The 144,179-nt window shown below is 43.3% G+C and overlaps 3 protein-coding genes across 3 annotated transcripts; 1 reads left to right on the top strand and 2 right to left on the bottom strand.

Annotated features, from left to right (window-relative positions):
* The first annotated feature begins 82,172 nt into the window (after positions 1 to 82,172).
* pard6gb (par-6 family cell polarity regulator gamma b) lies at positions 82,173 to 136,035 on the top strand. The gene is made up of 3 exons (XM_080735172.1): positions 82,173 to 82,417; positions 88,691 to 88,913; positions 134,436 to 136,035. Exons 1-3 carry the CDS (start codon positions 82,346 to 82,348, stop codon positions 135,560 to 135,562), a joined length of 1,422 nt encoding a protein of 473 aa, XP_080591298.1. The 5' UTR covers positions 82,173 to 82,345; the 3' UTR covers positions 135,563 to 136,035.
* Positions 136,036 to 138,799: 2,764 nt separating this feature from the next.
* Positions 138,800 to 139,714, bottom strand: LOC308293187 (heme oxygenase 2-like; the record flags this gene model as incomplete). The annotated part of the gene is made up of 1 exon (XM_080735622.1): positions 138,800 to 139,714. The coding sequence occupies one exon, from the start codon at positions 139,712 to 139,714 to the stop codon at positions 138,800 to 138,802; it is 915 nt and encodes a 304-aa protein (XP_080591748.1).
* Positions 139,715 to 141,245: 1,531 nt separating this feature from the next.
* LOC308293186 (CMP-N-acetylneuraminate-beta-1,4-galactoside alpha-2,3-sialyltransferase-like) lies at positions 141,246 to 142,118 on the bottom strand (the record flags this gene model as incomplete). Its single annotated transcript, XM_080735621.1, has 1 exon — positions 141,246 to 142,118. One exon carries the CDS (start codon positions 142,116 to 142,118, stop codon positions 141,246 to 141,248), a length of 873 nt encoding a protein of 290 aa, XP_080591747.1.
* Positions 142,119 to 144,179: the final 2,061 nt, after the last annotated feature.

Below are 144,179 nucleotides of genomic sequence, written 5' to 3'. Positions count from 1 at the left end.
AGAAAAAATAATAATAAAAAAGGGGGGGGGGGGGGGGGGCCATGGGGGCTTAGTCTATTTACAAGTCACGGGTAGCAGCTGTCTGAAGGTGACTTTTCATACCAATTTTGAAGGAGGCTAGGGATTTGCTCTCCTTTAGGGCTTGAGGAAGGGCGTTCCACATGTTGATGGTGTAGCAGGAGAACGAGTTAGAGCCTTGTTTAGTGTAAAATCTACGTTGATGATGATTAGTGGAGCTGCCTCTGGTGTTGTGGTCGTGAACATCCTTGACCTTTAAGAAGTAGTTTGTCAGGTACATGGGAATCTTTATATATATTCAGTGACTATATAGTCACTGTCTGGCCAAAACCTCTTAACTCCATTTTTGAGGTTTTAGATTTTTTTTTTCATAAATCAGGGCTATTGAACGGTTGGTTAAAAAAAATTTGAACCAATGAAAAGTAGTAAAAATTGCTTTGGACAAAACCTCCTAACTCCATACTTTCTGCCAAACGAGCTAACTCCACCCGTTTGGCCAACTCTTCTTTTTTTTTCATAAATCAGGGCTATTAACACCCTTTACATCTCTGTGTTGGTTAAAATAATATTGAACCAATGAAAAGTAGTAAAAAGCCCTTCGGTCAAAACCTCCTAACTCCACTTGTCTTGAGCCAATTTTCCAGAAAATGAACATTTTGGAGTTAAGAGGTTTTGGCTGGACAGCAGAGATATATTAAAACATTGGTTAAATAGCTCTATATGCCTGCAGTAATCAATACAATATAGAGGGTTTGTTCAGTAACAAAGGGTCTCCTTGTCCCTCCAGCTCTTTAGTAAACGGAAAACACATTTTCAGTTTGGGATACCAATTTCCTCCAATCAGGAGAGAGAACTCACACAGGATACATGATAAACAAGTGAAATTGGAAGTGATGAAACAAACAAACAACTACATTGGAACTGGAACACTGTACACATTGATAAACACGCTGATAAATGGGTTCTTTCTCCTCATCGGCTTAAATGAAATGAAATCGAAATATATTTTCTGTCTACCAAAGAGCTGGAGGGATGGGGACATTCTGTATCAGAATACAGAATGATTACTATCACAATATTGAGCTTTAGCTTTTTAATATTTAGTTTTTGTTTTCTCCAAGATATATCACTTGCAGCTCCTTTAACTCAGAAGAGTGTAAACATTGATGCCAGTTAAACAATCTTCTGAGTTAAATTAACTGTGTAACGCGTCAAATAATTTCAATACGATTGGTGCCAGGTTCATTTCTTACCTAACCTATTGTTTATCGTTTATTATTGAATGGATCCCCATTAGCTGATGCCAGAGCGACAGCTAGTATTCCTGGGGTCCTTATAAGATACATACAGTGGTTAATACAAAAATATGTAATTTACAATGTATAGTACAAAATTAACTACCATGTAAAATTAAGATGTGGTCAGCCTGGGTTCGATTCCCGCCGGGGGACGCTGTGGGTGCTGGCGGCGTGTTCCTCCTCCGCGTCATCAGTGCCCACACCCTAGGTGGGGTTGGCGATAGGGCCTTTCTGTGTGGAGTTTGCATGTTCTCCCCGTGTCTCCTAGGGTTGATACCCTCACAAAAACATGCACGTAAGCCTGGTCTCAATAATGCCTCCCCCTGGCTAGCCGGGGCGCCTGATGGAGGGGAAAGGAACTGGTTGGAATAACGTGTTCCTTCCACGCGCTACGTCCAAACCAGGGAAATCTCCACTGTCAGGTGAAAAGAAGCAACTTGGACTCCTCATGCATAGAAGGAAGCATGAGGTCAGTCCGTTGTCTCCCCAGTCGTGGCAGAGGGAGAGCAGAGCCCAGGATTACATAGGCAATTAGCACTGGGTGAAAAAATGGGTTACAAAATTGTGGGATAAAAATTATAAAAGAAAAAAAGATGTGGTCAGCAGCGATGTGTGCGTCTTTAAAGTATTCTTACATACCTACTGTACTGTACTTGAAAAGTAGGGCTCAACAGAATTAGGGGAAAAGTTGTTGGAAACAACATGCGCATGCGCATGCACGTGCACACACACACACACACACACACACACACACACACACACACACACACACACACACACACACACACACACACACACACACACACACACACACACACACACACACACACACACACACACACACACACACACACACACACACACACACACACACAATTACGCACGCACGCACACACACACCCTGAGGGCTGGTCATGTGTTTGCAGTTCACTCTTAAATTGAATGCCTTCTGTTAGTGAACTTATTCTTACAGCCCACTCACATACACCCACACACACTGCTTGCCTTCGTGCACGCGCACACACACATACACATTACACACATATCCTCCCTGTGCACAAACAACAACAAATGCAGAGATAGTAGAACTAAAACTACAAACAGCCACACAGTCTCTCTCTCTCTCTGCTTCTCCCTCTCTGTATCTAATTCCATCTCACTCGCAGTCTCCCAAAAGAGACTTCCCTGGTCTCCTATACTTCTACCATTCTGTCAGCAGTAATTGTCTCGTTACAAAATGGCCTCTTTTCACTCATCCCATTAGTTAAAGGACTGCAAAGCAACCACCCACAAGCAAAAAAATAACTAATCTCTCCCTCTCACTGATGTTTGCTAGGCATGCGCGCGTGTGTGTTTGTGCGTGCGTGTGTGTGTGTGTACAAAGAAACAGAGAAAGAGGTAATCGTGCTGCTGAGCTTTAGATCATTTTTAGACACATTCTTGGGGATAAAATGTCACAGCAGAGGAGCGTCCATTAACCCCCAACCTAGTTCAAATGTTGGTCTCACCACCACGAACACACCTGTCTGTAATGAGAAACATTCCAGGATAACTATGATTATGAGGAGAAAGAAGAAATGAAATAATGAAGTCATGTTGCCATACCTTAGCAACAGGCATGGTGAATTTGTTTTAAGAAGTACATTTTATTTCTTTCCCCCTGTGGCCAAGGTATGGCAGCTGCCATACTTTGCCATACCCAATTGACGCCTCTGTGCACCACATTATTGTGTGCCCTGGACCACATGCCCTGCCCGGGGCTACTGTGTGTGTGTGTGTGTGTGTGTGTGTGTGTGTGTGTGTGTGTGTGTGTGTGTGTGTGTGTGTGTGTGTGTGTGTGTGTGTGTGTGTGTGTGTGTGTCTGTCTGTGTCTGTGTCTGTGTGTGTGTGTGTGTGTGTGTGTGTGTGTGTGTCTGTGTCTGTGTGTGTGTGTGTGTGTGTGTGTGTGTGTTATGGCTACACAATATATCATTATCGTATCGTTATCGAGGTATGACCATGCGCAATATCAGTATCGCGAAAGGCAACGATATCGCGATATATCGCCCTGGGCAATATATCATCCATATCGTTGACCATATCGCCTATATCGTTGACCTTTTGCTACACTTCGAATATCAAAATAACAAGTGTACTATACTAAAAAAAATAACAATACTACTTAAAATCAAGAGAGATGCTTATTATGCTGTTTTTTGAATAATGCTTAGTTTTCACTTTTGCAACACTTAAAATATGAAATATGAAATGTGTACAGTAATATCGTATATCGTATCGATATTGAAATATTTGGCATATATATTGAGATATGAAAATTGGTCTATATCGTGCAGCCCTAGTGCATGCGTGTGTGTGTGTGTGTGTGTGTGTGCGTGCGTGCGTGCGTGTGGTGTAAAGTAACTACGTTTACTCAAGTACTGTAGGCCTACTTAAGTATACAATTTTGAGGTACCATTACTTTAAACTGGAGTATTACTCCTTCTGTACGTCAATCTCAGAACTAAGAACTGAGGATGTGTAATCATTTGCTTTCATGAGCTGTTTTAGGGATGAATTCTATTCGTGCAATTTTATTCACCCGGAAATATATTTTCCCCAGCTGTTGTTTGAATTCCATGGATTCCACACAGAATGTGAATATTAAACTGTACAAGCAATGCAATGTTTGCGTTTGGAATGAGGTAGATTTTTCTGAGCTTCAGCCTGTATGAATGAGTCATCAACTAAAATGCATAATTGGACAAAACAGTCGCTGGCGAGTGTTTTCCATTTTCGTTATCATTTAATCCTCATGCCCTCGGTGTTTAAATACCTCAACTCTCAGTATACTCAATCACACCAAGCAGGAAAGAAACAACCAGGCGCTCAACGGGAGAACGAAGGGGGCTATTGGTCTTGAACAGGGGCGTCGCACCAAATTCTGGGCCCTGGGTACAAGGATTCACTTCAATTATTTTGTGTTTTAACTATTTTTTTACCGTCAGGTCGCATACACAAACTTTAGAGGGCAATTAATCGTAGCCAATCAGGAGGAAATATGGGAAATGGGACAGATCCATGTTGATGACATGACTGTAGAGATACTGTGTATCACTTTGTGTGATTTTCAGACAAAATCTGTAGGAGCAGTGTTCAAAAATGTGTTTTGCAAAAATCGGCCTGATGGTGGCGCTAGAAGAGGGGCATGTGAGAAATCAGGGGCGGAGGTTGTGATTTACCATCCAATTTGTGTGATTTTAGGCCAAAATCTGTAGGAGCAGTGTCCAAAAATGTGTTTTGCAAAAATCGGCCTGATGGTGGCGCTAGAAGAGGGCCATGTGAGAAATGAGGGGTGGAGGTTGTGGTTTGGCAGCCAACACAAAATATTTTCAGATGGGGTTCCGTGGTCAATACCTCAATTAGGGAGGGCATCCTTGACATGAAGAAATGTGGGAACTGCTGACCTAGAATAAAGATACCATGGATTCCTTAGTGACGTCACCCACCACTAAGCTCTAGACCAGTAGTTCTCAAAGTGGATTCTAGGGACTTTGTGGGTTCCTTTTTGAGGGTCTAAATTGACCCATGCAAGTTTGTAACTCTAACAGCATACAAATGGAACCAAATGGACCCTAACGGGTCCATTTGGTTCCATTTGTATACTGTCAGAGTTAAGGGGAGACCTTGAAATGTGAAAGTTTGAGAGCCATTGCTATAGACGAGCGTCATGAGGAAGTGCTTGAGACTCGTGGTGGGGCCCCTGAACCGTGCAAACCTCACCGCCGGGGCCCCGTCAAACTATAGGCTATACAGTACACACACTTCCGATTGCCTGTGACATCACCGTGCTACATCCCTTTCATCTTTAATCTATAGCCAGCCACAGGCAAAATGTACACCGATAAAATCCTCAGCGTTGATTTAACCCATTTAGGCCTAGCATTATTGACCGTTTTAACTTTAAAAAAATAGCAGATATACAAGCTCACAGCGCGGCACCGAGTGCCGCGCTGCGAGCTTGTAGATCTGCTATTTTTGAAAAAATCATGATTTTTCTTTGCAAGTCTCTGAATATATCTATTTAAAAGCGAACATTTGTAACTCAAATATTTGCTTCTGGGGGGTCCCTGGAACAACATATTTTGAGATGGGGGTCGGTGGCCAAATACCTGTAATTTTGGGGGTCCTTGACATGAAAAAGTTTTACTACCACTGATTTAGAGGAAGGATTTAGAAGACGGGTCAAAGATCGGGTCAAAGATATTCAAAGACTTGGTCACGTTTTCACGATTTTTAAAAAATAGCAGATCTACAAGCTCGCAGCGCGGCACTCGGTGCCGCGCTGTGAGCTTGTATATCTGCTATTTTTCAACAGTTAAAGCATAAAATAATGGTTAAAGTGGTTCAAATCTAACGCGACTCGGGCGCGTTCCAGGTATTTGAGTGTTAACTCTGAGAGCGTAAAACGGACCCGGGGTCAGGTGTATTTGAGCTAAATTAACACCAATGATTTCGCTGTGTAGGGTTAGCTGCGTTTGGTGTTAATTCCTCATGCGGGTCACAACCATGACCTTTTGCCGCTGTAACAACTTTGCACCCCCCCCCCCCACCCACCCGCCTCGGAAACATTTCATTCTACAGAGGACACAAAAAATGCAAGCTGCATGGGCCTTGAATGTGAATGTACTTGCACACATGCTGCCCTCTCTCACGTGCACGACTGTGTGCAGAGCGGGCTGGGAGGTGCTGTGTGTGTGTGTGTGTGTGTGTGTGTGTGTGTGTGTGTGTGTGTGTGTGTGTGTGTGTGTGTGTGTGTGTGTGTGTGTGTGTGTGTGTGTGTGTGTGTGTGTGTGTGTGCGTGCGTGCGTGCGTGCGTGCGTGCGTGCGTGTGTGCGTGTGTGTGTGCGTGTGTGTACGTGGACGTTTGCTGTAATCATTCTTCCCTTCCCGGGGTTCACACACCGGCACCTCTGATATTTTTATGACAAGGAGGCAGGGTGCATGGCGCTAAACCACAGGAATGCCCCGACAGCCCTCCTGCCCTAGCCCACCGCCCAGCCAACCGGCACCTTTGAAGAGGGGCTCTCATCCCAAGCCCCCCGACCCCACCCCTAAAAACCACCAACTCCTGTTCCACTGCTCTGCACACATACCCTGCAGGAGGGTATGGAGTCTTTTCTATGGCTGCAATAGTTAATAAAACTAATCAATTAAACCCTGAAATGTTTTTATTTCCCCCCCAGAAGTGCGTCAAAAATAGTCATAGAAAAGCGCTGCGTCAAACCTTTGCTTTCTCTTATGTCGATCCATTACAAATTCGAAATATGATTTCAAAAAGCACTCCTCGGTTATTTGATCAATTTTGAAAAAGGAATAGTTGCGGCCTTAGTCCTTCCTTTTAGCGTCAGTCAGTGAATGAAATCAGAGAAATGTTGTTTGATGATGTTTGGTTGTCTATATACTGCGTTCAATTATTCATTTATCCTTCACATTTTTAGGAGGGACCTGTTTGTACATCAGCAACGCATTGTCTTTGATTAGACGTGCCAGTGATGTTGATGTAGGGTTTGTGTATCCATAGGCGGTGACGTATATCGTCACTGTCGGGCAGAAACCTTGTATCTCCAAGTTTCAAATGTGTAATTTTTTTTTCGCAAAGTAAAGCCCTGCTTCATCATACAAGGCCGTGGCACAAAAGTAGTGAAAACAGCAGATCTACAAGCACACAACGCCTCGCGCTCGGCTGTTTTCACTAGTTTAAATCATTTTAAAAATGATAAACACAAAACAAACGGTTTTGGACATACAAGGTTTCCACCCGACAACGACGATATTATTGATGTGTCTTGACTGCCTTTCATTCTGGCCCCGCAAAGAAAAGAAATTACCTGCCGAGGGTTCCTATTGTTTGTTGTGTTATTCTATTGCATTGCATTGTGAACCAACGGAATAAAACTTTGATTTATTTGCATGTTGTTTGTTTCAAAAATGGGACAAAGCTCTCTAGGCCATTATACGTGCAACGTGCACGTTTGTGTGAGCGCCAACTCAACTCGGTTGGGGGAATAATAATAACTGTCAGAGAGACAAATCAGGATTGCTACTCATTTTAAACAGGATTGCTACTCATTTTAAACAGGAGCGTGTTGTATTACTTTTGTATTCCAACCTTTTATCTAATGGTGAATAAAAGCCTGCTAATTCACACCACATCGTTTTGAAATAATAGTCAGCGCACAGCAAACACAATATTCTCCTTTATCTGCCAGCATTAATCTCTTTCTGCCTTCAACAAGATATTTATTTGTGTGTGTGTGTGTGTGTGTGTGTGTGTGTGTGTGTGTGTGTGTGTGTGTGTGTGTGTAGAAGACAATATACATAGCCAGTAAGACTCCCTAATCGACTCCCTAAAAAAATTGTTATCGGCCTGATGGTGGTGAGACAGATCCATGTCGATGACATGAGTCTAGACATACTGTGTACATACCGCTTTGTGTGATTTTAGGGCAAAATCTGTAGGAGCAGTGTTCAAAAATGTGTTTGAAAAAATCTTTGGCAAAAAAGTTTGGCATGGATAGGGGCAACGGTGGTCGAGATATGAGTAGGGAGATATAAGTAGGAGAAAAGTGTGACGTGACGTGACTTACTGACAAACTGACAGACAGCCGGAGGAGGTTTTGATAGTAACTGCGACCTGGCGGTCGCAACCATTTGCTGTGTGTCTTTCCCATAATCTTGGATTTCTTTTTTTGATACTGAAAAAAAATATTATCGCCTACAGTGACATGCCCAGAACCGGGATGCCAGTGTGAAAGCGGTTACCGCAATATGAATGCCATTGGTTAGATAGATAGTTCAGCGTGCCGGCAAGTCTAAACCGCAGGGGCGTCACACCAAATTCTGGGCCCTGGGTACAAGGATTCACTGCGGGCCCCCCATGAATGTTAACTATTGAAAAATAGCAGATATACAAGCTCACAGTGCGGCACCGAGTGCCGCGTTGCAAGCTTGTAGATCTGCTATTTTTTTTTTATTGTGAAAATGTGTGCAAGAAACCTATGTTTCCATGTCAGTGATGCTCAAACTTTTTCATGTCAAGGACCCCCAAAATGATATGAATTTGGCCACGGACCCCCATCTCAAAATATTTAGTTCCAGGGACCATCCCCCAGAAGCAAAATTTGAGTTACAAATGTTCGCATAAAAAATACATATTCAAAGATTTGCACACATTTTCACGACTTTAAAAAAATAGCAGATCTACAAGCTCGCAGCTGTGAGCTTTTTCAATAGCTAAAGTTACTAGGGCCCCTCCACCTTGGGCCCTAGTAACTCAGTCCCACTTTCCTACCCCTTGTGACGCCCCTGCTAAACCGTGCGTACACATCTGCATTCAACTGCATTCAATTCCATTCACCCAGCCTCACACCGCTGACAGAACGCCAGGCCATGTAAATACATCATTAATACCAACATAAACGCTCATAATTACATGTAAACACAGTTTTAACGGGCTCCCACCTGTGTCAATAGGCTGTCAGCTTATTTAGCTTTAGCTTTGGGCTAAAGGGTTAGCCGTTTCCATGTCTGCCGCTGCTGAGCGCTATGCCTTGTGGCTGCTGGTTTGTGTAAAGATTACATGTCATTATATTAAGTACAGCAGCTCTTGTTCGGCGTGCTGTAATACAGGCCGACATACATTTTACATGATTCCCACCAAGGTTGGCCACTTCATTTGAAGCACGGCCAGAATTAATTATGTACTCGTCTCAAAAGGTTAATCATTTTCCCCTTCTTTTTTCCTTGCACGTATTTTTTTTTATTTAATATTTTTTATTTGCCTGGTTCTACACAGGTGCTAATTCAATTCGTCTTAATTATTTTCCTGCTCTTTAATATCTCTCTCCCTCACTCTAAAGTGAAATTAATTAGCATTTAAAAAGATGAAGCTGTGTGGGTTTCTTTGATTTTTTAGTTAATATTTTTGCAGGCGAATTGTCCAGGCACATTCACACACAGAACGCTTCAATGCCGCGCGCACGCGCACACGCACACGCACACACGCACACAAACATACACACACACACACACACACACACACACACACACACACTGATTAGAGGGTGGTCTGAACAGCCCGGGGTTAATTTTGATTAATTAACATTGATATAGATTAATTAGCCATAGCGACACTTTGATCTGTGAAATCACCTCCATATGTATGTGCTGCTGCGTATGTAGTGCTCTGGTAGGAGATCACATGTACAGTAAAGCCTCGATCAGAGTGCAGGGTGAAGAGCTATCCACCGCAAATTTTAGGTGGAAAGCTTTCCACCTCAAGTCAGAAAATAAGTGAAGGCCATCATAGTCAGTCACGGTGAAGTCCTTTTCACCGTGACTGACTGGTCCAGGTCGACCAATCAGTGAACGGGGTGAAGAGCCTATCTGTCTGAAAGTAAAAACAGAGAGATGTGTCGGGACTCGCGGTGGAAAGCCTCGATCAGAGTCTCTCCGTGGTGGAAGGCTATCCACCGCGGAGAGACTCTGATCTAGGCTTTACAGTAGGAGGTGTGCTGCATGTGGGCTCTCTGCTGCAGTAGGACTACAGCAGCAACAATCAGAGCGTTATACGTATCAATCCGGGTCCCTCCAGGTCTTTGAGGTCTGCTGAGCAGTCTCTTCTTGTGGTTCCCAAAACAAGGCTGAAAACCAAGGGTGACTGAACAGGAACGTGCAGAGAATGTTGGAGAGGCAAGGGGCTGACATTTCTAAAAGGGCCTTTTGTTGGAAAATATCGAAAATAGCCGACCTCCAAGCTCACAACGCGTCGCGTTGTGAGCTTGGAGGTCGGCTATTTTCGGTGCTTGATCCCACACTGACCTAAATCTAGCCAATACTGGTGATGTGGCCTTAACTGTCAATGTATTTTTTATAGAATTTTACATTTTCAGATATAAAAGACAAACAGATAAAGCATACAGTATCTTAAAACGGTATGGATTTCTACACAGTGAGGGCAATTCTTTCAACATAAGATGCTGAATTCAAGTTCAGGAGAGTTTGGACAAGACCATTTCTCTTGAATGCTGCCTTCAGGTATGGCATGGAAAGAGGGGCATTTGCATTTCTTTCACCATAGTAAAAACTGCATTCATGGTCTGAAGAGGGCACTTTTTACAGACGGGTAAAAGGGCAGGGTCTCAAGCCCCCTTTGATTTCTATGTGTGCAGGTGCGCCTGTGACTGACCATTCTCCGCTGTAGCCCCAAACTGTGGAAAACGGTACCCACCACATGTTAGGATAGCTCCAGCATTGCCTTTGTTTATACTCTTTGGCTTTTTTTAATTTTTTTTATAATATTTTTTATCCCACGATTTTTGCAACCGATTTTTCTCACCCGGTGACTACCTAACCTGTAGTCCTGGTTTCCGCTCTCCCCCTGCCGCGCCAGGGGACATTGGGGAGCACCCGGCTGGCTAGGGGGAGGTAGTATAGAAACCAGGACTACTGCATGTTTTTGTGTGAGGGCCTATGCCCAAGGAGACACGGGGAGAACATGCAAACTCACCACAGAAAGGCCCTATCGCCAACCCCACCTAGGGTGTGGGTGCTGATGACGCGGGTGGAGGAACACACCCCCATTGCCCACAGCTTCCCCCGGCAGGAATCGAACCCGGGACCTTCTAGCTGTGAGGCGAAGTGCTAAACATTGCACCACCGTGCCCCTACTCTTTGGCTTTTAACACAGAATGAGTTATTTTAAGAGCCAAAACGACGAAACTATTACTGTGTTTCTACTGTGTCTTTTTTATGAGTTTTATTGTGTTTTACTCATTTTCTTTTATTTTCTTTTACTGAGTAAACAGCACTTTAGTTCAATGATGTTGTTTTTAAATGTTGTCTTTATAAATGAAGTCGATTGGATTGGACTGGATTGAAGGATGGAAGAGATGATAGGAAAACTAACAATAAGTTGCGGTACTATTGATCATGGCGTGATTGACAGGTACATCGTTTGTTTGTGATGTTGCGTGATTAGTTGGGCTTTGCTTTGAACGCGGCAGGAAATCATTTTGATGATGAAAAATGAAAGAATTTAGCCGGATTGACTGAGAGAAAAATAAACACCACATGGATGAGAACACATTTTCCTCTCCGTTCCAAGTTGGACATTCCCCTTATGTGTGTGTGTGTGTGTGTGTGTGTGTGTGTGTGTGTGTGTGTGTGTGTGTGTGTGTGTGTGTGTGTGTTACTTAACAGTGTCATGGTTAAACCACATAAAGTGTTAAACTCATTCAGAACGGGTACACAATTTGTGTTTCATTATTTCATGCTTTAACTATAAAAAAATAGCAGATTTACAAGCTCACAGCGCGGCACCGAGTGCCGCGCTGCGAGCTTGTAGATCTGCTATTTTTGAAAAATCGTGAAAATTTGAATTTTGACCCGATGCTATAAGTGTCTTTTGAATCCTTCTAAGGTTTTTTGAAAAACCCTATGTTTCCATGTCAGCAATCTGGCCAGCCATCGTCAAAGAAAAGGTCCTTTTCACTTCAACTGGAGCTCAGTTAGTCTGTTCTTGAGAGACTACTATATGTCAGTGGTTCTCAAACCTTTTCATGTGAAGGACCCCCAAAATGATATTTATTTGGCCACGGACCCCCATCTCAAAATATTTTTTTCCAGGGACCACCCAGAAGCAAAATTTGAGTTACAAACGTTCGCTTTGAAAATACATATATTCAAAGATTTGCACACATTTTCACGACTTTTTCAAAAATAGCAGATCTACAAGCTCGCAGCGCGGCACTCGGTGCCGCGCTGTGAGCTTGTATATCTGCTATTTTTTAATAGTTAAAGCATCCAATAATTTTATGCCAAAATAGGTGATTTGGGGGCCAAATGTGTCCGCCAAAGACGTCCAATGCGGCCTTCAACATGGTTTTAAGAAAAGTAAAAACATGCCTTCCTGCCACATACTATAATTTACGTTCTAAATAATAAATACAATGTGTAAAGTGATATACTGTAGTTAGAGCAATGACTGAGACAACAGGTTGGCAAACAAAGCCAGTGACAGCAGTGTAGGTGAACGTGTGTGAGCTGGTCTGGGCCCTCATCGAGTCACCTTTAGTCCAATACGGCCCCCCCCGAAATGAGTCTGACACCCCTCATAAACCTTACCATCTCTTTAGCTGAAAATTGCAGCAGATCTTTAACAACTTGGGTGCCAAACTCGTTCAGTAACGAGTTAAGGCCACTAGGGGTCACCCTGCCAAAAGGAGTTGTCTCGTTCATGAACGAGACAACAAGGGGTTAACTGGTACAGCGCTGCGTGCATGCTGTGACCTGTGAATGACCCTAGTCCATACGTCACCCCGTAGCTCAGAGAGAGAGAGAGAAAATGGATGCTCTAGGCTGCATTGATTTCCATTCTAGCCTGAAACATAAAAAGGGCTTTATCTATGAATGAGGTGAAAAGAACGCCAGGGAAGCAGAGATCTGATTGTTTTCACGGCGACACTTTACCGCGATGGTCGGCCGCGGTTTGGATTTTAGTTTCGCGAGCGTTTGAAAACAAATGGATTTTCTTCCTCAATCGTCAGCGGACACTCACGTGCACACGCACGAAGCTCCCGAGGCTCTTCAAAATAAAGTGTGAGTGAACGGCAGCAACAGCTAGAAATGTTAGAAACCTGAGCATCCCATGTGTTAAGATAAAAACACATTGTGTTTCACAACCTTTTGAGCTTAGATGTTTTTTCCCCCAGCAGTACAGAGCTGACATTGGTCAACTAAGAATTTGTTTAAGTAAATATATTAATGCAAACACTGTGTTAACCAGTACTACAGTGTTATGGTGCTCTAGTTCAGTGGTTCTTAACCTTTACAGGCCGCGACCCCCAAAATAATCATATTTTAACTGGGGACCCCCCTGGGACCCCCCCCCCACCACCACCCTGACGAGCACTAAGAGTTGAGGAATTACATTTTGTATAACATGGTAGATCTACAATAGCAGATCTACATGCTCACAACGCCTCGCGTTGCGAGACGTTTTGAGCATGTCGATCTGCTATTTTCACCTCTATATTTCTGCCTCTATATATTTGGCAATTTGGCCAATGTTTAATTTGTCATTTTAAAGTTATTAAAAAGTCTTTAAATCGTCACTTTCGAAATGTGCAGATACCCTCTATACACTTAAACTTTATATTGGTTTGTTTACTGTTGAGAGAGAAAACAATGTTGCACGTTAAGTTAATCAATTGGGGACCCCCCAAAATAATTTGGGGACCCCACTGGGGGTCCCGACCCACAGGTTGAGAATCACTGCTCTAGTTAACAGTCTCATGGTACGTAGCTCAAGTTAACATGGTACAGTACTGTTAGCTCTAGTGTACTGTACTGCAGTGTCATGGTACAGTAGCCCTATAGTTAACTGTGTACTACGGTGGAATGGTGGCATTTAACTGTGTTAAGATTCCTGTGTAGACATGATTATAATATTTGTTTTGGTCACTAAGTGTCACGCAATGGGAAGAAAGGTCAAAACAGTGTGGGACATAAATATGCCGGGGTCCTGTTTTACCACAACAAAACATAACACTGAAAGGGGGAAAATCAGACCCAGGTCTCGGCTTGTCAGGAGAGGACAACATCGGTTGGCAGTTCTCCAAAGGGAGCTGATAATATCTCCATTTGTCAGGAAACTAACTGTGTGCACACAGACTAGCAGAAATGGATTCACTATGCTTTAACACGTGAAACCTGTAAAGTGATAGTGGCAGGATATTTTTCCATTCTATTAAAACAAACAATGATTTTCCCTTCACTTTCAAGGTGAAATTAAATTTGAATAATACTGAGCATTTTACTGTGTAGCATTTCGTCTCCGTCGGGTGAAAACCCTGTATGCCGATCTACAAGCACACAACGCCTCGCACCGCAAGGCGTTGTGTGCTTGTAGATCTGCTGTTTTCACTACTTTTGTGCGACCGCCTTGTATGATGAAGTAGGACTTTACCTTACGAAAGAACGTACAATTTTGAAAACTTGGAGATACGAGGTTTCCGCTCGACAACGACGATTTGTTTGAATCTATAAGGAGTACAAAATTAGGGGGGGGAAATGGGCATGAAAAAAATTCAACTCTAACCCAACGTTGACACTCACAGTTCCATCTTTTCACCCACCCATCCATCCATCCATCTATATTCATCCATCCAAGCTTCCCACTCTGCCTCCCCCGCCATCAACTCGGTGGAGAGTGTGTCCTGCCATCATTAAAAATCAATATGGCGCCTGTGTTGGGGTTTGAACTGTGGGGTGAATCGGGGAGAGAGGGAACCCTGACAGTCTCCCCGGCGCTAAGCCCTCACAGTCACATGCGGTTTGTCAAGCTTTGTCACACGACAAAGAGAAGGAGGGAGCCAGGGACTGTAGGTGTGTGTGCGTGCGTGCGTGTGCGTGTGTGTGTGTGTATGTGTGTGTGCGTGCGTGTGTGCACGTGTGACGAGTGGGGAGGCATAGCAGCCGGGGTCTCCATGGCAATGATGCTAGTTAGCTAGCTAGCGCTCGGGGGCCCCGGAGGAAAGTGACAATACAAGGGACTTAGCAGCAGCCGTGGCTCAGCAGCCGCACTGCATTAACGCATTCGGAATAACCCGATTCTATAAGTGTCTTTTGCATCCTTCTAAGGTTTTTTTGAAAAACCCTATGTTTCTATGTCAGCAATCTGGCCAGCCATCGTCAAAGAAAAGGTCCTTTTCACTTAAATGGAGCTCAGTTGGTCTGTTCTTGAGAGACTATACCGTGTCAGTGGTTCTCAAACCTTTTCATGTGAAGGACCCCCAAAATGATATGTATTTGGGCACGGACCCCCATCTCAAAACATTTAGTTCCAGGGACCACCCAGAAGCAAAACTTGAGTTACAAACGTTCGCTTTGAAAATACATATATTCAACGATTTGCACACATTTTCACAACTTTTTCAAAAATAGCAGATCTACAAGCTTGTATATCTGCTATTTTTCACTGGTTAAAGCATTCAATAATTTTAGGCCTGAATGGGTTAATGAGATTTTTCACACTTATTATACACACACACTCGCAGCGCGCAAGATAGCAGCCAGCGGTGACACGTAGTGTGCACACACTGGGCTTGGGTGTGTGTGTGCGTGCGTGTTTGATAACAAAATTAGGAGCAGCCCGTGATTGTTTTCACGCGCACGCATTCACGCACGCAAGCTCGTGTGGTCGCACGCACACACACGTGCACACACACACACGATGACACAGACAGTGTTTATGTTCCTTTTATACAGTGCATTGCTTTCTATTGTGGGCTTCGACACGTGTGCATGCCAACATACTGTAAAGGTACATACACTCGCGCGCGCGCACACACACACACACACACACACACACACACACACACACACACACACACACACACACACACACACACACACACACACACACACACACACACACACACACACACACACACACACACACACACACACACACACACACACACACACACACACACAGAGTATGTACACGAATTTCAGCCACCCGACCCGAGGCCATCATTTGCATCCATTCTGCTCCTTTGCGGTGTGTGTGTGTGTGTGTGTGTGTGTGTGTGTGTGTGTGTGCGTGTGCGTGTGCGTGTGTGTGTGTGTGTGTGTGTGAGTCGCTCCATGTGCAGGGACAGGTTGCCTGGCCTCCTCTCTCTGTGCTCCAACTCCCAGCCATGCTGCATGTAACATTCATAATTCATAATGTAGGCTCTCCACAATTTCATGTTCAGTGACTCAGTTTCTACAAGACACTGCTGGAGTGTGTGTAGTGAGGGTTAGAGAGAGAGAGAGAGAGAGAGAGAGAGAGAGAGAGAAGCCTGATTTATACGTTGTCACACAACAGTGTCGTGCACCTAAAATAGCCGCTCTACAAGCTCACAATATACGTTGTGATGCAGCGTGTCGTGAGCTTGCAGATCGCCTATTTTCGGAGAGTACAAATTACACAAGAGAAAGAGGGAGAAAAGAAGACAGGCAGAAGAATGAAAGAAAGTAGTTTTGTTTGTATCTTGTTCCTGCTGTGTAAATGCTATACTCCATTGCATGATGCTTGCCAAAAAAGTATTCTCACACGCCAGTCTCTAAACCAGGGTTCCCCAATTCGTTTTCCCCAAGGGCCGAATTATGTCCGGGGTACCAAGCCGAGGGCCACTTGCAGGGGGTGACGGTGGCGTTCCTGCTACTCCAGTGACAGTTCAGATATCGTCGTGGTCGGGTGAAAATCTTGTATGTCCAAAACCATTTGTTTTGCATTTATCATTTAAAAAATATTTAAACTAGTGCAAACAGCCGATCTACAAGCACACAACGCCTCGCGATGCGAGGCGTTGTGTGCTTGTAGATCTGCTGTTTTCACTACTTTTGTGCGACGGCCTTGTATGATGAATCAGGGCTTTACTTTGCGAAAGAACATACACATTTGGAGATACGAGGTTTCCACCTGACAACGACGGTATACTAGTGTTGTTGCTGCTCTTATACCACAATTATTACTGGGGTTGGTGGGGGCCAGACAGTAGCCCCCCACGGGCCGCAAATGGCCCGCAGGCCGCCTATTGGGGAACCCTGCTCTAAACACTTCCCTCAACTAGAATCTGAGGACATTCTCCCAGCTTGTCTTACTAAAACGATGGACGATGGAAACAATTAGAGAGTTGAGAATATAACTGCATTGCGGAAGCCAATCCCAAGCCTCTAGTCTACTCTAAATTAAAGAACTTCTCTGAATGAATAAAACATGACTTTAACCCATCTGTATGACAGAGTATGTTAATACCATCTAACCAGCACATCTGCATTAGTAGAGGTATGGTCGATTCATACTCCACTTTTAGAGATTAATTTATTTCGGTTCGGCTTAACTACAATATGGCGTCATTCAGAGGTTCGGGGTGGCAGCCAGGTACCGTCATTAATTTTGACTCCCTGGACCGTACCAAAATAAATGTAGCTCTAAAAGTGGAGTATGAGCCACTTTAGCCAGCCGGGGAGCCTGATGGAGGGGAAAGGAACTGGTTGGAATAACCTGTTCCTTCCACGCCCTACGTCCAAACCAGGGAAATCTCCACTGTCAGGTGAAAAGAAGCTACTTGGACTCCTCATGCATAGAAGGAAGCATGAGGTCAGTCCGTTGTCTCCCCAGGCGCGGCAGCGGGAGTGCAGAGCCCAGGATTACAATTAGCACTGGGTGAAAAAATGGGAGGGATAAAAAAAGAAATTATAACAAAAATAAAAGTGAAGTATGTATCAGCCTGTAGTCTTCGTACACTTTCACTGAAAACTGTTGACCCTGCGGTTGGGTAGGACACCTACTGGTTGACAAATAGTACTGCCCGAAGCTCAAAATAAAAGCGCAGCGTCTCGGGTGGACAAGCGAGGGTTGCTTCTTGACCGAGCGGAGGATGTTTGGTGGAGACCATAACATGTGGGTTTACTTTGATTCCTGGCGTAGGACATGAAAAGTTACGGAGTGCAGCTTTAAGGCGTAAAGGGATAGTTCACCCACGCCCAAAATGACTTTTCATCTGCAGGTGTTTTTGTGGCATTCTTATAAGCCAATAATTTGAGGAGACTCTTTGCGTCTCCATAGGGCAGTGGTTCTCAACCTTTTCAGGCCGCGACCCCCAAAATAATCATATTTTAACTGGGGACCCCCCAACCTGTTGAGCACTAAGAGTCGAGGCATTACATTTTGTATAACACGGTTCTGTTGTGAAAATAGCAGATCGACAAGCTCACAGTGAGCATGTAGATCGGCTACTTTCACAATTTCTGCCTCTAATATTTGACAATTTGGCCAATGTTAAATTTGTCATTTTAAAAAGTCCTAAAACTGTCACTTTGAAGGAATGTGCAGATACCCTCTATAAACTTAAACTTTATTTTGGTTTCTTTACTGTTGAGTGAGAAAACAATGTTGCAAGTTATTCATCTGGGGACCCCCCAAAATAATTTGGGGACCCCCCTGGGGGCCCCAACCCACAGGTTGAGAACCACTGCCATAGGGAACCACTGCTGGTCATCAAATCATTGGCTTATTAGGAATGCCACAAAAACTGGTATCCCACTGACGCCACTGGCCGTGTGTCAGAAATAGCAGAGCTAAAAGCCCACAACGTGTCACGGACGCGACGTGCTGTGAGCTTGCAGGTCTGCTGTTTGTCGCGCGACGCAGCATAAATTAGGCTTCGGAGAAAGACGGGGAGAAAAACAAAACAATGGAAATGAGATTCTCGTTTCTACAAAGGAAGTGTTCCTAGCGAGCGCTAGCTGAGCTGCCTGGTCGCTGTGGGCCGCACATTAAAGCGCTTGACAATTGATCAAATAATATTAGCATTTCCTCACTCTTCCCCCCCCCCCCTTTTTTTTTTTCCTGCGATGCGTGCGCTCGCAATTGTGTTTGTTCATGCATGCACACGAACACACGCGCGCGCGGAGTCTGCGGACACATGCGCGCGCGCAGACACACACACACAGGGACACCTGCAGATGAAAATAAATACAACAGAACACACGCACGCACGCATGGACGCACGGACGCACGGACGCACACACACACACACACACACACACACACACACACACACACACACACACACACACACACACACACACACACACACACACACACACACACACACACACACACACACACACACACACACACACACACACACACACACACACACACACAGACACACACACACATCCCCCAGCTCCATCCATTTTCATTCAGGGACCCCTCTTGACACGGTGCAGGGGAGGGGGGTCCTTTTGCAGCGTTGACGGCACATGCCCCCTCGAGGGTAGCAGAGGGCAAAGGGCACGCCCCCCATCGCCGTGGCAACGTGGCTCTCAGGGGGAACATTCCCACCAGTGTGGGGTTACCAGGGAAGGACTTGTTGTGACGGATCCTCACTTGAAGACCTTCATCTTAATACATAGGGGTGGGACCATAAGCCATATTAGCGTACGTCGTGATAAAAACACTCACGATAATCGTATCGTGATATCGTCCTCTGTCATGCACTGGGATCAATTCACCTTTTATTTGCTGAGCTGCATATCCGGTACCACCCTCTATAAATGGTAAAAGGTACTTATAATATACATACTTGATACAGTCTTTTTTTCACCCTCTATCAAATAACATACATAATCCTCTATCTAAAACATACATATACCACCTTATCCCTATTTTATACCTTGGCCATTTGAAAATAGCCGATCTACAAGCTCACAATGTGTCGCAGTTGTGAGCTTGTAGATCTGCTATTTTCAAACATTATGTACTTTTTTTTTTGCATATCCGGTACCACTTAAACCCTCTATAATTGGTAAAAGGTACTTATAATATAGGTACTTGATACAGTCTTTTTTTCCACTCTCTATCAAATGTCTTTGCCAAAAATAGCCAATGTTGTGAGCTTGTAGATCTTCTATTTTCAAACATTACTGTACCAAAAGCAAAAGTCCATGTACTTTTACTTTTGGTACTTTGGCCAATACTTGTGTACTTACTCAAGTTCATTTTGAATTCCGCACTTTTACTTGTAAGGGTGCCCTCACAACAAAATACCCAGAGCGGAATCTGCCAATGCATTTCAATGAGAATGGTGCAGAAATCCTCTACTGGCAAAAAAACGCTCCATTCTCATTGAAATGCATGGCGGATTCCACTCTAGGTATTTTGGTGTGCGGGCACCCTAACGGAGTATTTCTACATTGCAGTATTGATACTTTTATTTAAGAAAAAAATTTGAGTACTTTATCCACCACTGCTTTTAACCGCTTAGTTTGAATGTGGCGTCCCTATTTTGGGCATGTCATTATACTGTAGGTGAAAATGAAATAATGATAGTGGAAAAAGCTCACATAGATCGACTATTTTCCTATTCTTCGTATGGCGATGTATATAGCGCTTCAGTCGGTTAAAATGATCACGTCAACAGAAACATTTCCATCTGGTGGTCTTTCTAACGTGAACAATACCGCACGTTTTATTAGCCTATATTTTCCTGGAATTACTTTCCAGGTTTCACAGTTTGACAGATTTATGCGTGCGTGTCTCATTATTTAACAAAACCTCTTCTTAATCAGTTTGATTTACAACAAACTCATCTCACAGACACACACTGGCTTCTACACTAGCGCCATGCAAAAGTATTCCTAGTCCAAATTCTGGGCCCGGGGTACAAGGATTCACTGCGGGCCCCCCATGAATGTTCTATTGAAAAATACCAGAGTGCAGCGCTGCAAGCTTGTAGATCTGTTATTTTTGAAAAATCGTGAACATTTGTGCAAGTCTTTGAATATTTCAAATCCTTCTAAGGTTTTTTAAAAAGAATATGCTTCTATGTCAGTGGTGCTCAAACTTTGTAATGTGAAGGACCCCCAAAATGATATGTATTCCATCCATCTCAACATTTAGTTCCAGGGACCCCCCAGAAGCAAAATTTGAGTTTAAAATGTTCGCTTAAAAAAAAAACATATATTCAAAGATTTGCACACATTTTCACGGCTTTTCAAACATAGTGCGAGCTTGTATATCTGCTATTTTTCAATAGCTAAAGTATAAAATAATTAAGGCCCCTCCAGCTTGGGCCCTGGTAACGCAGTCCCCCCCCCCCCGTGACACCCTGACACCCCCCCACCCTCCCCCGGTTGTCTCAGTCATGCCCGGGAAGCTTTAGAAACGGGCGACACAGAGCCTTTCATTATGAATGTGAGGACTGATAATCTGTCATCCTGGTTAATATTTTGCAAAGCGCCCAAAGGAACGCTTTTAACTGACTAACCTGACTGTCCTGTTTCGAGAGAGAGAGAGACAGAGAGAGACAGAGAGAGAGAGAGAGAGAGAGTTTGGGAAACTTCTGGGGTGTGAAAGAAGGGACTGTGAATTTGTTCTGCTGATAAGAGCAGGGAAAAGGCTTATTGATGATATTTCTCAACTCCCATTCAGTTCCAAGTTATTTGGCAAACAGAAAGTCGTGCTGCCACGGCAGAGTCAGGTGTAAATGGAGGCATATGTTATGAATTTGTTATGGGGGCGAGTTGATGACTGACCTGATTTAAGGCCCATCCACACCAGGCACGATAACTATAAGTATTTAATGATGTGAGCATCCACACTGAGGATGTTATAGTTGTGCCATTGACTTTTAAAACCATATATTTACTAGTAAGACGCCTCAGGGCAACAAGCGACCTCGCCCTTGCGCCACAGTGATGTGGACATCAGGAATGTGGACATCAGCTATCTCCATATATGGGCATAAAAGGGATTTGTACCTCTGGCATCACAGGGATCTCCATATCTCCATATATGGGCATAAAAGGGATTTGTTCCCCCTGGTATCACAAGGATCTCTCTAACAGCTAGGGCATCATTAATATTGATGACTTCAGGGAACTCCATAAAAGGGATTCTGTTAGTTACATCACGGTGAAGTCAGAGCATGATGTCAGAGCGGCAAACCCATTCTGATAAGTGTGGTTCCCCTGACATCACAGTGACATCAGAGCATGATGTCAGAGCGACAAACCCATAGACTGTAAAAATGTGTACGTATACATGGACAAGCTGTGACGTTTGTCATAGTAAACTGCGGCCTTCGGTCGCAATAATGATCATACATTTACTTTGTTGTACCACAGTGTCACATGCCAACCATAGCAGATCTATAAGCTCACAACATGTCACATCAGATGTCACATCAGATCGGTGTAGAGTAGATTAGGCTATTTTTGGGGCGCGAATCCGTCATACGGCGGAGTATATAAACCAGGCTTCAGGTGTAAACGGAGGCATGTTATGAATTTGTTGCGGGGTGTTGATGACAGAGCGCTGATGCTGACACGGCAGAATGTTTTCTCTCTCTCTCTCGGGCACGCGTGTAGCGCGTGGAAGCATGTGTACGTTGTCGGCTCATGCTCGTATAGGCTACAGCTAATTGTGCGTGTCAGCGGTAACAGAGAATACATGTTTACAGCCTGCGCATAAGTGTCCGTGCGGCCGTGCGTGCACGCACTCGCCGCCTCCTCACTGGCGCTCCGCGGAGAAGTGAACAGATGGACACAGTGGGGGTGGAGAGAGAGACAGAGAGAGAGAGGGAGAGACCGACAGAGAGAGAGAGAAACAGAGAGAGAGAGGGGGAGAGACGGAGAGAGAGAGGAGGAGAGGAGATGGGTAGTAGTCCATCACGTCTCCTGTGTCCGCAGTAACACGCGGCGCCCCGCCGCGCCACAGACATGACAGACTAACAGGTGATACAAAGGTTTGCGCTAGGGAACAGTCGGGTGTCAGTGGCGCGCGGCGCGCGGCGCAACCTGAGCGACAAAGGTGACATTGTGTGTTAAGAGAGAATGACATTAGTGAGGCGCGAGGGCGACGCAAATGTGATTTACAGAGTGCCCAGACGGGTGACCTTACAGCGGTAACAAAGAGAGGGGGGAAGCAGCCGCAAAAGCTGACATGTCCTACGTGACACGTGTTTGACAAATACCCTGTCTCACTGAATCTTAGACCACCTGTTTCTGCTCTACGGGGTACAGGGTACATACAGGTGACAAGTGGAAGATGGGAACAGACACGTGCACACATAGACATCAAAGGGGGCTCGAGCCCCTGCCCTTTTATCCGTCTGTAAAAAGTGCCCTCTCCAGACCATGAATGCAGTTTTCACTATGGTGAAAGATATGAAAATGTCCTCTTTCCAGGCATGCCATACCTGAAGGCAACATTCAAGAGAATTGCCTTGTCCAAACTCTCCTGAACTTGAATGCAGCAGCTTATGTTGAAAGAATTGCCCGCTCTGTGTAGAGATCCATGCCGTTACGCCACATCTCCAGAATTCACTTATATGCTAAGCATAATCAAGTTCAGTGTGGTATCAGTGTGGTATCAAGCAGTGAAAATAGCCGTCCTCCGAGCTCACAACGCGTCGCAGCGCAAGCTTGGAGGTCTGCTATTTTAGATATTTCCACTAAAAGGCCCTTTTAGAAATGTCAGCCCCTGCCTCTCTAACATTCTCTGCACGGCCCTGGACAGGAATAGAAGTCATACACATGACGCGTCAGATGGCATTAAGGTGCCAAGATCAACAGATGGACAGTACGAAGAAACACTGTCTGTATATATCGTGAAACATCGAGTAAAATGAAATCCCGAGAGGTGTTCCTTCAAGAGCGCTCAGAGCGGTTCTGAAGTTGTTTTGAGACGGCGAAACAAAAACCAGAACATTCGATCCCCGAGTTTGGAAACATGCCAGTCAAAGTTGGGACCACCTCAAACATCTGTTCCCTACTGGGCCAAGAGCAGTGGTCTTGGACATGTTCCAATTTACTCTGGTACGGTTGTGAACTGAGAGTGGGGAAAAAATATATTATCGATCAAGGACATTTCATTCCCTGGTAGAGTGCGATGCCTGCCGCATTACATTTATTGAAGTTGTTGCGTGTCGTCACTGTCGGGCTTAAACCTGTACCGTATGTCCAAAACCTTTCTTTTCTGTTTCAGGAAATGGAAAACAGAACTTTGTGTTCCAATGGATCCAATGTAGTTATTGCGACCACAGGTCGCATTTACTATAGACATCTACAGATCCTGTGCGTCACAGTGCGTGACAACTCATCCCAGCTCAGCAGAAGGATATACTGTAGCTGACCTTTTCTGACATCACATTGATGTTGAAAATGAATTCCGTCCTTGTCCCTTTTATGCCCAAATATGGAGATGACTGACGTCTGACATCATAGATGTCTGAGGTCATAGACCACAATATGTCTTTATATAGGCATTGCCAGATATGGGCTTATAATGACATCAGGGATCTCCATACATGGGCATGAAAAGGACAAGGACGGAATTAATTTGCAACATCATTGTGATGTCAGAATAGGTCAGCCAGCGCCAGCGCTCGCCCAGCAGTCTGCTGTCACCCAGGCGGATGCGTGCATGGCGAGTCGCTTCTCTCCCTTAGGGCGTCTTACTGGTATTTCATTGTTTAAATATTTATCCAAAACACAGGCAGAACTTTGATTCTGTCCACAAACAGATTTCTACCGACAGATATGGTGCTGACAAGGATTAAACAATACTTTATTAGTGAGTTGAGTACACTGTAAAGCCTGAATAACAATCTGTAATATAAGTATACATCAACCCTAGAGTCCTACACACGGATTAGTAAATATCACTTGCATGCAAATGCTTCTACAAACAAACTATGCCTTGTTTGCCAACTGGAAACAGGGACGGTACACCAATGGAAAATAGACAAAGTAGCAATTTCACGCCTAAGTCCTGCCAAATGAAACAAACCAGAAGTGAGACAGAGTGTTTAGCTAGTCCTGAACCTGCTGACAGATCTGCGCTCTGTGCTGCATGTAGGGAAAACCATAGAGAATCAGGGGCTGCAAAAACATGTCAGACGGGAGTGTTGCTTGTTTTGCTGCTGGTTGTATTACAAACCCAAGAGACAGATCTAACACGCGCTGTTGGCTGGAGCTTCTCCCCAATAGCTCTCTCTCTCTCTGTGTGTGTGTGTGTGTGTGTGTGTGTGTGTGTGTGTGTGTGTGTGCGTGTGCGCGTGTGCGCGTGTGTGTGTGTGTGTGTGTGTGTGTGTGTGCGTGTGTGTGTGCGTGTGTGCGTGTGTGTGTGTGTGCACACGCGTGAGAGAGTGAGAAATAAAGAGAGAGAGAGTTTATGTGTGTGTTTAGGTTTTAAATGTAACTACCGGTAGAAGCAGTGTTTTTCCGAGCACAGGTCTCCGCCAGGTCAGGTAGGTTATTGTGGCCTCCTGGTGGCGCTATAATGTGAAAAGGGTGCCATGTGTTCTTGGGCCTATCACGGAAATCGGATGCAGCATTCATGATTTTGAAAAATGTGTTTTGCTAAAGTTGACCTGCTGGTGGCACTATAACAGGCCAATGTTCCTTGACCTAGTGGGAATGTACGTGCAAGATTTCACGCAAAGCTCAGGCTGAGTTTATGATTTGAGGCATTTCATTCAAAATGGACCAATCCTGCAAACTTTGGAATCCTGTGTTATCCAATCAAGATAGAATATGAAATATCGGACAAATCCGTCTTGATCACATCACTGTAGAGATACTGTGTACTGATTTTTAGAGAAAATCTGAAGGAGTAATCAAATCAAATGTGTTTTACATAAGTCAGTGGTAAATCGGACAGATTCATGTATCACATGACTATAGAGAAACTGTCTACCGATTTGCGCGATTTTTGGACAAAATCGGTAGGAGTACTGTTCAAAAATGTGTTTTGCAAAAATTGGCCTCATAGCGCTAGAACAGGCCCATGTGAAAAACGTGGGGCAGAGGTTCTGAATTGGCATCCATTGAACACTTGAACCATGCAATGCAATCGGGTAAACAGTCTTTACTTACACTGAGATATGCTCACATTGTTTCTACGTTGTGTGTGTGTGTGTGTGTGCGTGCGTGCGTGCGTGCGTGCGGCCGTGCATGCGGCCGTGCATGGCCATCAGAACCAGCATAGCAGCCGCCAAGTACCAGCATGAGGTGGCTCACTGCCTAACGTTGATGCAAAACAGTCAATCTATTTATGATGTGCGAGTACTGTATTCTGTTGTACGCACGCAGGTCACATTACATACATTATGTGTACAGAACGTTTTGTGCTGTAGCATAGCATGACATAGTGCAGGGGTCTTCAACAGGGGGTCCGCGACCCCTAGGGGGTCCGCGGAGGTACTGCAGGGGGTCCGCGAAATTATTGCAAAAAAAAAAAAAAAAAAAAAAAAAGATTTCAAAAAATGTTTTTTTTTTTTTTTTACATTTATGTTAAAAAATACATCATGATTCTATCCATTTTGAATAGCTTGAATACATGATTACTATGCAATTGACAGATTGTTGATATTATTGACATTGGTTCTCATTTAATAAGTAGTATGTTTAGAAATGGTAGTGGTACGGCCCACCCTGCTCGCTGTAACTTGTACTTGTTTAAAATAAAAAATATGTCGTAGCCCCGACCCCCCCACCCTACGAGGTGGTAGGGGGTCCCTGCTCCATCTCCCCATCAGTTTGGGGGTCCCCGGCCTGAAAACGTTGAAGACCCCTGACATAGTGGGTAGTAATAATAGAAAGCAAATGAGATACAGTTGGAGCTACAATATATGGAAGTGGTGTGAATGGTAGGTCAGTTGAAATCAGTGGTAGAAGTGTCCCGTTTTTTACTGTTAAAGTAGCAATGCCACCATGTAGAAATACTCTGAACAGTCCTGTATTCACATTTTGTTTGAGTACTTGAGTAAAAGTACAATAGCATTGGCATCACATATAAATATATCGTCGTTGTCGGGTGGAAACCTTGTAGGTCCAAAACCGTTTGTTTCGCATTTATCATTTTAAAAATGATTTAAACTAGTGAAAACAGTCGATCTACAAGCAAACAACGCCTCGCTGTGCGAGGCGTTGTGCGAGGCGTTGTGTGCTTGTAGATCTGCTGTTTTCACCACCTTTGTGGGCCTGCCTTGTCTGATGAAGCAGGGCTTTACTTGGTGAAAAAACATACAAACTTGAAACTTGGAGATACAAGGTTTCTGCCCGACAGTGGCGATATTCATTATGCAGTGTCCCATTTCAGAATGTCCCAAAAGTTTTCAAAATATGTCAAAACCTTCCGAAAATAGCTGATGTACAATATATGAAACATAATTAATACTAAAAATGCTATTTATTTCTGACTCTCTATCAATTTGTCTTTCTCCTGGGTATTTCTGGCCTGTCTCTTCCTTTCAAGGGCAGAGAAGGAGAGTGACTCATCTGTTCTCTCCATGCCTTTGCACAGCAGAGAGAGAGACCCAGCAAATTGAATTTAATTGCTTCTGGAAGGGACGGTAAAGTTTTGGTTTAATTGACAGTTTTCTGTCAATGTGAGTCATGCTGTTATGTGTGTCCCTGTCCAAAAAAAGGCCCAAATATCCTTCAAAAAAAGATTTAAATTCTCTGCTGTAACGACCCACACTGCTAGGGGTACATGGCCGTGTTAACACGGACACCAACAGGCACGTGTACAAATAGACATCAAAGGGGGCTTGAGCCCCTGCCCTTTTATCCTTCTGTAAAAAAAAGTGCCAGACCATGAATGCAGTTTTCACTATGGTGAAAGAAATGCAATATCCTCTTTCCATGCCATAGCTGAAGGCAGCATTCAAGAGAATTGCCTTGTCCAAACTCTGAACTGAACTTGAACGCAGCATCGCAGCGCGACGCGTTGTAAGCTTGGAGGTCTGCTATTTTTGATATTTTCACCAAAAGGGTCCTTTTAGACATTTCAGCCACTGCCTCTCTAACATTCTCTGCACGTCCCTGCACACCAATGATTGTCAAAGTTAAAAGATGTATTAACAACTTTGCAAAGTATCTACAGTATGTACAAACATGAGCCGTGCTGCAGACAAGATCAGTAGAGAGAACAATATCATATGATAGCTGTTAGACAGCTCACCAAAGTGAGAATAAATACAATACAATAAGTTAAGGTAGCTGCCATTTGGCAGAATGACTTACAATGAGTATGTATTTAGGAGCTTAGGGAACCAAAAGAAAAGTTGTATAAATAACAGAAAAACAGGCCAAAACGAACACAAGATGTAAACCACAACAGAAAGCAAAATAGCCGGTTCCGACGCGACTAGAACATAAAGCAAAAGAGCTGGGGAAAGAGTGGAGTCCCCTCACGAGTTACGTGACCATCCTGCTCGGAGTCCAACACTAAAGCATCATCTTAAAACCATTCTCTCATCGCGGCAGTGAGTCCGTGGGCGTTGCTTCTGACGTTGTGGCGCCCGGTAGGCTGGCGGGGGGCAAGGACCACGGAGTGGACAGTCCGCGGGCAGAGGGCGCCCTCTACCGGTTGGCTGTCGCAACTGTGAAACAGTGTCTTGGCGCTCTGCATACCGCAGTACCAATAGGAATAATAATAGTAAAGACAATCATAGGAAATAATAACAAATATACCGTATCTAAGGGCAACAGCCCGTTACACTGCTGTAATAGGCTGTCTAGTCATCTAATGGCAGAGGTCTCGTGCTGAAGTTGAACCCCTGCAATATCTGCATTATCTGAGGTCGCTGTACGCGCACGCGTGTGTATGTGTGTGTGCATGCTCTTTACTACAAGACGAGCACACATGCTTCCTTGCCAGTCATGCGTGTGTATGCGCGTATGTTAAATGGACAGGTACATCCGGCTTGCTGGTTGTGAGGAAGTCAGATGCAATTTTTATTTTCCTCCCCTGTGACTGTCAGCTCCGCTTTGCTCTGATACTCCTTCTCCATTTGTGCAGGAATTAGATTTAGTTCCTCTGCCAGCCCTGCAGCCCTTTGTCAACAAGTACAGGGCAGCAAGATCACATTTGACAAGTGCAACATAAGTAATATATGCCCAGATCCATCATTTTAAAATGTCTGGACTGGCGATGACAAGGCATAAATCTAGTGGAATGGAACAGTTCAACAGTAGTGTGGCATACGAGTTTGTGTTTGAGGGACATTGAAGGACAATACTAGTAGCAGGAGAGGTAGCTATTCTGTCACCAAGCTCCCTGAAGACTTCATACTCCCCTGATGACAAGAGTCAATTGCCACTTTTATACAGAGATCCCACAATAGAGGCTTAACAAAGTCATCATTAATGCTACCTTTGCTTTTACACAGAACAAAATAAAGCAATGCCGGCATTCTGGAATCAGAGAGAAGCATAACATGTTACTCAACACTGTGTTGTCGGTACTCTCACAATTATAGCCAATGTATTTATGCAGATCGCAGTCACAGACATAATCATTTTTAGCTGGTCAGCAGGACCAGCTCTTTAAACAGATTACATTGTCCTGAGACATTCAGGGGACCTATTTGCCGATTGGCTGTCCATGTCACATGGTCACCGAGCTCATGATCCATTGGCCAGGCCCTCCAGATCTGTACTGCTGTAATGACATATTTTGTCCAGCAGGGAGCACCATTCCTTCACACTGAGGCGGTGCCTGTGGCCAGCCTGCTTGTGATAAATGAAACAGAAGAAAAGAGAGGTCTATACTTGAGTAAAAGTACAAAAGTATTGGCATCAAAGTACAAAATGTTTGTATGATTGCTTGTAGATCGGCTATCATTCTTTGATTTTCACAAGTCATTGTTGACATCATCATCCATTTAAGCTTTATAATTAGCTTCATACTAACATTAACATTATTTTTCTTCTTTCAATTCTAAACGTAGAGATTAGGTTATGAAAGGAAGGTGATTAGGTGATGAAAACTAGCAAAACTATAGCAGCCATTCACTTTAATCAACGCGATGCATCCAATGTAATTGTGATGAGGATGTCAAACAAACGTTAATCACGTCGTATTTAATTATACTTCATCTGTTACAGATGATTGTCCAAATAAACCGTACGTTATTTAAACTGTGAGCCATTTATAGACAATATGCAGTGTTGCCCTGGGCATCGTTGTAGGCTGTAGTAGGTGATGTGTCACACCATCTGCATACCATCTGCATTAACATATGAACTGAACGAGTATGCAAGTTGTCAATGATTTAACTCTATGACCATGATATGGGCTTTGGTGTGAAGTCATGAAAATATCGTACCCTACACAATTTACAAAAGCAACACAAAGTACATTCATTGATGAGCTGCTTCTTCCTGTCATCTGATCAGTGTCCACACAGTAGATTAATTCGAGTTGCATTTTAATATCAAATGAAACAGAGCAAAAACGATGTGCTGAATGAACCAATGCGAGTCTTTGAGAATTACAGTTAGTATCTTCACAAATAATGAGCACATTTCTAGAGACACGGTAACACATTCATTGTACTAAATGACAAGAAAGCATATATTTAGAACGATATGTAGCAGTGAAATACCACAAGATTTTGGAAAATGCCTACAATCAATACACTTATTTGAACACCTTGGTTACATTAAGTTCTGCATAATGCGTACTTTCTGCTTTTGGTACATTTCAATACAAATACTTTTTATACTTGTACTCAAGTAAATTTTGAATACAAGTCTTCCACTTGTATGATACTTAAGTAAAGAATGCGAGTACTTTTCCCACTACTGCCTAATAAGCATGCTAGTTTTAGTAAAATCAGACATCACAGATAGATTTATAGAGTAATAGGCTATATGGCAACTGTAAACTTAGCAGGAGTCCTCCAGGCTATGGGGGAAAGTAGCTGTTGGAAAAAGTACTCAAATGTTTTACACTTGTTTTTTTAAAAGTATCTTAAAAGTATCAATACTGCACTGTAGATGTACTCAGTTATAAGTAAAAGTCACACACACACACACACACACACACACACACACACACACACATACACGGGGGGGGGGGGGGAGTGACAAAATTCATAGATCTAGAACACAGACTTCATAGATATAGAACACAGAATATGTACAGTACAGTACAGTGAGGTACAGTATACAGTACAGTAAAGTACAGTAAGGTAATACGCAGTTATTACTGTTGTTTGAGCACGCCCGAGTTTTTTCAAAACTTTTTTTTTCCAAAAAACATTTTTTTCCAAAACTTTTTTTTTTTCAAAAAACATTTTTTTTTTTTTTTTTTCAAAAAACATTTTTTTTTTCATCTGACCAGCTTATATATTGACTGTGTCAATTCTTGTTTTCTTTCTTTCTCACCCTCTCTCTCTCATACTGTACCATACAGCTGTCGGTAGACTTTAAACTTTAAAGTTTTTCATTTTCTCACTAAATAAAAGCTTTGCATTTTTCCATTGAACATGCTGAGTCTTTAATGATGTCTTTAATGACAGCGGGTTGGGTTGTTATGTGAAAAAAGGAACGTTCAGGAGCAGTTCAGGGCAGAAAGGTTTGAGAGATGTAACACCCCTGTACAGCCTTGCCGGCTGTGCCTTTTATACAGATATCAATTTGAACTAATGACTCAAGATTTTCCACATTATCCTTTGAAATGTCATCTGCATCAGAACAGGTATGCGTTTTAAGAATAACCGCCAAGTCTGTCGTTGCTTACATCTACTGCACTCCTGCAGTCCCAGAGTTAGGGAGGGGAAAAACCAAATGCAAACTTGAAGTGAGGTATTGACTGAGACTATGGCACAGCCAAAGTCACTGTGTGTTCACCTTTAGAATTACTCAATGCCATGTTAGGTTCAGCTGGAGTTCAACAAAGTTGGAAAGTTACAACCTATCTCTTCAGGGCAGAGGCGTCAATTGGGTATGGCAAGCTATGGCAGCTGCCATACCTTGGCTACTTGGGGGGAAAAATAAACTGTACTGTAATCGTGCCTGTTGCTAAGGTATGGCAACATGACTGGTGTCTTGCGAGGGCGCGCGTGCAAGACACCAGTCATGTTGCCATACCTTAGCTTTTTCTGAACTGACGCCGCTGCTTCAGGGCGATCTGTAAACATTGAAAGTCACACACACACCAAAAACAAAAAACTAAGCTAGTTCTTTTTTTTTTTTGTTATCAATTATTTTTATTTTCCATAACATAAAATTAGAGACATACACATGAATAGAACAAGAAAAAGTAAAACATTAATCAAAAGAAAAATGCAATTAACAGACAAACACAAACAATAGCAAAACAAGAAAAGGAAAAGAAAACCCACCCACCCCCTTTCCCCGGACCAACACGGAATGTACAATAGTGCATGCCTGTGCTAGGCTGTTACCACTATATAGTGATTTCTTGAATCATAGCCTTAAGCTTATCTGCAATGTCCGACCACATATTAATGTTTTCTTCTTTTGCTCCGTGTAACCTTGCTATCGACTGCTCTAAATATACTATATCTAGAAAGGTTAAGGCCCACTGGCGAAACGTTAACGTATGAGGAGGTTTCCACCGCGTAGCTACCATCTTCTTCGCCGCCGTTAATCCAGCAAAGAAGATGCGCTTGCGTATATTGTTTAGTTGCAACTGTGAGACGTCATTTAATAAAAATAAAGAAGGAGAAGATATGATATTAATACTAAAAATAGTTGAAAGTTTTGAGGCAACCATATTCCAGAATGACGACACATTTGGGCATTCCCAAACCATATGAAGGAAGGTACCAATACTATTTGAGGCGCAGAGAGTGCAGTTGGGATTATTCAAAATCCTCATAGCACATAGTCTGCGGGGAGTTAAATAAGTCCGATGAACAAAATTTAAATGAATTTGTTGATGGTCTGGATTTCTAGAAGATAGCCTAATGTTAGACCACACTGTGTCCCAACAAAAGTCAGGGTCCAAATTTGGTACATCATTCCTCCAAACAGTATCAACAGATAGGGGCCCATAACTACAGTCTAATAAAAAACCATAGAGGGTGGAAACCAAACCTCTTGTTCTGTTACCATCACAGATAAACTCATGGAAGGGGTGCAATCTAAGGGGAGCTTGCCATGGGACCCCATAGGTCCTCATGGACAATCTCAGTTGGAAGTAGAAAAAAAGGGTATTTCCAGGCAGATTGAAGATGTCACACAAATCTCGAAAAGGTCGTAAACCATTTCTATCAAATAAGTCCCCTAATGTACGAATCCCCTTAGCCCTCCACCTTGGAAAGCGAATGGGGCGATCCTCGATTAAAAGTCTTTGATTATTGAACACTGGGGAAAATAAGTTCAACTAAGCTAGTTCTTGACAAGCAAATAAGCTAATGTGAGACAGAATCTGCCTCAAAATTCAAAAAGAGACAATGCATATCATTCTCATATTATATCCGTTTGAATTGTTTGTTTGACTCTTGTTCAAACATGCCAAAAAGGTCAGCAACAGCAAATAGGTGCTGTGTTACAAACAGCACATATTCCTACAGTTTGTAGTATTCCTAAAACCTGGAAATGAGTGAGCAATAGAGGGCTTTCTCTGTCTAGATTTTCATATGGTTTTCAATCTGAGACACCACAGACAATAAGGGCTGTGGTAAACATAAGTCTGAGTTTCACGTGGTGTGCTATGACATACATGACCCATTCAATATCTCAACCACGCATTTTGAAGCCATATGTGTAATAGTTTTATTGTTTTATTAATTCATTGTATGTGTGGTTTGAAAAAATAAATACTAAAATATAAACTGGTGAGAGTGCATTACAAATAATGTGTGGGAAGGATAGATGGATAAATAGATGGATGGATGGGTGGATGATATGGAAACTACACTGACCTCAACCGCGAAGCAATGCAGAGGGTCGTGCGGACAGCTGAGCACACCAGTAGATAATGTAGATGTGGACTGTTTCAGATTCTACCAAGGGCCAAGTGGACAGCCAAGCTTATACACTGTACTGTATGCTGCTAATTACTGCAAAAGCTACAGTATAATACTTCCCCTGGACAGTCAGGCATATAAACTAGTAACAACCTCGCTCTAAAGGGCGAGGTCGCGCCACAGTGATGTGGACATCAGGGTTGTGGACATCAGGGATGTGGACATCAGGGATCTCCATATATGGGCATAAAATGAATTTGTTCCCCTGGCATCACAGGGATCTCCATATCTCGGCATAAAAGGGATTTGTTTCCCCTGGCATCACAAGGATCTTTCTAACAGGGCATCATTAATATTGATGACATCAGGGAACTCCAAATATGCGCATGAACGGGATTCTGTTAGTGTGACATCACAGTGAAGCCAGAGCGTGATGTCAGAGCGGCAAACCCATTCTGGTAGAGTGGTTCCCCTGACATCACAATGACATCAGAGCATGATGTCAGAGCGGCAAACCCATAGACACGTGTACACGCGTACACGTGTACACGCGTACACATCTACACGGACGTGGACAAGCTGTGACGTTTGTCATGGTAAACTGCGACGGTCGTAAAATAAGTATCCTCTTCTGTACATAAGCCATCGTATAATCGTATGATGAATAGAATAAAATAAACTATGGCCAAGCTCAAAATGCATCACGTCTCAACACGTTGAGAAAAGCTTTAAAATCTTTCAGAATTGGTTGAAAGATTTTGGCTATAATAACATGCCCAAAATAAAGTGACACCAAAGTCTTTAAAAGATTTCAGTGAACTCATATTCGCTTTTTTGGGATCTTGAAAATGTTTTGAAATAATAATAATAATTAACAACTAAATGTAGCCCGACCCAGTGTTTGGGAACCATTGCTACAGTATATAGAATGTCACACTAAACACGCTTTTCCATGCACCCGTATCGTCTTACCGCGTCGAAACGCAGACGCAAGCGTACTCTTTAACGCACCACTTGCCACAGCGGACCATGCACAAGGTCCCTCCCTTATCTTGTTCTTCAAGTGGGGAAGGAGCGCTGGAGAACTGTGTGACTCACCCTCCACAGATACTTATCTGTTCCCGACGGAAGGAGAGGCACAACATGGAGCCAGAGATGGATGCGTTTGCGCTATCTCTTCATTGATGAGTGAAATAAAAGTTTACGCTTGACACTCCTGCTGCCCCCAAAATGGATTCCTCTGCTACCTGCAGGTATATCCGTGGTGCGCTGGTAATCCATCTGATGCCATTCGAGCATCGGACAGCGAGGCAGGCTTGCCTGAGGTGAATTCCATTCCGTGTGTGTGTGTGTGTGTGTGTGTGTGTGTGTGTGTGTGTGTGTGTGTGTGTGTGTGTGTGTGTGTGCGCGCGTGCGCGTGAAGGGAGATACACAATCATCTTTCAAATTCGTAATATTATAGTACACAAACACATGCGTGCATGTGCGTGCGTGTGTGCATTATAATACAGGCTATAAAACACTATATTGTCAATGTTGGGCAGAAACCTCGTATCTCCGTAAGTTTCAAATTTGTAATTTTTTTTCGCAAAGTAAAGCCCTGCTTCATCATACAAGGCCATCGTACAAAAGTAGTGAAAACAGCCGATCTACAAGCACACAACGCCTCGAGGCGTTGTGTGCTTGTAGATCGGCTGTTTTCACTAGTTTAAATCATTTTAAAAATGATACATACAAAACAAACGGTTTTGGACATACAAGGTTTCCACCCGACAACGACGATATGATACACTATAATACATGCACTTGCACTGTGTGTGTGTGTGTGTGTGTGTGTGTGTGTGTGTGTGTGTGTGTGTGTGTGTGTGTGTGTGTGTGTGTGTGTGTGTGTGTGTGTGTGTGTGCCGCGTGGGTGTGTGTGTATAAGATGTGCATGCATAACTGCATGAGATGGCGCAAAACACAAAAACCACAAGATGTGTAGATTATTCTCTCTACATTGGCTCTGCTCATCCACGGAGCATGACTCAACCCCAGAAAAGACAACATAGCAGGTCTGCCTTCACATGAAGATGGGTAGTGTTTATCTTTAAAAAGCCACCGGGTCGCTGAGAGTTATTTATGCATGGATATGGATGAGGTTGACTGAAGCAATACTGTACCTCCCTGCTATAGCATCTACAAACTACAGTACAAGTCAACATAGAGTAGGGCTGGGCGACAAAATGAAATAGAGGGTATGTGCATGCATAAAGTGAGTGGCAAATCGAGTGGCAAAGTGAGTGGCAAAGTGAGTTTAATCTTGTTTAACGTTGTTTAATGCAATCACATAGGACTTTTCTGTTTGGATGTAGGCCCTTACATTTTTGACACTCAGTAGGCGTTCCTGCATAACTTCCGGGTATGATGATGATGTCACGCGCATACCCACTATATCACAATAGTTTTGACTAAATACCTCTATATCAATATTGTGACAATAATATCGTATTCAATATCGATATCGTATTTGACCTGTTTAGACCCGAGGTTGTTTCTAAACAAATTAAAAATAAAATAGACAGCCATTACGTAAATTAATAGTTGTAACAGGTATATCAAAATGCACTACATGCACCAGATGTATACGTTTTTTGAACATTTTAGAAATACTTTTTAAAGTGTAAAATGAAATCAAGACAATCATGATATTACTATATGTTAAAATCCCAGGCAATAGCTTAGCTAGTCTCATGTTATAAATCTTATATCGATATACATTTCCCAGCTCTATAGGGTACTTCAATGCATTACACATTGAGAAGTGGAGCAAGCTGGCTACGAGCTAAAAATAGATATTTATCATTGTTCCCATAGCATGAGAACAATCTGGCTAATGCATGTAGAATTCAACAGCTGTTAGACTCTCTCTCTACCGGTCTGCAGGAAGGAAGAACATGATGCAAGCAGCTCCGGGGAAGGAACAAGAGTAAATGTACGGTAATTACAGTGAGAGATGCTCAAATAATTAGGCTATGTAGTGTGTGTGTGTGTGTGTGTGTGTGTGTGTGTGTGTGTGTGTGTGTGTGTGTGTGTGTGTGTGTGTGTGTGTGTGCGTGCACGTGCGTGTGCGCGTGATCAATCGATGGTTGCCTCGCAGGCAGTATTTCTTAACGTCTCCATCTTAGCCTAATGAAATGCTGTAAGCCACACACGAACACACGCTAGAACAAATATACATCGCTCTCTGTACGCGAAGGGCTTGTACAGTAGGTGTGCGTAAAAGACACACACGCGCACGCACGCACAAACACAGACGCTAACAGTGATGAATAGAGTTGGATGTGGGGCTTTCAAACAGATATAGCTCATGACAAATGAAGCTGATCATAGCTTCCCTCGTGAAGCTCACTTTCTTACATCACAGTTGCATTTGTTTTGGGCCTTCATGTGCAGAGCAGCAGGCACCAGCAGGATATTGTCGTTGTCGGATGGAAACCTTGTATCTCCAAGTTTCAAATTTGTACGTTCTTTCGCAAAGTAAAGCCCTGCTTCATCGTACAAGGCCATCGCACAAAAGTAGTGAAAACAGAAGAGTTTAAATCATTTTTAAAGCGATAAATGCAAAAAGAACGGTTTTGGACATACAAGGTTTTCACTCGACAACGACGATATGCAGGAAGCAAAGCAACCACCCAGAGACGCTGTTCTGGCAGAGAGCGAGGCCTGCGCTCGTACGTTTAATACAGTCACTGGCGGAAAGTTCTACAGTAAACAGTCAGGGGCGTCAATTCGGTATGGCAGGGGTATACAGCTGCCATACCCTGAGTGGGTCCAAGGGGGAAAAGAAGAGTTACTTTTAAATATAAATTCATGAATGTCTCTTTGTCTATCTGCGCTGGTTATTATGTTGTTCAATTACTATACAGTAAAATAACTACAAATGCAAAATTTTAACAACATGGTCACTTTAACAAGGTATTATAATTATATTCTAAACGCATAAAATAAATGTATCATGCCTGTTGCTAAGGTATGGCAACATGACTGGTGTCTTGCGCGCGTGCAAGACACCAGTCATGTTGCCATACCTTAGCTTTTTCTGAACTGACGCCACTGTAAACAGTAAACAGTGAACAGTGAAGTACTGCTGACCTTTTACTGTACTTGAGTATTTCCATTTTGTTTACCTTATACCTTTAGATTATTATTTCAAAACATACATTAGCCACTAAAGTCCTATTTTATACCTCAGCTATTTGAAAATAGATGATCTACAAGCTCACAAATGCATACTTAAAAAAAAAAAAAAAAAAAAAAAAGAGTATTTATACACTGTTTACAGCTGCATAATGTGTGTCTGGCATTTGAACAGAGCATTCCTCTGGTTTGGCCTCATGGTAATACTGCGTGTGTGTGTGTGTGTGTGTGTGTGTGTGTGTGTGTGTGTGTGTGTGTGTGTGTGTGTGTGTGTGTGTGTGTGTGTGTGTGTGTGTGTGTGTGTGTGTACATGTGTGTTTTGCATGCTACTTTCATGGCAGTTTGAACACTAAACGTGGTCTCCTGTGTGTGGGGTTGTCTCTGCCTGTCTATCTTCTGTCTCCCAGTTTTGGTCTGTATTTGAATGTTGTTGTTGTGAAGTGAAGGAGTAGCCTATAGCGTGTACAGTATGTGGTATACATTCATGGTCACATTCAAATGTGTGTGTGTGTGTGTGTGTGGGGGGGGGGGGGGGGGGGGTGCATGCGTGCGTGCAGTGTTTGTGTGCTCGTGCTGTTTGCAAACACTCATGTTTGTTTAAGGTGTGGTTGAGTCACCGCGGTGGTTTGACATGGTTACCGCGCTGTGATCTCACACGTATGGCACGCACACACACACACACGCACACGCACACCCACGCGCACAGGATGTAAAGTGCGGTATGCAAAAAGATGAGGTGTTCACCTGCATTTTACAAATGTGTCTTCAGAAAAAAGCAAAAGAGATCCTGACAGACAGACAGACACGTCTTACATGCTAAAACAATTGCATATTCAGCTTGTATTATTGTACTGTATATTTTGTAAATTTCCATTATGATTATTTTGTCTTTCAAATGTACAGACCTACCTGACTACCTGTACCCAAATACATGTTTACAGCTTTAGAATACAAAAGTAAACCAAAGAATATGGAGCAAAATATGTTCAATTCCCCATAATCCTTTTTGAATAGTTTACAACATTTATTTTCTGTTTGCAGTCTATGGTCAAATTACAGTATGCATTTTTGTTTCAAAGTACTCACCATTCTCTATGGTCGTGCTCTAGTTCAATGGTTCTCAACGTGTGGTCCGGGGACCGGGGGTTCTTGAGCAGGTTCCAGAGGTCCTCCAGCTAAAGAATTCAGAATCAATTTCATTGACACATCACAGGTTTACAGGTGTAAAGAAGTGGGTGATATTACAGCAGCATTGTACATGCATTGTATATGAGATAAAGTGCAAACTAAATGTATAGTGAGGTTCAAACACACACCTATTTTCATCCAGGCCTTACTATGCCCCCTATCCCTAAAGTTTTTTTCTTTTCTTTTTTTTTGCATTTTTTACTATTTTTTTATAGTTCAAATAGCTGACCTACAAGCTCAAAACGTATCGATGCAGATCGGCTATTTGAAGTATTTTAAAATGTTTTTCAAAATAGTAAAAAAAAAAATGTTTAGGGATTAGAAGTAAGAAATGGATGAAAATATAGCTCATTGTCCACAAAGGGACTTAGTTAGGAACCAAATGGAGCCTTACAGATCTGTAACTCTGAGAGTGTACAAATGGAAACACATGTTCTGTTTGCATTTGGTTCTATTTGTACACATTCAGGGATTTTACAGTGTAGATTGGGGTCCCAGAGTAAAAAAAATCACACCCGTGTGAACTGAGCGGTGGTTTACTGTACTCTACTGTACTGTACTGTACATATTCTGTGTTCTATATCTATGAATTCTATGTGTTCTAGATCTATGAATTCTGTCACCCCCCCCCCCCCCCCCCCCCCCCCCCAGGCTAGTCTCAACAGCACCCTCTTACCCACCAACCCCCCCCCCCCCTCCCCCTTCCCCCCTGTGTGTGTGTGTGTGTGTGCGTGTGTGTGTGTGTGCCTGGCCTGAAAACAGCGCCCCTCCCTTAACATGTGTGGTCATAAAAGGTACTGTAGGGCAGGCTACATACAGACCCACCCACATACACGGACACATACACACATACACGGATACACACACGGCCACTCTATGGAGACGGTGTGACCACCGCTCAAAAATGCCTAGTAATACCTATCAAACTAGGGTTCCTCCAGTAGACTAGATAACAGGTATGCTTATTAAATCGAGCGGCATTCCTCTTCAAATTCGCACCAGTCCCGTTCGTTTTCTCCCGGTGCTTCCCGCAGACCCTCTCTCTCTCAGACTGCTTATCATACAGATTTATTAAGGAGCCGCTATAAAACCCTACATCACTTTTTAAATTGTTATTATAGACTGGTGGAGATAGGGGTCAGGTAATGGAGATATTAAACGGCTAATTGAAGTGTAATGTGGCTGCGGTTTTTATTTCCATTGTAAAGCGATGATGACACGTGAGAGCGTGGAGCCGGCGCGCATTAAACCAGCTCCGTGAATTAATTGGGTTTGGGTGCCTTGTGAGAGTGTGTGTGTGTGTGTGTGTGTGTGTGTGTGTGTGTGTGTGTGTGTGTGTGTGTGTGTGTGTGTGTGTGTGTGCGTGTGTGTGTGTGTGTGTGTGCGTGCAGTGCACATTGCGTGCGTGCGTCCACATTATGCCGGCAAGTACTTCTATTGTTCCAGTTTTGTGCAGACCCCTCCTGGATCCAATGACAGTGCCCCCCCCCCCCCCCCCCTCACTCTCTAATCACTGGGATTTGTGACTCATTTCATCATCCTAGGTTTCACACACACACACGCACACACACACACACACACACACACACACACACACACACACACACACACACACACACACACACACACACACACACACACACACACACACACACACACACACACACACACACACACACACACACACACACACAGTTGATCACACACACTACTTCCACCTTCACCCCCGCAGTGCGCCATCCATCATTGTGCCATCAGCATGAGAGACGAGGAAAGGAGAGAAGAGTGGAAGACAGAAAAGGTAGAAGAAAAAACAGGGGAGAGAGAGAGAGACGGAGAAGAAGAGAGCAGAGGAGAGAAAGAGAGGGGGGGGCAGTGAGAGAGAGAGAGAGAGAGAGAGAGAGAGAGAGAGAGAGAGAGAGAGAGAGAACCACCACAGGAGAGGCAGTGGGTCCATATTGCTCTTATACCTTGAACTGGGCCTCTCCTAATCTCCTCTGTGTGTGTTTGTGCGTGTGCACGCAGTGTGCCTGCATGCATGCGTGCATGCATGAGCGTTTGTGTCTGTGCATAGGTGTGTGTGTGTACATGTGTGCATGCAAGCATAAGCATAAATGCGTGCGTGCGTGCGTGCGTGCGTGCGTGCGTGCGTGCGTGTCACAGACGCAGCAGACAAGCGAAAGCCTGGAAAGCGACCACTTCCTGGTGTGTGTGTGTGTGTGTGTGTGTGTGTGTGTGTGTGTGTGTGTGTGTGTGTGTGTGTGTGTGTGTGTGTGTGTGTGTGTGTGTGTGTGCGTGCGGTGAGGTGCACCAGAAGCTATATGTGAAGCTACTATAGAGAAATGTCACATGTAGCAAAGTGCACCAGAGTGCCTGCAGGTTTCAGGTTCGCTGGGTGCACGCTTGGTAGGAGTGAGCGCTTACTGTACACTGTAAAACCAGCAGTGTTCATTTAACCCTGAGAGTAACAAATCAGTGGCAAGGATCTGTTTGGTTTGTTTGGCTCCTAACTATCAATCATTTAGCTGCGGACCTCCTCAAGCACCCCTGGGGGTCATTTGTACACTCTCTGAGTTGAATTAACACTCAGGATTTTACAGTGTATAGCAGAGAATGTGATAGAGGCAGGGGCTGAAATGTCTAAAAGGGCCTTTTAGTGGAAATATCAAAAATAGCAGACCTCCAAGCTCACAACGCGTCGCAGCGAGTTCGGCTATTTTCGATGCTTGGTTTCTACGCAGAGAGGACAATTTCAACATAAGATGCTGCGTTCAAGTTCAGGAGAGACGAGGCAATTCTCTTGAATGTTGCCTTCAGCTATGGCATGGAAAGAGGACATTTGCATTTATTTCACCATAGTAAAAACTGCATTCATGGTCTGGAGAGGGCACTTTTTTACAGAAGGATAAAAGGGCAGGGGCTCAAGCCCCCTTTGATGTCTATATGTGTTCACGTGCCTGCATAGGGCCATGGACACACACCTTCATTTATTAAAGACAAATGCGCAGGCCGTGCATTTACGCTTTGTGTGCATTCACGTTTTGTCATGTTTGATCCTCTAAATCATTATGACAAAAACAGTAGCCCTTTATTGATCCCACGGGGGAAATTCAGTTTCAGCTTCACCCAGTTGATGGCTGTGAATGAACACACGGCGGGCGGGAGCAGTTACAGGTTAAGTGTCAAGGACACTTCAACACGTAGCCCGGGCAGGCTGGGATATTGGATTGATAATATTGGATTTGATAGCCTGAACCAAATAAAACGTGTTTAACTGTGCGGGGGTTGATTGACAGATTGGCCCTATAAAGTGGTGTAACACTAAAAGAAGCTGTTTGTTTGGAAATATGAACACAGCCTATTCTAGAAGACGGTCAACGGGTGAAATGAGCCGTTGGCCCCAAAGTGCAGCGAGTCAAGAGGTTTTATTGTCAGATTTATGTGCCCGGTTCCTTTCAGTACTCATGCAAATTGCTCTGTGACACCTAGTGACACACTTTAGTTTCCAGAGCAGCAGTGAAACTTTTACTATAAGATGGAAAAAAATACATTGATTTATTTGAATGGATATAAAGCCACTTGATGTACTGTAAAGACGAGGTTAGACTTATCGTCACTGTCGGGCAGAAACCTCGTAGCTCCAAGTTTCAAATGTGTACGTTCTTTCGCAAAGTAAAGCACTGCTTCATCATACAAGGCTGTCGCACAAAAGTAGTGAAAACAGCAGATCTACAAGCACACAACGCCTCGCACCCGCACAAAAGTAGTGAAAACAGCAGATCTACAAGCACACAAGTTAACGCCTCGCACCCGCACAAAAGTAGTGAAAACAGCAGATCTACAAGCACACAACGCCTCGCGGTGCGAGGCGTTGTGTGCTTGTAGATCGTCTGTTTTCACTAGTTTAAATCATTTTAAAAATGATAAATACAAAACCAACGGTTTCGGACATACAAGGTTTTCACCCAAGCCCCCAGAACCCTGGGGGCGCTTTGAAGCAAAAAGTACATGGTGGCCGTTTGAGGTACTGCAGTTGGGGCGACTATTCAAACAGTTAGTTCAGTTGAGGCAGATAGCCCCCCGCTACCCCCGCCTCCCCGTTTCTCGCTCCCCGACCGTCGCGATTGGCTCAGAAGCCAAATAGTCGCCCCACTACGTCACGTTTCAGAGGCGTTTCAAACGCGGAAGTACGCTTCATGCGCTGGGTGAGCAACTCAATGCAAGTGGACGGGCGGGGATATCAGTTGCCCTCTCTATTCTTATTATAACTCTATGGTTTTCACCCGACAACGACGTTATGCTCGATTGATGGGCTACTCCACTGTATGACGATGTCACACGCCGACAATAGCCACTCTAGAAGCTCACGACGTGTTGCATCACAACGCATTGTGAGCTTGTAGATTGGCTATTTTGGTCAAACGGGGCTTTAGATTTTCTAAAAGGCTGCGTGCAGTCACACAGTCATACTGTAAACAGTGCTCCGTGCGTAACTTCAACAATGTTCAATGAGACCGAAGCCACGTTAGATCTTTCCAGTAATTTATTGCATGGGAAGTGCTTCATGACATAAATGTTTCCGTGCAAAGGCCATTTCCTGTCATGACATTTACCAACAATGTCAGGAAAAAGGTCTGATTTATTCTTGTGAGAATTAATATGTCATGTTTAATTTTGAATCGATCACTAGCTGTTGCTAAGAAACATCCCTTTAGCCCTTGTATAGTAGTAATCATTATTTCAATTGTATCTCTAATTGAAACAGCCTGAACAAGGTAGAAAAATGTCAAGCCCACAGCTCTATGTACAGTAATCAACACACAGTTGCTTTCTCTCTTCAAGTCGTCTACTTCAGTGGTTATCAACCTTTTTAATCTCAATGACCCACATAAATCTGAGAGTGCACAAATGTAACAGAATGGACCCTTTTTAATATCAAGGGCCCCCATAAACTCTGAGAGTACACAAATGTAACAGAATGGACAACGGTGCATGTGGTTCCTAATCCCAACTATCAATCATTTAGCTGGGGACCCCCTGGAACCGCTGTCAAGGACCCCTGGGAGTCCCCAGACGCCACTCTGTCTCTGATAGACACTAGTCTAGATTACCTGCCAGCTGAACGGTGTGCGATCAAACGTATACAGAGCTCATAAATCTGCGGCAGTAGCATTACTGTGGCTCCAGAACTTTGGGCTAATCTGTCCCATGGTGGATCCACCTGCACGTGTACCACGAGCCTGTGAAGTGCTTTGATCTGGAGCTGAACACGAGTGGAGGAGCCTCTGGTTAGCATCTGCCAACATCAGGAGAACATCTCGAGAACAACCAGCGTGCCACCCATCACCCCGGCCCACAGTCTCTCAGACCTGGATTATTGGCTCATTTGCATGTGGTGTATGCCACATTAGAACCTGACCGATGGCAGAGTCTGAATATGCCGGACCCGTTCTTTTTTAAAGAGACCAAAATAACCAATTATCGATGATTTCACCGATATGCAAAAAAAATCTAATTTAATTTAAAATGTAAGTTCTAATTTAGAAAAACGTAGATTTGATTATGTTTCTGTTTGAGAACATTTAATTTATACAGAAGAAATACATTAAAAATAATAAATAACCCTTAAGCCCTATTTGGACATGTCATGAATAGCAGCCCAGTTCTACAAGCTCACAACAACCCTCGATAACAAATTCTTGACTTTCTTTGAAAAAGTTTGCCTACAGGTATAATGTCATGCCCATAATAGCCATTGCAGGTTGAAAGTGGTTCAAAATCGGGGCACATCGACTGTATAATTGCCAAAACCGATCGTCGTCACAAAAGTCAAATAATGGCCCATATATATCAGCCAAAGCGTTAGCCTATATAGGTCTGGCTCTAGCTAGTGTGCGTGCCTGCCATGTATGTACATCCACACACTGCCTTTGTGTCTACGTGCCTCTTTTGCTCCAAGCCTACAGACCACTCATGTCCTGTGTGTCACAAGCACAGCCAAAACACCTAGTTATCCTTCTTTGATAGCTGATCCTACATCTGCCTTTTGATGGCACCTTGTACCGCTGGGCTCTGAACGACGGAGCCAAGCGGCCTCTATAGACTGGAGCGCTGAAACCTCTGTGTGTGCGTCTGCCAAGAGACTGTCGAAATAATAATCCCACCCTTGGACAGAGTGCATTAACAGTCTCTTTTATGAGGCAGCATACGCCCCCTGTGGCATCCAGAGGTAAACGCTGTGGGGCAATGCGTGGAGGGCTGGTTTGTGCAACGTTCCATGGTGGGTTCAGACCTAATGGGGCAGTGGGGACCCTGTGAGGGGCTCAAGGCAGGGATGGGGGGACCCCATGGGGGAGATGTTCACCAAGGTATCAAAGTACAGTAAGTGTTGAAGCAGCAGAATCTCTGCTGTTTTAATGATTCACAATACTGTGCCAAAAGCTGTTCCCAGGGCAGGGTTTTCTACAACGATTATGGATGTTGGGTGTATTGATAAATGGACTACATTTATGTAAGGCTTTTATTAGTAGTGCGACCACTCCAATGCACTTTAATTCCCCCAATTCACATAGGGCTGGGCAATATATTATATCGATATTGTATTCATGAGACTAGATATCATCTGGGATTTGGGTTATTGTAATATAGTGATGTCATATGGCTGTTGTGTTGTCTTTTTCTGGTTTTAATCCTGTTGGCCTTATTTCATGCTTTCATAAATTGTGAAAATAGCTGATCTTCAAGTTCACAGCTGGCTGATCTGCTATTTTATCTAATTTTTTAAGTAAAAAAAAATGATATGGGCATGTCATTATAGGCAAAGGTTTGCCCTGAATTTCCCCCCAAATTCCTACATTTTCAAACATTCAGAAAAAGCGAAATTAGCCCTGTAGTTAGGCTGTTTTAAATCATTTTGAAATAGGGATTATAAGTGGTTAAAGGACAACTCTGCACTAAATAACATCTAGGCTCAGTTTCCTCATATTCATCCCAAATGACTGTCCATGGGGTCTATTAGGCAGAAATGCCCCCGTCATCCAGTTTCCCCAGCAGAACCCAGCAGCCTTCGTAGCATAGAGTGGAACTCATAAACCAAAAATCGCTTTTACACTATTTGTTGCGGTCAAAAGTGTTTTTTTTTTTTTTTTCTTTTTTTTCATGAATCTGTTATTAGTTGTCACACATTACACACGTATCCAAAGATCCATGCCATCATTGTCCCACAGGAGCCGCCACACTCTGTTATGTGTTTTGCCAAGTCCCGGAAAAGATGTGCTGTGATTGGCCAGTACAGTCACTTTGATTGGCAGTTGTGTCGCATGCTCACCCCAAAACATGATTTACGGGACTGTGGCAGCTCGTGTGGGACAACCATGGCATGGATGTGTTTCTAATGAATAGTAGCACATTCATGGGGGGCAAATGTACTTTTGACTGCAACAAATAGCGTAAAAGCAATAGGCTTATGGGCTCCACTCTATGCTATGAGAGCTGCTGGGTTCTGCTGGGGAAACTGGCCGACAGGGGCATTTCTGCTTAATAGACCACATGGACAGTCATTTGGGATCAATATAAGTAGGAAAATAAGCCCAGATGTTATTTAGTCTAGAGTTGTCCTTTAAGTTATATAGGACCACAATGGAAACAGGCCCTCTGGGCTTTTTGTGTTTTCCTTTTAGCATCATTGTATAATCGGACCACTGTACTTTTTGCAAACTGTTAATAGTTTAATAGTATTCAATCAATCAATCCTTATCGGTTACAGTTTCAGTGAGAGGAATATGCAGTCAAAACTGCATTCATCAACATCAAACAGAAATGAATAGAAGGCAGCAGGGTGCGACAGACAGTATTGGGACATGTATTATAGGAGGATGGAGCAGCAGAGGAGACTCTCTCTGTCAGAGAGCGTTGGGACAGACAGTATTGGGACATGTATTATAGGAGGATGGAAGCAGCAGAGGAGACTCTCTCTGTCAGAGAGCGTCGGGACAGACAGTATTGGGACATGTATTATAGGAGGATGGAAGCAGCAGAGGAGACTCTCTCTGTCAGAGAGCGTTGGGACAGACAGTATTGGGACATGTATTATAGGAGGATGGAAGCAGCAGAGGAGACTCTCTCTGTCAGAGAGCGTCGGGACAGACAGTATTGGGACATGTATTATAGGAGGATGGAGCAGCAGAGGAGACTCTCTCTGTCAGAGAGCGTTGGGACAGACAGTATTGGGACATGTATTATAGGAGGATGGAAGCAGCAGAGGAGACTCTCTCTGTCAGAGAGCGTCGGGACAGACAGTATTGGGACATGTATTATAGGAGGATGGAGCAGCAGAGGAGACTCTCTCTGTCAGAGAGCGTTGGGACAGACAGTATTGGGACATGTATTATAGGAGGATGGAAGCAGCAGAGGAGACTCTCTCTGTCAGAGAGCGTCGGGACAGACAGTATTGGGACATGTATTATAGGAGGATGGAGCAGCAGAGGAGACTCTCTCTGTCAGAGAGCGTTGGGACACATGCAGGCCCTGGTGCTGAGGGAGAACCTCCACTGCAGTGGTGGTGGGCTAATCCTAACCAGACTCACCTCGTCTGTCTTCAACCACTGACACCTCGTAACACTGTGCGTGAGTGTGCGTGTGCGTGTGTGTGTGCGTGCGTGCGTGCGTGCGTGTGTGTGTGTATTTCTGTAGGAGGAGGAGGAGGAGGAGGAGGGGACTTATACATATGTTCCTGGAGTCCAAAGGGAGGAGGCATTTTCTGCAGAGTCTGCAGCCGCTCCCTTTTACCAGTGCAACGGTGTGTGTGTGTGTGTGTGTGAGTGCGTGTGTGTGTGTGCACGTGTGTGTGTGTGTGTGTGTGTGTGTGTGTGTGTGTGTGTGTGTGTGTGTGTGTGTGTGTGTGTGTGTGTGTGTGTGTGTGTGTGTGTGTGTGTGTGTGTGTGTGCTTGCCAGCACTCATACGAGTGTGTGTGGGTAGTTAAAACCTCCCACCATATGGGCTGCTCCATCAGGTGACCCAGCGGACTACATTACTGGATGACAGAGATGTATGGCCAAGCTTCATCCATCTTAACATCTGCATCGGTGGAAGGTGTGTGTGTGTGTGTGTGTGTGTGTGTGTGTGTATGTGTGTGTGTGTGTGTGTGTGTGTCTCTGGTTGTGTGTGTGGGGGGGGGGGGGGGGGGGGGGGGGTCTGTCATCGGAGATGGAGAAGAAGTGAACATCTATGAAGCTCATTTCAGCTCATCAAAATGAACGACATGAACCCTATAACATCCCTATTCTGTCACATACATTCGGCAGAATTAGCAGATCTATTTGTAGATAATTTCAGCAAATATATTTAGCGTAGAGTGAAAACAAGAGGGGGCCTAGCATAGAGCCCTTGGGAATCCGGTCAACTAAGTATAGGGTTTAAGTGTTTAACCATGAACCCCAGCGTCACTATTCTGGGGTCAACATTCATTAAAAATAACTGATCTACATCTATTTTCAGATAAAGCTTTTTCTCACATTTGAACAGAAAACAGAAAAGACAGAATCCACAGCTTATGTTTCAGCATCTGTTTTCACAATAGAACCATGTTATACCAAATGTAATGTAGCACTGTAATATTGGATTATTCCGTCCTTGACAATAAGCAATCCTACTGTTTGAATGCTGTACAGACGCACACATGGAGCAAAAATAATGATGAAAAAAAAAAGACACAAAGTTATACACAGCATGTTTGTAAGCTGAAGTTGAAACAAGCTCAACTTTTTTCTAGCTTTAAAGCTGCAGCAGCTTTTGTAGCAGTTACAAACGTCCAATGTATCGTTGTATATTCATGTCGCTGGCTTCCATTGAAAAAGAATGCTAGTCTGTATCTTTGCAGTTGGAATGCAGCATAACCCTATGATAACAAGAACGATTGTATTTTATTTCATTGCATTTTATTTGGTTGGTCACTTTTAGCACCCAGTGTTTTTAATGAGAATTTGTTGCCTAATGATGTATATTCTTCTTTTCTTTTTGGCACAAGTGTATACTGGCTAATTCAACTCCCCACAAAGCAGCTTTCATGTCATTATTCTCTTCTCTCTCCCACTCTTACAGCACCACAAACTAATACAAATCAGTAGTGTTGATTGAACTCTGGCAGACCCTTAGGGTTCCGTTTTTACACGTTCAGAGTTAAAATAGCACAACAGTTTTTACTGTGTACATGTCTCTGCTTTCAATACCCACCATGTGGTTTCTTGAGTGACATTTTGCGTGTCCACTTTAAACAGAAAGTGGTATTATTTTAGGGAAATCAATCACAGAGATTTATAATTTCTTTTCAACGCAGACTATGCTTTATATTTTTTGGTGGAGAGATTTGGTGTAGAGTGAAAAAAGACTATACTTGATCAGATCAAGTACAGTTGCAAATCATGTCCGGTTTACCAAGTATAGAGGGTTTAAAGGAGTAGTTCACCCCCAAAATGTTTTTTTTTTTTATTCGATCGATTACTCACCGCATGGAGACTTGAGTTCGATAATATTTTTTTTGTTTTTTGTCGCATTCCTAAGACAATAATTTGATTATAATAAATGTACCCCCATTGATTCCGGAATGGAGACCCAAATGCATTTGGGTCTCCATCTGGGATCAATGGGCCTATACAAAGAGTCTCCTCAAATGATTGGCTTAGGAACGCGACAAAAACTAAATAATATTATTGAACTCAAGCCTCCAGGGGGAGAGTACTGATAGAAAAAAAAATCATTTTGTGGGTGAACTACTCCTTTAAGTGGTTAGAATCTGATCCGCCTTATTGCATGGCTCCATTACAGTGTTATTGTACTGTATGTTGAACTCCATCAGGCTCAGTTGTGATAAAGTGCCAAAGTTTTCTCTTTTTTTCTTTTTTTACTATTCTTTTTTGGAGCGTTCATAATGGCAGGAAACCAGGCCCTTGGCACATGATGGAAGCTGCCGCATGGGGAGGACAGCAGTGGCAAGGGGGGGTCGTGTCAGAGGGGTGAGGAAAAATGGGGGCATGTTTACCTCTGTTCTGTTGGGACTCAGCTGCAGGGGCGTCACAAGGGGGGTGGGGGGGGGGGGGGGTGAGAGGAGTGGGACTGGGTTACTACTACTAGGGCCCAAGGTGAAGGGGCCTGGAATTATTTTATACTTAAACTATTGAAAAATAGCAGATGCTTGTAGATCTACTATTTTTGAAAAGTCTTGAAAATGTGTGCAAATCTTTGAATATATGTAATTTTTTTAAGCGAACATTTGTAACTCAAATTTTGCCTCTGGGGGGGGTCCCTGGAACTAAATATTTTGAGATGGGGGTCCGTGGCCAAATACATATCATTTTGGGGGTACTTCACAAGAAAAAGTTTGAGCACCACTGACACAGAAATCATAGGATTTTCAAAAAACCTTAGAAGGATTTGAAATATTCAAAGACTTGCACAAATTGTCACGACTTTTCAAAAATAGCAGATATACAAGCTCGCAGTGCGGCACCGAATATCTGCTATTTTTCAATAGTTACAGTACCCAGGGCCCAGAATTTGGTGCGACACCCCTGGCAGTGGGCAAGGGGGGATCGTGTCGAAGGGGTGAGGAAAAACAAGGGCATGCTTACCTCTGCTCTTCTGGGACTCCGCTGCATCCATCGTAGGAGCAGGCGGAGGAGGGGAGGCCGGGGAGATTTCTGTGAAGGGAGGAGAGAGAGGGTGACGGGATTTTAGATTAAGAAGGTTTTTAGGTTCGGTGAGGAGGAGGTAAGGGTGGGAGGAAGGAGAGACGGGGTGAGGGAGGGGCGTAAAGAAGAGAGAAAAGAGTTTTTTTGGGGGAGGTGAACAATGTTAGAGTCGTCCATCTCTCTCTCTCTTTCAGAGAGGAATCCTGGGTCAGCTTCTGTTTGGTTTGTCAGAAGCTGTGATATAACCTCCCCAAGGGGTGAAGAACAGACGCTGAGACTGCCGTTTCAATCACAATGACACCGCACATTATCCAGCCCCAACTCCTAGAACAACTCCTCTCTCCTCGCTCTCCTCTGGGGCTAAAACAGTGTTTTCTTATGGATTATGATTTCATTTTCAATTAATAAAATAGTAAAGTGTTTGTTTTTGAGCGGTGGTAAACCGCTCCATAGAGTGGCTGTGCGTGTGTCTGTAGCATTTTTCCTCAGCGGTTTGCCATAGCAAAACGTGTGTGTGTAGCATGGCCGCTCCATAGAGTGGCTGTGCGTGTGTCTGTAGCCTTTTTCCTCAGCATTTTGCCATAGCAAAACGTGTGTGTGTAGCATGGCCTGTACATCCTAGATTTAAATCCTAGTCTGAAGACGTTATGCACGACCACCGCTCACTTCACATTGGGTGTGATTTTTTCAATGTGAATCAACGCAAAAAGATTTGAATAGATATTTTATAATGGTCTACATTTTTTACAATGCTCCATTTTATTCTTTGTTCTACAATGTTATTGCACGAAAACCTACAATCTAAAAGCTCACAATGTGTTGCATCGGTATTTTGGAAAAAACTTCAAAAGCAATGGGTAAACTTTTACACTAACCTAACACCAGGTTTGTGACAGTGTGAGGAGCTTTGTTTGGACAGAATCTTTGTTTTGACACACTAAATGTTTTTTTTTCTCCACATTACTGTGTAAAAACACCTGTTTTGACAAGTGTTAGGCCTATGCCTCTGTTTGAACATGTATTGGACTGACAATTGTTATTTATTGTAAAGTATATTTTTGGAGACATTTAAGTATTATGTTGTAAATACACTGAAGTGAAAACTAATCTTCCCAAAACCAATCAGAGCCCTGACCCTCCACATGAAACTCCGCCTCTCTCTCCTTTCCACACGCACACACGGATGCATGCACATTGCACGCACTCACGCACGCCCCACAACTAATCACTTCTCTCTTGCACTCGCACGCACGTACACACACACACACCTACTCTGACCTCTCTCTCACACACACCTACTCTGACACACACACCTACTCTGACACACACACACACACACACACACACACACACACACACACACACACACACACACACACACACACACACACACACACACACACACACACACACACACACACACACACACACACACACACACACACACACACACACACACACACACACACACACACACACACACACACACACACACACACTCCCAAACCCCCTGCCAACAAAGAGAGGGGCAGTGAAGGATAGAACCAAAGAAAGAGAGAAGAAGAAAAGTGCACGCTTGACTAATTCCTGTATTCACACACTGTGGTTCTTCCCCTCCCCTCTGCACAGCTTTCAAAGTGTGTGTGTGTGTGTGTGTGTGTGTGTGTGTGTGTGTGTGTGTGTGTGTGTGTGTGTGTGTGTGTGTGTGTGTGTGTGTGTGTGTGTGTGTGTGTGTGTGTGTGAGAGAGTGAGTGAGTGAGTGAGTGAGTGCATGTATGTGTGTGTTTGAGACTTATTTAATATTTTCTAAAAGAAATATATGTGATATATGTTATATGTCATTTGTTATGCCTGTTTATGTGTCACATGTCACTCACACACACACACATGCGTGTGTGTGCGCGCACACACACGTGTACTGGGTTGTGCGTGTGTGTGCTTGCGTGCGTACATGTGTGAGTGTGTCCATTGTTTAGGGAGTGGGCTCTGGACTGGGTTAGATTGATGTTGTGTTGGTTGGTGTGGGATGCGCTCAGCGCTCCAGACTGCTCACATAGACACTGTTTATAGTCAGAAGACATGCCTGCATTTCGTGTTGTTGTTGTTTCGTTGTTTTCTCAGTAAAACTAGGGAGAAATTAAATGATGGGGCCATGGGACATTTCACACATGGCTGGAGGCTGCGTTTTGGAAGATCAAAACACAACACAGACAGATTTAGTTCAATGTTTTAATATATTTTTTGGCTTTTCTGCCTTTATTGATAGTGTTACAGCAGGGGTCTTCAACGTTTTCAGGCCAAGGACCCCTTAGTTGAGAGAGAGAGGAAGCAGGGACCCCCAGTCCCCACAACCTGTTCAGAGATTCCATATAGTTTCATCGTTTGACAGCACAATCATCTGTGTATTTTGGATTCATGTCAATTTGTGTTTTCAGATATTTAACCCACTGAACCGCCGATACTTAATAAACTTGACCTTTCACTCTGTACTTAGTCTGCTCTTTTTTCTCTCTACACCAAAGCTCTTTGACAAAAATAGCAGATCTACAAGCTCACAACGCCTCGCAGCGTTTCTATCACTCAAAGATTTGGAGGACCCCCTGTGGTAACTCTGAGGACCCCCTGTTGAAGACCCCTGTGTTACAGTGAAGATAGGACAGGAAACAGAGAGAGAGACATGGGGAGTAACGTGCAGCAAAGGTCGTCGGGAATGGGATTCGAACCTGCGACACACTGTCAGTCTGCATTAGCCTATTATGTGGTATGCGCCTGTGGTAAGTGGTGTTTGTTTTGTTGAGATAAATGTTAAATGTTAAATAGCTCTGGATTTTTTAGTAATCATTGCGATTACAAGGGTTTCTCCAGCTCTTTAGAAAACACAAATTTCATTTTCAGGTCGGGAATCGGGATACCAATTTCATTAATTCGGGAGAGAAAGCTCATACAGAATGCAGGATAAACAAGTGAAATTATAACTGATGGCACAAATAAATGAGCAGACAAAATTAACTGGAAAACTAACAATGGAGCTGATAAATGAGTACTCTATCTCTCTTGACTGGATGAAATTGGCAACCCAACTTTTTTAAAGAGCACAAAGACGAAAACCTTTTAACCAAAAGATATCAAACTTACTACACCACTGTTTGATACGTTGCTAGGCAACAGTTACAACTAGCACTGAGGCTAACTGACTTCCGCTCGGGTTTGCTGGTGTTAAATGAAGCTATGCGTATTAAAACCACAAGGTCTCCATGTAATTATAGTCCCACGAGAAGAGGGTTAAAGACAACTTAACACATCTGCAACTCTCAATTAAATTCAGATAAATTAGTGAATTAAACGACAGCCTTCCTTGATTGCTAATTAATACTGTCATGTTATCAACTAATTACCCAAGAGAATTGCATAACGTGGGGCTGAAGCACAGATCTGGAAGCATTCCACACCTTAACACCAAATGCACCTTAATGTCTGCAGTTTTATTCAACTTTATCGCGTTCAACATGTTTCCATCAACAATGGTAAATAACAAGTTGTGTACAATGAACAGAGGTCAAATATAGGCAGTTTGAGACTGTAAGTTTTGTTATTGTTTTCATTTATGTGATTTGGGGCTATATCAAATTGACTTGGACTTACTTGAGTCACTTCCCATGCAGCAGCGCTTTTGTTGGAAATGTCATATTTATCCCACATAGTTGCCATTTTGCATGTCCCATGTCTAGGTCTTGTACAGTAGGCTACATGTACTAGCTAATCATTGTAAAACTTGCATTTGCCTGGCATATTCTGTATTCTCTACCTGTGAGCAAATACGTGTCAGGGATGACGCCTTGCTTACGCAATCTTTTCGTAATTCCCCAACCATTATCTTCTTCATAAGCCATTGATCGTCAGAGTCCACCAGCTGAAAAGAGTCCAGTCGGATATATTGTATCGTTGTTTACGTCTTTCTAACTATTTAAGTATATTGCTAATAACTCATTGATTCTCAAAGAGAATATTTAAGTTTGCTAAAAGGTTTAATTCAACCTAAATATCCAATTGGGTAAGGACAGCTTGATCCAGAGTGCCCTAACCTTTGAAGAAAAGCCTTTTCAAGGCATATCTACCTACCTATACACTAGCAGTAACTAACTAGAAGGTTGCTCAGTAGACCAGAGCATAATCTTGACTATAGTCCACACGAGAACACCTGTTTAGGGCCTATATCTTTATGAATTATTTTATGAATGACATAAACATATGTATAAAAGTTATTTACAAAAGGGTTTGGGGCTTTTATCCTTTTCGAAACCCTTTCCCAGTCCTGGAAAAGTCTGTTTCCAGATGTTTTTCCAAGGTTTTCCATGACTGCATAAACCCTGTGTTCCAATGGGAAGTTAATTCACTATGTTATAATTAATGGTATAAATAATAGTTTTTGGTTTTGTGTTGACCTCTATAACACACCAGGGTAACACATACTAGGTAAGTGAAACGAATAGCAGCGATAATTAGAAATGATAATAGTGTGTGTGTGTGTGTGTGTGTGTGTGTGTGTGTGTGTGTGTGTGTGTGTGTGTGTGTGTGTGCGGGTGTGTGTTTCATTAGCAGAGGCATCGCTTAATGACAGCAATATCCAGGAGACAGTAAGCCTGGCTTTATGATGATTATACAAAGCACAACATACACATCACGCACGCACGAGTGTGCGCGCGCGCACACACACACACACACACACACACACACACACACACACACACACACACACACACACACACACACACACACACACACACACACACACACACACACACACACACACACACACACACACACACACACACACACACACACACACACACACACACACACACACACACACACAGGCCATGATATCCTGGCTTCAGAAGGGAAGACAGTGATAGCCTGCGGTGCTATAAAAAATACGTTTTCAATTTTACAACTGTTGTGTTGACCCCGACGGCAAGTATAGAATTAATATAGTTTGAATTATATCTTTAATTTCCCCAGACTGTGTACTGTTTTCAAGTAGCAAGGTCAGGTAAGAGGATGATGGATGGAGTCATTTTGAAAGGATAAGTCTCTACTCTACGGCAACATCTAAAACATCTTTGTTTCCAGAGAGCTTAACTCACGGAAAGGAAAACTCTGCAGCTTAGACTGCCGTGTGCCAACCATTTTACATTACATTAACATCTGTTTCAGCATTTTGAAAGTGTACTCCAATTAAAATACAAAACTAAAACATGCTCTAATCAGTTTAGTTATATACACACATGGATGTGCAATCACTTGACGGTCAATGTATTTAAGCAATAAACTCCTTACCGGGTGCTATATTACTGGAGAAATCGTTTTAGCGAACTAAGCTAAATTAACCTGTGGTTTTCATTATCTGGCTGATGGAATAAAAAACAGACTTTGCAGTGCCCAGGGAGGATCAACAAGTGTTTTCCACATGTTATTACTGTTGCTAATTTGGTTTGTTTCTTGACTCTTACTTGTAAACCCTCATGTGTTTCATTCTTACTGCTGTTGCAGCTGTGACACCTCAACTTCCCTGCAGGTATCAATACAGGTTGGCCTTATCCCCTTCCTTGTAAGGTAAGGGTAAGGTAAGGTAAGATAAGATAAGATAAGGCTGAAAATAGGGGTGGGCGATATGGTGATAATTATCGTTGAGACGATACAATGTCTCCACGATATGCCTTTTCAGAGGTATCGTATATATTGTGATACAATTGAGGGAGCCTTGTAAAAAAATCCTGTTTAATCGTTAATACAGATATTCATTGCAGAATTCAATTTAAGGGTCCATTTGGTTTCATTTGTATACTGTCAGAGTTACATACTTGTAAAGTTCAATTTAGACCTCCCAAAAGGAACCCAGAGAGTCTAGTTTTTGTCAAGTAACTTCCATAAAAACCAACTTGAAAAAAGAATCGTGATAAAATCGTGTATCGTGATACAGCTTGGGAAAATATTGTGATATTGTATTTTTCCATATCGCCCACCCCTAGCTGAAAACTAAAGTAACTACTCCTTTAAGTTGGCTTGCGATATTGGGCTGTTAAGTATGACATCATTTTGTAGGCAGAGGAGAATTTCTGCCCCCAGTTTCCGTGAATCTTTTTACTATTTTTACTATTTACACATTTTTCTTCTCTTTGTTGTTGAAAGGAAAGTGTTAGAATTATACTTTAGTCGTTATTTTTGTCTCGGATCTGTTGAAATAGTGAGGGACAGAAAATGCTCTGGGGCAGAGTTCTCCTCTGCCTACAAAATGATGTCACAGCTTAAAAGCCCCATAGCCTGTCGTCACTAGAGGACACAAATGAGTTAAGCTATGCTCACCTCCCGTTCATGAGTGCCTTACCTGAACTCAGTCAGCTCCTGGATGTCTGCATGGTGCTATGGTAAAAAGTTGAGAGCACACCAGGAGGTCCATTAGTATTAGTTGAAGAGTTGGGTAGGCCTACAGTATGTGTTCTCCTCCAACTCCAATTTTCACAGTGATTGCACTGATTGGTGAGGGTTACCTAAAGTACATAAAATAAAATAAAATAATGCATCACAATCAGTGTATCTTTCTGACCGCACCACTGTTGGTTGTTTCTGCAGTCAGTTAGTTATGTTTTTCAACCAATTATGCCTAATTTATACACTGTGATACAATGGTGTCCTGTGCCGACAATAGCGTATTTAGAAGCTCAGGTATTTTCCACACGGGATGCCATGCCATGGATTGTACAGTGGGCTATACCTTTGGTATATTTACACACTGAGGGCATGACGAATAAACGATCCGAAAATGCACCAACTTGATGCCTCATTCACACAGGTTGATGCCTTTAGTCACTGTCCAAATCGATCATGTTCCATATGAGAATTATGTTGCTTGCTTTATCTCTACTGTATGTACATTTGTGTTCTGTGTTAAGGTAGTGGTACTCATGACAATTTACAGCAACAATTCAAGGATTTTGCAGACGCTCTTATCCAGATCACATACACAGAATGCAGAGATAGTGTAGTGCCTCAGGAAACTAGGTAAAAAATAAAGATTTCATACAGTCTATGGTAAAAGCCAAGAACCTAGCAATAGTCTAAAGAAACAATGCACTATAAAAAAAAACTGTACATTTAACCTATAGGATAACAGGTAAACAATGTAAATCTAAATTGCATTGTTAAAATTGTGGTCAAGAAAAACAAGCCTAAGTAACAAAAACCTGAAAACGAATGACCAAGATGTCCACATGGTAGCCATATCTTGGATGTGACTGACTGGTTGAGGCAGGCACCGTCATTAAGTTGGCTGTTAGGTGCTGCCGAGATGTTGTGACACCCCGAGCCGAACCGACTTAAACTCGGCTCTAAAAGTGGAGTATGCATCAGCCCTTAGCCCAAGTGTTTTACTGTTACGTGGGGTTTACATTTTTTACTAATAAAGTATTCAGTCACTCAACCAAAGTCGCTAGTATCAACTTGCACAATGTGGCAGGTAGGGGTATAGGGGGATTAAATGCTATAGGTGGAGTCTGAAGAGGTGAGTCTTCAGATTAGCCCTATTCACGGCCCGCCCACTCAGCAAATTTCTCAGCAACTTCCTGGTGCCGATGTCAATTTAGAAGGGGAAACTATAACAGAAATAGCTGGACTTAAAGCCAACAAATCATTATTTCGAACGGTAAAGTAAATTATAATGCTTTGTGCCTTTTACTATCTTGTGTTCTTGATCATGCTAGCCGTATTTTATACTTTACTATTCGGAAATTGCATTAAATTGTGTTAACTCTATGGGCTTTTAGCAGGGTTTTACCCTTCAAAGCGTGACTTCAGCACCAGGGGGATGCTGAGTGGGCAGGCCGTGAATAGGGCTAATTACGGCAGAAATTTTGACATAATGACAACAATGAATGGATAACAATGACACAAACAACATTTTTAGAAAAAAAAAACAGTTGCAGATGATTAATCAAATAGAAGAAATTGCCCTGGCATGTAAGGACCTACAGTGCACCTAAGTCAGGCTTTTGACAGCGATGGCTTGGCATCCTGTAAACATGGTTCTCTCTAAACATTTTCATTTCTCTGCTCTCTATTCTGAAAGACATTTAGAGAAGCCTGCTGCTCCTGCAAAAATCCATAGGAACGTATTCCAGTCAAGGTAGAAAGGAACCGAAACAGATTATGGGGCATGTTCCCATTATGAAACAGCTAGAGTGGAAGCACCCTAGCACACATTCAAGAACATGAATGTGCACACATACTCACATAAACATAGGCTACGGTCTCTCTTTCTCTCCCACAAACATGCACACATGAGCACACATGAGCACACACACACGCACACACACACGCGCGCGCACACACGCACACACACAGCAGTCTCTCTGGCTTTTTCTTTCTCATGGACCAGTTCTATTGACATAGTGAATGTTTGAGAGATGAGTCGATAAACAGGAGGAAAGGCTTTTTTAGGAGGGAGTGTCTGAAAGAGAGCATGTGCCTGCATGCACTCTGACTGTCTCTCCATAGTACATACAACCCTCAGTGTCAATTTTAAAGGTGATATTGATAAAACCTGAAAGTGGTTCCCAAACCTGTGGGTCGGGACCCCCAGGGGGATTTTGGGGGCATCCCTAGCTCTGGTCCATAGTGTTAGAAGGAGGAGTTCTCCTATTAAAGCGGATGGTTACTGACATAGCGTTAACTCCTTCTAACGCTATAAGGACCAGTCAGAGCAGCTAGGGGCATCCCCAGATGACAGTAAGTGACTTTTAAGAAGAAAAACTAAATCCATCCGTCAAAAGCACTCACCAAAAATACTATAAATATATTCTATGACTTATATTTATATATGTATTTGACAATACAAAATGTCAAATATAAGAAAAATGCAAGAAAAAATATATTTTTTTGATCTTGTAGTTCACATCTTTATCTGTAGAACTGAGTCAAACTAAATGTAATTCCTCAACTCCTACAATTCCATGCCTTTTAGTATCAAAGTATTGGACCACTGATTGAACAGATGAACACTGGTATTGGATAAAACCCAAAGGATATACGCAACTTGCATGAGTTCTTCCTTATGACCGTGAGTCATGACTAAGGGAAACTAGGAATGTCATGCGACAGATTTGTGGTGTTGCGGTGTGTAGCACGACATCTAGTGACTGAATGTCATGGGGGTTAAATTAACACTAGATTTTACTGTGTAGCCTAAATGTGTTTTTGTGTGTGCATGTGTGCACGAAAGTCATAGTATGTTACTCTACGCATGCCAGATAATGCATACCTCCCTCTCTCCCTCTCTCTCCCTCTCACGGAGACGTGACTTTGCCGGTTCTCAACACATTTTCTCCTCTCCTCTCATCCTCTCTCTCTCCAGACTCCCAGAGCTGACTCGTTAATGTTTAATGCTCACTCAGGAAGCAGACACGCTTAGCCAGACACACACACACACGCACGCACGCACGCACACACACACAGGCGTTACAAGGGGGGGGAGGACTGAGTTACTTGGGCCCAAGGTGGAGGGGCCCTAGCAACTTTAACTACTGAAAAATAGCAGATAAACAAGCTCACAGCGCGGCACCGAGTGCCGCGCTGCGAGCTCTACAAGCTAGTGCCGTGCTGCGAGCTTGTACAGTATATATCTGCTATTTTTCAATAGTTAACATTCATGGGGGGCCCGCAGTGAATCCTTGTACCCAGGGCCCAGAATTTGGTGTGACGCCCCTGCACACACACACACACACGCACACGCACACGCACACACACACACACACACACACACACACACTCCCCCCTCCTACGCCCCCCTCCCCCTAGCGACGCCATCCTCATTACCAGCCTGAGATTTGACCTTTCACCCTGGGACCAGATGGCTGATGTTTTCATTCTGAGGGGAGAAGGGAGCGAGGCAGGACGGGAGTTATTCCATGTCCCTCTGCCTCGCCGGCAGGGAGGAGGAGGAGACGTGTGTGTCCTCCTGAAACTAACTGGGAACAAACTATACGCTTCTAAGGCTTCCTACAAACAGTAAAGTTGTATACTCTCTCCTTGTCCTTTAACAATTTGGCTGCCCCGGTAGCCAAACTCGTTCACAGACGAGATAAGGTTTCCATGGTAACCCGCATCTCAGACGCTTGCTACGGGTGCTGGTGAAAGAAAAAACTGCATACGTCATGACTCATGACGCAACGCGGCCAGAAGCAACGGAGAGAGTGGCCATTATCCATTGACTCCTATTCTATGCTGATACATAAAAACGGCTTTATCTCTGATCTCGGCCGAGAAGGGCGAGATCCACTTGTTTTCACAGCAACACTATGCCGTGATGGTCGGCCCCGGTTAGGATTTTAGTTTTGCGACCGTTTGTAAACAAACAGATCTCCTTCCTGGATCGTCAGTGTACACACACGTGTCGTGCACTCCCCCCCTCATTCTCAAAGGAAAAGGAGAGGGTATATCACTCTCTAGTGTGAATGCAGCCTTACAACAAAATCCAGCAAACTTGAAGTAGCTAGCCTACATCACGCTTGCTGTGTTTCCACTGGTGTTTCTGTGTCAGATGATGTTTAACAAAAGAAAAAAACAAGAGTTTAATGTTTTAATTAAGCGTTTCACTTAATAAACACGTATTTCTTCTGAGACAAAATGGGGAATTCTTGCTTTACTGTGTGTGCGTGCGTGTGCGTGCGCGTGCGTGCGTGTGACCTGCTTCGTTTCAATGCGCTTCTGTTTGAGAACTGTGTTCACCTGTGAAAAAACTCACAGGATCAGTTAGTATTTGGGATGACATCAAAATCTATCACAAACGGCTTTATCTCTGATCTCGGCCGAGAAGGCCGAGATCCACTTGTTTTCACAGCAACACTATGCCGTGATGGTCGGCCCCGGTTAGGATTTTAGTTTCGCAACCGTTTGTAAACAAACAGATCTCCTTCCTGGATCGTCAGTGTACACACACGTGTCGTGCACTCCCCCCCTCATTCTCAAAGGAAAAGGAGAGGGTATATCACTCTCTAGTGTGAATGCAGCCTTACCACAAAATCCATCAAACTTGAAGTAGCTAGCCTACATCATGTTTGCTGTGTTTCCACTGGTGTTTCTTTGTCAGATGATGTTTAACAAAAGAAAAAACAAGAGTTTAATGTTTTAATTAAGCGTTTCACTTAATAAACACGTATTTCAAAGACAAAATGGTGAATTTTTGCTTTACTGTGTGCGTGCGTGCGTGCGTGCGTGCGTGCGTGCGTGTGACCTGCTTCGTTTCAATGCGCTTCTGTTTGAGAACTGTGTTCACCTGTGAAAAAACTCACAGGATCAGTTACTATTTGGGATGACATCAATATAAAATGAATAATCAGACTAATCTTTTAAAACTTGCAGTTCATTTCTTCAGCCTTATTGCTCCAAATCACCCCCCCCCCCCCCCCCCCCCCCCCCCCAAGGTCCAAACCAGCTTCTAGAATCTCACCACGAAATCTATCACAATCTCCACGAGAATAGCTTTATTTCCTTTCATCTGACAAAACAACTGCAGTCACGAAAATGAAAGTTAAAGTAATTTAATGGACCTTTTAGTTTTCAGATGTTTCAGGAGATGACATCACATGCATTATTGAAATATCAAGCCCAAGGAAATGGATATTGAGTTTTTCAACAGGGCCCTCTATTCATAATTTATTCTTAATAATCTATTATCAACCACACTCGCTAAAACATCCGCTGCTTCAGAGATTCTAATCTTACAAGAAGTGAAAAGGAAGAATGATAATCTTTTTTTTAATAGATACAGTAGATAGATAGCTATATTTTTATTAAAGTGTCCTGGCTGCAACCAAACGATGCCCAACCCGTAACGGCTTACAAGACCCTCACAAAATATACATATAATTTACATACCGGTGGGCCTACACCTCCAAGATACCCATGTACCTGACAAACTACTTCTTAAAGGTCAAGGATGTTCACGATCACAACACCAGAGGCAGCTCCACTAATCATCATCAACGTAAATTTAACACTAAACAAGGCTCTAACTCGTTCTCCTGCTATACCATCAACATGTGGAACGCCCTTCCACAAGCCTTAAAGGAGAGCAAATCCCTAGCCTCCTTCAAAATTGGTATGAAAAGTCACCTTCAGACAGCTGCTACCCGTGACTTGTAAATAGACTAAGCCCCCATGCTCCACCCCCCCCCCCCCCCCTCCCCTTTTCTTTTTTTTTCTGCCTTTGTATTTGATGTTATACTTTTGAAACTGATATTATCCTAGATAAAGTACTATGTTCTATCCGTTTGTCTTTCAATGTTATATGAGATACTTAAAGTGTGGTTCCTGTGGAAATAAGCCTCGGCTTTCTAGGATCTCCTTTTAGTTGACCTTGTACCAGTGATTTGTACTGTCATGAAACTGTACTTTTTTCTAATGCAAACTTCTAATAAATTCTTCAATCAATCAAAATATAAAATATATATTAATACTTTTTTGTTGCAAGTGTACAGATAGGAAATGGGGAGAGAGAGACGGGGAGTGATACGCAGCAACAGTCATCGGATCGGGCCTCGAACCAGCGACACGCTGTCAGGCTGCAATGGAGCCTATAGGTGCCCTGACCGCTAGGCCAGCGGTCCAGGCCAAGAATGATGATCTAAAACGCAATGTCTGTCACACAACTAAGTTGTTGGCCACGGAAAATGGCAAATCTACAAGTTCACAACCAGCTTGTGGATATGCTCTTACAACGGTGGTTCCCAAGCTGTTCAGGTCGAGACCCAAAATAGAGATTAGACGGTTGCCCGGGACCCAAACTAGTTAAAATAGCAGATCTACAAGCTCACGACCTGCAAGCTTGTAGATCGGCTATTTTCACTGCTCGTAAATTCTTCTTTTTATTTATTTATGGAATTTCTTGGATTTATTTGTCTGTTTGTTTTAAAATGTAAAGAATGTTTTTTTTTTTTAATAATTATAAAACAAGTATTTTGAAATGTATAGGCCTATATTTTTTTTTTATGTAGCAAAATAAAATGGGATTTTACAGTCGTGAACAACAAATGGGTCCCAAGCGGAGCCACTGCTTGGGAAACGGTGCTCTAGCAGTGATTCCCTAGCCTGGCTTCATGGATATACAGTATATACATCCCCTCCTTGTTTTAACATGGGTGGATTGTCTAGCTGAGCTAGGCTAGTGATTCCCAACCACAAGTGGGCCGTGAGGATATTTGATGTGGCCCCCAAATAATTGGAAAAACACAACAAACATGTTAATTAGACTAAAAAGATAAAATAAAAAAATATATGATTCTTTCTCCAATGATCCAAGCTGGAACACAATTGATGGATTGATCATTAAAATATATTGTCATTGTCGGGTAGAAACCTTGTATGTCCAAAACAGTTTATCATTTTAAAAATGATTTAAAAACTATTTTTAAAATCAGCTATTTTCACTAGTTTTGTGCGACAGTCTTGTAGTTCTATGATGAAGCATCGGCATCTTGCAATGGGCCTGGTGTACAAGATACACTACACCTCCAAGATACCTGACAAACTACTTCCTAAAGGTCAAGGATGTTCACGATCACAACACCAGAGGCAGCTCCACTAATCATGTTCAACGTAGATTTAACACTAATCAAGGCTCTAATTCATTCTCCTGCTATACCACCAACATGTGGAACGCCCTTCCACAAGCCTTAAAGGAGTGCAAATCCCTAGCCTCCTTCAAAATTGGTATGAAAAGAGAGACTATTTGAGAGACTAAGCCCTCATGCTCCCCCCACCCTTTTTTCTCCCCTTTTTATGTTTTTGTAATTGATGTTATCCTTTTTCTGCTTTTGAAATTGATGTTATCCTAGGTAAAGTACTATGTTCTGTCTGGCTGTCTGTCTGGTTTTCAATGTTATGTGAGATACATAAAGTGGTTCCTGTGTAAATAAGCTGTAAGGCTTTCTAGGATCTCCTTTTAGTTGACCCTGTACCAGTGAATTGTGCTGTCATGAAAGTACTTTTTTCTATTGCAAACTGCTAATAAACTCTTCAATCAATCAAGCAGGACTTTACAAACAAAACGCATGATTCAAGGTTTCTGCCCGAGTGTGACAATATATGCTCTGTATGCACGCAGCCCACCCATCGGACTACTTGGCAGGCCGCGAAACGCCTTCGGGATTTTTACGTTGGCTCTGATCCAGAAAAGGTTGGGAACCACTGTAGAGCTTGTTGCCTCCGCCGCATACAACAAATTATAAATCAGGCTCAAGTGTGTGGTATTTCTCAACCGCCAGACCGGAGGCTCATTGGGCAGGGCCCACAGACCTGCTCACTCCCAGACACCGTGACAAAGTCCAGGTCGGCCACTGGGCCCTTTGTGACTTCACACACATCAAAAGATAACTGCACGGAACCGTGTGGACGCAGGGAGGGGTCGGCGAACAACTGAGATTGAACAGGCGCTGAGGAAGAACTGGATAAGTGGGGAAATGTGAGTGTGTGCGTGTGTTAGTGTGTTAGTGTGTTAGTGTGTGTGTGTGTGTGTGTGTGTGTGTGTGTGTGTGTGTGTGTGCGCGTGCGTGCGTGCGTGCGTGCGTGTGTGTGTGTGCGTTAGAAACAGACAGACATTGAGACAGAGAGAGAAAGAGAGATTTTGCAGGCATGTGTGTGCCTGAATGCATGTTGAAGTTGCCTCTTTGGCAATGGCACCCCCCAGTGGAGATAGGTGCACTTATGGAGTCATTAGAATGTAGCTCCTTCCATTGTGTGTGTGTGTGCGTGTGCGTGTGCGTGTGTGTGTGCGCGCGCGTGCATGCATGCGTGTACACTGAGAGATAACACAAGCCGGAGTCAAAGGTGAGGAGGATTAAGCACTCTTGAAAGACAAGACTGTGTGCGTGCGACGTGCGTGCGCGTACGTGCGGTGTGCTGTTGTAGACAGTGTGTGTGCGTGCGTGCGTGCGTGCGCTGTTGTAGACAGTGTGTGTGTGCTGGGGTAGAGAACTTTTCCTCTTCTACTAGTAATGAGGAGGCATTCATTGAGTCTCATAAAAGGCAAGCAGTAGGAAGGAAGTCAGAGGTGAGCCTCTCTCTCTCTAGAGAGAGAGAGAGAGAGAGAGAGAGAGGGGAGAGAGAGAGAGGGGCGATTTGTACAATTAAAAATGTTTTTGGCTGAGAATAATAACTTGTCACCTATAATGACATGTACCCAAAATAGGGACACGAAGTGGATAGTCGAGGCTAATCAGCCATGGGATGGTATTGGTCAGGGAAACACTATTCATCCTTCCTAGAGCCTTACCTCAATAAACCCATGGTTCAATCAACCATACCAACAGTAATCTTTTTAAGAAGTCCTTCTTAAAAATAAAATAAAAACCCAACACTTTTTCTCTCTTTGGCCAGACTTGAGGAAGTCAGGAGTGGCAGAGAATTGTTGAATTATATAAAACTGGTGCAGGACATGTATGGGGATAGCGTGACAGTGGTGAGGAGTTCGTGGTGTAGGAGTGACGGATGGTTTGAAGGTGGGGTCGGGCCTAGACCAAGGATCGGCCCTGAGCCCTTTCTTGTTTGCATTACTGTAGTAATGGACACGGACAGGTTGACAGATGAAGTCAGGCAGGGGGCACTCTGCTGTGGACTGTGATGTTCACGGTGATATGTAGCGAGAGGAGGGAACCGGTTGAATTGAGTCTGGAAAGCCGGAAGCATGCAGAGAGAGGAGGAATGAAAGAGCAAGCAGGAGCAAGACAGAATGTGTGTGTCTGAAATGAATGAGAGACAGAGGACAGTGGAACAGTGACGATGCAAGGAGTAGAGGTGGCGAAGGTGAAGGAGTTTAAATACCTAGGGTCAACTGTCTAAAGCAATGGGGAGCAGGGGCGTCACAAGGGGGGGAAAGAGGGACTGAGTTACTAGGGCCCAAGGTGGAGGGGGCCTTAATTATTAAGCTATTGAAAAATAGCAGATATACAAGCTTGTAGATCTGCTATTTTTGAAAAGTCGTGGAAGTGTGTGCAAATCTTTGAATATATTTATTTTTTAAGCAAATGTTTTGCTTCTGGGGGGTCCCTCCCTGGAACTAAATATTTTGAGATGGGGGTCCGTGGCCAAATACATATCATTTTGGGGTTCCTTCACATGAAAAAGTTTGAGCACCACTGACATAGAAACATGTTTTTCAAAGACTTTTTCAAAGACTCCTTCACGATTTTTCAAAAATGGCAGATCTACAAGCTCGCAGCGCAGCACTCGGTGCCGCGCTGTGAGCTTGTATATCTGCTATTTTTCAATAGTTAAAACACAAAATAATGCATAATAATGCGTTCCCAGTCTAAATGGGTTAAACCCCCTCCTCCTATGAAGAACATTTATGGGGATGAATCCTTGCACCCAGGGCCCAGAATTTGGTTGCGACACCCCTGATGGGGAGTGAGGAAGAGAGGTGAAGAAGAAGAGTGCAGGCAGGGTGGAATGGATGGAGGAAAGTGTCTGGAATGAATTGTGACAGAAGGGTACCAGCCAGAGTGAGAGGGAAGATGTATAAGACAGTGAGGGAGAGAGGACATGTTGGAGTGACCGAGGAAGATGCACAGAACAGAGACAGATGACCCGCAGTGGCAACCCCGATGGGAATTATCCGAAAGAAGAATTAATTCAATCTCACGAAGCCTGTGATTAATCTTATTAAATGTGCCAAATCTTATATAAAATTCTCTCCAAACCCATCTTTTAACTTCCCTTCAACTGCAACTTCAGTTGAATGACTAGATCGTCACACACACTAAAACACATGCACGCAGACACAATCTTCAGCAATGCGTAAGACTACACAATAGTGTATTATATGGCCAGTTGGCCAACATCATTGGTCTCTCTTTCAACTCTCTCTCTCTGTCTCTCTAGTGACAGCAGCATGAAGGCTACACACAGCCCTGTCACCCCCATAGCAGAGGTGACAGCTTTCTCCAGAGCACATGAAACCTCTCTCTTCTCACCATCCTTTTCTCCTTTGTTTTGAGTATTTCCAATTTCCAATACTTTTACTTCTACTCCACTACATTTATTTGAAAACTTTAGTTACTAGTTAGTTTGCAGATATAAATTATAATATTATAAAACATACATAAACCACTTTAGCCCGATTTTATACCTAAGCTATTTGAAAATAGCAGATTTACACGCGTCACTTGTAGATCTGCTATTTTGAAACATTTTGTACTTTTTCTTTTCTTTTTTTCCGGACTTTTACTTGTAACAGAGTATTTCTATACTGCAGTATTGTTACTTAAAATTTGAATACTTTTGATATCCATAGAAGAGGTAAAGTGAGACAGAAAGGCATGCTAAGAGATAAAGAACCCTTATTGTTTAGCTTATTTTCCATTCTGTACCGCGCTGCAAAATCCCCAGTACTCAAAGAAACGGGAGCACTCTCTCTCTCTGAGAGGTGCATAGACTTGTATGCAGTGTGCGTCTTTTGTCTGCCTTTCATTTTGTGGGTCGTTCGGTGCCAGTGTATGACGGAGGGCAATGACGATAGGAGCCGACATTGCGGCCCCAATCCCAAGCACAATGTCTGCGCCCTAGGACCTCCGCACTCACTGACATCATAGATGCCCAGCACTGCAGGGTGTGTGTGTGTGTGTTATTTTATTCGGCGAATGTGTGCATCTTCCCTTCTCTTTAATCAAGGAGTGAGTGGAGCAGAACAGAACAGAGAAACAACCTGGAAGCTGTCTGTCTGTCTGTCTGTCTGTCTGTCTGTCTGCTTGCCTGTTTAGATTAACAGGAGTATTTTTCTGTCAGTTTGTCTCTTTGACTGCCTTTCTGTCTCTCTCTGTATTTCTAGGGCTGTCACGATTATGACATTTTGACGATTAACTGTCACTCAAATAATTGCGATTAACGATTTAATTGTGTTTTTGGCGTTGACAATTACATTTCTGTTTGGCTTGTAGGCTATTGAAGTTTGCACATGGCAAATATGACACATAACATAATCGCGACGCGTTTCCACTATTTTTTAAATGTTTGAACATAGGCTATATAAACATTTTTCAACATGTAAACGATTATGGCGATTATCACAAAATAATTGCGATTATGTCAAATAATTGCGATTATGTCAAATAATTGCGATTATGTCAAATAATTGCGATTATGTCAAATAATTGCGATTAGACGATTATGTAATACTTGTGACAGCCCTATGTATTTCTGTCTTTCTTTCCCTCTGCCTGCCTGCCTGCCTGCTTGCCTGTCTGCCTGCATGCTGGCACCACTGCATTCTAATTACCCTGGTAAGCACTAAGCAGTTCCGGATGTTCATCTGTTTCACTGGATGAGATTACTCTGAGAATATCTTCATCAAACTGCAATCTTCTTGTGTATCGCTACAGCCGGGACCACCTGGATTCAAACAATGTGGGGCTCAATTAAAACCAGTGGTGTAAAGTAACTAAGTACATTTACTTAAGTACTGTACTTAAGTACAGTTTTGAGGTACTACTTGAGTTTTTCCAGTTCTCAGTACTTTTACTTCTACTCCACTACATCTGGGATCCAAATATTGTACTTTTACTCCATTACATTTATTTGAAAACTTTAGGTACAAGTTACTTTTCAGTCTCAGATATAAATTATAGTATCATAAAACATACAGAAACCACTTCAGCCCCATTTTATACCTTGACCATTTGAAAATAGCCGATCTACGACGCGTTGTGAGCTTGTAGATCTGCTATTTTTAAATGCTAACATTTTGTACATTTACTTTTGGTACTTTAACAAGTAAGTATATTTTGATGCCAATACTTTCACACTTTTACTCAAGTACATTGTGGATTCTAGACTTTTACTTGTAACAGAGTATTTCTATATATGCAGCATTGATACTTTTACTTATGTAAAGCATGCGAGTACTTTTTCCGCCACTGATTAAAACCACACTGATATATGACTGTCAGGCTGGCTGTTCCTCATATTCATCACAGCAGGGCATTATTGAAGGAAGTGTGTGTGTGTGTGTGTGTGTGTGTGTGTGTGTGTGTGTGTGTGTGTGTGTGTGTGTGTGTGTGTGTGTGTGTGTGTGTGTGTGTGTGTGTGTGTGTGTGTGTGTGTGTGTGTGTGTGTGTGTGTGTGTGTGCGTGCGTGCGTGCGTGCGTGCGTGCGTGCGTGCGTGCGTGCGTGCGTGTGTGTGTGTGTGTGTGTGAGCAGGGGCGTCGCACCAAATTCTGGGCCCTGGGTACAAGGATTCACTGCGGGGCCCCTGTGCTTTAACTATTGAAAAATATCAGATATACAAGCTCACAGCGCGGCACCGAGTGCCGCGCTGCGAGCTTGTAGATCTGATATTTTTGAATAATCATGAAAATCTTTGAATATTTCAAATCCTTCTGAGTTTTTTTGAAAAACCTATGTTTCTATGTCAGTGGAGCTCAAAACCTTTTCATGTGCAGGACCCCCAAAATGGTATGTATTTGGCCACGGAACCCCATCTCAAAATATTGAGTTCCAGGGACCCCCCCCCCCCCGGCCCCCCCCCCAGAAGCAAAATTTGAGTTACAAATGTTCGCTCAAAAAATACACATATACATAAGATTTGCACACATTTTCACGACTTTTCAAAAAAATAGCAGATCTACAAGCTTGCAGCGCGGCACTCGGTGCCGCGCTGTGAGCTTGTATATCTGCTATTTTTCAATAGCTAAAGTATAAAATAATTAAGGCCCCTCCACCACCTTGGGCCCTAGTAACTCAGTCCCACTTTCCTACCCCTTGTGACGCCCCTGTGTGTGAGACAAAGACAGAGCGAGAGAGAGAGAGGGAGAGCTGCTGTCTGAATGTGATGATTCACAGTCCTCCTCCTCCTCCTCTTCCTTCCTATCCCCTTTCCGTATTGTTTCACTCTCTCTTCCTTTCCCCTTCATCTGCCCAGTCCTGTCCTCCTTCAAACTTAATTTCCCATCCATCCATCCATTGTCTGTTTTCATTCACCATCATTCATTACCTATTTCCTCTCTCCCTTATACCCTTCACTTGTTTCTGATCATGTCAAAGGTTGTTTGTCGTGCAAGTGCGATGAAATATAGATTAAATTATGGTAGCAACAACAATTACATTTTGGTGTGTCTAAGTAGATGCACATCACAGCCCATATACTCTCCCAGCAAGACAAGAGAAAACAGAGAATAGCAACTTTCTCCTCTGGGAAAGGCTCTGCGCATGTTGATTGACAGAGTACACATGAAGCAGAAAGACAGAATTTCTGAAGATGATAAATCATTGTTTGTGCTTGCTGGCAGGCAGGCGTGCGCGCGCGTGCGTGCGTGTGTGTGTGTGTGCGTGGAGAAAGAGAAGGGGAGAGCGAAAGAGAGAAAGAGAGAGAGAGAGAGATATGGATGACCCTTTGAACCCAGTCATAGCAGACACATTGTGGTAGGTCTAGAAATAAAGCAATACAATACAAATGTGCCCGTTTGTAACTCAACCTTGACAGGTTTATGTTGGCCTCCTTCTGACTGGTTGGTTAGTGGGCTTAGTATGACCTCTGCTGTTCATATATGGAAGTGCACCGTTTATTTGCCAGGATGGGTAAGGCATGGGTAAACGTAGCTTATTTTGCTTTTCAGAGATCACCCATCTAAAGAAAGAAAGACGATGATGCAAGCACAACTTCAAAATATTCAGCTACGATCACAGGACTATCTAGTCTTTGATTAAACAGCTAGAGTAAACATAATTAACAGATGGAAACGAAGCGGTACCAGCCAGGGGTTTCCATAAGGATAATTGCGACCGTCAGGTCGCAGTTTAGTATCAAAACCTCCACCGGCCGTCCGTCCGTCGGTCGGTCACACGTCACACGTCACACCTTTGCCCTGCTCATATCTCCGCATCAGTATGACATCACACTGCTGACATCAGTATGACATCACACCGTACACAAATGACCCTTATATAAGACCGGCATTATCTACCGACAGATTAGTAACAAGATGTCAAAATCGTCTAGGAAGGATGGTGTGAGTCATGCTGGCACCCTTCGCGGCAGGAGGAAGCTGGTGCAATCGACCCCTTGGCTTGTCGGGACCCCTGCCTACTAACGGGGTGGCAGGCTATCACCTCAGACTAGAACCCGTACGGGGTGGCCGACACCAGCCCATTGACAAGAGAGAGGCCTTGATGTCCCTTTACTCTTTGATGGGGTGGCCAGTTGACTAAGAGTTTCCGTTCGGGCCTTCTCGATATTGTACAGATTTCCACGGGAAATCTGGGGGTGGCTGTTACAAAGACCCTCACTCACCTTCACGTCATGTGGCTAGTCGTTAGGTAGCCATAGTTACACGTTGAAGGTTGAATCTCCAGATATGGAGATAACCAACACATCCCTCCATATATGGAGATAACCGACGAATCTCACTAAGTCTGACCTCACAAGCCCCATATTTGGACACGAACAACATATAACTCCATATATAGAGACATAGCTGCTGACATCAGTATGACATCACACTGCTGACATCAGTATGACATCACAGCGTACACAAATGACCCTTATATAAGACCGGCATTATCTACCGACAGCTGCTTTTTTCAGCTTAACCCAGCTGAACCCAGCGCTGCCCACAAGGAGCGCGAGGGGGAGGGGAGCAGTGATAGCTGGAGCGGGTAATCGTACCTGCGACCTCTGGGGCCTCCAGAGTCCGAGTTATGGACACTAACCACTCAGCCATCACTGCTCAAGAGATCAAGGGTTAGGAACCACCTTCTAGGATGGGACGATAATCGACATTATCATTTATCATGATGAACAACACTCACAATAATCTTATCATAGAGATTTAAATGTATCGTGAAATTGTCCTCCGGTGTTCCTCAAGGTAGCATACTGGGACCTCTGTTGTTTCTAATAATATACGTAAACGACATGGCATCTGCCTGCGACTGCAACCTGTTCCTGTTCGCGGATGACTCTGCTCTCCTAGTCTCAGACAAGGACAACTTGCAGGTTGAAAAGACCCTTAGCTCTGAACTAAGTAAGTTCTGCACATGGCTCAATGACAACAAATTATCAATACACCATGGGCAAAACTGAATCCATCCTTTTTGGATCTAAGCATAACCTTAGAAAGGTTGATAACTTCACAATCAAAGTGGGTGACAACGTAACGAAATGTCCTACTTAAAGTTAGGATGCATCCTTAAAGCTAATCTTTACAGCAAAATGATGACTTCAAAGGTAATTTAAAAAAATCATGACTACGGAGTCCACATATGTATGGAAACTAATTAGGGTCCTTTTCAGGCTCACCTCACCGCTACTCATCAGTCAAGTGTGGGGTGGCTCAGAGTAGATGACAGAGTACAGCATCTTGCAATGGGCCTGGTGTACAAGATACACTACACACTAAGATACCCATGTACCTGACAAAATACTTTAAAAACGTCAAGGATGTCCACAATTACAACACCACTTAATACAGGCGGCAGCCACTTGTGGTAAAAATAAACCTAGCCTTGCCTTACCCTACCCCTGACCCTATAGTAAATATCTTTATTTTTTTTGCACTGTTTTTTTTTTTTTCTTTTTTTTTTTTACGATATCTATTGCACAGTACTGTGTATCCATCTGTCATTCAATGTTATATAAGATACATAAAGGTTTCTTGTGTAGGCCTAAATAAGCCAAAAAGATCACTAGGATCTATTTTTAGTTGACCTTGTACCAGTGAACTGTACTGTCATGAAACTGTACCTTTTCCTATGCAAACTTCTAAAAAAGTCTTCAAATCAATCAATCAATAATCGTGACATTACATTTTCATGTCCCATCCACCTTCCAATAATAATCATGCAGGCTGCAATTCAGACATTATCCACAGGATGGCAGCAGTGTTTTGGATACATATGTCAGGTTTATTCCAAAGTGAGGAGTATGAATGTTTAAAAAGTTATGTTTTATGAATTTCCCCCCAGACGCCCCCTATAAAAAAAACTATAGGTGTTTATGTGGACTCTTTCCCCATTGACTGTTGGGCAGAACAGTGACGCTATTCTTCTCTCCTAGCCATAAATTATAACTTCCAGTAGAGGGTGCTAATATGCGGAGGTTACGTCTCTCCTGGAGTTATAACGCAGAGTAAAATAGCTCTCGCTGGTTGAGCCTCCATGTCCCTAATCGCCTCAAAACATGTTTAAATCATGAAGTTGCTCACCTCATCATCGAAACAGCTTTATATCTACCGATGAGCCCACTCGTTGGCATGTGTTAGTCCATATGTTTCTAATAAATTAATGTTTACTAAAACTTCTCTGAGACTCGCGTTTCCTCGTCGGAATGTTTCCGCATACAGAGCGCTTCAGAACTACAGAACGTTGGAATACTTCCGCATACAAAAACGTCATGTCCTAGTATGAGCAAATCGCAACGGCGATCAACGTCACGTGATATGTAGCCTCGCGTAGCCAGGCTTTTACTCATCTCGCGTGATATGTTCGGCCATTTTACCCAAGCAGTTCAAAAACAAGGAAAGCGATGAGACTCAAAGAAGTTTTAGTAAACATTAATTTATTAGAAACATATGGACTAACACATGCCAACGAGTGGGCTCATCGGTAGATATAAAGCTGTTTCGACGATGAGGTGAGCAACTTCATGATTTAAACATGTTTTGAGGCGATTAGGGACGTGGAGGCTCAACCAGCGAGAGCTATTTTACTCTGCGTTATAACTCCAGGAGAGACGTAACCTCCGCATATTAGCACCCTCTACTGGAAGTTATAATTTATGGCTACTTCTCTCCATGGTTACCCGGTCTATTTCTGAATTCATCCCACACTAATGCTAAGACAATTTAGCAAATTCAAAGGATATTATTCAGCCTCTATCTCTAGACATTCACATTTTACTCAGTTTGACTATGCATGGGAAGATATACCTAATCTCTGTTATCATATATTGTATAAGCACCTCACTTTTCCAAATCATTTTTCATCATATTCAATGGCGGCTCATAATTTATGCAGCCTAATTATTTTGTACAGATCTTGGAGTGGATTTTACAATTAATTTCAGTTGAAATGTTTGGGATTTTTAAATGACAACAGCAAGCTTGACCTAGATCTTGAGTCTGACCTCTACTAGACCTGCACCCCAAAATGCATTGCAATAGCAACAATGCAAACGGTAGCCTAATTAGTAAATAATACAACACTATCAAAACCAAGAATAAATTACTAAACTATGAAATAATAATAATAATGTAGAACAGCAGCTAAATAAGCAACACAAGGTGAGTGCAGTTTGTTGGATGTAGCCAAAATAGTCTACCATGTTTTAGCTGGTTTGTAAACCAACTGGGTTAATTATTTATGTAGGTTAATTCCTGATTAGGCTAATAGACAAATATTTGTAAATGTAGCCTAATCATTGTTTTGCATTCACATACTTTTATATGGGTATACCTGCTGTGGTTGACACTGATGGATGGCCTATCTGTTCTGTAGATCCCATATTGGACATCAACTATGGGGGGGAAAACATGCCATTCAAAATTGGTTTCTGTTGTATTGTAGCCTAGTAGTCATCATCATTTTGGCATAATGAAGACGGTCTTCTTGGTTTGGTCATCTTCTCTGACTCACCTGTCTTAATTGCTAGGCTAGCAAATGGCTTGCTCAATGTTGCACTTGTTGTCATGCATGAAGATAAAAGCATGTATTCTTTTGAAATGTGGTTGTTGTTTCAGTAGCCTAAAGTTGGGTAACGACCTACTACAACTATTGACTGTGGGTAACCAGGTAGCTACTAATAACAGCACAGCGAAATTCATGATATGAACCTAATAGCATTTATAGCCTTAATTAATTGGCTATGTTTTTAAGTTCTCTAGTGCTGCAACAAATGATTCCCGCTCTTCTGTGCTAATTAACAAGCATTTTAGCCACATGTGTACAGCAGAAGAGTGGGCACCTGAGGCTGAGATGTTTTTTTTTTTTACAAAAACTAGGCCCTATACCTCCTACTCAAGCCTAGCCTAGAGAACGAGGCAACCAGATGCTCAACCAGAGACAGTAAAAAAAAAACGTTTTCAACATAACATTGAAAGTTCTATATCATTATTAAACATACCTTTAGTTGTTGTGTGGAAATAAGAAGAAAGTTCCCCCCTTCTGTGTTGTCTGGAGGATTGATTGTGGAGTCATGTGATCAGTGACGTCACATCAACTGCAAGCCAGTATCTTACACCATGTCTTCTTAAAGGAGTAGTTCACCCCCAAAATGACTTTTTTTGAAAATTGAAAATATTTTTTGTTTTTTGTCACCTAAGACAAAAATTTGATTAGAGTAAATTTGCCCCCATTAACGGGTCCCGATCCGGAACGAATGGGGGGTACATTTATTGCTATGACATTTTTGTCTTAGGAATGCGACAAAAAACTAAACATTTTATTGAACTCTACTCTCCATGGCGTGACTAATCAATAGAAAAAAAGTCATTTTGGGGGTGAACTACTCCTTTAAACGTTTTCAGGCCAGGGACCCCCAAACTAATGGGGAGATGGAGCAGGGAGGGACCCCCTACCTCATAGGGTGGGGGTGGGGCTACAACATATTATATTGTATCCACCTGTTTCCGCAAGACTTTACTGTAGCATTATCTGCAGGACACTTCCGGTAAACAGACATACAAGCTCACGTCGCCTCGCAGATGCAACCGTTGTGAGCTTGTAGATCACACTCGGCAGCGACGCCGGAAATGCCCCTCGCCTTCTGCGCAATGCACGATGGGATGTTGGAAAGTTGTGGATAGTTACCGGTATGTATAAAATTGTGTTTCATGTGTACAAACATTTGTAGGCATACCATGTTATTGTGCATTCAATAAAATGATATAAAAATGAATATATTAAGATTAATATATTCATGCTTTTATTTTAAACGTGCATGTATAAGTGCGTACCATTTATACACATACCTTATTAACTGAGAACCAATGTCAATACTATCAATCTATCACTAACAATCTGTCAATTGCACAATAATCATGTTTATAAGCTATTCAAAAAAGACAGAATCATGTATTTTTATATTTCCGTTCACGAAAAAATATTTTGAAATATCATTTCTGATAAGTAGCGAGCTAAAAATGCTTAGATGATTTTAATTTAAATTAGCATAAATGTGCGCGACTGTAAAAACAAAATGGAATTGGGGAAGAAGCTTCACATCCGCTTTGCTTGCCCAGATTTATTTATTATTATTATTATTTTTAATCTAATGAAGCCAATGCTTGGGAAATAAGTACATTACGATTTGATCATGGCCTAATATTTCAACAATCGCTACAAATTGCAACAAAACCTGTGGATAGCCAGTCATGCATGGGGTAGAGTAGTGCATGTTCTAATTAGTTATACTTGAGGTAAGCTTTCCAAGGGTTTTCCCATGGGATTATAACTGCACGTGACATGACGTCACAGGATATCAGTAGGCCTATATATACAAAGCACTCAATAACCAAGGCCCTGCATACATTACAGACTCTCTACCACCATACACTCCAGCCAGAACACTCAGATCCTCCACAGCACTATTACTCGACACCACCAAAAGAAAACACCCAAATAAGAAAATTGGAGAGGCAGGGTTCTTCTTTTATGCAATAAAACTATGGAACACCCTCCCCCTGGAACTAAGACAAGCAAACTCCACAGAGAGCTTCAAAAATGTTATAAAAACACACCTCTTCAGATTAGCCTTTGCACATCATCTCATATACTAGCACCCTCAGCACCTTAAATAATGTTTCCTGTCTATGGTCACAATTTAATGAATGCTACTTTTATCTTTCTACCTGTATCTTTGCATGTTTAACTTGCTTTTATTAACGTTAATATTTATTTTACTATATTTCTTACTACTGCACTTTTCTCTGTCTTTTATTGCCTGTTGCTTATTTTATTGCCTGTCGCTTAATTTATTAACATGTCATGTTTGAGTTACCATATTGTATATCTGCATAATGTTGTGTGAAGCACTTTGATCTGCAAACCCTGTATGAAAGGTGCTATACAAATAAAGTTTATTATTATTATTATTATTATTATTATTATTGTAGAGGCCCAGGGATTCTCCAGTTACCGGCCAAGCCTCACCAGCAGCGAGCTGTTAGGTATTCCTCAAACTGCAGGGGCTACAGGCAGCCACAGCTCACCATCGGCAAGCTTCAGTGGCAGCATTGCTACCTACAACAGGTGCCAAGTCTCCCTGCTACAGTTGCAATGGGCCTCGAGACATCTGTCGCATCCAGGCAGGGGTGGGCTGGCCATCTGGCATACAGGGCATTTGCCGGGTTGGCTGGTAGGCTAGGGGGCTGGGGGGGCTGGTGGCAAGCCTACTGCATATTGAGCAATCAAATACAACTTGTTTGTCCAATTCTCAGACCAATATGCTTATTTTCCATTCATTAGCTAACTAGCCAAAGTTCTGACACATTTTGGCACTAGGCTAATCATGTTCATACTCCGCTTGTTGGTGGTGAGAACTCTACGCACACTTATACAATTTATGAATTGTGTAGTTGTGTAGTTATCATTTATGTTGTCTGTAAAAGTTGTGGTATTAAAGGCTTGTGTATGGAAGCTCAGTGTGCTTAAAATGGATCTGACCAGCAGTACGTCTTCCAGGCCCCGACACACCATATGTGCCACCCTCAACCGGTAGAGTATCTTCGCGCGCGCTGGTTGTGGGGGCTGGTCTGGTCAAGATGCCAGGGCTGAATTTTAGTCCCAGTCCGTCCCTGCATCCAGGTCCAGGTGGCCGCTCGACTGACCTCCATCCTGACTTCACCTCGCACTGGCATTGGAAGGGCAAGCACTGCAGGCCAGGCACACGCACACATAGACATCAAATGGGGCTTGAGCCCCTGCCCTTTTATCTGTCTGTAAAAACTGTCCTTTCCAGACCATAAATGCAAGTTTAACTATGGTGAAAGAAATGCAAATGCCCTCTTTCCATGCCATGCGTACCTGAAGGCAGCATTCAATAGAATTGCTTTGTCAAAACTCTCCTGAACTTGAATGCAGAATGTTGAATGATCTTGCCCTCTCTGTGTAGAAATCCATTCCATTACGCCACATCTCCAGTATTGACTTGCTTAGTTCAGTGTGGTTTCACACACCGAAAATAGCTGACCTCCAAGCTCGCGACGCGCTGTGAGCTTGGAGGTCTACTATTTTCGGTGCTTCCACCAAAAGGCCCTTTTGGAAATTCCAGCCCCTGCCTCTCTATCATTCTCTGCACGTCCCTGCTGCAGAAACTGTCACACCACACCGCCGCCCTGGCTGTCCTAAAGCGGAGATCTGGCCAGCCTCCCTCCGGGTATCTGTCTGTCCACTTGCCCTTGGTACTGAAAGCATACCCCCCACAGGACAACACTAACACTCCATCACCCGAGCCTCAGGGGCCTGGGAAGTGAAAGAGGCATGTTGCCTCAGCAGCACCTTTGGGACTTTGTGATGTGTGGGTGGGTTGGTTACTGGGGACTGTTACACCCCTCAGGTGGGGGGCTGTAAAAGCGTGGTGTGCCAGTTCAACTTGGAAGGCTTTCCCAGCATACCTCAGGGAGTACCCACACTTATTGTTGTGGCAACTGTGCTATTTGAGTTAGAGAATGGATTTGTTTTTTGGTTGTGTGATTGATGTTGTTGTTTGGTGTCCGTTATTCCGTTTATTTTCACATGTGTTACATGCTTGTGAAACCATAGATATAGGCATGGATGTAGTGGACGTTATGTCTCCCCCACTTCTATTGCAATACTGAGTGCTTGGTTAGCACTTTCGTTGAGAAAGAATAAAGAGAGTTTCCTATCAAGCTATTACCATGTCTCTTCAACCATCAAACTAACCAGTGTGATCCACTCCTGTTACAAAATGTATTATGTATATGGTAGGTATATTAATTGCCTGAGGCGGTGGATACACGCACATCCAAAGAGACTACGACGGGTGCTGGACCAAAAAATAAGTACAGCAAAAAAGAAGTGAAGGACCGCACACCGTCTCGAAGCTCCCCAAATATTTATTATAGTCAGCGGAATAAAACACAACGTTTCGGCCTGTGTTGGCCTTCTTCAGGTGTAAAACTCAGTTTTACACCTGAAGAAGGCCAACACAGGCCGAAACGTTGTGTTTTATTCCGCTGACTATAATAAAAGGTATATTAATTGCGACCGTAGGTGAAACCGGGCAAATCCTGTCCGTGTCAATGAGTCAGTGAGTGGGTCGCCTCAATGTCTATAGCTTACCTGTTCTCAAATGTAATATTTTATTATGAACTAAATGATATCAATAATATTTTAGCACTGATTGCACCCTGCACTAAATATCTATAATTTGTATCAAAACCGGTATGACAGTGGAGCCACAACAACAACAGAATACTATCGAGCATTGTAATTACATGAGCAATGCTGGTACAGTAACTTTGCATGCCCATTGCCCATAGCTCAATAAACGTATTGACAGTGCAGTGAGAGAACATTGACTATCCCATTGTAAACAGCAGTACAGCAGCAGATATTAAAGGAGTAGTTCACCCTCAAATGGCTTTTTTTCCCTATAGATTGAGTTCAATAATATTTTTTGTCGCATTCAAGCCAATAATTTGAGGAGACTCTTCGTAGGCCCATTGATTCCGAATGGGGACCCAAATGCATTTGGGTCTCCATCCGGAATCAATGGGGGTACATTAATTATAATCAAATTATTGTCTTGGGAATGTAACAAAAACATTATTTTTTAGATTGAACTTGGTGTGAGTAATTAATAGGAAAGAAATGTCATTTTGGGGGTGAACTACTCCTTTAAGTAGTACAACATGGCAGTCTGCAGCTGTTGCAGGCTGGCGTCTCTAAGGGCCAAGGAATGTTGTAAACAGGAATACATGCTGCAATCCATATTCTAGAATACATATGACCCTCCACATTCTGTGGAGAGTCAAGTGTGCAGATCAAAATGTATTATAACAGGGGTCTTCAACGTTTTCAGACCAAGGACCCCTTATAGCTGAGAGAGAGATGAAGCAGGGACCCCCACAACCTTTCGATAGATTCCATATAGTTTCATTGTTTTACAGCACGATCGATCATCAGTGTATTTTGGATTCATGTCATTTTGTGTTTTCAGATATTTAACCACTTGAACAGTCAATACTTAATAAACTTTCACCTTTCACTCTGTACTTAGTCTGCTCTTTTCCCCCTCTACACCAAAGCTCTTTGCCAAAAATAGCAGATCTACACGCTCACAACGCCTCGCGCTGCGAGGCGTTGTGAGCTTGTAGATCTGCTATTTTTGGCTAAAGTTCTCAGAATGTGGACGCTAGGGTCCAAGTCGTTAATATAAAAAAGGAGGAAAAAAAGTTTCTATCACTCAACGATTTGGAGGACCCCCTGTAGTAACTCTGAGGACCCCCTAAGGGTCCCGGACCCCCTGTTGAAGACCCCTGATTTAGCGTGCTGATTGAATGCTCAATTGCAATCTACAACAATGAGAATCACATGGATAATAATAATCAATTAAATGTCATCATTAATTGTAATCTTTTTTTAATTTTCATTCAAATTAGTCTCTCCCCAACCTCTGCAAGGACCCCTGGGAACCAATGATGTACCAACCAACAAACAAACAAACAACAAACAAACAAACACAGGAGCATATTCCTTCAAATTCATGCTACTCTAGATCAATGGTCCTCAACCTTTGCGGGCCGTGACCCCCAAAATAATCATATTTTAACAGGGGACCCCCCCCCCCCCCCCACCCTGACGAGCACTAAGAGTTGAGGCATTACATTTTGTATAACACGATTCTATTGTGAAAATAGAAGATCTACATGCTCACAACACCTCACGTTGCGAGGCGTTGTGAGCATGTAGATCGGCTATTTTCACAATTTCTGAAAAATATTTCTATATATAATATTTGACAATTTGGCCAGTGTTTAATTTGTAATTTTAGAGGTATTAAATTGTCACTTTAGAAATGATGTGCATATACCCTCTTGGTCCCTCTATACACCCTCTATACACTTAAACTTTATCTTGGTTTGTTTACTGTTGAGAAAGAAAACAATGTTCCACATTAAGCTAATCTGGGGACCCCCCAAAATAATTTGGGGGTCCTTTTATAACTCCACTGGTAAAATGACAAATACAGACAGACAGACAGGCGACTTGATTGCCCTCAAGTGCGTCCTCTGGCGCATGGGAGGACTAATATGCGTAATAAGGTTTTTAGAGGGCTGTAAAGCATTGGGCTGATGATGTCATTTTCAAAACTTAACTCACTCCCCCAAGTCAGTCAGAGGCGGCGATTTGTTCGCCTCCTATTTTATTTTCCCGTCAACTTTTCCCAAAAACGGTTAATGCAGAGAACAGCACAAGGAATGCGAGGGCGTAAAAGATTGTTGCTGAACTAAAAGACAGACATACTGCTGGCAGAACTGATCGGGACCGATCGGGTTTTTTATTCAAGTGTGGATTTTAAGCCCCTTTTCGGTGGGCACATCGCTGAACTTTTTTTTTCTTTTTTTATATAATTTAACCGCTACCACAATGAATCGAAGTTTTAACAGATCGCAACCTTTGCGACATGCGGAATGCAACGCCGTGGAGGTGAAAAGCAAGGTGAGAAAAGATACAAATCTGCCTCCGTAAATGATAAATGTTGGGCTTATAATGTGTGGATTTGATGAGGAAACCCCTGTTCACATGGTCCGGGACCCCCGTCCGCCCGTCCCGTTAACGGGGCTGTAGCCTAGTGTGTGCTTGTTTGGAGACACTACTCGTGTGGTGCATCTTACAAACTACTTGCCGAGGGTTTTTCATGCTTTCTGAGCGACCCTCGCGTTCAAGAAACGCAAAAGTTGTTTGCGGTCGTGCGTTTGTTTTGTATGTTCGTGTATTTTTCAGTCTTTGGTGTTGAAATCCCGCTGTAGGACTCAATCCTGCTGTGAGTTTTTGGGGAGTTGGAGTTGGAAGGAGAAGACTTCTCCCCGACTCGCCACGAAGCTCTGTGGATGACAATGTTGTAAAATAAATAGCCTCTTTTGGTTTACTCTTTTCCTCCCGCAACGCGGCATTCGTCCCATAATAAACATCACATAATAATGTTAGTATTCCCAATGCCCCCTCGGACGTTTTTGCTACATTGTTGCAGCGTCAACCGACGCGTGTATTTTGGCAACATTGATGCCAATTGTTTGCCGCCGCTCGCTTTCAGATCGGTCAACCAATAATAACACGAATGGCCACAAATATATTATCGACCCATTAGCATTAGGCTCTCATAACGCAGCCCACTACTAGTCAGAGCATCTCTCCTGGCTCCATATGGAAGCTGAGGCTTAGGAATCAATCAATTACGGTAGTTGAATGTTTTGCATGTTTTCACACCTGTTACACACAGTTAAATGTTCTATAGATACGTTCAATTGTGCATTTAGTCCAAATGCAGGTGTCATATACAGCATCCACACCACAGTAAGCATAAAAGGTAAGAGATGCACAAATAAGTAAAACATAAAATAAAACAATGACATTAAATATAAGACTCAAAGTAGCATATGGCCTGGTCATGCACTTGCATTGACTGGGTTAGCACAAAGCATGAACTATTAGCCTATAAATGTAAATATAGTCTTGGTTGTATCATGTGTGTTCTATCACAACACAAGTAATAACATGGCATAAATGGACAGCTCCAACCTGACCTGTCCATCTGCACTTGGACTGACAGAGTGAACGGGTTAACAAAGTAGCCTATGAAACATTAATGGACATAAATAAATACAAGATCTTGCCCAGATAAAAAGGGACGAGGTTGTAAAAGTAACTGATTATGATGGCTTTGGGAGGGTGGCGATTTAGCATTAATACATTAATGCGTGTATGCTGCTAAAAGATGGCACTGTGTCAGTGTAAAAGTGTTAGTTTCCTTCTCAGTTTATGGCAGAGAGAGAGGTCCTGACATGCATATTGCATGCACATGCACTCTTGCATAATATGCAATCACATGCTCTATCTCTCAAACACCGTATCTAACAAATTAACACACATAAATCCAATCTCTGCTTATTTTTTTATTGCCCTGTCTCTCTCTGCGTCTCTTTTACACGCTGCCTTCTAAACAATTCCATCCCTGTTGTGAAGTGAAAAGACTAGTTGGGCACAAGATCATAAACCACCCTCCTACACACCTAGCCCTGTGTGGCTCATCCATCATTTTGTGGGTATATCCACTCCACAGAGTGATTTAGGGTGAAAAAGAGTTGAGTGGGTGTTTGTTGGCTAGGCTGGGACGGGACGGGTCCTCTGGTTAAAGTTTGTTCCATGGAAATGGGGCTGTAGGTGGTTTGTTTGTTTGTAAGCCTGCCAGGCCTTGTTTGTGGGTATAGGAGGTGGGAGGGACTCACACGTTTGGTATTGCGTGGGTGGGGATGGTGGATGTTGACTGTGTCGTCACATTAGAAGTTATTGTCAGTGCCGCTGAGTCATTGTCATTCACCGTCCCGCTTAGGACGGATAGGACCGATAAGATGACTCATCGAACCATCCTCATCCAGTTCACCATTAAGTCATTGTCATTCATTACTGTTGTCTTGTCCTGCAGACTTGCAGTTTCGGTATCGTGTCTGTATCATGGTGTCTTACTCTTGATTGATGTGTAGCATCATGCCCACACGTCCCCCAAGTCCAGACTTTGTGATGCCATATGGCAGGATTCCCTAAATAGTTTTCCCCAAGGTCTGAATTATCTCTAGGGTACCAAGCAGAGGGCCACAACATTGCAGGGGGCGACGGTGGCGTTTCCGCTACTCCAGCAACAGTTCAGATATTGTCACTGTCGGGCAGAAACCTCGTATCTCCAAGTTTCACATGTGTACGTTTTTTGGTAAAGCAAAGCCCTGCTTCATCATACAAGATCGTTGCACAAAACTAGTGAAAACAGCAGATCTACAAGCACACAACGCCTCGCATTTAGTCATTTTTTTAGATGATAAATACAAAACGAACGATTTGGACGTACAAGGTTTCCACCCAACAATGATGATATACTAGTGTTGTTGGTTGTTGCTGCTCTTATACTACCATTATTACTGGGGTTGGTGGGGGCCAGACAGTAGCCCCCCGCGGGCTGCAAATGGCCTGCGGGCCGCCTATTGGGGAACCCTGCCATATGGAGAAAACATCTATCTACAGACACCAAATGTAGACTCTAAATCTGAGTTGTTTTTGAAAACTTACTGGATGAATAAGACTGATGCTTGATATTGGCTGATATATTTAAACTCGTCTGGATTGTTTACTGTTGGACGGTGGGTTCCTGAGGTTCCTGTCACAGTCAGCTTGGTTTTTCTCACCGACGGTGAAGGTGCTCTAGTGATAAGCCTATCTGGAGGCGACACCAGAGGTGTCCATCTGGCTGTTATGGAGCCTTGGGTCCGGAGCTGGTTTCCCTCACTGGCGACAGTTATCAGTGATAGACAGGGTCAGAGAGGGATGGGGGAGAGAGAGGGGGTGACCGTCAAGCGCAAGAATTTCAGGTTCCTTCTTGACCTTCCACTCTCATTAGCATGCCTGATCTTCGAGTCTTGGGGCCAGTTTAGACCTGCTGCACTTGAAATGTAGTATTTTGTATGCATTATTAATGTCCTAGGAAGAATACAGTTGTTAGTGGGACAACAGGAGAACATTAACCAGGCAGACAGGCCAGCGGGCGCAAAACAGTATTCAAGTAAAAACAGAAGTGTGCAGTAAGCTAAGCTTTTATTATTCTACACCTCTGTGTCAGAGGTGAGATGATCCAGTGTTGTCTCAGGACTTGTTTGAGCCTGTTAATGTTGCTTCACTCTGATTGGACGAGAGTAGTGATGTCACCATTCATGTGATGTACTCTCAGGTTTTGGATTTCAAATTTAGGCCAGTGACTGATTAATCAACCATGTTCAGACTTGCTCAAAGCTTATTATACCCTCGCTGAGAAAAAAAGTACAGTGCAATTCTGTGGTTCTAAGGTTGACATGAATTGTCAATCTTGACTGAAAAAGTATGCGCCAGTGACTAAATGAACTGGCTGAACTCCCGCTTATATACATTATGGGGTCATTCGGGTACGATGTTATGTTAATTATGCAGTTCAATTCAGTTTTTGCACTTAAATATTCCCCTTGCCTTCTGAGAAACATGTTTGTCAACTTATTATAAATACCCTGATGGAGGCTTCACTGCTGCCAACATGTGTCAAGTGACTCATTGTTTGTGCATTAGTGTGTGTGTGTGAGGTGTAGAACTGTATGAGAGTTTGGCAAACTCCAACAAACCTGCCGTCCCACCAGCCTCCTCCCAGCATGCAACTCTTCTATTATGATCATATGTCATCTCCTAATTACAGAGCAGAGCTGACTGACTAATGTGTCCTCTTCTGTCCTAGCTGTCACCTTACCTCTCTTCTGTCCTCTTAACCTCATCAATCGTTTGAACTTGTTTTCTACTCCCACACCCGCTGTCCTCTTCTCTTCTCTTCTCTTCTCTTCTCTTCTCTTCTCTTCTCTTCTCTTCTCTGATAATTACAGTAACATACATCACACCACACTCAACAAATTACCACTGTGATTTTGACTCCAGTGCTATTGTCTCTGACTGTCTTGTGTTGTGGTTTGCAGAAGCAAGCAGTTCCTTTGTTTGTCTCCATCTCATGGTGTATCTCTCTCTCTCTCTGTCTCTCTCTCTCTCTCTCTGTTGATATCCTTTTATCTATATTTTATTCCTTACTGTCCTCATGCTCACTCGACACTCACTCTTGGCTCTTTCTTTAACCTGCGTATTCCCTCCTAGTTTTAATGTCACATGATGACCCCACCATGACCCTCTCCTCTTTGTGGGCCAGTGACCTTAGCACAAAAAGCAGAACCGTAGCAGAACTGCTTATTTAACATATGAACCCTGGCATCTCTATTCTGGGCATTTCAATCTACAAGATCACAGTGTGTTTTGACTTGTGTTTTGTGACACTTTGTAAGCTTTTAGATAGCTATTTTTGACAAATTTGGTGTGGAGTGATAAATGGAGTTGACCAAGTATAGAGCACTTGTAAAAGTGTGTTCCCTTGCACGTGTATTGTGGGCGGGAGGTGGGGCTAACTCCTGATGTCATCTCCACATTCTAAAATGTCTTACTCATCTACCTGGATTGTTCTATTTGCTACACACTCAACACACACACACAAGTAGGGATGGGACGATATGAAAATGTCATATCACGATTATTGTGACAAAAGAAATCGCGATTTACGATATTATCGCGATAATCAAAAGCCATTATCCTGGGGTGGGAACATTTGCCCAAAAATGTGCAGACGCGTTGCAAGTCTTTTTGGCAAAGACATTTGATAGAGAGTGAAAAAAAGACTGTATCAAGTACGTATATTATAAGTACATTTACCAGTTATAGAGGGTTTATGTGGTACCGGATATGCAGCTCGGCAAATAAAAGGTGAATTGATCCCAGTGCATGACGGAGGACAATATCACGATAAATTAAATCTCCACGATACGATTATCGCAAGTGTTTTTTATCGCGATAAACGATAATATTGCTTGTCATCCCATCCCTACACACAAGCATGTTTAAAAAATAAATAAAATAAAAATCATGTGCATTTGAAGCTTTTCTGTAATTGATCCTATTCCTAGACCCATTAAGACTGGGAACGCATCTGTGGCATTCAAAAATGTAGTCTTATGTAAAAAAAGTAGTTTGATATTTTTGGAATAATTTTGAATTACAAAATAGTTTGAGAACTAATTTATAAGGCATTTGTAGACTCAGCCTGAAGGAGTATCAATTGCACAACTACAACTGTCATAGGAAAAAAGGTATTCCTACCTGTTAACTATAGGACAATGACCAACCTTTCTATCAGATGTTGGATCTGTAAAAGCGGAATCTTTCTAGGGGATTAATTAGGCAGATGGCAGAATATAGAGAATCTTTCCTCTTTACTATCCTCGTGAAGCCATTATTGAGAGCGCGCTATGCCGCTTTTATCACATCATGAGATGTGTTATCACCTTGACTTGTCTGACTGAAACTGGTTTTGCTATGCAGCCAGATTAGTTTCCACTCTTCCTTGAGTTGGCTAATAATTTACTATAAGGCCTGCATGGGTATTGGGTAATAGAAAAGGTGTAGATGCGAGTCACATTTAGGGCTGTCACAATTATTACATAATCGTCTAATCGCAATTATTTGACATAATCGCGATTATTTTTCATAATCGTCGTAATCGTTTCCATGTTGAAAAATAGTGGAAATAGCAGATCTACAAGCTCACAACGATCGCGACGCGTTGTGAGCTTGTAGATCAGCTGTTTCCACTATCAATGTTATTTAAGTATAAAGTAATGATTTCTTTTTATATTTAGGTTATGTGTGATATCTACCATGTGCAACTTCAAAGGCTATAAAAAGCCAAACGGTAATGTAATTGTCAATGACAAAAACACAATTAAATCGTTAATCGCAATTATTTGAGTGACAATTAATCGTCATGTAAAATGATCGTGACAGCCCTAGTCACGTTGACAATTTACTTTTCAGTTGAAAATGATGTCATTTTCATTGCACAACACGTTTTCGCAGTACAAATTAGGCCAGCATGCATGAAACTGAAAGACACCATAACTTATTGTACCCAAAGAGGATGAATAGAGCTGTGACAGAGTTCAACTATGCTTCCACACTAGTATACAGTCAGTCTGTCAGCGAACTGGGTTAGATAAATTCCACAAGGTCAAGAAGACTGCCAGTATCCTCTTCCTGTTTAGTCGCCATGACGACTGACTGTCCCTCTAATGTTTTCCGTTTGTCTTTTCTTCTGATCCTCCTGTCTGTCTCCAGTACGGCGCAGAGTTCCGCCGCTTCTCGGTGGACCGGGTCAAGCCCGGAAAGTTTGAGGAGTTCTACAAGCTCATCATGCACATCCACCGCATCGCCAACATGGAGGTGCTGCTCGGCTACGCTGACGTCCACGGCGACCTGCTGCCGATCAACAACGACGACAACTTCTGCAAGGCGGTGTCGACCGCACACCCGCTGCTGAGGGTCTTCATCCAGAGACAAGGTATTTACCTGAACACCAGGCAGGCCCTGGATACCTCTGTTCTGTTGTGGGCAGAGTTCTGGAGAGCTCCCTGCTGGCCTACATCAAAATACATTTAAAAACACGTCAATAATGTGTCCTTTTACGTAGGCTTACTTGAGATTTTCCAGTGTCTTTTTTAAGTCTCTACACTCGAAATACGTGGGGTGTCAGCTTTTCACAGGTACACCTCACAAAAGTAGCGACATGAAGCTACAAAAGTGACACTTGTCACTGCATGACAGACGTGGTGCATTAGATCAACAAAAGTGACATTGAGTTGTCCTCAACCTTTTTCAGCACTCCAGTGAAGCAGTGAAAGGTCAATACATTTGTGTTTCACCATTTCCACTCCCCTTCCCTCTCCACACAATTCCTGTTCTCTTCCATAAATGGGAAGAAAAACTCCTTCTCCTTATTAAACAGTTCCCTAAGCTATTAAACTGTACCATTGTCATTACACACAACATACAGTGTGGCTGTGGCTTAAGCGACATTTCAACTCGGAAGCAATGTAGCTGGCCATGATTAGCCATTTTGTAGCTAGTGTGAAAGCAGCATTAAGCCATATATAAACAAAGTTCACAACATGTCACGTGTTGTGTGAGCTTATGCTGTAGATCGGCTATTTTTGAAACATTTTTGAAAACTGTTTTAATGGTATCCCCAAAATAGGCACGCCAGGATGGTTAATAGAATCGTCCACAAAGTGGACCAGGGTGCAACTTGAAATAATAGTCAGAGGCAGAATTCAAAGGGCACCTGGGGAGATTGGGGTTCCTGAGGACAAGGAACAATGCAAACTGCACCGTTTGTACTTTCTCTTTCACAACAAATTAACCACTTTAAGCCCTATTTCTTCCTCCATACATGTACTGACTAATGCAGTGTTTCTCAAACTTTCACATTTCAACGTCTCCCCTTAACTCTGACAGTGTACAAATGGAACCAAATGGACACTGTCAGAGTTACAGACTTGTATGGGTCAATTTAGACCCCCTTAAAGGAACCCACAAAGTCCCTGGAATCCACTTTGAGAAACACTGGACTAATGAATATAATGGCAGAATTCAATATCACAACGGATTTAACGAGGGATTTAAGCACGAGCCATTCATGTTTACTTAAATGTTAACCTACTGTAATGTCGCAATTCTCAGCTTGTACTGAAAATATGCTTTATAGAAGAGCCACACTTTTCATTTTGTAATAGAATGTATTACTAGGTCTTGTGCAACCTGTAAATTGATAGCAGTATTTACTATTTACAGTTCATGTTTTTAGTTCAGGGGCCTCATGTAGCGTGAAGTGTGACGTGTTACTGTACCATTGCTAATCAAAAAACACTTTTCCACACAATATCTTCTCACCCAGTTATGTTTGTCCTTACGCACCAAGAACTCTGGCACTTTCTGTTTATGTCATGCAAGTGTGTGTGTGTGCATGTGCGTGTGTGCACACACACGCATTTCCTGTCGTCTTATTGGCTAGATCTGTGTCTGTCTGGACAGTTTAAGGCTCGTCTTATCCAAAGGAAGGGCTTGCAGGCAGACGAACACACACACACACACACACACACACACACACACACACACACACACACACACACACACACACACACACACACACACACACACACACGCAGGCCAGTGCACTGGCAGCCCCATAGAAATCAGGTCATTGAGCAAAGCCAGTATCCCGGCATACCAGACATTACTGAGAGACAAAGGATCTGCATGAAAAGAGAGGCTCCTTGCTGAGCTGTGTGTGTGCGTGTGGGAGCGTGTGCACACGTACTTGTTCGCTTGTTCCAATAGAGCACCACGGAACACTGAATGGGAACCAGTTGTATTCCCTCTCTCCATCTCTCTCCCTCTCTCTCATTGATCCCAGATCTGTAGTGGGCCTTGACTGCCTGCCAACTACCTAGCTAGCTAGCATACAAATTAATCTATCACCACTCGCATCTATTCATCCTCCAATCCCTTTTGGAATGTCCCTGGCGTGGTTTTGTTTTGGGCACGTACACTCGAAGGTTTTGTCTTAATTGTGGTCCAGTCGTCGAGCTACAAAAGCATGGCACAATGTGTTGAATTATCTTGTAGCGGACTGGAGATTGAAAGAGCGTTTGGCTATTCACAAGGCCCGGCCGCAATCCCCTTTAGATTTGGTCTGATACAGTGTCTTAAAGAGGCTCCATCCTGAATACTCTGATTGTATGTTGGGGCAGGTCCATCTGCCAAAGCTGAACAATGTGCTTCTGAACTGTTAATACTGACTGAGATATCTACACTCTACAATACTGAGTAAAAACTAAATGTGTGACTCCAGCTCACTCATCAGTTACAGTTGTTAATAATTCTGTTTATATAACACCTCAACACCTTTCCATGCATCGGACTAACCACGGACAAAATACTACTAACAATACAACATTTTACAAATAAATTACAAATAAATAAATAAACGTGAGGAACATTCTATACCTGGTTGGCTGGTTCTCTGCCTAGCTTCACACTATGTACAGTACATGCATAATATTTAGCTTGGACCCTGTTGGAAGGAGACAATAATAGTTGCATTTGGATCCATTTCCCAAATTCTCTGTCATTCTTGATTGTGTATTGTCTTATAAAGATGCCTATGATCCATAAGGAATATGAACGCTGATTTGGACATATATTTTGAAGTTACCTAATGTCCCACTTGCGGGACAGCTATGGTTGGCCGTGAGAAGGCCTGTTGCTCCTGCAGTTGCTGTGGTCGTGGCGTAAACAGAGTGCTGACATGGTGATGTGTGCTGTTGTGACTCTGGACTTGGCTCAAAACACAATAAAGCCTCAGTGGCTTCTATTGTTGGTGAGTGGACAATGAGGTGTGTGTGTGTGTGTGTGTGTGTGTGTGTGTGTGTGTGTGTGTGTGTGTGTGTGTGTGTGTGTGTGTGTGTGTGTGTGTGTGTGTGTGTGTGTGTGTGTGTGTGTGTGTGTGTGTGTGTGTGTGTGTGTGTGTGTGTGTGTGTGTGTGTGTGTGTGTGTGTGTGTGTGTGTGTGTGTAAACTTCCTGGTCCCGTTGTTTATGTTGGTTACATAATCTTTTAACACATTAAAACCAGGAAAACATCTTTGTCACATTAGATTTTTAGTCAAAAATAGCAGATATACAAGCTCACGTCACGTCGTGTAGCTACATCTGCAATTTTTATACATTTTTGAAAAATTGTGATTTGAAGGCATTTAAAGAATCGGCCTCGGGGCTTAATGAGTTTAAGGTAGACTTAATAGGAAAAGATTACATTTGGGTTTAGGATTAGGCATTTAGAGGTTAGGTTAAGGGTTAGAGTTCGGCTGATTTTATACTATATTGAAGTCTGAAGATCTGCTGGCTCACAACTTGTCGAAAACGAAAAGTAAGGGTTTTGGACATACAAGGTTTCCACCTGACAGTTTGTGTGTGTGAACAACAGACATAACTGCCCGTTTATGGTTGCATCTTCTTCTGAAACAACGAATTCATCTTGAAATTGCCTAATAGTTTTCCCCACCAGTCAGAAACATAATGTTTTCCTTTTATAACATGGAGCCCTACTGGCCTTTTGTGTCCTTTTCAAGTGGTATGTGTGTTGTGTGAAGCTGTGCCAGGCTGTACCAGTGTACCAACACAGGTCATGGGTGACTGAGCCTGCACTTGGTGTCACCCTGTAGCTACTCATCTCTTTCCCGTCTGCGGACCACCCGAGACTGAGTGGGCTACACATGCACACACACGCGCTTACAAAGACACTGTGACTCACCATTTGTCTCAGTGGGAGCATTGTAACTAGCTTAACACAGGCAAATTCAACCTGCGTTGGGCCCTCACACATACATGCACTGACGTACAAGGCACGCACGCACGCACAGACACACACACACACACACACACACACACACACACACACACACACACACACACACACACACACACACACACACACACACACACACACACACACACACACACACACACACACACACACACACATATTAACACACACTCTGCAAACACCCAACAATGCGGCTTCCATGGCAGCCAACAATAGTTGTTTCCCCAAAGTATCTAAATGTCTCTCTTTTCTCCGCCAACTCAGCGTATGAGTAGCACGGCTTGGCAAGTTGTGCGGCAAGTACTGGGAGCTGATGGTAGGTGTGGCTCTCCACCTCAGCAGTCCATCTCCCAGGGGTCTAGCGCATTGTGACGGGGACAGACTCCCGCGTGTTACCGGCTGATACCGACAATAAGCCACTCCCGACTTACTTACTTTCTCTGTCTTGACTTCCACTGAAAAAGTGGGAGTACAAAAAAATATGCAAGTATATTTATTTTTGAAACATACATACTTGGAAGTCTTGTGAAAGCAGCTGAGATTAAATTGAATTTGGTTTGATTGACAATAGGGGTCCTACAACTCTGTAAATCATTTGACAGGTCGTCTGGTGACTGAGTGCAATGCATTCCACACTCTAAACCAGCTCGTCAAACCTGAAAGAAAAGATGGGACAGGAGACTAAAGTGGGGTTGTAAGCATAATGTTTACACGCTACGGGTTAAGCTTAAAGCTGCCATTTGCCAGTCACGTCTTATCCGGGATTTGAACCTGCGTTTCCTGAATGGGAGACCAAACTAACATCTACCGGTCTTTCAAGAAGGAAACCTCACTTGGCCAGGGGAGATCCAGGTAGTACTACTAGTTGTCAACCAGTACGGTACCTGTGTCCTATCTGACACCAGGGTCTACATTTCTCAATGGAAGTGAAGCGAGAACACCTCCAAATATGTGCTAGTTAAAGGACAACTTTGTTTTTTTACAACAAGGGTTAATATTTTAGATAGTCATTAGGGAAAAGAAAATATATTTTTACGATTTTGATTTGTATAAATGTGTAAATATGTATTTTTACACACAATAAGCCCATTCCCAAGATGCACCGCAATCTTTCATGGGCAGATGTGATTTATGGGGGCTGGTGTAAATAGGCTGGTGTAAATAGTAACAAAGAAATTGCCAGCTTATTGTGACTATAAAGACATTTTTAGCCACTTGTACGCATGCCCCCACCCACTGAAATCAAAATACTAAAATCGCTAAAACAATAGAAAGCAGTAAAAGAAACATTTTAACACTCATCTTTTCTTCTCTCTAATTACAATCTAAAATATGAACCCTTGTTGTAAAAAACCTACGCTACCATTCCGAAATTTCCAAAGTTCCAGAGTGCAGTTTTAATTTACACACTCATTGCACAACGTTGTCACTTGTGAAAGAGAACCGATCTACAAGCTAACAATGCAATTCGCATCTGATAAATATTTTCTTTTTGGCAAGTGACGTCGTCATATAATGTCGCATAAATCACTCATGCAGAACTCATGAACCTGGAAACACCCCACCTCCCCATAGAGAGCGGACATCCCCATGTTTCATTTGAGCTCTGAGTCTGTAACATTGTGCGTGTGTGTGTGTGTGTGTGTGTGTGTGTGTGTGTACCTGGCTCCCTCAGGGCTCAGACTGCCATTGTTATTGAGATCAGTGGGCCACGTGCAGCAGCAGTGTGACTGCACCGCTATGATCCTGCCACTGTTCCCTATTGTTCCCTGTAGGATATGATGACAGCATGTTGAGAAATGTTTACAAAGCCAATGAAGCTCCCACACCAAGTCAAGTATGGATGGGACAATATGAATGAAAATGTCATATCTCGATTATTGTGACAAAAGAAATTGCGATTTACGATATTACCGCGATAATCAAAGTCCATTATGCTGGGGCGGAACATTTGCCAAAAAATAGCCGATCTACAAGCTCACAACGCGTCGCAATGCGACGCGTTGTGAGCTTGTAGATCGGCTATTTTTTTGGGCAAAGACATTTGATAGAGAGTGAAAAAAAAGATATATATTTTATAAGTACTTTTTACCAATTATAGAGGGTTTAAGTGGTACCAGATATGCAGCTCAGCAAATAAAAGGTGAATTGATCCCTGGGCATGACGGAGGACGATATCACGATAAATGTAAATCTCCACGATGCAATTATCGCGAGTGTTTTTTTTATCACGATAAACGATAATATCACCTATCGTCCCATCCCTACAATCAAGTCACCTGTAACCTGTAAAAATGTTTTAAATTACATGGTGATTTTTTATAATGAAACATCAACTATCAAGATTGTCTTGAGAAAGGTATTTTATAGCAAAAGTGTGAGCTTTCATATACAGTATTATGTTAACTTTTGCGTTAGACAAAGGCACCAGGTTAAAAGTGGAGAGACCTTGACTTTGTATAACTGTAAAAATTATCAGCGAACGTGTCACTGTGGTGGACATCGAGGAACTTGTAGGAGTCAGATGTCAATCAATGACGGACATGCAAACATCAGTGTGCTGAATTTGCATTTGTCTGTCTGGACTGTGCGTGCGTGCGTGCGTGTGTGTGTGTGTGTGTGTGTGAACCTCTGCCTAGCTGTGTGTGTTTGATTGTAGTAGTTCAGTCATGTGCACTGGGCTGGTCATTCACATTAGACGAGGGTCAGGGAAGCTCACACAATTCCCATTGAGGTCCTGCTTAAGCTCAATTTATACGACAGGTTGTTAGCTTGAAGACCAGTTGTTCTTGACCATCAACACTGTCTTGTGATGGAGTTTAAATGAAGCTTCACAAAGGACATGTGTGACTGGACAGAGGAAGCAAAACACTGATCTGGTTTGGTTAGTTTAGTTCACCCTTCTTCAACGCATTCCTATTAAGAAATCATACAAAAGTAAATTGTCACCTACTATTTGACGTATAATGCAAAGAAGCTATGTTTCCGTGATACAGACTGTGCTGCACTCTGACGTCTGATATTTAAGGACTGTGTATTCATGATCTGTTTATATATAGAGGAAGATTATCACAAGCACTAACTGAACATTCAACTTTTGTTCCTTCTATGCAAAATCATTCAAAATAGGCTGCGGAGAGCCTCAAAGTGAAAGTTGCCTACAGTTTAGCTTTTAACCACTTGAACCCTATATTGACTTTAGTCCTCCGGAGATCTATACTAGGACCCCTCCTTTTTCCCACTACACTAAATATCTTCAGATTCCTTGCCAAAAAATAGCTAATCTATAAGCTCACAACGCATGCCAGTTTAACCTTGCTTTTGATAGACAAAACATAATGTTCAACGTGTTGCTGCTTCTGAAAGCAAAATGTTCAGAGCAGTTTGTTTTGCACCAGTGAGCTGAAGGTAGACTAAACTCCTAATAAAAAGAGAGGGACTTTTTTTGCAAAGGCCTGCGGGTTTAAGTAAATCCAGCGGATGAGGTAGACCAAGGTCATCATGTCTGCCAACTGCATGAGCACACACAGCCCTGGTAACGTAACTGCTTCCCACACCTGTGAAAACTAGGGATAACACTATAAAAACAGGGTTATAGACAGTCTGTGCAACACACACAGTTTAATAATGAAATGGCAATTGAACCGGTTTAAGCTGACTTAAAAGCACACACATTAAACCAATACAGTTATTTATTTATGACCTGAAAAATAAAAGACCTGAAGATGATTTTGTTTTTAATTCGAATTAGAATGAAACACACCTTTGCATGCTGCTACACTTTGTACGCTAGGCTCGCTTGCAGAGCTTTGCTGAAATCTTAAAAGCTATAAAAAGAAGAAATGATCAGCGGGATTTCTTTTTTAATGTTAATGTTTGGAATTATGCATGAGTACAATGCCTTTCCAGGCTCTTAATATCTGCACAGGTGCATAGCCAGTGGTTATGTTCAATAAGTGATTTGAGGTTGCATAGTGTCGTTGTCGGGTGGAAACCTTGTATGTCCAAAACCGTTTGTTTTGTATTTATCATTTTTAAAATGATTTAAACTAGTGAAAACAGACGATCTACAAGCACACAACGCCTCGTGGTGCGAGGCGTTGTGTGCTTGTAGATCAGCTGTTTTCACCTCCTTTGTGCGATGGCCGTATGATGAAACAGGGCTTTACTTTGCCAAAAAATTTACAAATTTGAAACTTGGAGATATGAGGTTTCTGCCTGACAGTGACGATAGAATGCTTGACCCTGACATAACCTTATTGGCTATGAAATCACAATGGAGCTCTGATTGCCCATCCTGCATCTCTTCTGATTGCTCCTTTGAATATTTCTGGGTTCTTTGTGGCGCTTTCCACCTGATGTCCCTATGACAATAGGCGATATTATCGTTTATCGTGATAAACACTCACGATAATCGTATCGTGGAGATTTAATTTATCTTGATAACTTCCTCCGTCATGCACTGGAATCAGTTCACCTTTTATTTGCCGAGCTGCATATCCGGTACCATTTAAACCCTCTATAATTGGTCATAAGTACAGTACTTATTGCGACCGAAGGTCGCATATACTCTGAAGAACCGTGTCGCTTGATTGCGACCGAAGGTCGCATATACTCTGAAGAACCGTGTCGCTTGAGTGTCCTTCCTTCCTTCCTTCCTTCCTTCCGTATCCTCGTGACCGTCCTTCCGTATCCTCTGTGATGTCAGTGTGATGTCAGCGAGTTGTGACATCACTTCCTGTACAGGGCGGCTACACGAAATGTGGATAACACTATATATGGAGATAGTCCAGTCCATCATGTCATATGGGACTACCGTCATAGAAAGTAGCCATTGTTAGGCCGGAGTCATTGGCTGTCTAAACATGGAGATGTGGATAACACTATATATGGAGATAGTCTAGTCCAATATGTCATATGGGACTACCGTCATAGACAGTAGCCATTGTTAATCCGGAGTCAATGGCTGACTGTCTGTACAGGAACTGATGTCACATGACATACTTTTTATGCCCATATACGAGTCCTAACATGGAGATGTGGATAACACTATATATGGAGATAGTCTAGTCCAATATGTCATGGAACTACCGTCATAGACACAGCCATTGACTCCGGCCTAACAATGGCTACTATGACGGTAGTCCCATTATGACATGATGGACTGGACTATCTCCATATATAGTGTTCTCCACATTTCCATGTTTAGGCCCCATCGCTCACACCCTAGGTGGGGTTGGCGATAGGGCCTTTCTGTGTGGAGTTTGCATGTTCTCCCTGTGTCTCCTAGGGTTGACACCCTCACAAAAACATGAACAAACTCCCCCCAGAATGATAACAACTAGAATCGTCAGAGAAACACTGTGGTTGGCCAGATAGTCAAGAATTGGCGCGACCTCGCCCTTTAGGGCGAGGTCGCATGTCACCCTGAGGTGTCTTACTAGTAATATACATACTTGATACAGTCTTTTTCACTCTATCAAATGTCTTTGACAAAAAATAGCCGATTTACAAGCTCACAACGCAAGCTCACAACGCGCCACGTTGTGACGCGTTATGAGCTTGTAGATCTGCTATTTTTTGGCAAATGTTCGGCCCCAGGATAATGGATTTTGATTATCGTGATAATATCGTAAATCGCGATTTCTTTTGTCACAATAATCGTGACATGAAATTTTCATATCGTCCCATCCCTACTCATCATAGGTATTTTATTTCCTCAAATTACTACAATAAAAACACGTCGTGCGTGATGCATTTTCGCTATTCGTCGTACATAAATTATAGGTTTAAGACAAGTGGTTAATGGCGGAAACTTCTATTGAAATGCTTTGGGAGATGATTACCCAAGACAAACTAAAAACATTGTACTTGTTTGTTGTGTTCATGCAGATTATGTGCAGCTATTATACAGATAAGAGTTCTTTATTTCATTGCTAGTGTGCTCAGGAATCTAGCAGCACATCTGTCTTGTTTCACACAACAGCCGAAGGGCGCCACATAACACGTGTACGTGTGTGTGTGTCTGCGTGTGTGCACTGGTATTCCTGCCGCTCGTCTTTTGACTTTTCATCAGATGGGGAATGAATTTGTGACTCTGTGACAGATGTGACGCTGTAACTGCAGTTTGCAAAAATTTGCCCCCAAAGCATTTCATCAGAGAGAGAGGGTGACGGAGAGCAGTAATCAGCTCTTGCTTTTTATTCCAGTCCAAAGCACGGAAATCTGAATTAGTCCCCTGATACTAGGCACAGATGAGATTAGATCTCTTGATTAGTATAGCTAATGCAATATTGGTACAAGCTCAGTTTTTTGTTTCTTTTTTATTTAATTTTTATTTGCCTCGTTGCCTTTTGGATGCCTTTCAGAGGATTATACAGTTCACGTGCTGTTCAGCCAATCAAATGGCGTGGTAGAAAGAAAAAAAAAGGCCAGCCTTACCTCATACTGTCCGACGCCGGTCTATTTTGGGGCTTATAAACGTGCGGTAGACTTTGTCCCATTGTGCAGTTTATGGCTGCGATCCGCTTTCAGATCATCAGAGGGCCCTTTGAGAATCCGTGCAGCCTTTTATGTGAGAGCTTCCAGGACGTTACCTCGCAGTCTTTGTTCTGGCTATCGGAGAGGAGAGGGCCCTCGGGCTGTGCAGTGAAGGAGCTGCTTGTTGGAGAGAGAGAGGGGTGGCTGGTTGTGATACAACATGCCCGCACACTGCCTGCTGCTGCTGCTGCAAGGAGATGACGACCAGCTGTCAGCTACTCTGCACTTTTTATGTCACTGCATATCTCAGCAAACGTAAATTATTTTGTATGAGCATGTGTATTAAAAGAAATTGTTAATGCAGGGCTCTTCAACTTTTTCATGCCAAGGGGTCCTTGGCTGAGAAACGGGAAGCAGGGACCCCCTCTACATGTTGTATAAAACAGGTAGATTCATAGACTTGTTTGACAGCACTCAGTCGATGTTTTGGATTCGTGTTAATGTGTTTTTTCAGACATTTAATCCCTTAAATTGTTGATACTTTGTAAACTTGATCACTCGGTACTTGGTCTTCTCTTTTTTTATCTCCACACCCAACCTATTTGACGAAAATAGACGATCTACAGCTTGTAGATCTGCTATTTTAGGCCAAAGTTCTCCTCAGAAAAGGGATGCGAGGGTTCAAGTTGTTAATCTAAAATAATATTCCTATCACACAAAGATTTGGAGGACCCCCTGTAGTAACTCTGGGGACCCCCTAGGGGTCTAGGACCCCCTGTTGAAGACCCCTGTGTTAATGCTTTGCTAATGTGCAAAGAATGAAACCCTCTGCTTTGTAGAAAGTCTTTTTCCTTTTTTTTTGTATAGAGGAGGTGCTACTGTACTTGATCCTGCAGACATCCAGGAATTGAATTGAGCTAAACTAGGCTCACCATTCAACATAAACCTTCAAACCGCACACAGCAGAGACATAAAAAAAGACATCTATGATGGATGGATGCCCTTTTTATGTCCATCGGACAGTCTGGGTAGGTAGGAAAAACAATACAATTCCCCACAAAATGAATTATCCCTTCAAAAGTACGGCTGCAATATTCAACTCTCAAATATGATATGCTTGGTGTCTTCAAAGCCGCCCTCAACAATCTTTTGGTTACTTAAAAAGGTCCCATTGTCTTTGAAAAATGTTTTATATTTCTGGTCCTTTTATTGCCAGAAATTACATTACAGTAAATAAAAACATGGATATAGAGATTGGTGCTGACACTGTAAAGTCCTGATGGTTAATTCAACTTTACTCCAGCTTCAAGAGTATAAAATGTTACCCTTATGGGTCAGTTCTTACACACTGACTTACACTCTACTAGGGCGTACTTGTGAGATAGGCTGCTGTGAAATGTGCAACGTGTCCATGTGATCAACTTGTGTGGTGTGTATTAGGGCATTCACCAAATATTTGAATATTCGAATATCAAAGTCACTATTCGACGTTTACCGAAGTCGAATATTCGCTTATTTTTTATTGTTTTCTCTTAAAAAAATATACAGTTTATAAAGATTGACTAGATGGGAAGTCATAAGAATGAGTTGTCAATGCCCCTGGTGAATTAATTTGTTAATGCTCTATAACCTTTTTAGACCGTGACCCCAAAATAAACATATGTGAACTGGGACAAGCACTTGGAATTGTAATTTAATGTGACTCGTTTCCGCAGATAAATATTGTGAAAATAGCAGATCTACATGCTCACAATGCCTCGCATTGCGAGGTGTTGTGAGCAGGTGGATCGGCTATTTTCACCATGTTCGCCTCTTGCTTACTTAATATTTGACAGTTTGGCCAGTCCTGTCGAATATTCGACTATTCGAATACTTTGAGGTCGAATAATTAAAAATCACAATGCGTGAATGCCCTAGTGTGTATTGAAAATGGCTCTGTCAGTTAGCTTAGCTTCACACCAATGCAGTTCCTCTCACATTAGAGGCTGTACAGCGTCTGGCCGTTAAGCAAGCCTGTCCCTGTTCCGGTCTGGTTCCGGTCTCCCCCAAGCCCCCTGTGATTGGCTGAACCGGACGTAGGGAGCGCTCGGTTGTAGTCACTTGGACCGCGCGAGGTGCACCAAACGTTGCGTTTATCGTGCGCTTGCCCAGGCCTTACGGCCTGGGCATAAATATAACGATTGCATTCACCACGGCTTCGTAACTCGCGCGGCGCTCCGCCGGCCGCGCGGCCCTGGCCCGCTCTTCGCGGCCACTCGCGCCTGCGGCGCTCGGGGGCGAAGAGCAGGACCAAGGTCCGCTGGCCTTCGCGCCGCTTGCAATGTCGTGGACAGTAACTGGCTGGCGTATCTAACCATAAAACGAGCGCTCCCTTCATAGACTAGATTGCGAATAGCTTCCTCGCGGCTGTACATGGGTTGGCTGTAGGCAAGGAGAGCCAACCCCAGCACACAGTGAGGAGAACAAAGGAAGGAGGCCTGGTCAGGTTTGAGTCCACCTCCGTTATGTGGTCTGGCTGTCTCCTCTGTAGTAGCAGTCTGAGTCAGCAAGTCCACCTTGGAATATTCCAAGGAAAGAGACGACACACGATACAATCCTAGCTCTTAACCACTTGAACCCTAGAATCCGTCAAATGTGGCCATGCTTTGAGCTTGTAGATTGTTATTTTCGGTGAAGAGATTTGGTAAATGCTATTATAGAGCCCTGGGGGACCCTGGTCAACTTAAGTGTTTTAACCTGGCATCGCTATGTTGGGCATATTGTCAAAAAGTGAAAATGGCAGCTCTATAACCTCACAACACGTTGCATTACGATGTTTTGCTATTCGTTGCATGTTTTTAGGGCTTTACTGTGGGCTTTACTGTGTGTACAAAAATACATTGGCTGTGGTTCTCAAACCTTTTCACGCCAAGTACCCCCAATATGAATTTAACCACAGACCCCCATCTGAAGACATATTGTGCCAGGAACGTCCCACACGATTTTCAGAAGCGATTGTGTGTATCCACCTGTTTCTGCCGGAATTTACTGTAGAATTATGTGTGGGACACATCCGGTTAACAGCAGACATACAAGCTCACGTCGCGTCGCAGATGCAACCGCCGTGAGCTTGTAGATCACACTCGGCTGCGACGCCGGAAATGCCGCACACCTTCTGTGCAATGCACGATGGGACGTTGGAGACTTGTGGATATAAAGCGTTAAAGTGGTTAAGATGATTTTGATGCTATAGTAACTAATTTAGCCGGTGGTGACTCCCTGGAAGACCCCCAAGGACCACTGGGGGTCCCCAACCCTGCTTAAAAGATTCGGGGGATGGCTTTAGGGCTGTCACAATTATTACATAATCGTTTAATCGCAATTATTTGAGGTAATCGCAATTATTTTGCATAATCGTGTCCATGTTGAGAAATCTTAATATAGTTACAAACACTTTCAAAAAGTAGACTCCCAAAATGATATGTATTTGGCCACGGACCCCCATCTCAAAATATTTAGTTCCAGGGACCCCTCGGAAGCAAAGTTTTAGCTACAAATGTCCGCTTAAAAAATGCATATATTCAAAGAATTGCGCACATTTTCGTGACTCTTCAAAAAATAGCAGATCTGAAAGCTCACAGCGCGGCACTCGGTGTATATCTGCTATTTTTCACTAGTTAAAGCATTCAACACTTCTAGGCTTAAATGGCTACGGTTGTTTTGTTTTTTTCCAAGGATTTGTGTTTGAGTGTAGTGTGTGTCCTTGCACCCTACTAGTGGGAAAAAATATCCTTCACTGTAAAACGTTTAGGTGGTGTGTGTGGGCTTCTGGGTTTCTGAAGGATAAGAAGAACCCTGTGTGTGTGTGTGTGTGTGTGTGTGTGTGTGTGTGTGTGTGTGTGTGTGTGTGTGTGTGTGTGTGTGTGTGTGTGTGTGTGTGTGTGTGTGTGTGTGTGTGTGTGTGTGTGTGTGTGTGTGTGTGTGTGTGTGTGTGTGTGTGTGTGTGTGTGTGTGTGTGTGTGTGTGTGGCCCTCTCTCCCCGTGAACCCTGGCACAATGACGCAGGATAGAGGAACAGTATCCATGTCTGATGGAAGCTGTGCTTCCTTTGTGCCCGTGAATGCAAAACCATTAAAACCAGTTTGGATGGGGCTGTAAATCATGACGGGGTCCCAGGGCGCCCCCCCCCCCAATCTACACAGTAAAACCACTCTCGTAGTTACAAAACCATAAGGATCGATTTGGCTACGTAGTATCTATCAACTATCGATGATTTTGAACCCCCTCAAGGACCCCTGGGGGTCTCCAGACCCCACATTGAGAACCTGTGTACCAATATACAAAGAGACTTGGTCAAGCTTGGAACATACACTTACTGCACCCACACACACATAGTACATATACATTACACCAGGGGTCTTCAACAGGGGGTCCGGGACCCCTAGGGGGTCCTCAGAGTTACTACAGGGGGTCCTCCAAATCTTTGTGTGATAGAAACCTTTTTCCAAACTTTAGCCAAAAATAGCAGATCTACAGCGCATGAGGTGTTGTGAGCTTGTAGATCTGCTATTTTTGGCTAGGTTTGGTGTAGAGGGGAAAAAGAGCAGATTAAGTACATAGTGAAAGGTCAAGTTTATTAAGTATTGACGGTTCAAGTGGTTAAATATCTGAAAACACACATTGACATGAATCCAACATACACTGATAATTGTGCTGTCAAACAATGATACTATATGGAATCTATATGAACAGGTTGTGGGGGTCCCTGCTTCATATCTCTCTCAACTAAGGGGTCCTTGGCCTGAAAACGTTGAAGACCCCTGCGTTACACATCTGGCCTGTGGCAATTAATATTTGTCCTCGCACTTATAGCTGTAATTGTTTGTGATGTAAGTCAAGTTTACAAGCACAGCCCTGTTGAAAAACCCTTTTTGTGTAGCTTTCAGCTCTCCTGGACAAATAAACACTTCCTGGGAACGAAAAACATCCCACATCGGGAGTTTTATTTGGGTTAGATGAGGTTCACACTAAGAGGATGCATGCATTTCACATTTCCTTTTTCCCTACCGTGTGCGCACGTGAACACACTGGCACAAACACTTCCTCCATGGCTGTCTCTCTGGTCTGCAAATACCAGTCTGCCTCTATCACACAGGAAATTCACCAAAAATATATCAAAACCAACATTTAGAACCAGTAACCGACTTACGACTTAAAAAGTGTGTGTGTGTGTGTGTGGTTCTGTTTTTGAAAAAAAAATCGAATAGATTTTCCATAATCGACTAAATTAACCTGAATAACCGTTTTATTTTACGTAGTTGTACAATGATGGCTTGCAAAACGTTTCTGAAATGTTCAACTTAAATTATACTCGCTTGTCAAAACGAATCTACAAGGATCAAGTTGTTTTTAGAGAGCGACACCATTGTACGACAGAGTATAAGTGGGGCTTTATACCCAAGCCGGGGGAAGGCCCTGCGTTTTAATTAAAACTTGTAAGGTCTGTTTTTCTTGGTATATTTTATATTGGTGTTTGTGCTTGTAGGTCACCACCTCATTTCGGTTTTACGACCTCACTTTGAACCGTCTCTCTGATCCCCTTCACAATGGATTTTCCAGACAGTGGGGAGGAATTGAGCTTTTTAACCTGGGACACTCCAACAACATGCCCGCTGACCTGTTTGTCACTTTACATCTGCTTCTCCTGGTTGCAATCAGTGGCGCATGTACTGTAGAGGGAGATGCATCTGCCATGTTTTTACTACTTTCCTGCCACCCTTGGCAGTAAAGGTGCTGCTATGTTACTGTTCTCCTTCGTAGCGGGACAGTACTTAAAGGGATATTTTACTTTCACCTTGGACAGTTTTTAAGTTGCTTGATTCAGTATTCCTATACAAACCCATTGTAACTTCAAACTCCATTTCAACCATCATAGATCCATCACCCGTCCTTTCCTTGGTTCTGGTGACTCATAACTGCCCAGTGCCCTCCCAATACGTGAGGGCGCCATGTTGTTTCGATTATCTTTTTAATTCATTTAGTTGTTGCGACCGAAGGTCGCATATACTCTGAAGAACCGTGTCGCTTGAGTGTCCTTCCTTCCTTCCGTATCCTCGTGACCGTCCGTATCCTCTGTGATGTCAGTGTGATGTCAGCGAGTTGTGACATCACCTCCTGTACAAGGCGGCTACACGAAATGTGGATAACACTATATATGGAGATAGTCCAGTCCATCATGTCATATGGGACTACCGTCATAGAAAACCAACAGGCCTGATTGAAAATGCTACATGGCCGCAGGCTTTGTGACGTCCCACATCTTATGTGCTGGGCATACTACTAACCGACGCCAAGGACCTCCAGAGGCCATACAAAGAGTATCTAACCCGAGGCCCCTTACTAAGTAGCATACATTTACAACATACCTTCTCCAAAAACATCAATATTGAACTCCATATGTATATGGATACATACATGTATTTTTATTAATAAAGGATAAAATAAAATAAAAATGCCATATATGGGTATTCCCAAAAGCAAAATCCCTTTATGCCCATATATGGGGATTTCTGATGTCATCAATCTCTGGCCCTAACAAGCTCAAAAGCCTGCTTTACTCTGATTTACACCCTACCTTTCCAGATGATGACCTATTGGGTACACACTTATGTCCAAATATAGAAATCCCAAGGCATCAAACCCAAGCTTGGCTTTACTAATTAACATACGTTTTATGCCCATATATGGAGATCCCTGTCCCAATGTTATCAATATTAAGGACATATCTGGAAATGCCCATATTTGGTAATGTCCACATATGGGCATGTTTTGACATAACATAGTCAGGGAACTCCATGTATGGGCATAAAATTGATTCTGTGAGTGTGCCATCACAATGAATGTCGCATATACTCTGAAGAACCGTGTCGCTTGAGTGTCCTTCCTTCCTTCCTTCCTTCCGTATCCTCGTGACCGTCCTTCCGTATCCTCTGTGATGTCAGTGTGATGTCAGCGAGTTGTGACATCACTTCCTGTACAGGGCGGCTACACGAAATGTGGATAACACTATATATGGAGATAGTCCAGTCCATCATGTCATATGGGACTACCGTCATAGAAAGTAGCCATTGTTAGGCCGGAGTCATTGGCTGTCTAAACATGGAGATGTGGATAACACTATATATGGAGATAGTCTAGTCCAATATGTCATATGGGACTACCGTCATAGACAGTAGCCATTGTTAATCCGGAGTCAATGGCTGACTGTCTGTACAGGAAGTGATGTCACATGACATACTTTTTATGCCCATATATGAGTCCTAACATGGAGATGTGGATAACACTATATATGGAGATAGTCTAGTCCAATATGTCATGGAACTACCGTCATAGACACAGCCATTGACTCCGGCCTAACAATGGCTACTGTCTATGACGGTAGTCCCATTATGACATGATGGACTGGACTATCTCCATATATAGTGTTCTCCACATTTCCATGTTTAGGCCCCATCGCTCACACCCTAGGTGGGGTTGGCGATAGGGCCTTTCTCACAAAAACATGAACAAACTCCCCCCAGAATGATAACAACTAGAATCGTCAGAGAAACACTGTGGTTGGCCAGATAGTCAAGAATTGGCGCGACCTCGCCCTTTAGGGCGAGGTCGCATGTCACCCTGAGGTGTCTTACTAGTTTTAGATTGTTTTTCATTTCCCCAAGAAATTATAGTAATTGAATCCCGGTTTTATGGCATGATGCTTACCCATTACAGCTTTAAAGTGAATAACTTGTTTTGAGATGTGACATTTTTGTTTCAAAGTCTAAATAAATGGTGAACCGCAATTGTTCATACGGACCAAAATGCAACGATTGAACTGAAATCAACCCCACCCCCACATGTAGATAGATAAACATACATGTAGCCTAAGAACAGTATGGCCAATTCTCCAGGGACAAACAAACAACTTCCTAAGCCGCTATCATCATGGTCACTAATCTGTGCCAAGCGTTCAAACTGAGAAAACAAGCCTTAAATATTTCCTTCACTTGCACTCATTTCTTCCCCTCGGTTTACGGCTTGGAACTGGTATGTGCATGTCTGTCCCACTGTCTTCACTCCTTTTTGAGTCTGTGGTGTGTTAGTGTGTCTTCAGAATCAGGAAGTCCTTCTTTGAGCAGTAATTGTTCGTATCCCCAGTCTGCGTTTTGTGGCCGCTGGTCCCAGACCAGTCCAGTGTGGTTTCCAGTCAGACTGACATGTCCTTGGCTCTGGACGGTACTTTTGCTGTTGCAACCATCACATTTGGGCCCATAGAAATCACACACAACCTGCAAGGCAGCAATGCATAGTTGTCTACTTCAGGGGTCTTCCAACATTTTCAGTCCAAGGACCCCTTGGTTGACAGAGAGATGAACCAGGGACCCCCACAACCTGTTAGATTCCATATAGTTTCATCTTTTGATAGCACAATCACTGTGTATTTTGGAATCATGTCAATTTGTGTTTTCAGATATTTAACCACTTGAACCGTCAATACCTAAAAACTTTCACTCTGTACTTAGTCTGCTCTTTTCCCCCTTCTACACCAAAGCTCTTTGCCGACAATAGCCGATCTACAAGCTCACAACGCCAAGCTTGTAGATCGGCTATTTTTGGCTAAAGTTCTCAAAATATCGACGCTAGGGTTCAAGTGGTTACTATAAAACAGGAGAAAACAAAACGTTTCTATCACACAAAGATTTGGAGGACCCCCTGTAGTAACTCTGAGGACCCCCTAGACATTTTAACCACTTTCAACCTGGCATTCCTACTTTGGCCATTGGTGTAAATTTAAAAATTAAAGATAGATCTCTACGTAACTACGTTTATAGGGCTTAAAACAATGTCACCCACATATATTCACCTCAATTGGGCCTTATTTTGAGGAATCCCTGCAATAGCATTTCAGTGGCCTCCTTCCGGTAACTAGCAACATACAGAGGATGGTTGTGGATGAAAGTATGGTAGGAAAATTCCCAGGCCAAGTTTAGAAGCAGGCAACGAGCAGAGTGGAGGAGCAGGGTTGAAGGTTTTGGGTAGGAGAGCGAGGAAACGGGCTGCCGGGTGGGTGTTAGTGGCTTTCTGAGGGAGGAGTCACTGGCTGGCTTAGAGACGGCCTGCCACAAGAACGCTTGCTCCAGTTCCTCCCTAATTACAGTTCTACTGGAGACTGAGGCCAGACGTGTGTGTGTGTGTGTGTGTGTGTGTGTGTGTGTGTGTGTGTGTGTGTGTGTGTGTGTGTGTGTGTGTGTGTGTGTGTGTGTGTGTGTGTGTGTGTGTGTGTGTGTGTGTGTGTGTGTGTGTGTGTGTGTGTGTGTTACACTTGTATTACTATACTTGTGAGGGACAAATGTATCCATAAGTATAGAACAGAGGTCTTCAACAGGGGGTCCGGGACCCCTAGGGGGTCCTCAGAGTTACTACATGGGGTCCGCCAAATCTTTGTGTGATCATGTTTGATCACTTGAACCCTAGCATCCCTACTCTTAGTGGAACATTAGCCAAAAAAATAGCAGATCTACAAGCTCGTTGCTTGTAGATCGGCTATTTTTTGGCGCAGAGGTTTGGTGTAGAGGGAAAAGAAGAGCAGAATAGTAGTAGTAGGCATTGACAGTTCAAGCGGTTAAATGTATGAAAATACACTTTAATCCAACCTGCACAGATGATAGTGCTGTCAAGTCTAAACTGTATAAGAGATACTACCATGTACATTTTTTGGAGCGGTGAAAGCGCTCCCAATAGACAGGTATGTCCGTGGGTATGTCCCTGGCTGGGTGGCTGGGTGGCTGGGTGGCTGGCTGGCTGGCCGTGTCCGTAGCCTGGCAATACCTTGAGTGGCCACACACAACACACTAGTTAAAGGAGGGGCGCTGTTTTGTGCAGGCCAGGCACACTCACCACTCACAGGCACAGTTTACAGTTTAGGCATTTAGCAACACACACAGGGTATAGCTGCTCAGATTCACCGCTCCACTTCGAACCGAGGTTTGATTTTTTAATCTACAACACAATTTTATACGATATGTAGTGGGGCGGGTCCCTGCTTCATCTCTCTCAGGGCTAAGGGGTCCCTGGCCTGAAAACGTTGAAGACCCCTGGTATAGAAGAATTTGAGTCTGAGACTATTTTCTTGGTCCTCACAAGGGAAATGGTTGTTTCTTGGTTAAAGATATTAAGAGTTAGGCTTACAATTAGTGAAAGAGTCAGGTTGGGTTTAGGAAGGATTAGGCATTTAGCATGTAGTTTTAAGGGTTGGCGTTGTGCCTGAATTATACTTACAGTAGTTGTGAACAGCTATAGTGTTAAAATGGCAGAAAATTGCAAAAGAAATGGCCTTGATAAAATATTCATGTCCTGACAAGTATACTAATACAAACGTGTGTGTATTTAATGACTTTCTTGTGTGTGTTGTATAATGTGTAATCTGAGTATGTGCTTTATTATAAGCAAACGTATTGGAGCACAAGTGCAAGCATGTGTGAAGCATTTATTGCTCTTTGAGGGTAATCAAGGTTACCTAACCTGATCAAACATACAGTACATTACCTTACCGTACCTTAGCAGCTATCTATTGCCAAATGATTTGGTATTTTTGGGGGGGAAACGAACTTTAGAACCCTGGTAATTTATACATAATTTATATAAAATCAAGAGTTGGCCTTCTCTGTTTTCACTCAGGCCTCAGAAATTGCCCATCGTTTATTTTGGGGCTTTCTAGTCCCTCTGTCTATCTTTGTTCTTACATTTGTATTTTAGTCTCCAGTGAAAGTGCAGAACATAATATCCGGATGAGCCAGTGTTTTTGAATCTGAGTGTTTGTACCATTTTGATATGTATATGTGCTGGACCTGCAAGTCATTCTTTTTACAGATTATTTCCAAATCAGTTCATTGGAATGTTCACAAGCCTCATCTTCCAAACAGCAGGACCCTATTTACTTCAATCTCTGGCCTCAATTAGAGCCAACATGCAGCTTGCTGGCATATGTGAGTTGAACCTGGATGGCTGTATGCTTGCTAGCTAGCTAGGAGGCTAACATGGGGTTATTTTCAGAGTCCATAATTACAAAGGAGGGACTGACTTTGCTTCTCGTCAACTCAGCCCCGCAGCAATTGCACACACCGCTGGTAAAGCTTACTGTAGAGACAACCCGTTAACTATAGCTTGTAGGCTACAAATGTGAACGCTAATGTGGGCAAAGTGGTCAATGCCAGTGGTTACCAAACTGTGTGCCTTTGCCATGAGACAAGTCCAGGTGTGCCTTGGGATTTTGTGACCACCACCCATAGCAAAATACAACTATACACACACACACACACACACACACACACACACACACACACACACACACACACACACACTTCTAGCTCTTAAGGTGCTAGAAGGTGCCATGTGCACGGTTCTTACTCCTAAGTTACAAACATTACTGGCTTCGATTGGAATAAAAGGAGTCTTTTGAGCAGATTGCAGTATACTACTAACACACATGCACACATGCATGCTCCCCACCCATCATCACCTGAGACCAGTTAAATGTTCACATGCATTGCCTACTGTACTGTGCACGTAAAGGCTTGACAAGGCACGTAATGTGCTTGACAAAAACAAACAAGTTTGTTTTCCTAATTTCCACGACCGCGGTCAGGAGTTCACGATCTGTGGTCAGAATTATTTGGAAGCAAATTAACGGCATGAAAGCAAGTGCAAACACGTGCATGCATGTGCGTGTGTGCTCACGCTTAACCTTTTTGAGACCGTGCGTCTGTATCAATATGTGCAAACCATCGACAGTGGTTTTGCATGGGAGTCCTGTTTGTGCGTCTGTCTTGCCTAGAGGACGATCGTTATCTCTAGTTTGGATAGTATAGATTCTGACTAGCTTCACTATGTATACACACATGCATGTTAACAATTACCCACAATGCAATGGTTCCACTAAGGACACAAGATTGTGCCCGTAACTGAATCCAGCAATGTTGTAGCGCTTTCCTCAAAATTGCCAGTTTCAGCATAGCATCTCAAAATAGCCAGATTCAGCGTAGAGTCTCAAAATAGCCACATTTGTGTTTGGTTTACAGGGGAGTTGACGGTTTTCTCAGGGCTGTTTACTCTGAGATACTAAAGTATCCCCTTGTGGGGGCGAGCGGCACCGGCCCAATCCCAAACCATTTAGCTATTTCCTTTTATTTTTCAGGAGCTAAGGGGTTATGTGGTTGTTCTTTATCTTCTTGATTTTGCCTTATCCGAGCCATCAAGAAACAATCAATTTGACAGTTATTTCTTTTGCATTATATACAAATGGTCATTGTAAAATTTGTATTTGGATTGGACTTACAGTATAGCCTAAACAAATGACATGACATTCTTAGGCTTGGTTAACAAAAGGAGTAAGTTGTAGGAGTAAATGGGAATGGTGGGGGTTGGTAGAGTGTGTGTGCCATGCATGCATGACTGTGTGTCGGTGTGTGCTTAAAGGATGAAAATGACAATTAAGTGCAGCTGAAGGGTCATGTCCGCAACATAACCAAATATAGGTCATGGGGCTAAGACAATGAAACTGGCTGCCGCGCCAATTGGCAATTGTTCAGCCATAACTGGCACTGAAGTCTACAAAATGTGATTGGTACACGGAACGTAAAGTATTTCTGATTGGTCCTATTGAATCACGAGAGTTGCTTTTAACTTTAAATGCAGAGTGGCACTCAGCTGTGCTTATCTAACTTGAAAACGATCGCCTGAAGAACATCGGCAAAAGATTAGCCTATTACATTAGTTAATTCTTCAACTGAATTCTTTGTTGTCTTTTACAATCCTTAAGAGAAATTCACTACGATTAGTAGCTTATATAAATTAAGTTTAACCTTTTTAATTATCTAAATTCCACCATCAATATCCCCCCGGCTTTGGGTTATGCTTTTCTTTTTCTATCTACCACACTTCATTATTTAGTTAATATTTTAATTGACGCAAGAAGGATTCTTTCTTATCACATTCCTGGACACATTCAGCTATTAGCCTTCAAACCAAGTGAAATTGTGCAAGACTGCTGTGGGCAATGCTTAAGCCCACATTCATATCTGCTTTAATTGATGTCTCACCCCTTAGTCACAGTAAAGACATTTGTCCTGGAACGGCTAAGGGTAGGATAAAAACGAATTACTTTGATTTCCTTAAGACAACATCCCGTCCATGCCTTTCTACAGTAGTCACTCCGTGTCCTCCTGGACAGTGTACATTTACTTGAGTACTTAAGTAGATGTTTTGAGTATATCCTGTACTTATCTTGTATCTTTTGATACGTTTGACTTCTCCCTCTGCTACATTTCAAAGACAAACGTTGTACTTGTGAAGTTGTGACGCAACGCAGCTACATTTCTGGGAAGGGAAACGGTGGAACTAGAACTAGGAAACACATTTTGTGTTAACTTTGTATTGGGCATGTCACTCGTCCATTAGAGCACATACTGTAAGTTCTTTATGGCTTCCTGCACAGAACCACTGACACACACGCGCACACACACACGCACGCACGCGCGCGCGCGCGCGCACGCACGCACGCACGCACGCACGCACGCACGCACGCACGCACACACACACACACACACACACACACACACACACACACACACACACACACACACACACACACACACACACACACACACACACACACACACACACACACACACACACACACACACACACACACACACACACACACACACACACACACACACACACACACACACACAGCGTGAGAAGACGCCGGCCTGCTCCCTTCTATCCAAACATGTGGGCCGCCGTCGGTCAGTCGTTGATTCGGGCCAACTCAGCAGTTCCGCAGTTCAGGATGCAAGCAGGAGAAAAGGAAGAGTGGAGGGGAGGAGAGAGGAGTGGAGGGAAGGAACAGGGGCGTCAATTGGGTATGGCAGGGGTATGCAGCTGCCATACCCTGGGTCCAGGGGGGGAAAATAAAAGTTACTTTTAAATATAAATCCATGAATGTCTCTGTCTATCTGTGCTGGTTATCATGTTGTTAAATTACAGTAAAATAACTACAAATGCAACATTTAACAAAATGGTCACTTTAACAAGGTACTATAATTATATTCTCCACGCTTGTATTCTCCCCATCTTGACAGAATGGTATATTCCCAGGTTCCGCAGGTCAGCTGCACAGGTGCAATGCATTATTGTTAATTGTGGCTCAGTTAACATGCCAAGTTTAGCTGCACTTGAACAACCGTTCCAGGCTGCCATATCCAGCCCAAGAAACCATAGAAACGGGAGAAAAAATTAAATGTACTTCTTAAAATAAATGTATCATGCCTGTTGATAAGGTATGGCAACATGACTGGTGGTGCAAGACACCAGTCATGTTGCCATACCTTAGCTTTTTCTGAATTGACGCCACTGGGAAGGAAGTAGGAACGGAGACTTGTCCTTGGATGATACGTGTTTTTAGAGACAATGGACACTGACAGCTTGCGTGGAATTACCCCAGCAGTTTTGGCAGCTCGTGTGCATGCATGTTTGCGTGTGTATTGCAGGAAAGGCCGTGATTTAACTAAAGTATGGGGTTTTTTGGGTGGAAATGTTAGGGCTCTTCTTGACATGAAAATGCGTGCGTGCAATTTCGGAAATAGCTGGTGCACCAAATGTGGGCTGAATGTCTGTGTCAGTCAGCGATGAGTCTGCATGTGTCTCGGGTTTCTTTTGGGGTTCTTTTTGTTTGTTTGCTTTTTAGCCCTGTTTGAAAAACGGATATACGGGCATCAGTGGTGTCAGTTCAGAAAAAGCTAAGGTATGGCAACATGACTGGTGTCTTGCACGCGCGCATGTTGCCATACCTTAGCAACAGGCATGATACATTTATTTTAAGAAGTACATTTAATTTTTTCCTCCGTTTCTACGGTTTCTTGGGCTGGATAAGGCAGCCTGGAACAGTTGTTCAAGTGCAGCTAAACTTGGCATGCTAGTAAACGTGCCACAATTAACAATAATGCATTGCACCTGTGCAGCTGACCTGCGGAACCTGGGAATATACTATCTTGTCAACATGGGGGGAATAAAAGTGTGGAGAATTTAATTATAATATCTTGTTAAAGTGACCATTTTGTTAAATTTAGTTATTTTACTGTAATTTAACAACATAATAACCAGCACAGATAGACAAAGAGACATTCATGGATTTATATTTACCCCTGCCATACCCAATTGACGCTCCTGACAGGCATGGTTAAGAGGCAGGACGTATGCTGCAAGGACCCGTGTGTGTGTGTGTGTGTGTGTGTGTGTGTGTGTGTGTGTGTGTGTGTGTGTGTGTGTGTGTGTGTGTGTGTGTGTGTGTGTGTGTGTGTGTGTGTGTGTGTGTGTGTGTGTGTGTGTGTGTGTGTGTGTGTGTGTGTGTGTGTGTGTGTGTGTGTGTGTGTGTGTGTGTGTGTGTGTGTGTGTGTGTGTGTGTGTGTGTGTGTCCGCTTGCACGTGCAATCATCACCGCTAATGGAGTCAGTGGAGCAGCGCAGAAATGAGGCATTCTGGATGTATGTCAACAATGCGCGCACAGAGGAAGTGTCCTATTACTCTTATGTGGTTTTGTGAAAAAGGGTGTGAAAGCTTCTTCAGGTGCTGGGGTGGGTGGGGCTTAAGACGTGCCCCAACCTGTGGGGCTTACCCAATCAACGCCTGAGGGGTACAGGGGGCCCTCATTGAGGCAAGATGCTTCTAGATCGCCCCCCTGTGGCCGGATGTCTACTTGGCAAACCAAAGCAAAGGTCAAAGAGATCACAGATGTATTGTACATCTTTATAACAACATCCGTCTCAGTCAATAAGGCACACATAATTGCATAACTGGGGTTGGCTAAATCTCATCTATCATTCATGACTAACGCCTGATTCATACTTAGTTGCATCCCAGTATCTTGCATCGAAAATAGCAGATCTACAGATTGAATAATCTCCTTTGAAAAGCACCTTTGACTCATTTCAGTGCGAGACAAGATGCGCAACCAAGTAGAAATCAGACTTGACTGTATCCCAATACAGTTGCTCAGTGGCCAAATGTCTAAAACTAAGGTGCCTAGGATTGTGGATGCATCTCTTCACTTACACTGTAATTACAACATGTACAGTATTCCTTGTTTATATCCATTGTCTAGCTCGCATGACATGCTGTTTCAGTATATACTGTAAATGGAGTTGTAGCTCTTTATTTTTCCAGTTCGCTGCTGAATTGGATGTCTGTCTCGCAGTAGGAGAAGAACTTTGTGGTTTGATTTGAGCTCTCCTCAGCAAGAGTCTTACTGTGATATTTTCTTTTCTTTTTTCCCCCTCCTGCTCTCTCTCTCCACCCCCATTCTTTGTATCTCTTATTTCCATCTTGCCATTTTCTCAGGTCTTCATACTCTTTGTCTCTCTCTGTCTCACCGATGCTCTTTCTTTTTCTCAGTGTATTGGCGTTTATTTTCCTGCATCGGCTTTTCCAGTCGATGTTTGGAACCATCAGGTGTTGTCACCATCTGTCAATAAATATGATGAAGTGAAAATAAAAACTGCCTTTCCCCCCTCCACCGTTCTACCTCAGCCCGGGATTGTCTCATGATGAATAGTGCAATTCTCTGTGGCTCGTTGGCTGGCAGACATATTGGCAGACAGGGAAAGCCGCTGTTTAACTCAACACAAATCTCAGACAAAGGGTTGAAAAATCACAAGTAGTGCAGCTGTATTGTCTGTCTCTGTACACTTGCTTGATTGATGTGTCTGACTGTGTGTGTTTGTAACTTTGTGTCACGAGTGTCTGATTGTTCCTCCACATCTTTTTTTGTGAGGGTTTGTGAGTGAGGCCCTGATCTTCACAGGCAAGCCTGTTGTGTGTGTCACCTGTATGCCAGCCTGACAGGCTGACAGCATGTCGCGGTGGCGAGAATAGCCGACCTACAAGCTCCGACGCAATGTGAGTTTGTCGAACCCAGACAAATTGTCCGTTCATGTCGTCCTCTGGCCAATCACAGTCAGGTTTGCTGGGTTGAATCATATCAGAGAAGCGGCGCCTTCCACATTAACACAGGAATGGCCCTGGCAGCATAACAATGGTTCAGGTGTGTTAGCCGTTTACTAGTAGACTACTATTTTTCAACCACAGCTAATGAAACGGGACACGGGAGACAGGAAAACATTATTGAATGAGTTTGGGAAGAGAAGCCATGAGACGAGGCATAGTGTCCAGACTGTCCAGTCTACGCAGAATGTGAAGATATTAATTTGTCTTGCTTTTTCATTATGTACTGTAGGTTATTGTTCATGGAGCCTGTCGCCGCCCTATTCAGGGTCACAAAAGTCGGGAACGATGCAAAACGTGACGCGGCACAAACGGTGCCATGGCATTGGTCCGAAGGTTCATTAGTCCGAAGGTTCATTAGTCCGAATTTGTTAAGAATACTATGCCTAACTCTAACCTTAACCTCAGTAACCCTAACTAAATTCGGATGAACCTTCGGACTTATGGGCAGTCCCCGCACAAATGTGCTGTGACGCGCATCGGGTTGGCCAAACAAGGAACCTGGTGCATACATACCCCCTCACCCCCACCCAAACACACAGTCTGCATGTCCACTGCAGAGCTGGGACCGATATTTGCAGGGGGCAAGACACTTAAACCCCATCAGCTGGATGAAGTTGTAAAAGCAATTTCCCCTCCCCCGGTTTCCAGAAAATGCTCCCTTTCCCCTTAATATAATGCGTAATACTCAAACGAGGATATAGCCAGAAAACTATACTAATTTCTCTCCACCACTCTCATTAAGCAAATCAAATTGAGCACCAATCTTTACAGTTCAGTGCTCATTAAACAATATGTGAACTCGTCAAGGATGGGAGGTACTTAAAGGTGTATGTGTGGTGTGTGTGTGTGTGTGTGTGCCTTCTCTTTTTTTACATTTAAACCTATTGTTATTCTATGAAAGTCTACCACAGAGGACCTGAGTCACGATTAAGAGAAGTCTTTCAGTCGGACAGAAAGCCAGCCAAGAGACGCCAACACTTGCCATTATGGCATTTTACGTATGAAATACTTTGTCAGTACAGGCTTGAGGATTGCTAATAATCAAGCATACGATAGGTATACGTTTTGGTGTGCATGGCAGTCTGATGTGAAGTTTCCCTCTCTTCCCCCTCGCTGACTGTGTTGTAACCTGTAGAAATGCGATGCGTCTGAGTAACGTTGGGGGTGGGTGGTGATTGGGGGCCCCACAGGGAGTTTCAGTCCTGCGACTGCGTGCTCTTTTCCCCACCCTGCCCGCACAGACCCAGCCAGCCAGAGCGGAGCTGAGCAGGCTAAGGCAGCCCTGTTTAACTTGTCCCAGATGTGCACTGGGTCGGCCCCAGCAGCATGCAGCAGCGCTAAGTGCAAGAGAGAGAAAGTGGGGGTTGGGGGCGGGCGCCACCGAGGGCGTGTCGCGCTAAATGTGCAGTAGGAGCATTGACAGCACTAAGCCAAGACATAATGTGTCGTCGTCGTTGTCGGGTGGAAACCTTGTATGTCCAAAACCGTTTGTTTTGTATTTATCGTTTTAAAAATGATTTAAACTAGTGAAAACGGCCGGTCTACAAGCATGCAACGCCTCGCGGCGCGAGGGCGTTGTGTGCTTGTAGATCTGCTGTTTTCACTACTTTTGTGCGACGGCCTTGTATGATGAAGCAGGGTTTTGCTTTGCGAAAAGATATACACATTTGAAACTTGGACATACAAGGTTTCTGCCCGACAGTGATGATATACCAATGGTTTTCAGCATGCCGCCTCCAGCCCTCGGAGGGGTCGCCAGGGTGGGCACTTGGAAAAGATAGAAAAATGACCAAATAAATGATTGCGTTAATTCTATTCGTAAGATTATTGTACCAGTTTAAATCTAGCGTCCCTATTTTGGGCGTGTCATTATTGTCAACATTTCTCAAAAAGAAATTAAGATAACCGAAAATAGCTCATGTTCACAATGCATTGCATTTCACAACAAGGGTGCCACAACAGAGCATATTTGAGAGTCTGGGACATGTAAAGGTTTGGGATTCCCTGATGTACAGTATATTGATGGGTGGCTGGTAATAGGAAGGTTGCCCTCCCAGCCCATCCAGGGATACGTGTCAGTGTTCCTAACTAGCAGACTGTTATGGTCACTTTGATTTGGGCACTGTATTATGTTATTGATAGTTGTGCTTTAGGACACTTTATGTATATATATTATTCGTTCCCTTTCTTGTTGTACCTTGCTCTTACTGTACTTACTGTACTCTCTACTCTGTTCTTGTTTTTTCTTTTTATCTTTTTCATACTTCTCTGTAACTGTAGATAAACTTATACTGCTGTGCTGCCTCTGGGCAACTGATTTTCCCCCATTGGGATAATAAAGGTATCTATTTCCTGACAAAGACACTTACCCATAATAACCCCTCATCATACTCATCATACATATCTGAGTAGCCATCAGCTGATTGATAAGGTCTACAAAATATATACTTGTACAGGTACATGTCATGCTGTCAAAATCCTGTTTGACTGCTTGTAAAGTCAAACAAGCACAATACAGTATTTGTCCTCTGTCAACCTTGTGAGATAATTTGCCTTTGTTGTGCTCCTAATCCACTTGTTGAGACACAACACGACTTCAGAGTTCAGACGCCTATTCTTGAGGGAACAGGTTAGCTGTTAGGTGGTCAGCTGATTATGGTATGCAGTTGTTTGTGCACGCGCGCACACACACACACACACACACACACGCGCACACACACAGCCTAAATATCCATGTTTGTCTGTGTGTGGTACAAGCCCAGAGGAGCTTCCAGTAAGTTCATCATACACGGCAGCTGTCAGTGACTGTGTTCGCTTTCAGGCCGCTCCACATTTCCAGGCACTGCTAGCAGCCTCAGCCACCCCAACAAGAATGTGAAATATGTTTGCTTGTTTTAAAAAAGAAGTCGTCCCTTCTTCTGTCTGGGTTCACTTTTTCCATGTTAGTGTTATTTGAATATCTTGGCAGGAGTCTACTGCTGTGTGCGTGTGTGCGCGCACACACACACACACACACACACACACACACACACACACACACACACACACACACACACACACACACGAGTGCGCACGCATGCTCTGAACACACACACGCACGCACACACACACACACACGCACTCCCTGCCATTTTCAACAGGGAATACCCATACAGAAATGTTATGAGAAATCCAGACTGTCATATATGCCCAAAGCATATGGATAGTTTGAGGCATAGAAACCATATATGGTATATATGTCATATGTAACATCTCTAGGAAAATGGCATTCATGTAAAATATGTCTACAGGACTGGCCATAGTCATAAATGTTCCAAAGCATTTGCCCATTCCTTGCCATTTTTGTATTATGCTGTATATGCTACAGTACAGTACAGAACATCCAGAATTATTTTATTATGAAATGTGGTTTGTTTGCACGGGAGGGGATTGTTAGATAAGCTTTGCTATCTACATTATGTTGGTATGCTACCTTGATTACATTCCTTGTCCTGGCAGGCAAAGTACTTTAGACGGGGAGAAAAGTACTTGCTATCTTGTTCCTTGAGTTGATTGTTCTTCTGATTTGAATGGTAGAAAGTGGTATGGTTAAGCCTGCTTTATAATTCCTTACATGCAGGAGTGAAGCGACGCGTTGGGGTCTTGTAGATCAGCTACAGTATATTGTTGGTGTTAGGGATGGCACGATATGAAAATTTCATATCACGATTATTGTGACAAAAGAAATTGCGATTTATGATATTATCGCGATCAAAATCTATTATCCTGGGGCGGAACATTTGGCCAAAAAATAGCGGATCTACAAGCTCACAACGTGTCGCGACGCGTTGTGAGCTTGTAGATCGGCTATTTTTACAAAGACATTTGATAGAGAGTGAAAAAAGACTAACAAGTACATATATTATTAGTACCTTTACTTTTGCCAATTATTGTTTAAGTGGTACCGGATATGCAGCTCGGCAAATAAGGTGAATTGATCCCAGTGCATGACGGAGGACGATATCATGATAAATTAAATCTCCACGATACGATTATCGTGAGTGTTTTTTTTATCACGATATACGATAATATCGCTTATCGTCCCATCCCTAGTTGGTGTCCTACGCTACCTCGCACATTAAGCATAAGGTTCCACCTTTCAAAAAACTCCACTCCACTGAGCAGTGGAGGGTTGCCATGCGACCATCAATCAATTCAGGCCCTCACACTATGGGGATAAAAATGCGTGTTCAAGGCTCTCTGCATTTTATTGTGCGTTCTGAAATGAGTCCTTTCTATTGTAAATGAGGAGTGTGGGGGCTACGGGGTGTTGTTGACTCAGACTCGGTATACTCTTACTTTACAGTATTGTGTTCGTCTGCATTTTGTAAAGCTTGCTCTGCTCTGTCATGAGTTGTTTCATTTCGTTCTACTCCACTCCATGCAATTTACTGCTGGTGGCTTTGCTAGTGGGAAGACTCTATCTCTCTGTGTGTGTGTGTGTGTGTGTGTGTGTGTGTGTGTGTGTGTGTGTGTGTGTGTGTGTGTGTGTGTGTGTGTGTGTGTGTGTGTGTGTGTGTGTGTGTGTGTGTGTGTGTGTGTGTGTGTGTGTGTGTGTGTGTGTGTGTGTGTGTGTGTGTGTGTGTGTGTGTGTGTGTGTGTGTGTGTGTCTCTCTCTATTAGACCCAGGAATGAAGCCCACTGCCACAGCAGCCAGTGACCTAATGTAAAAAGCATCGGGGTCTCTCAGCGTTATACTCTTTGTCTTTGTGGCGGTGGTTCTGGTCTCCAAGCTCTGTCACTAAGCACTTTGTCACGCTTAGCCAGGGAAAGACCATGACTGAGAGCTAGAGGAGAAAGGAGACCTATTTCCTAGACATAACTAGGATACAGTTCCAGCATCTTGCTCTGGATCAAAGGCAAAGTTCTCGCCATCGCTCTTTAGGACAGTGGTTCTCAACCTTTTCAGGCCGCGACCCCCAAAATAATCATATTTTAACTGGGGACCCTGCCGAGCACTAAGAGTTGAGGCATTTTGTATAACATGGTTCTTGCGAGGCGTTGTGAGCATGTAGATCTGCTATTTTCACAATTTCTGCCTCTAATATTTGGCCAGTTTTTCATTCGTCATTTTAGAGGTATTAAAAAGTCCTTAAATTGTCATTTGTCAGAAATGTGCATAAACCCTCTATACACTTAAACGTTATGTTGGTTTGTTTACTGTTGAGTGAGAAAACAATGTTGCATATTAAGCTAATCATCTGGGGATCCCACAAAATACTTTGGGGACCTCCCCCTGGGGGTCCCGACCCCCAGGTTGAGAACCACTGCTTTAGGAATACATGCCCATTGCCCATCTTTGACGTTCTTGAAAGCAATCTCCAATCTGGGTAGAATTCCTTAAATATTTAGTTTATTTTTGCACAAATCTGTTTCAAGCACTTCACAACCACTTTGTTGACTTACGTCTCCCAGCCCCAGGGATCTACAATATATTTGGCCCCTTCTTATCCCTCTACACCAAATACATTCTTCAAAAACAGCCAAGCTCTGCGACACGTGGCAACAGATCTGCTGTTTTTGCCAAATGTTAAGTCTATTTTACATGCCCAGAATAGGGATGCTACGAGTAATGTGGTTAATGGCCTCTCCTCAAATAATCTTCCCTTGCTTTCCATGTAGTCAACACATATTCTTGTCTTCATAGTGTCATGTGTCATACTGTATGTAATATAGTATTATTAGTGCAGCATGTTGGCAATATCAGTTAGCCTTTTAGACTCCTGTGAAGGCGTAAATGTCCATCTAAAAGAGAAGTGTTTTTAAGTGACCCAGTTGGGTGAGTAGTGTGAGGGTGATCACCAACGTGTAAAAATGCCAGCGCCTCCTCTGCGGGTCACAACCCTAAGGCTGCACTGAAGGGTGCTTATTGTCACCACCACTGCGCTTACAGATAACTGCAGTCACACGTGTTTGTTGACCAATATGCATAAAGGTCTCCATTCATACAGGCTTATGTCTGCATGTTGCGTACATGTGTACATTACACAGATGAAATTTGTCATTGTCGGGTGGAAACCTTGTATGTCCAAGACCGTTCGTTTTGAATCTATCATTTTAAAAATGAACTAAACTAGTGAAAATAGCAGATCTACAAGCACACAACGGCGTTGTGTGCTTGTAGATCGGCTGTTTTCACTACTTTGCGACTTTGCTACTGTGCGACAGTCTTGTATGATGATTCAGGGCTTTACAAAAGTACAAATTTGAAACTTGGAGATACGAGGTTTCCTCCCGACGGTGACGATATTTAATAACTCCTGTGGAAAGTAGTCGAACCTCCAGCAGCGTCCTACTCTTAACCGCTATGCCAGCACACGTATCACAAATATCTGAGACGACGAGTGCAGCTTTCAGAGCTCTTGGTGTGAAATGCCACACCTATGGAACCGTACTCCAAACACCCTCACAAAAATATGTAGTTTCTTCAGTTACTATTGTATAACGAGGGAAGGAAAAGGGCATTCCTGTAATGTTGCAGATGAATGAGATGATACGATGGTAAATGGATTATCAAAGTTGTGTAAACTCCTAAGTTTGTGTTTCCAGCAGAAACATTCAGATATTTATTGTTGATAGACTGTACATCTTCACATCAGGCTCATATTCCCTGTTGATAGTTGGTACATAGCCTATCCATTCATATATATCCATGGCCGATAGACACTGCTCAAAAGAATTGAGGAGATTAGTTCCCTTCATTTTTTAACAGTTTCCGTGAACATTATATATTCACTGGTGATGAATGATAGATTATATTTATACTCTATTTTTTGAAAGATAATTTATTCAGCTTTATCTTTATTCGTATCTCTATTCTTTCTGTGCTGTTGCTTCTACAAGCCCTGAATTCCATCTTTGGTGTTGGTGTTGTTGGTTAGCTAGCAGAGGTGTACACACGACACAGCACACGCACTTCCTTAGCCCCCACTTACTTCCTATTATCAAATTTCCCATATAATTGAAGTATTAATCAAGCACAGCCGTCTCTTGTCGTAAATATTTTTTTAGCAAAGCGTAAAAAAGCACACAAAGCGGTGGTTCGAAATGGAAATATGTTTTTGCTTTGGTTTGTTAACGTTTCCCATTCCACCATGTTGTTTATGGTTATGTTGGGCCAGTAGTGAATGTAAGAAGCCATGCCAGTACAAAGTGTGTGGGGAGGCCTTAATAGGCCATCATAAACCTCCTTTAGATTCCTGGGTTTTATTATAGACGATGAAAAAGCAGTAGACCTGTTTCAAGGGCCTTCTTTTCACAGCTTCAGTTAACTATAGGTGGGCTTCAGTGGAACAAAGACTTTCCTTTCTCGTTGGCTTCATTACGGAAAGATCAGGATGGTTCTGGCGAGAGGGAAGCCAGAAGCAGATGTTAGCTAGCTTTAGCGAGCTTCTGTTGTCTAAAAACCGTTAGTACAACCTCAGTCACTGACTGACTGTCCCTTTCACCTTCCAAACCAGCTTTCTACATTTAGCTTATTTTAAAGGACAACTTTGTTTTTTTACAACAAGGGTTCATATTTTAGATAGTCATTAGAGAAAATACAAGATGAGTGTTAAAATGATTTCATTTACTTCTTTCTATCATTTTAGTGATTTTACCGATTTTGATTTGCATGCATGCTAGTTGGGGGAATGCATGCAAGTGGCTAAATATGTATTTTTAGACACAATAAGCCCATCCCCAAGATGCACCGCAATCTTTCATGTGTGTCTAAAAAGACATATTTAGCCACTTGTACGCATGCCCCCACCCACTGAAATCAAAATACTAAAATCGCTAAAACAATAGAACGCAGTAAATGAAAACATTTTAACACTCATCTTTTCTTTTCTCTAATTACAATCTAAAATATGAACCCTTGTTGTTAAAAACCAAAGTTGTCCTTTAAAGGACACAAGGCAAAGATGCTTTTAAATCTGAAAAAAAAGAAGGAAAAAAAAATAGGCTAAGTTGCTTATAGCGAGTCCAAGGTTGTGAAGGCTACCAAGATGCCATTGGCTTGGAAGATCTTGCTTGCTTTTCAGTAGAAAGTGGTCCAAGGCCTGTTGTGTGTTCAACCTGTTCTGAAACATGAAGCCCTACATTCCACTGATGTGTCTCGCACACAGGGGCGTCACACCAAAATCTGGGCCCTGGGTACAAGGATTCACTGCGGGCCTCCCGTGAATGTTAACTATTGAAAAATAGCAGATATACAAGCTCACAGCGCTGCACCGAGTGCCGCGCTGCAAGCTTGTAGATCTGCTATTTTTGAAAAATTGTGAAAAAGTGTGCAAGAAACCCATGTTTCCATGTCAGTGATGGTCAAACTTTTTCATGTGAAGGACCCCCAAAATGATATGTATTTGGCCACGGACCCCCATCTCAAAATATTTAGTTCCAGGGACCCTCCGGAAGCAAAATTTTAGTTACAAATGTCTGCTTAAAAAATACATATTCAAAGATTTGCACACATTTTCACGACTTTTCAAAAATAGCAGATCTACAAGCTCGCAGCGCGGCACTCGGTGCCGCGCTATGAGCTTGTATATCTACTATTTTTCAATAGCTAAAGTTACTATAGGGCCCCTCCACCTTGGGCCCTGGTAACTCAGTCCCACTTTCCTACCCCTTGTGACGCCCCTGCTTGCACAGACACACATACACGGCTAGAAACAGAGAGCAGAGTTTAGAGCAGTCGCCCACCCGCTCTCCTATTGACCCCTGACCCCTAAACCCTGACCCTATGTGGGCTGGGGGTGGGAGCTAGGTCAGGTGGGCTTGGTAGAGCTTTTTTCCACACACCTAATTTCTCATGGTGAGTTGGTTGACCATTCATTTTGTCATTTTTGCATCAGTGAAGTTTGGCAATAGTGAGGAAAAGATGTACAGAAGCAAAGTAGAATTCCCTGTGTCCATCCACTCATAATCTGTCTGTCCTTATCCACTAAGCCTTGAGAAAGTTCTCACGTTACTCTCACTGATAGTCTTGGCTAGTTAACCACAAAAGTTATTCGGTATTTAAGTGAATTAATGTGTTTTCTTCCCCTCCATCTCTGTCAGCATTTAACCGTGCTCCTTGGCTGGATTTGCAGTAGCATGCCTTAGCTTTTGGTTAGAAAGGAATGAATGAGTTTGTCGGTAAATGCAGGGTGTGTGTGTCTTTGCGCGCACAAGTGCAATTATTCCATTTTATTATAAAATATAAATAATAACAGATGAAAAATAAAAGTCCAATTGAATCACTCGTCGTGTATAATAAATAGGCTTGGGTTCTGTGACTAGTTTGGGGCTTACAGATGTCTGGATCCAGCCGGCCTTTGATCGGCTGGTTCACATTGGCTTAACCATCATTCTTCAGCGAGGTACGGATTAGTTTTGTCAGGAGACATTACAGTAACCTGTGTCTGATGGGCCAAACGGTGCTCACTGAGTCTACAACGTCTGTACCACAATCCCTGTGCTGTGTGTGTGTCTGTCTGTCTCACACTTGGCTGTTCTGGTCCTGTAATATGTAGAAACTGATGCATCATTCCTCTGCTGCTCCTTTGGAAGACGTGATCAAGCATCAAGGACCTAATATATACTTAAAGTTATACTATGTAACTTTTTTAATAAAATAAATCTTAAAATTGTCCTAATTATTAAATCGCTAAAGTTTTAGAACACCCACTCTGTTAATTTCAGCTCCCAAAGCCTTTTCTTTATATGTGTTCTACTGAGCCCTGGTGGCCGTGACCGGGGCTGTTTTTCCCAGCAAAATTACCTCATATGCATCATTCTGTACACGTGTCTCCCTACCGGCCAATCACAGCCCAGATCATACACTGCCGGGCCCTTCAGGAAGTACACTGCAGTGTTTACACTGGTCTAGGAGTCTAGCATGTAGCTCCCCAACCGCTGCTCGTAGAGGGACACGGAAGACCTCTACGGATGTGTCTCGTCGAGGCGGACGCGGTGGTCTGAAGGCCCGGTCCGCGGCGAAAAACGGCCGAAAAAAGCAGACGCGACCGCGGTTTGCTCTACCGCTACTGACCACTAGTTGAGCAACTTACACAGTATAGCTTTAACTGTGCAATGACTAGCGAAAATAGCTGATCTTCAAGCCTGCATCGCATTGAGCTATACAAATTATTCACCTAAAATGGTGATGCCAAGTTGAAAGTAGTAAAGCATAAATACGGTTTGTTGCACAAAACCATCAACAACCAAAAAAGAAACCAACTGAAAAGTAAAATAGGAAAAAATATATATACCGTATACAGTATATCTTTGATTTAAATTAGGGGGATTTTATTTATTTTATTATAGATATTTTGGGGGGCCTTTATTGAGTACAGTAGGTAGACCGGAAACGGAGAGCGACGGGGAACGACATGCAGCAAATGTTGTCGGGTTTGGGACTCGAACCCGCAACACGCTGTCACTGTCAGGCATCAGAGCCCATGTGTTATATGCCCCTGGACCGCTAGGCCAGCGGGCACCCCTGAGGGAAGTTATATAAAATTGATATATTTTGAATGCAAAAAGTAACTAAATGCACCTTCAATTTATTATTTGAGATGTATTATGAAGTAAAGCAAGGAACAAACTATTTCTAACTCAGAAAGTCAGAATGTTACCTTTGTTCACTCTGAAGACATTCTGTCTCTCGCTAAAGCTCGATACCTGCCAGGCCAGGAATGCAGTCAAGTAGCATAGTAACGCAACATACTGTAGCTTCTAACCCATTTATGCCTTGAATTATTGAATGCTTTAACCAGTGAAAAATAGCAGATCTACAAGCTCACAGCGCGGCACCGAGTTTAGCGCTGCGAGCTTGTAGATCTGCCATTTTTGAAAAAGTCATGAAAATGTGTGCAAATCTTTGAATATATGTATTTTCAAAGCGAACATTTGTAACTCAAATGTTGCTTCTGGGTGGTCCCTGGAACTAAATATTTTGAGATGCGGGTCTGTGGCCAAATAAATATCATTTTTGGGGGTCCTTCACATGAAAAGGTTTGAGAACCACTGACATGGTAGTCTCTCAAGAACAGACTAACTGAGCTCCAGCTCCAAGTGAAAAGGACCTTTTCTTTGACGATGGCTGGTCAGATTGCTGACATAGGTTTTTCAAAAAGTCTTGATTCAATGATTCAAAAGACACTTATAGAATCGTGTCAAAATTCTAATTTTCACGATTTTTCAAAAATAGCAGATCTACAGTGCCGCGCTGTGAGCTTGTATATCTGCTATTTTTCAATAGTTAAAGCATAAAATAATGATACACAATAAGTGTGTACCCGTTCTGAATGGGCTAATCTTGCAATGGAAAAACCCATTTGAGGGTTGCTCGCTGACGAGGCCAGTATCCCATGCTTACAGACAGACACAGAGAGAGAGTTCTGGTGCCAGCGTCTGGTTCTGTTACTGGATATCCCATTCCTCTGGCGTCCGAGGGTTCTGGAATCTGGGGTTGCTCTGCAGACTTGTGTTACCAAGGGAATGTAGTTCAAGCTTTGCTTTGGTCTCATGCGCCTGGTGTTTTTTTTTTCCCCCCCCCCACTTCCTCTCTGTAGCATGTCACACCCATAAAATAGTGATAAAGATGAAGACTGTGCAACTGGGACGCTAGACATATCAAGACATATCAAGTGCACGCTGGGTCTTTAAGCTTGTAAAAACTGCAGTATTATAGTCTACTAGTCCCATGTTGCCAGACGACCTCCTGCTGATACATCTAGTGACGTCTGTATTCACTGTAGTGGCTATAACTGGGTGGAAACAATTAAGATTTAAAACAATAAATGACTGACTTCAGGGTAGGGATGGGACGATAAGCGATATTATCGTTTATCGTGATAAAAAATACACGTTAATCGTATCGTGGAGATTTAATATATTGTGATATCGTCCTCTGTTATGCACTGGGTTCAATTCACCTTTTATTTGCCTAGCTGCATATCCAGTACCACTTAAACCCTCTATAATTGGTAAAAAGGTACTTATAATATACGTACTTGATACAGTCTTTTTTTCCACTCTCTATCAAATGTCTTTGCCAAAAAATAGCCCATCTACAAGCTCACAAGATCTGCTATTTTTTGGCAAATGTTCCGCCCCAGGATAATGGATATTATTTGAGTATCGTGATAATATCATAAATCAACAAATAATCGTGATATGAAATGTTCATATTGTCCCATCCCTTCTTCAGGGTGTTCCGTCATGTTGGGCCGGTGATATGATTTGTTGTCAGCAGTGGGAGTATGTTTGTTAGTGGGTGTCCGTTTGCGGCCACCGTTCCTACTCCTAGCCACTACATTGGATTTAATATGCACCAGACATACGGGTCAGCAGAGATCTCCGATCGCCCGGCTACAAAAGACCAGTATAAAACCAATAGGAGATTTCTATGTTTTTTTTTCCCACTGCATCTGTGAAACATATTACTTAGAAAAATAGTTATTACTCTATGCATGCATTTCAGCAGTGGTGTAAAGTAACTAAGTAGATTTACTTAAGTACTGTACTTAAGTACAATTATTGAGGTATTTGTACTTTACTTGAGTATTTCCAATTGCAGTATTGATACGTTTACTAAAGTAAAATACGTGAGTACTTTTTTCCACCACTGCATTTCAGTCTGCATCTTTTCCAAGTGAACGCAGGACTGAAGCTTTAGACAAGGTAAGGGCGTGGACCGCGAGGGCGTCGCAACCAAAGGACCTGTAATGAGAGTCGGCAGGGCTCCCACCAATATGGTTCCCATCAGGGAGACTTGCACTTGTGGCAAGAAATTCCAGGCCTTTAGCAAAAATGCCTTGTCTGGATTCAATCAAAACAACTTCTGCCACGACGTACACACTAAACTAAGAATACCCTCTACCGCTCCATACTCTTGACGACATTCAGAAGCTTTCGCGAAAAACAAATAAGAGTGGTGGGGGGGGGGGGGGGGGGGGGTTGCTCTAGAAACACATTTCACCACAGCTGGACATTGAAAAAGAAGGTATTTTCCAGACTATTCTTTCTGTCAGCCAGTTAAAACACTTTCGCTTGCTAGTGGCATGGCACGCGCTGGCACAGCCAGAGACATATTATGTGAAAATCTGCCCCTGCCTTGTCTTTGAGTTTATGTGGTTTCTGGGGGTCTCTGACTGGCCTTCCGGATCCCTTCCAGGCCATCTGCTGCTCCACATGGGGGCCGCAGAGCAGCGACCGACCAGCCGTTTCATGTCACCTCGGCTGCTGACTGAGTGCTATTTTCAATTGACCGTTCTCCTAACCAGGGGCGTCAGAATGGGGGGGGGGAGGACTGAGTTACTAGGGCCCAAGGTGGGGGGGGTTTAATTATTTTATGCTTTAACTATTGAAACTTTAACTATTGAAAAATAGCAGATATACAAGCTCACAGCGCGGCACTGGTGCCAGCGCGGCACTGGTGCAGCGCTGCGAGCTTGTAGATCTGCTATTTTTTGAAAAGTCGTGAAAATGTGTGCAAATCTTTGAATATATGTATTTTTTTAAGCGAACATTTGTAACTCGAATTTTGCTTCTGGGGGGTCCCTGGTACTAAACATTTTGAGATGGGGGTCCGTGACCAAATACATGTCATTTTGAGGGTCCTCCACATGAAATATTCAAAGAATTTTCACGACTTTAAAAAAAATAGCAGATCTACAAGCTCGCGTCGCGCTGTGAGCTTGTTTATCTGCTATTTTTCAATCGTTAAAGCACAAAATAACGTGTAATAATGCGCTCCCAGTCAAAATGGGATAAACCCCCCCTCTCCCTATGAAGAACATTCATGAGGGGGCCCGCGGTGAATCCTTGTACCCAGGGCCCAGAATTTGGTGTGACACTCCTGCCCCTCCTAACACCTCCCTAACGGTACGGTGTGTTTTTGCAAAGCGTTATTGGAACAGGCTGTCCTCCTCCTGCACAGGATGGGAGGAGGAAGAGGTAGAAAAGTGATGAGTCAGGGTCAGGGCCGTATAGTTGGATTTATACTGTATTTAGTTGCGTGCCGAAAATAGGCAAACTTACACGCTCACACTCACACCATGTTGGGGTGCGCCACGTTGTGAGCTTGTAGATCAGCTATCTTCAGCGTGCGAGAATTATAACCCCCAGAAAAATGCTCTGAATGTCCATTACTTGTCTTAGTGTAATCACTGTAATGGCATACTGCAGTGTTTCTCAAATGGGGGTACGTGTACCCCTAGGGGTATGCGGGGGTAATGCAGGGGGTACAGGAGCAAATGGGAATGTCTTTTTTACTGCTATGGGTAATGATGACTTTGTGTGAACCAAATTACATCAATAACATCAATAACCTTGACTAGTATTTGTTATTGAATAGAAAGCAATGTTTATTTGCCATTATACCGTTTTATTTTGAACATATTGGCATGGGAACTGGACTTTACATGTACATTTAATGAGCAAAATTACTGTAGTCAGCTGAAGGGGGTACGTGGCTCCCGAAATCAGTGTGAGGGGGTACTGCACCTATGGTCATGAAGTGTGGGTCATGACCGAAAGTATAAGGTCGTGGGTGCAAGCGGACAAAATGGGTTTCCTCAGACGGGTGGCTGGTATCTCCCTTAGGGATAGGGTGAGAAGTCATCCGAGAGAGACTTGGAGTAGAACCGCTGCTCCTACACTTGGAAAGGAGTCAGCTTAGGTGGTTCGGGCATCTAGTACGGATACCCCCCGAGCGCCTTGCTAGGAAGGTCCTCGATGCGCGTCCCACTGGGAGGAGACCCTGTGGCAGACCAAAGACCAGATGGAGGGATTATATCTCCAAACTGGCTTGGGAACGCCTCGGTATACTCCCTGAGGGAGTGGAGGAAGTTGCTCAGGATAAGGAAATCTGGAGGTCTCAGTTGGAACTGTTACCCCCGAGACCCGATTCCGGATAAGCGGTTGAAGATGGATGGACTGCAACAAAAATAGTGGTAGTGGCATCCTGTGCACAACTTAAGCACCTAAATAAATAAATATTTAACGATGTACTGTAAGCACGCGCGCACACGCACACGCACACACACACACACACACACACACACACACACACACACACACACACACACACCACTTTTGCTTTATTGTGTAATGCAGGTGTCCCAAACAAACAGTAGGGTCATGATGACTCATTCCTCTTGCCATGGCAGCAGTGGAACCGATGCACTCGTCTGGGGACCGTCACTTCCTGTCCCAGGGTGCTTTGCAGTGTCCAGATTTCCTGTTGGCTGGAGAAGGGGAGCAAGAGAGCTTATTTAACATAGGGCTCTTATCTCTCTCTCTCTCTCTCTCTCTCTCTCTCTCTCTCTCTCTCTCTCTCTCTCTCTCTCTCTCTCTCTCACTATCCATCAAAGAGAAGAGAGCATTTTATCCTCTCTTTTTCCTCTTATTTGTGACTCCACAGAGTAAAGTGCTTGGTGGTCCGTCACTGCTCAAGTTGGCCTCCATCTTTTCTCCTCTCTTTTTCTAAATGGTAGTCAAAATGAGGCCACAGTACCATATAGCAGTGGTTCTCAACCTGTGGGCCAAATTATTCTGGGGGGTCCCCAGATGATTAACTTAATGTGCAATGTTGTTTTCTCACTCAACACAGTAAGCAACCCAATATAAAGTTTGAGTATATAGCACATTTCTAAAGTGACAATTCAAGGTCTTTTAATACCTCTAAAATTACAAATTAAACACTGGCCAAATTGTCAAATATTAAAGGCAGAAATTGTGAAAATAGCCGATCTACATGCTCACAACGCTTCGCAACGAGGCGTTGTGAGCATGTAGATCTGCTATTTTCACAATAGAACCGTGTTATACAAAATGTAATGCCTCAACTCTTGTGTGTCAGGATAGGTCCCTAGTTTAAATATGATTATTTTGGGGGTCGCGGCCTGAAAAGGTTGAGAACCACTACCATAGAGAACACAGACTGCTGCAGAGGCTCGGCTCAGGTTCCCAACGGCGATACCCCCTGCCGGGCCTGGTGCACTAACCAATACAATTGTTAGTGTTGGTTGGTGGTGGTGGTGGGAAGCCTAACGGGGGATTGTGTATTCTTGTTGCACTAGCAACTCCCACTGGTTGGTTGAGGTGCTGCCTGTTCAGAGGGGAGGTGGAACTGGGGGACCTCAGCATGCGTTTCGCTCCCTTCTAGACAGTGAAACTACTCACTCAAGTGAAAAGAAGTGCCTGGTGACTATCAGGCCGCGACCTCCAAAATAATCATATTTTAACTGGGGACTCCCCCCCCACCCCACCCCCCACCCTGACTAGTACTAAGAGTTGAGGCATTACATTTTGTATAACACGGTTCTATTGTGAAAATAGCAGATCTACATGCTCACAATGCCTGAGGGAGGCATTGTGAGCATGTAGATCGTCTATTTTCACAATTTCTGCCTCAAATATTTGACAATTTGGCCAATGTTTAAATTGTCATTTTAGGAATGTGCATAAACCCTCTATCTATACACTTAAACTTTACGTTGTTTTTTTTTTACTGTTGTGTGGGAAAACAATGTTGCACATTAAGTTAATCATCTAGGGACCCCCAAAATAATGTGGGGACCCCTCTGGGGGTCCCGACCCACAGGTTGAGAACCACTGATCTATGTGGTTGTCCACACACTTCACGGGTCAACAACAGTGAACATTGACGGGACCATAGAACAAATTGTGGGGGGTTTGGCAACAACTAAATTGGAGACCAAATGAAAAGCAACCAGCATTTGTGGCAATTTGAACATTTTGAACAGACACCGTGAACATTTAGCGAGCAACCTCACTGAAAATGATCTAGGTTTGGCTGAAAGTCTCGATGGTCAGATAATCTGTGCTTTAACTGGTGCAAGTAATATTAATCTTCTCACCGTTTCATTCCAGAAAGGCATGGTTTTGATAGTTCAGTTGAGCTGTTGAACTTTTGGGGACTGCCCATAAGTCCTACATCTCATTAGGTTTAGGCATAGTTTAACTGAGGTTTGGGTTAGGTTTAGGCATAGTTTTACTGAGGTTTGGGTTAGGTTTAGGCTTAGTTATACTGAGGTTAGGGTTAGGTTTAGGTTTAGGCATAGTATTTTTCACCAGGTTAACATTCACCAGATTCTGACTAATGGGATGTAGGAACAATGAGATGTCGGACCAATGCCATGGCACCGAACATTTTAGATCAAAGTTCAGGTTATAAAACGTTATAAAGTTTGTGTGAGTGCCTGCGTCCGTGCACGTGTATAATCTACATGTTTGTGCCCCTACTCTGTACGGCAGCTGCGTAAGTAGCTCCAGGGTGGGCAGTGAGCAGCACACACAGGAACGTTCTGCACACTCGGCACACACACCGTGTCGGGATTGGCACAGCTCAATTTGCTGCAAGAAGATGCAAATAAAGCTGACGTGCACTCATGTCATCATCTTCACATTTTAACACGTGGTTTGCCCTTTATTTTAAAATATTATAGGATCCTTCTTTATGCGCGAGAAGGTTAAGGCCTGTTAATGGCTACAATAACACATAATGCATTGTCCGGCTATGGAATGAAGACCCGTAGAAATGAAACATGGTTAACATGGCTTCTACAGACAATGGTATTTTCAAGCACATCTGTGCGTCAGGCCTGTGAGTTTTCAGAGACAGGAAAAAGTCTCTTGCGGCATGATTTACTTGTGTAGACAGACAGCTACTGAGCTGCTTGTGTTACATTTCTTCAAGTACTCCTTCCAGCATGTCATCGTTCGTTTTTAGCTGGCATTTCATTCGTTTTTCTTTAATAAGGAGCTAGTCTTTTTTACTTTAACCACTTTAACCCTGGCATCCCTATTTGGGCATGCAATTATTGGATTCATTATTCAAAAATAGCCAAAATAGCAGATCCTCACGTGAGTTAATCCCCAATCCCCATTTTAGAAAGGGGGCTTAAATGGTTAATGTGAATTTAATTACTATTAATTTATGAGTGGAACATAAGTTATTGGTTGTATATCTGTTCTACAAGTTGAACATAAGTTACAAGTTCTCATAGATCTTTTTTCTTCTTCTTTCTCTCTCATCTCTGCAGAAGAGGTCGACTACGCCAACTTTGGCACGCTGACGCGCAGAAAGAAGGCGGTGGTCGCGCTGCGGAACAACGACGTGAACCGCAAGCGCCCGCACATCCGCATCGGCATGCCGCAGGACTTCCGGCCCGTCTCCTCCATCATAGATGTGGACATCCTGCCCGAGTCCCACCGCCGCGTGCGCCTCTACCGCCATGGCTCGGACAAGCCCCTGGGGTTCTACATCCGCGACGGCACCAGCGTCCGGGTGACGCCGCACGGCCTGGAGAAGGTCCCGGGGATCTTCATCTCCCGGATGGTCCCGGGAGGCCTGGCCGAGAGCACGGGGCTGCTGGCGGTCAACGACGAGGTCCTGGAGGTGAACGGCATCGAGGTGACGGGCAAGTCGCTGGACCAGGTCACGGACATGATGATCGCCAACAGCCACAACCTGATCGTGACGGTCAAGCCGGTGAACCAGCGCAACAACGTGGTCCGGAGCAGCCGGATCTCCGGCAGCTCGGGCCAGTCCTCCGACAGCAGCGGCTCGGCGGGGTACCCGAGCCTGTCGGCGGCCACGTCGGGCATCCTGAGCGCGGGGGCCCACGGCTACCCCGACGACCTGGAGAGCGACGACGACGCCGACATCGTCATCGAGAGCAGCATCAAGCGGCCGTCGCGGAGGTCCAACGCGTCGGTGGCGTCCGAGGCGTCGCGCTTGGTCGCCGCGCCGCCGCCGCCGGCCCTGCCGGAACCCCCCAGCCCGCCCACGCCGCGGCCCGCCTCCGTCGTCTCCACCGCCTCCTTCCACTCCCAGCACAGCCTCAACGGGGGCTCTCACCACCACAGCAGCCTCAGCGGGGGCTCTCACCACCACAGCAGCCTCAGCGGGGGCTCTCACCACCACAGCAGCCTCAGCTACCAGCTTCACAGAGACCTGAACCTCAAGCACAACCCGCACCCCCAGTCCCACCAGCAGCAGCAGCACCACCACCACACTCAGCCCCAGCACCACAGCAGCAACCCTGCTCTCCGTCACAGCAATGGCAGCCTGCACAAAATCCTCAGCTCCCTGAAAACAGACCCACGACACAGCCTGGCACTGCCCAGGGGCGGGGTGGAGGAGGATGGCACCGTTATTACCCTATAATACACACACAGTCTCTCACACTCACACACACACACCCACACACACACACACACACACACACACACACACACACACACACACACACACACACACACACACACACACACACGTGTACAGAAATATCCCCACTGCACAGAGACTGGAACGGGAACATCCCAGGTTGGGGGGTATAAGAGTATGAGCGCCTCAAACTAATTTTGTAACTTTAGTTTTTTTTTTTTCCTTTTTACAAGATAAAAGGTAACAAGGAATTGTAAACCAGGAAACAAGGAGAGTTTATTGTCTGCATTCTTTGTTTTTAAACGTTTTCTTTGTTTTACCACAAAAGATTTGTATGTATGTATGTATGTAATCGACATCGGGTAACCGTTTTTAGGCTAGTCCGTGGTATCTGAATGTGCGTCCACAGCCTGTTTTCCTTCTTAGTGACCACTTTTAATACAATTCTCTCATTCTTTTTACTGGGACCAACTATGAGGTTTTGTTTATGATCTTTTTATTTTAAAGAGTAATTCTATATTTCTGATAAATGCTGTGTAAACTTTCTGAATTTCTTAATAGGTCTTTTAAGTGTTTCTGATGAAATCTTTGTATCTGCTCCAATAAATTATTCTAAGCCTAACAAATTCACTGCTTATGAATGTGTTTTTGCATCAGGATTTAAATTTGCTTTGATTTATTTTACGTGACATTTAAAGCAGCGATCCTTTGAAAGCTTCAGTTTTGTCTCCCGACAGTTAAGAGTAGGAAGGCCACCTATAAAATAATTGAAAGCCTTGCCAAGCCAAGAAGGGCAGATCTCCTGTTTATGTAGCTTGAGGCACCCCTGAACATCACTGTCGCAAGGACGTAGGCCTACACCCCAATCCAACCCTTGTTGCAGAGCAGGGACGTGCTGGCCATTGGGAAAAGCGGGCCAACTCCCGAACGGCCGGTTCATTCCCGGCCGGTCCAGGCCGGCCATTAGGAAAAAAATAAAAATAAAATGTCGGCCTTCGTTCCATTTTGGGGGCTGTGCGGCCAACAAAGTAAATCGTCACTGTCGGGCAGAAACCTCGTATCTCCAAGTTTCAAATGTATCATTTTTTCGCAAAGCAAAGCCCTGGTTCATCATACAAGGCTGTTGCACATAAGTAGTGAAAACAGCAGATCTACAAGCACACAACGCCTCGCTGTGCGAGGCGTTGTGTGTTGTAGATCGGCTGTTTTCACTAGTTTAAATAATTTTTAAAATGGTTTTGGACATACAAGGTTTCCACCCGACAATGACGAAATATAACTCATGTAATTGGCCCACTGGCTTGTCACTTGTTGTGATCTGAAATGGCAAATCTTCAGATTTTTTTCCTGGGTATTTTCCTCCTGTATAGAAAGTCGATGGGAGCCCAACTTGATTTGGCATTTGGTATTTGCAGTGAGCAGATCATGGTAGATTTTTTATCCTGGCTAGTAGACCTAATGTCCTAACAGAATCAGTTGAAAAACTAAATAATACAATTTTGTCCAACCTCTGCCTTAATTTTATCGGACTAACACCCCAATCCAACCCTTGTTGCTGAGTGCCAAGCAGGGAGACAATGGCATCTCGGTAGCGTTCATTTCACACTGTTTGCCATCCCTACTGGACTGCAGGAATGTTGTAACAGGAAGGGCCTCTTAAAAAAAAACGCTTTCACCTATCTGCTAATGAAGTCTTATCTGCAATGTTTACTTGGGGTGACACATTGGTCTAACAGCTAATGGATCATTGTCACCATGTGTGCCGGTCACCTGACACAGCCTGCCTATAGGTGTAAAATCTATGAAAATGATTGTTGCCTGTATGGGGAGTTCAGCTGTGTCCTTATCCAAAGAGGGGGAAACAATTGATTATAAGGTGGAGTAGTCCAAAAAGAGGCTGAAGACTACTTTGGGGGGGGGGGGGGGGGGGGGAGTGTCTTAATTGGCCTATTGGGAGTGTGCAGAGTTAGATGCTGATCTGTCCTTGGCCTTGGCCTGGTGGAGATGGATGCAGTAAATGAAAAAATATATGGTAGAAATATATATTGGGCATAAACTACCTATGTTGTAATATTGTATGTTGTAACAGGCTGCCACCTGCTGGCTTCTGTGTGTGTGTGTGTGTGTGTGTGTGTGTGTGTGTGTGTGTGTGTGTGTGTGTGTGTGTGTGTGTGTGTGTGTGTGTGAGAGCCGGCAGATGGCAGCAAATATTACAACTTAAATGGTTTATTGCAGGGATCTTCAACGTTTTCAGGCCAAGGACCCCTTAGTTGAGAGAGAGATGAAGCAGGGACCCCCACAATCTTATCATTGATTCCATATAGTTTCATCGTTTGACAGCACGATCGTCAGTGTATTTTGGATTCATGTCAATTTGTGTTTTCAGATATTTAACCACATGAACTCAATGGTTAATAAACTTGACCTTTCTCTCTGTACTTAGTCTGCTCTTTTTCCCCTCTACACCAAACCTCTTTGCTAAAAAATAGACGATCTACAAGCTCACAGCTGTGAGGCGTTGTGAGCTTGTAGATCTGCTATTTTTTGGCTAAGGTTTTCAGAATATGGACACTAGGGTTCATGTGGTTAATATAAAACAGGAGAAAAAACTTTCACTAAAAGATTCAGAGGACCCCTGTAGTAACTCTGAGGACCCCTAACCCGGACCCCCTGTTGAAGACCCATGGTTTATGGCCACAGTTTATCCCAATTTCTAATGTTCTTTTGACAGCTTGTGCTTTGTATGCAGCAGGCAACTTTCATTTAATTCTAGGCCTACATTACCTGTGCTCCCATTTGGTGTTTATCCTTGTTGAATAAAAAAAAACAGTTTCAATTAACAGAGGTGATGAATAATGCTGTAAAACGAATGCTTTATAACTATCAAATCACGTCTCCGGTTCAAATCTGGTTGGAGACCTATAGTGTTGCATGCACTTTCCGCCTTTCTCCACCCTCAGTTTCCTGTCCCCCTCTACATAGGACACTTAAGTAAATAAAGCCCAATTCCCCTGTCCCCAAAACAAACTATACAACGGGGCAATAGCCTACAGCTACCAAAAATGGCTTGAGAGATGACTATTCATGCCAGAAAACTAATGCTAAGGAGAAATGGATGGTTCACATCATCGGTCCACGAGGAAAGCGCTATGCAGCCCTACTTTGCTCCTTTAGGCCTTTGTGTTTTTCCTCCCCTCCCCTCCCTTCCAGCCTGCAGCACACCAACTAAGGGTTGGATCACATGAGGTACCAGGCAGTCAACCCAGCCAGAGCAGCGACCCAAGCAGCAAACAGGACCTGTCCCGCGGGATGCCCGAGTGCGGCCATGGCTAGCTGACAGGCATAAGCCGTTCCACTACTAGCCGCAATTTCGGCCCTGTAGTAGGGGCATCTGCTGGTGGCTCCATGTACGGGCATGTCAGTGTTTTTAAAAACATCCTCCTGGATGGTCTTTCCAATCTCCGCTAACTCCTCAAACACCTCTATGTTGAACTTAAAGGCTCTCACGGCCTCTGCCACCAGCCTCTGCTTGGTCTCAGGGTCCACGGCCAGCTCGTTCATCCGGCTGCGGTACAGCTGCTTGAAAGCCTTGGTGCCGTGGATGCCATCAAACTGATAGAACGCCACGCCTTCTCCGGTGGCGGGCAGCTTCAAGGCCCGCTGGGCCACCTTCTTTAGCGCCTGGCCCCCGGACAGGTCGCCCATCTGGCGCGTGTACGCGTGGGCCACCAGCAGCGCCGGGTCCTCCTGGCCCACCCGGCGGATGCGCGCCACATATTCCTGGGTGGCGGGTGAGCAACTGACCTGGCTCTGCCAATCTGGGCCATAGAAGTATTCAAGGTCACGGGTCAGGGACTTGCGACGATGCAGCTCCGTAGGGAAATAGAGAGGGGCAAACTGAGGATGGTCTTTGTTCTTTTCAATCTCCTCTTCCATGGCAGTGTAGATGTAATAAAGCGCCACCGCACTGAGCTTGAACAGCTCTACGTGGATTCGTCCCTTGAGTAGGTCTCTGACAAACTGGGTGTTCTCTGACTGCTTGTGAACCTCTCTGGTTCCCGCTGCTAGCAGGTCAGACAGGTCACCGGGACCGAACGTGTCATCCTTTCCTTCATGCGATGGCCGTAGTCCGTTGGAGACCGTCACAGTCATCGCCACCCTCTCCGTTGACATCATAGTGCCACTCAAGGCCCCTCTCACTCTATTTCTTTATAATAACCGGGTTGCCAGGTATAACTGGCTTGGTGATGTCATAGATATAGACGCCTGACATATGACTGATGTCACATGCATGCTGGTCTGACATCCAGGGGTCTCGCACCAAATTCTGGGCCCTGGGTACAATGGGAATGCATTATTACTTTGTGCTTAACTATTGAAAAATATCAGATATATACAAGCTCACGGTGTGGCACCCGAGTGCCGCGCTGCGAGCTCGTAGATCTGCTATTTTTGAAAAGTCGTGAAAATGTGTGCCAATCTTTGAATATAGGCCCATATACTTTTTTAAGCGAACATTTGTAACTCAAATTTTGCTTCTGGGGGGTCGCTGGAACTAAGTATTTTGGGATGGGGGTCTGTGGCATGATGGTTTGACATGAAAAGGTTTGACCGCCACTGACATAGAGACATAGGTTTTTCAAAAAACCTTCAAAGACTTCTTCACAATTTAGTCCCTCCCGGACATTTACATTAAGTCTTACTTTGATTCATAGGATTTAGTCATCATGGATTTGTTTTTATTTAGATTTTGTGGTGGAGGTAGTCTTCAGTCAATGAGCGCTGCTTCAGCTCAGAGATTCTCTTTTCAGGTAGCAGTGTGGGACTTTTTAGGGACTTTAAGCTTGGACCGGTTTTCAGGACGGCACCGTTAGGCGGAAGTACAGCTGATATGACGCAATCACCGTAGCAGTCAAAATCGTTAAGCAAACAGACGTCAGCGACTGGTTCCCACGCCTTTTCACTGAACTCTTAGGTTCCCGTGGTGACACGTCTATGCAGCAGACGTTGTAGACACTAAGTGGAAAGGTAGCTTCTGCCGTAGTAGGAAAGGCTTGCGGCGGCAAGCAGGTTTATCTATTGAGCACTGACCCATGTCCTGTTACCGTAGCGGACTCCCATAGCAGTCATTGCTTAAAGTCCCTATTTTCCTCCTCCGTCCCAATAGTCCAGTAACAGATGAGCCAGGGACTTTCCGGGTCCTCACCTGCTGCGTTTTGCTGTGTCACCCTTTCTTGTTTTTCTTTTCTTTTTTCTTGCACTGACCAATGGACACAATGGACACCAAGGAACACGCCCCCAGTGCCTACAGCGTCCCCCAGCGGGATTCTAACCCAGGACCTTCTAGCTGTGAGGCGAAGCGCTAACCACTGCGCCACAGCAAAATAATATATATTTTAAAAAAAAATGCACAGACCAATCAAAAGCCGTTCTGTCCATGATGTCCATGACATCACGTGTTAGCCAAAAACCACGGACCAAACAAACCGCTCAATTTGCACGGTGCGATTTTTGAATTTAGCGAACAAAGATTTCACACTTTCTGATGGAAGTGAACTTTTTTACATATTTACCTGACTATTGGCCTGTCCTACTTGGTCCAGGGTAAAGAAAATACTTGGTACCCTTGCTGCTCTTAATCAGGATGGTGGTCCCTGGGTCAAGATCAGTTGAAAACCCCTAGTCAATGATCGATGATGCCCATGGTCATGTCCTGGATAGCTCCAGCCCTCACTATTTTGGCCAGAAACTGCTTTTCTTTAACTATGTTATGATTGCCGTTGACTGTCACTTCTGACATTTTGATGTCTTCATAGTAATGCAAAAGAGCGTCGGGGTCGCTCATGTTATAGCCAAAACCTGCAACAGTCACTTGGTCACAGTTGTGAAGGGACATCGTTATGGCAACTGCCCCCGTGGTGGGAACATTTCCCTTCTCTTTATCCCAAACTGGCTGACCATCGTTGTACGGCAATCCGATTAGCTTGAACGCTGCCTCTCTGATGAAGTAAGGGTTGAGGATTCGCATGTCTGCCGGTTCTCTAGGTACATGCCGTGCCACTGACTTCCAGATGTCCTTGTCAGGTAGCTCCTCTTTGAAGACCATGTGTCGGAACCACTCAAGGTCGGTAGCTTTAAAGGCCGAGAGGACAAACAGCGAATGGTTCTCTATCTCCTCTGTCTCTTTAGGGCAGCTTTCGGGGTACAAGATTCGCATGGTGGTCTTGGAGCCCACGTCTCTCTCGTAACCTTTCACCGGAGCTTTGTTCAACCGCACGACAACATCGAACGTATCGATCTTCTGGCCCAGAGACTTATTCGTCAGGATTCCGCCGTTCCCCACGACGATGCATTGTTTTTTTAAACTGTCCAGCTCTTCACCTACACTGTAGTTTTTTGTAGCAGACAAAATGTCCTCTATGATATTCTCATGTGCATTTTTGATTCCAAAAGGGAGGACAAAATCACTGATGCTGGGGAATTGTTTAAAGGTTTGATTGAGGAACATGGGAGCTGGTCCAAATCCAGATCCAAATCCTGGGAACAGGCTGGCCATCTTGCAAAATGAAAAGCCATGCATACAATCACTTGTAGGCCTACTCCCTCCACCACCTGTAGGCCTACTCCCTCCATCGTAATAATACATAAGCCAGCATGGAAAGACAAGACAACAAATCCCCAGCAGGAGAACGGTCTGCAAGAGCAAGGCCCTCCCGTGCATTGTACCGTCCTGGACCTGGTGATGAGTTGCACAGGTGTTATGCCAGATGTCTGTCAGTAGGCCTATTGCAGGTCACACCGAACGTTGTTTTTGGAGAAAATCAATTTCTCTCAAACCTCAGAATACAATACTTGCACACAAAACAGTCTTCTCCTATATGTGTCTCTCTCGTCTACTCACACAGTTGTTTGAATATCATTATATCAAGCCGTCCTATGATGACATCACTGCTGCCCTGCTGGCGTCACGGCACCTAGCCCAAATATGGAATTCCACACAGCTATTAGTCTATAGACCGGGGGTCAGCAACCAGCGGCTCTAGAGCCTTTTTCAAAAATGTATGAAAATGGAAAATATATTTTTTGTTTTAATATGGTTTCTGTAGGAGGACAGATATAACACAAACATTCTTAACGTTTTCCAATGCTGTAAAAAATTGTAAATATCAACATTCTCTCCAGGATTCGCTGCAGGGAAAATAAACATTAAATCATGAATGCTCATTGTGTATTTGTAGCCTAGGCCTACTTAGTCATTTTGATAGTAGGCTAATATTATAAACTCAGCACAAAAACATATTATTAATGAATTGTTGTAAAGGTGACAAATCGACGATAACAATGATATCAAACACATTACACAATACCATTTGGCATAATTAATAATATAATAACGGACCGAATGTTGGAGAATTTTGCATTGAAAGCCATATTTTGGCAAAATTCTGGTCAGCACTACCCACACGTTTGGCTGTGTAGCTCATGCCTCGAATGCCCGATGCTTACAACTTTACAAGCTGTACCTTGTTGTAAAGGTGACAAATCAGCGATAAAAATGATATAAAACACAAAACAATTTGATATTATTAAAGGGGAGATATAATTAATTATTAATGTTTCCTTTCTTTTTGTGCTGAGTTTAGCTAATATATAGACACTTACAGGATGTAAGTGTCTATGTCTAGTAGCCAGAAAGTGAACCCGGACATTTTGAGTACCCTAAAGTTTTATGTTAGAAATGTTGAGTATGGGTCCCCAGCAGTTAAAAACTGCTGGATGCTAACTTGCATATGTTGGGCAATTTTCATAATTAGCATAATTAGCTTTAATTAGCATAATCATAATAATAATGAAAAATATGTCAAAAACTGATTGGCCGATTTGAACAATATTTGAGTGGTTTTGGGGGTTATTGAGGATGCTGAATCCATTTCTGACATTTTCTAAATTCAAAATGGCCGTTTTAAACCGGAAATGGCCATATAACAACTTAAATTGGGATGATTTTGATACTTTTTTGTTGATTTTCCAAATGATGAAGTGACTATTTTTGATAGGCTATTGTCACAGTCATTGTTCTAATAATTTGTGTGGGTTGTCTATATTTTGCTTTTGAAATGCAGATAATCTATAAGCATATAAATAACCACATTTATAATTTAATTCATAATCAAAATCAACAAAAAAGTATCAAAATCATCCCAATTTAAGTTGGTATATGGCCATTTCCGGTTTAAAACGGCCGTTTTGAATTTAGAAAATGTCAGAAATGGATTCAGCATCCTCAATAACCCCCAAAACCACTCCAATATTGTTCAAATTGTCCAATCAGTTTTTGACATATTTTCCATTATTATAGGTGATTATGCTAATTTAATCTAATTATGCTAATTATGAAAATTGCCCAACATATGCAAGTTAGCATCCAGCAGTTTCTAACTGCTGGGGACCCATACTCAACATTTCTAACATAAAACTTTAGGGTACTCAAAATGTCCGGGTTCACAATGGGGCTCTATGGGCTGGCTACTGGACTATTAGCTAAACTCAGCACAAAACCAGGGGGTTCTTCTGAATCTTCTGAATGGCAATGTTTCTGAATGGAGATGTGTAACCC

Source organism: Nannobrachium achirus (assembly GCF_963921795.1).
Source record: "Nannobrachium achirus genome assembly, chromosome: 10".
In the NCBI taxonomy this organism is placed as follows: domain Eukaryota; kingdom Metazoa; phylum Chordata; class Actinopteri; order Myctophiformes; family Myctophidae; genus Nannobrachium; species Nannobrachium achirus.
Note: the sequence above shows the minus strand (reverse complement) of the source record. Positions and strands in the feature narration are given on the sequence as shown.

What these genes read in the sequence shown, in the direction of transcription:
- pard6gb (XM_080735172.1), top strand. Translation starts at nt 82,346, where the DNA reads ATGAATCGAAGTTTTAACAGATCGCAACCTTTGCGACATGCGGAATGC. An exon ending in CCGTGGAGGTGAAAAGCAAG is followed by an intron (nt 82,418 to 88,690) that starts GTGAGAAAAGAT and finishes GTCTGTCTCCAG; the next exon opens with TACGGCGCAGAGTTCCGCCG. An exon ending in GGTCTTCATCCAGAGACAAG is followed by an intron (nt 88,914 to 134,435) that starts GTATTTACCTGA and finishes TCATCTCTGCAG; the next exon opens with AAGAGGTCGACTACGCCAAC.